Source organism: Symphalangus syndactylus, chromosome 8 (assembly GCF_028878055.3).
Source record: "Symphalangus syndactylus isolate Jambi chromosome 8, NHGRI_mSymSyn1-v2.1_pri, whole genome shotgun sequence".
NCBI lineage: Eukaryota > Metazoa > Chordata > Mammalia > Primates > Hylobatidae > Symphalangus > Symphalangus syndactylus.
Window position 1 is genome coordinate 136,121,309 of NC_072430.2, and position 131,384 is coordinate 136,252,692.

At 48.8% G+C, this 131,384-nt stretch overlaps 2 protein-coding genes, 4 long non-coding RNA genes, 3 other non-coding genes and 1 pseudogene across 18 annotated transcripts; 2 read left to right on the plus strand and 8 right to left on the minus strand.

Annotated features, from left to right (window-relative positions):
- The first annotated feature begins 1,736 nt into the window (after window positions 1-1,736).
- On the plus strand, window positions 1,737-8,930 carry LOC134737388 (uncharacterized). Its single transcript, XR_010122267.1, has 2 exons — window positions 1,737-1,836; window positions 8,631-8,930. It is a non-coding gene; the product is annotated as an uncharacterized lncRNA (long non-coding RNA).
- NCL (nucleolin) lies at window positions 1,952-32,961 on the minus strand. 2 transcript variants are annotated; one of them, XM_055290959.2, is made up of 15 exons: window positions 31,491-32,961; window positions 11,531-12,916; window positions 10,389-10,505; window positions 8,716-9,205; window positions 7,846-8,037; window positions 7,652-7,738; window positions 7,324-7,465; window positions 6,172-6,296; window positions 5,434-5,557; window positions 4,811-4,968; window positions 4,165-4,288; window positions 3,791-3,924; window positions 3,180-3,306; window positions 2,571-2,794; window positions 1,952-2,437 (listed from the first exon to the last, which is right to left on the minus strand). In XM_055290959.2, the coding sequence occupies exons 2-15, from the start codon at window positions 11,546-11,548 to the stop codon at window positions 2,361-2,363; spliced, it is 2,139 nt and encodes a 712-aa protein (XP_055146934.1). In that variant the 5' UTR covers window positions 11,549-12,916; window positions 31,491-32,961; the 3' UTR covers window positions 1,952-2,360. The 2 variants fall into 2 exon arrangements, with proteins under 2 accessions (XP_055146934.1, XP_063501366.1); XM_063645296.1 differs by having other exon boundaries at window positions 11,531-13,201; window positions 31,491-32,367.
- LOC129488968 (small nucleolar RNA SNORA75) lies at window positions 2,970-3,106 on the minus strand. Its single transcript, XR_008659800.1, has one exon. It is a non-coding gene; the product is annotated as a small nucleolar RNA SNORA75 (small nucleolar RNA).
- On the minus strand, window positions 3,607-3,686 carry LOC129489022 (small nucleolar RNA SNORD20). Its single transcript, XR_008659846.1, has one exon. It is a non-coding gene; the product is annotated as a small nucleolar RNA SNORD20 (small nucleolar RNA).
- LOC129488971 (small nucleolar RNA SNORD82) lies at window positions 7,545-7,614 on the minus strand. The gene has a single exon (XR_008659803.1). It is a non-coding gene; the product is annotated as a small nucleolar RNA SNORD82 (small nucleolar RNA).
- A 6,367-nt stretch (window positions 32,962-39,328) lies between the features above and the next one.
- Window positions 39,329-41,041, minus strand: LOC134737387 (uncharacterized). Its single transcript, XR_010122266.1, has 2 exons — window positions 40,697-41,041; window positions 39,329-39,499 (listed from the first exon to the last, which is right to left on the minus strand). It is a non-coding gene; the product is annotated as an uncharacterized lncRNA (long non-coding RNA).
- Window positions 41,042-43,438: 2,397 nt separating this feature from the next.
- On the minus strand, window positions 43,439-66,421 carry LOC129488573 (uncharacterized). 8 transcript variants are annotated; one of them, XR_010122257.1, is made up of 7 exons: window positions 64,314-65,222; window positions 63,208-63,310; window positions 59,592-59,780; window positions 57,906-58,089; window positions 57,586-57,672; window positions 56,921-57,062; window positions 43,439-53,607 (listed from the first exon to the last, which is right to left on the minus strand). It is a non-coding gene; the product is annotated as an uncharacterized lncRNA (long non-coding RNA). The 8 variants fall into 8 exon arrangements; XR_010122255.1 differs by lacking the exon at window positions 57,906-58,089 and having other exon boundaries at window positions 43,439-51,964; window positions 53,489-53,607; window positions 64,314-65,175; XR_010122253.1 differs by lacking the exon at window positions 57,906-58,089 and having other exon boundaries at window positions 64,314-66,421.
- LOC129489089 (uncharacterized) lies at window positions 52,485-52,608 on the minus strand (annotated as a pseudogene).
- Window positions 65,721-71,550, plus strand: LOC134737384 (uncharacterized). The gene is made up of 2 exons (XR_010122263.1): window positions 65,721-65,859; window positions 71,267-71,550. It is a non-coding gene; the product is annotated as an uncharacterized lncRNA (long non-coding RNA).
- Window positions 71,551-75,896: 4,346 nt separating this feature from the next.
- NMUR1 (neuromedin U receptor 1) lies at window positions 75,897-99,538 on the minus strand. Of its 2 annotated transcripts, none has more exons than XM_055290960.2 (3): window positions 99,358-99,538; window positions 80,106-81,000; window positions 75,897-77,385 (listed from the first exon to the last, which is right to left on the minus strand). In XM_055290960.2, the coding sequence occupies exons 1-3, from the start codon at window positions 99,376-99,378 to the stop codon at window positions 77,003-77,005; spliced, it is 1,299 nt and encodes a 432-aa protein (XP_055146935.1). In that variant the 5' UTR covers window positions 99,379-99,538; the 3' UTR covers window positions 75,897-77,002. The 2 variants fall into 2 exon arrangements, with proteins under 2 accessions (XP_055146935.1, XP_055146936.1); XM_055290961.2 differs by lacking the exon at window positions 99,358-99,538 and adding an exon at window positions 82,351-82,520.
- Between the last annotated feature and the right edge of the window lie 31,846 nt (window positions 99,539-131,384).

Consider the following 131,384-nt stretch of genomic DNA (forward strand, 5'->3'; position numbering starts at 1 on the left):
AGACAGGAACCTTAGTGTCCTGCCCTTGTCTTGCCTCACAACGGGTTAGTAGAGGGGCTGAGGAAAAAGCCCAGCTGCTGAGCACACAAACAGCAACTGCCCCATTATTAACAGCTACTTGATAGAAATGCAAGCCCCACCTTGGGAACCATGAGCTCTTCCTGCAATTCAAGCCCTATAAAAATCACACTCCCACAGACTCTCCAAGTATGGAAAAAGCAGTGACTGTGCTGCACCAGAGCCACCAGCAATCCCAGCCCTTATTCCTAGATGGCCACATGGCATATAGACTATTGCTTAGTTTAACCCATGGGCCTCCCAAAGAAACCAGCTGCAGCACATTCTCACCTGGGTGAAGGCTGCAGGGAACCGAGGAGAGCCCTGGATTCATCATTTCATAGATTTCAGAAGACCTAGACACTAACGTCACAAAGTTTTTCAGACTCTTTGTCACCCAGGCTGGAGTGCAGTGTCGGGCTCAAGCAATCCTCCACCTCAACTTCCTGAGAACTGCAGGCTTATGCCATCATGGCCACCTAATTTTTCTTGTAGAGATGGGAGTCTCACTGTTGTCTAGGCTGGTCTCAAGCCATCTCCACACCCAGGCTTCCCAAGCTGTTGGGATTACAGGTATGACCCATGGTGCTTGGCCTCACAGGATCTTTCTTGAAAGCCACTGGAGATAAATTCATACTTATGTTCATACTATTTGCCTTGCTGCAATTTAAGAGCTAACAGTTTTAATCCACGACACGCCTGATGGGCTTCAATTAACTGAAAGCCTTCAGTTCCTTATCCAGAATACAGGCTGCAAGGCCTTCCTTTTTGTCCTTAGGCTTGCCTCAACCCTCCCATTGCTTTTTCATCAGTTACAACCCTGGCTGGCCACCTTCCTCTCTAGAGCATGAGGGTCTTGTAACTGGATTGTCACCTCCCCCATCCCCTGGACATGGAACAGGGCTGACAAGCAGTAGATAAGCACAAGATGTTAAGATTTCAACAGCCCAACTGAACCAGGGTAAACCCAAAGCAGCTACGTATTCTTCACGTTGCCTTCTAAGCTTATCCAAGTATCAAGTTTGATTTCACTAGTCTGACTAGAACAGGTTTTTGGACTTGGCTACCTACGTTGATTTTGAGCACTGGGTTTCAACTAAATTCATCACAATGTTGATAGTCCCACCTCTCACGTGGCCTTGTCTTTTACTAAAAGGGGAGGTTGAGAGGCAACTACTTAAGACCAGAAAGAATAAAACAAATGGCTTTTTGGGGGTTTACTGGATGGGTAGTTTCCTCTCCAGCCCCACGGTTCCAAAGTGTCCATTGGTCTATCCATCTAGCGTTGAGTTCTATTCTAGAACTGCTTTTTGGGAGATGGAGTCTCGCTTTGTTACCCAGCCTGGAGTAAGTATAGTAGTGCGCGCTCAGCTCACTGCATCCTCTGCTTCCTGGGTTCACGTGACTCCTGCTTCAGCCTCCTGAGTAGCTGGGACTACAGGAGTACACCACCACGCCCAGCTAATTTTTGTGTTTTTAGTAGAGATGGGCTTTTACCATGTTGGCCAGGCTGGTCTTCAACTCCTGACCTCAGGTTATCTGCCTGCCTCGGCCTCCCCAAGTGTTGGGATTACAGGAGTGAGCCACTGCTCTTCCCTGAAGCTCTTCCTTGTCCTAGGAGACCTGACTAATGTGTTCCTGCACCTCTTTCCACAGTCTTCTTCAGGACATAATCCTCAGACCTGCTACAAGTGGGAGAAGCTGCAGCAGCCTTCAAGTCAGCACCAGCGCTGCAGGAGCCCTCACCAGCATTTCAACCAAGTTGGGGCTGGCATACTGGTAACACACGCACTAAGCCATTTCCATTGGGATGGGTGAAGCGGGTGGCAGAGCTGGCTTTGCCATGCTCTCCAGTGACATTCCAGGGGAAACACTCTTTAGGAAGTAACACATCTGGCACCAGAGTTGACTTTTAATTTGTCCTAAAGCCGCTGAAGCAAAAACCATAGAACATTCCTTTTACAACCCCACGAACGCAAAAAAAAAACAAAAAGAAACAACAACAAAACCCAAACTATTTGTAGGAAAAAATGATTTTGTACATGGGATGAAACAATATAAATTCAAAACTTACAGATAAGGGTTAGCTCTATCACTCAACTCTTTAAAAAGTTTATATGAATATCCAGTCAAAACCAACAAGGTATTGCCCTTGAAATGTTAACTAGACGGATTTCCAAGGAGACCACAGGACTGTATACTGTCTTGGAATGTCCTCAGAAGGCTCTGTCATTTATCAGGTAACAGTAAAAACCCCAGAGTCCTTTCTTTCAAATGGAAAAGGGAAAGCAGAGGGACAGAAGCTATTCAAACTTCGTCTTCTTTCCTTGTGGCTTGTGGTCACCTCCTCCTCCTCTACCTCCTCGGAAGCCTCCTCGCCCTACAGGGGGAAGGCAAGACACTGTTAAAAGAATGGGTACAAAGCTCCTCCTCCCCAGTGATTAGGAACCGTGACAGGGCACAGGGTCTGAAGAGCACATACTATGTGGTGTCATTATCTCTGTGTGCCTTACCTCCAAAGCCTCCCCGGCCTCTGCCACCAAATCCTCCTCGGCCTCCTCTACCACCGCCTCGTCCTCCAAAGCCGCCTCTGCCTCCACCACGACCCCCGAAGCCACCTTCACCCTTAGGTTTGGCCCAGTCCAAGGTAACTTTATTTCCATCAATTTCACCATCTTCCATGGCCTCCTTGGCAGCTTTGGCATCCTCCTCACTGTTGAAGTCTACAAAACCAAACCTGGAACACCAAATGAAACTGCCAATCATAAAAAGCACCTACTGCACATGTCCCAAGTTAACTGTACATGCTGGGGAGCCATCCCACAGAAAGTAGCCTTGTTTAGTTGGGAAAAGATACCAGTGACAGAGTAGCTCTCTATGGAAAACTAACTGGTGTGACAGCTTGAACCCCAGAATGTCTCACAAAACAGCTAAATATACCTCTGTAAAGACAGAAGGTAAAATAACGCTAGTTCTGTGAACTCTCTCTTCTTCTCGTGCGAATCCATAAACTGCCACTGATAGACAGAAAGGAGCTCAATGAGAAGACACGTTAGACTCAAGGTCTCCACAGAACAAAAACCCCTTTAAGCGGAAGCAGCACTCATACTTCCTTCCCTTACCCTTTGGAGGAACCAGTTTCCCGGTCAGTAACTATCCTTGCCCGAACGGAGCCGTCAAATGACTCCTTTAATGTCTCTTCAGTGGTATCCTCAGACAGGCCTTTGACAAACAGAGTTTTGGATGGCTCTGGGGAAGGAAAAAAATTGTGACTTTATGTTTAGTCACAGTTCGTAGTAACACTGAATTTGCACAATGCCTAGTATGACTGCTGGCCAAGAATGCTTGTTTTCGTGGAAAAGCAGTTAAAAGCAACTAAGTCAACTAGTCCTTAAGGCTATTCTGGGTTAACATTTTTAAATTGCCATTGCATAGTTGATATCCTGCCCCAGATCTTCTATGGAAAGTGGGAGAAGCAATCCAAGCAGGTGCTGCCCGCTGGATGGCACAGGAAATCATGGGCAAACTTGCTGCTCTGAGTTGACACAGCTGGATCAGAACTTGACTATCTAGAGGAATTTTCTTGAGATTTCATCAATTATTTCTCAGGTAATCAGTCATCATATCCAGTTATTGTTCACTCAGTAGCAACAGGAAACACAGAATTTGTGCAAAAAATAAAGCACTGAAGAGTGCTACCCCCAACCACAGCACCCTAACCAGGTGAACTTACGGCTTCTGGCATTAGGTGATCCCCTGGGTCCTTGCAACTCCAGCCTGATTGCTCTGCCTTCAATTTCCCTTTTATTACAGGAATTTAAAGCTTCTTTAGCATCTTCGAATGAAGCAAACTCTATAAATGCGTACCTGAGGATGAACAGTTAATGCTTAGAGTAAATTATCAGGCACATGCTCCTTCACTGTCACATGATGCTGCCAAGCCCCTTCTCTCAAGTTGGTACCTAAATGATCATCTTTATTTTACACTCATTTATGTAGCTAAAACTATTTGGCTTTTCTGACAGGATCACATGACCTTACGTTCCTTTAGACCTGTAAGACATATATAGCCTATAACTGATGATATAAAGGTATTAATTATCTTACCCTTTAGATTTGCCATTTTGGTTCTGGGGTACTTTGATAAAAGTTGCTTTCTCAAATACTTCCTGAAGAGTTTCTTCTGTTGCACTGTAGGAGAGGTTGCTTAAAACCAGAGTTTTTGATTCACCTGCAAATAGAGGTGCCACATTCCTAAGACTCTGAAACAGTGGTTCCCAGCTTCGGTCACAACAGTAATAATTTATTCCTAAGAATTTCAGTGCTTGAGTTAATATACAAATACTCATGATGTAAGCTAAATCCATTTCTGTTACTCAACATATTAAGTACCTAGTATGTGTTGCAATGCCCTGCTGGTTGTTCTTACATAAGCTGACTACTGGTCTGTTTTCCTAGAACAATAATCTGAGTTCAAAACACACATGGTCGAAGTCATTTAAAGTATAAAACATACCTACAAAGGAGGCTTGATTTGCCTACTATATTCTAATGCAAAATGATTTTAGAGCTCTCATTCAAGATTGGAAATTACTATTCCAAATAGGAGTATGACTTGGGGTATAATGTCCTTGATCTTCACCTACATTTAAGTAACTTTGATTAAAAAGTATTTATAAACTTATGAAGTACAAAGACACAAAGGAGTTCCCTCCATCAATTCTGGAACCCTGTAACAAGCCTAATTTCTTACCACTCCAAGTGCTATTCTTTCCACCTCTATAGTCTTGATTTTGACCTTTCTCTCCAGTATAGTACAGGGAAATAGATCGCCCATCGATCTCTGTTCCCTGTTTTTCTTCAAAGGTTTTCTCTGCATCAGCTTCTGTCTTAAATTCAATATAAGCAATCCTGCAATGGAGGGAGAAGAACTCATGGTTTTTAAAACCATATTAACACAAATGCTTTTACCTCAGCAACACAGAACTTGCTTCAGATCTGAGTACAATAAATGCCCTTAGTTTTATGCCACTTTTCAATCAAAACTTGGGCTTCCCTCTTACTTCCCACTAGTTTTACAAATACTTGAAATTTTTTCATAGTAACCTCACCTCACTGAAAGAACTGCTACTACTTACAAAGTATTTATTCTAAGCTAGGCACATTTCTTGCTTCTTTATATGTATTAGCTTGTCTTTTAAAATCACCCTAAGAGTACGTTATCCCCATAGTACAGATGGGTAACGGAGGCACAAATTTACAGGTTAAACTGCCCAAGATTACACATCTAAGAAAATCAAACCAACATTTCTTTTATAAAGCAGGAAAGTGCATTAATGTTAATAAAACCCTTACATTTCAATAGACAGAACATACCCTTTACTTTTCCCATCCTTGCTGACTAATCTGATCTCCGCAGCATCTTCAAACACTTCTTTCAATTCATCCTGAGTGACTTTGTAAGGGAGATTTTTAGCCAAAAGTGTTCTCGCATCTCGCTCTAGATTAATAAAACAAAAATGAGCTTGAGCTCTGTGGCCTGAAAAACCAAAGGTGGGGGGCAACAACAAAAAGAGGGGAAAAACAGACACAGCTCTATTCAACAAATAATTTGAGATCCTTTAATGTACAAGGCTCGGTGCTAAATATGGAGATATAGCAGTGTCAAAACACAAGTGGTCCCTCCATGTTGTCACAGCTGATGTCAAACTATCTGTTGGGTACACTGGAGTTCAAGCTAGAGTAGACGCGCAGAACAAAAAAAGTGAACGTACCAATTTAAAACATTACAACTGTATATAGAGAGTAATTAGGGACCTAATCTAACTTCAGTGACGAAAGATCCCTTTACGTTAATTTAGGTGCATCTAGTAATTCTTCTGTATAAAAGTGCTCTTGCTTGCCTAACTCAGGAATTTACACTATAACACTGACAAGCAGTGCCAAGTACTCTTGTAAACACTGTAGCTCATTTAATTCTCACATTAAGAGGAAACCAAGGGAAAAAAGTAATTTAAAAAAATAAGAGGAAACCAAAGGAAATGGGTTACAAAGCATTTTCCCTAGCAGTCTAGCTCCTGAGTTTATTGTATAATCTCCTAAAGCCTTACATACCTTTCTTACTATCTTTTCCTTTTGGTTTCTCCAGTTTAATTTCATTGCCAAAGACTTTCAAACCAGTGAGTTCCAAGGCTTTCTCCAGGTCTTCGGCAGATTCAAAATCCACATAACCAAATTTCCTTCAAGGCAGAGAGGAGGGCAAAATTACAACAGGTGAAAACACAAATCAAAATCCACAATATGTATTCTAGACAAATGTGATGGTGCAAACAAAGATCACATTTAAAAAAGCACCCCTGGTATTAGCAAAACAAAGTCAAGGCTCTGCAAACTAACTACAGAACAAGGTCTCAGTACGAAGATATGACATGCACATTCACGTTTGAGGTCTTCATCATTAGCTAAATTGCTTATAACAATTCACAGTAGCAGCTGACAAAACACCTGTAAGCACTAATACAGGAGAATCCTGTCTAGATAAAAGCATTCACTATGATGACTAGACAGGTCTAACAGTTTCAGGTACTTTCAAGAAAATAAACATCAATTATTTTAAATTGAGACGGTGTCTCGATCTGTTGCCCAGGCTGGAGTACAGTGGCGAGAACTTGGCTCACTGCAACCTCCACCTCCCAGGTTCAAGCAGTTCTCCCACCTAACACCAAATTATTAAAACTTACTGGCAGGGAACAGTGGCTCACGCCTGTAATCCCAGCACTTCGAGAGGCCAAGGTGGGTGGATCACTTGAGGTCAGGAGTTCAAAGCCAGCCTGACCAACATGGTGAAACCCCATCTCAACTAAAAATACAAAAATTAGCCGGGTGTGGTAAAGTTCACCTGTAATCCCAGCTACTTGGGAGGCTTAGGCAGGAGAATCGCTTGAACCCGGGAGGCAGAGGTTGCAGTGGGCCAAGATTGCGCCACTGTACTCCAGCCTCAGCAAAAGCCAGCGTCCATCTCAATAAAAAAACAACAACAACAAAAAACTTACTAAAAATTTTTCTGTGCTATACTGAGTTACAACTGATTACGGAAATTGCAACTTAGGGGATCTATAGTTTAATTCTAACTTAGTTCACTAATGCTAATCCTTGAAGATGTTTACAGTATTCATGTTTAACAGTGGCAGGCTAAAGTAACTGCTAATCGAGGAAGGAAAAGCATTAACAGACCCACGTGTATGTAACGTGCAGTGAAGCACTTACCTAGTCATACCAATTCTGACATCCACAACAGCAAGATCATTTTTAGCAAAAACATCACTGATACCAGTTTTTAATTCAGGAGCAGATTTGTTAAAGTTTAGGTTTCCAACAAAGAGATTGAAAGCCGTAGTGGGTTCTGTGCCTGTACAAAAAAAGATGAACTCAGTCTATTTGTAAAGTGTGGTAAAAAGTTAGTTTCCAAAGCAAAATTTCTATACACAGCACATCAGGACACTGCAATGTAACATCAGGTTTCAGTATTAAGTCCCTTTGTCATTCATCATTTGTGCTGTTTATCTCCCCCACATCCCCTAATTCTGCAAGTTACCTTCCACTTTCTGTTTCTTGGCTTCAGGAGCTGCTTTCTGTTTGGCCATTTCCTTCTTTCGTTTTCCAGGTGCTTCTTTGACAGGCTCTGGACAAGATGTCAAACAATGTATCACACATCAGTAGCCACAAACACTTAAGTGCCTCCTTTAAGCATAACTCATGTCAATGTATGTCAGAATCTAATTTAAGTACCTTCCTCCTCCTCTTCTTCCTCATCTTCATCATCATCTTCATCCTCATCATCTTCGTCGTCGTCGTCATCCTCGTCCTCATCATCCTCTTCTTCGTCTTCATCCTCAGCCACGTTCTTGGCTTTCACAGGAACAACTTTTGCAGCTTTCTTTCCTTTGGCTGGTGTAGTCTCCATAGCTTCTTCTTCAGAGTCTGAAAGAGAAGCCACCTAAAAATTGCAGCAATCTCCCAAAACCAACACAGGTTTTCAAATCTAATGTAAAGAAAATGCAATCCTGTCACCACGTTTAGTTAACAGTCATGGCAAGAATAGATCACTTGGGGCCAGCCACAGTAGCTCACACCTGTAACCCCAGCACTTTGGGAGGCCAAGGTGGGTGGATCACCTGAGGTCAAGAGTTCGAGACCAGCCTGGCCAACGTGGTGAAACCTCATCTCTACTAAAAATACAAAAATTAGTAGGGTGTGGTGGTGGGCATCTGTAATCCCAGCTACTCGGGAGGCTGAGGCAGAACTGCTTGAACCCAGGAGATGGAGGTTGCAGTGAGCCGAGATAGCGCGCCATTGCACTCTAGCCTGGGAAATAGCAAAAGCTCCATTTAAAAAAAAAAAAAAAAAAAAAAAAAAAGGATCACTTAGAAACAAAATCCTACATTATAAAAAACACTCATAGAATGTGCTATTGAAATTTTATCAGGCGGCACAAAAATCATTCATGGGTAATTAAGTCTAGCACACCACAACAGCCCAGAGAATTCCCACAACGATTCTAATCTCATCTCCAGGTTGTCGTGGAAGGAGTATGTTGATCCCAGAATCTCAAGATACCTTGTAATCAGAAGCCCAGTAACTACCAAGACAACTCCTTACCATCTTCCTCATCGTCATCATCATCGTCATCCTCATCATCATCCTCATCCTCATCGTCCTCGTCCTCTGAGGCAGGGGCAGCAGCTGCTGCTTTCATCGCTGCTGGTTCTATTTCATCTTCATCCTCATCCTCATCCTCGTCATCGTCATCATCCTCATCCTCCTCACTGTCATCCTCCTCCTCTTCATCACTGTCTTCCTTCTTGGCATTCTTGCCATTCTTTGCCCCCTTGGCTGGGATGGCAGCACCCTTCTTACCAGGAGTTGCTACCAATGCTTTGCCTGGTATGGCTCCCTTCTTGCCAGGTGTGGTGACTGCTTTGGCTGGTGTAACTGTCTTCTTGGCAGGTGTTGCTGCTGCCTTTTTGCCTGGAGTGACAGCTGCTTTCTTGGCTGGTGTGGCAACTGCAACCTTTTTTGTTGGGGAAACTACCACCTTCTTTGCTGAGGTTGCAGCAGCCTTCTTGCCTTTCTTCTGAGGTATGACAACCTTGAGAATAAATGAAAACCAAACCAGTAAGTCCAGCTGCACACCCAAAAAGATAACCATGGTCCCAATGAGTGTTAGATTCTGGTAATGCCTCTGGTTCAAGACCACATGCACTAGACACATGTTAGCATGTTAAACTCCAGGCTTCTGTTATGTTGTCTTAAGCAGAGCCCCTATTATCAGGTGAATACCCAGACATAAGGAACCCTTTCGAACACTTAAAATACCTCTGAACCAGACCCTCTGAATTCTTGCACCTCATACTTTCCCAAACCCCAACTTTCTCATCTGAAAATGGTAATAGTATCATCCTTACATGTTTAAGGATCATGAATTGCTATGTGTAAATTATTCAGAACCTTACACATAGGAGGCTTCAAGCATTAACTTATTAAATCATTTGGGGCTCCTACAGTGGGTGGCGGTACCGAGCCCGGTGAAGCTCAATTCTTAGGACCTGAGACAAAATGAAGATCAAACAGGCTAAATATAAATATCCCTTACAAAACTATCACACATCAAAGACTGAGACTGTTAGTTTGATAAAAATCATCGTTTAGCTACATTAAAATCCCGTAGTTTTCTCAGGCAATGTGTGGAAGAGTAAAACTTTCATTCAATTCTCAACGAGAAACCTGAGCACAATTCAGTGCTCAGATGTCTTTATAGTGAGCAAATAAAAGGCCAGGAGTGCTAAAGAGGGTCAATGTTAACACAAAGAGAGGTGGCAGCCCTCAGTCTACACCAGAGATAACTATAACACAGTGAGTGGTATTACAAAGTTTATATATAATGGAATGGAGACCAATTAATCTTAATTGGAGACTAGGAATCTGGTAAGGTTATCCTCAGATCTGAATACAATGCCCAGCTCTACATGTGGGGGTGAGGCTAACATGTTGAAACTGGAAAAATGTAATGATTTAACACAACAAATCACACTCCAAGCCCTGCAGAGCCACATGGAAAAGAGATCCCCAGATCTCGTCTCAAACTCACATTCGAATACTTAGCCAAATGACATCTTGACATATCAATGAAGAGCTTGTGAAACACTCAACCACTACAATAAGACATACCTGGATAAATAAAATCTTATTTTTGCCACAGACATCCAATTTCATGTCTTAACTCTCCATTTTGTAGTTTTAACATAATTCTGCATTAAGTTGGATAAAATTACCTCTTCTCCACTGCTATCATCATCTTCATCTTCTGACATTTCCTCGTCTTCACTATCTTCTTCTACCTCCTTTGGAGGAGGAGCCATTTTCTTGGGGTCACCTTGATTTTTACCTGCCTAAAATGGACACAAGTAGATTATTACACCTCCACCTCGACATTTCAGGCCATTCATATTTTGCCATTACTGTCCATAGTAAAACGCCATCATCTCCTTCCTCAGATCCATTTCTCCTAGTGCCAAACGGCACAACTAACATCGAAACTAGTCCTGATGGCAATGCAAGAGGGACTACTCTCAACCGCCCACACATTTTTCCTCCCAGGCTTTACCAACAGAAAACCTGCCCTAAGGTAAAAAGTCAACCTGAAGAAATGATTTCTCTTTCCGTTGCCTTAGTTAAGCACAACCGTGTTTTAATACAAATCCAGGTACTTTATTCTACCACCCTTATCTGAATCCAAATTAACGGTGAAGATCATTAAGGCACTGAAAAAAATGACTACCTTGATTTTCTCATGAACATTATGCCTTTCCCAGCGAAGACAACCCCGCCCCTTAAAGAGGCGGCGCGGCCACGTGGGGGTACCTGGTAGGCCACCACGTGCCCGAAACACGGCGCAAAAAGCACGCGGCAGAGCCACCTTCTGGGGACCACCACGTGTTGGCTTGCCAAGCCGGGGCGGAGACATCCGAGCGCAGCCAGGACTCCGACTAGGGCCGATACCGCCATTTCCCGGCCCAAGGCACCAGCCCCTCTGGAGATTCCAGGACCCACGCGGCGCGGCCCACGTGGCAGGCCGCGCTCCCGGGCACGTGCGTCAGGAGTCGGGTCCCGACTCGTACGCGTCGCAGGAGTTTGGTCTCATCTCTCCACCCCGGGGCCCAGCGCCCCCTCCCCGCGCTCAGTGACTCCGTCTTTCCCGCCGCGTTCGCCGGCCCCAGCACCTGCAGAAGCTCTTCACCTCGCCACCAAGTAGCCAGAAGCCGCGAGACCTCCCCCACTAATCGCGCGAGACTTCCCGCAGCATGGCGCCCTAGAACGCGCCCGGGACTGCGCGCAGGCCCTCCTCCCCGCGGCGCCGCGCTCGCCCCTCGGAAAGCAGGCCTAGACGTCTGCGCTTGCACTCAAGGCCGTTTACCTTCGCGAGCTTCACCATGATGGCGGCTTATGGCGGCGGAGTGTGGAGCGGACAAGTGGCGCAGATGAGTCCAGAGGAAGCCAAGCGACGGCGATGGCGGCCGCGGGTGCTGAAGATCCCGGAGCACGTACACCCGAAGGCCAGCGAGAGCTCGAGACTGAGGCGAAAGACTGAGCCTGCCCAGTAATCGCCTGTGGAAAGGCGACGACGGCGCCCTCGTGACTCAGCGCCGACCAACCAGAGCTCGCGGCCGTCCCCATGAGCCAATCGCGAGCCTCTAACCGTGAACGGCGCGGGGCGGGGAGTAGGCGGGCCGAGGCGGCCACGGGAGGGGGAGGGGCTGGCAGCGGCGCCGTGGGGGCGGGGCTCGCTTTGTGCAAGGCCCGCGCTGATTGGGCCGTGGGTGCGCGGGTCCCGGCCTGCGTCGTGGGACTGGCGTTTTTGGCGCCGGCTGTGAGGGGAGCGCGGGGGTGGTGGAATCGGGCGGTCTCCGGTGCGCCAATGTGGCTGGGTCCCTAGGCTTGGGCAGACTTGGAGTTCCTCAGAGACCCCGCGCGCGGCCCCGGCACGCACTCACGCCGCGGCTCCCGGTGGCCCTGGAGCGAGAAGTCCGCCAGCGCCGGAAGTTCAGGGACCGCGGAGTTGCCGTTGGCCCTTTTGGAGGCACAACTTAGCCTTGCTTGCCCGCGAGCATGGGGCCGGAGAAACCCCCAGCTGCAGGCAGCCTCCTGAGAGCTGTTAATAAAGGCAGTCGCGGGTCTGTGCGAGGTTTTCTGTGAGAAATGCACGAACCGCCCCTACCCCACAGAACCTCAGGCGGGAGATATTTCTCGTCATGGGGAACGGCCTCGGAGAAGTAACTTTCTGGCCTCACAGGGCAGGGAGACGGGCCTGGGCGGGCCGACCGCAGAGCCGGGCATTTGACCGCCCACAGGTTCCCTGGTTGTTATTTGGGTCGAATGCGCCAATTAAGGTGGTGGCTGCGAAGTCAGTGTCACCAGATGGCTCGGGAGCAGGTCGAGAGCCACCGGCAGGGTTTCCCGGCGGCAGGGCGAAGGAGGCCGCCAGTGACTTCCACGGTTAGCTTTGTGGGTGGGTCTCACTCGATGCCGGGCTTAGGAAACCAGAGCATTTCCCTCCGTCCAGGGCCTGCCAGGGATCCATCCCATCCATGGGTCCAGGTATGGATCCATCCATACCTCATTGTTCCTACAGAACTAGGATACCTGCAGCTACAGCTGTACTTGCTAAAAATCACCTCAGGCCGGGAACGGTGGTTCAGATCCGCCATCCCAGCACTTTGGGAGGCCGAGGCGCCGCGGAGGCAGAGGTTGCAGTGAGCCGAGATCGCGCCGCACTCCAGCCTGGGCGACAGCGAGACTCCGTCTTAGAAAGAAAGAAAAGCATTTGTTAAGGCCGGGAGCGATGGCTCATGCCTGTAATCCCAATACTTTGGGAGGCTGATGTAGGAGGATCGCTTGAGTCCAGGAACTTGAGACCGGCCTGGGTAATATAATGCGACCCTGTCTCCACACACAAAAAATAAATAATTAGCGGGCGTGGTGGCGCTCGCCAGGAGTCCCAGCTACTCGGGAGGCTGAGGTGAGAGGATCGCTTGAGCCCAGGAGGCGGAGGTTGCAGTGAGCCGAGATCGCGCCATCGAACTCCAGCCTGAGGAAAAAGAGCGAAACCCATCTCAAAAAAAAAAAAAAAAAGAAAAGAAAATTATTTGTTAAATGAATGAAGTATTTAGGTAGAAGAAGCAGCAGGGAGAGCCGGCATGGCTCAAGTGGCGTTGCTTTGGAGTTAGTCTGGGGCAGCAAAATAGCAATATCTAACACTTCATAATGCTGATTCAGTGCCAGGTGCTCTTCCAGCTCTTTACATATTCATTCACTTACTCTTCAAAATAACCTTTTCAAAAAGTTACCACTGTTTTACAGAAACTGGGACATAGAGGTAAATTAACTTGTCCAGGGTCACATAGCTAGCAGTGGAGGCGTAGGATATAAGTGAAGACACTGCTGTGTCATCCCAGTTTTTTTTTTTGAGACAGAATCTCACTCTGTCACCCAGGCTGGAGTGCAGTGGCAGGATCATGGCTCACTGCAGCCTTGATATCCCCTGCTATTTCAATGCTCCCGCCTCAGCCTCCCAAAGCACTGGGATTATAGATGTGAGACACCACGTCTGGCCTGTTTGTTTCTAAATGCTTTTTTGTTTTGTTTTGAAAACATGAGTATTTATTGAATCGTAAAGTATACACGTAGTGCAAAATTCAAAAGATTCAAACAGAGGCACAATAAAAGGTCTCCCTCCCCTCCGTGTCCCCTAGGCTTCCCAGTCTCAAGGCAGTGGCAGTCTCTTGTATATCCTTCCAGATTCAGTCGTACGTGCAAATAGACAAGTATATATATATATTTTTTTTTTTTTTTTTTTTTTTTTTTTTTTTTTTTTGAGACGGAGTCTTGCTCTTTCGCCCAGGCTGGAGTGCAGTGGCGCAATCTCGGCTCACTGCAAGCTCCGCGTCCCGGGTTCACGCCATTCTCCTGCCTCAGCCTCTCCGAGTAGCTGGGACTACAGGCGCCCGCCACCACGCCCGGCTAATTTTTTGTATTTTTTTTAGTAGAGACGGGGTTTCACAGTGGTCTCGATCTCCTGACCTTGTGATCCGCCCGCCTCGGCCTCCCAAAGTGCTGGGATTACAAGCGTGAGCCACCGCACCCGGCCCATATTTGTTATATTTAATACAAACGCTATCATATACACTGTTCTGAGCTCTTCTTTTGTGTTAACTATATGTATCTTGTAACTCATCCTACATCAGCACATGTAGAGCTGCCTCATTCTTTTTAATAGCTACATGGCATTCCTTGTGTGGAAGGATCACAATTTATCTAGTCACATTGCTGGATATTTAGGGTTGTTTGCTATGTTTGGCCATTAAAAACTGCTATAGCAAATATTTTCACTTGCTGTATTTTACACAAATCATATCTGTAGAACAGCTGGGTCAAGGGTATGGCCTTTTACATTTTCATAGATGTTCTCCCAAGTGCTGTCTTTGGTTGGGGTTTTCCATGGCAGTTCCAGCCAAGAGCGACCCTACCTGCTCCAGCCAGCTCAGGTTATCTGCTGTCCCTGAGCTTGGCTGGGAGACAGTGCTCCACGTTTTAGCAGAGGAAGAACTAGATGGTGGGGAGAGGTGTGAGCATGGCTCTAATTCTTGTGGGGAGTGTGACTAGTCTCAGACACCAGCCCAGAAGCTCCAGGGGTACCACTGCTTTGAGTGGCCACTGGCTGCTTCTTCAGGCCTGCATGGACCCGGCCCAACTCTGTCTGCTGCTGTGGCCTGGCTGCCCCCCATGATACCTGTGTAGTGAGGCACCCACTTGGGACACCCATGGGCACTTCTGACCCCTGAGACCCAGTCGGCCATAGTGGGCCTCATACTCGTGCTAGGATCTGACAGCCCACTGGAGGGGGTCTGCAGGCTTCCAAGGATTAACTCCACTTCCCAGGACTGGGCTTCTAGGAACTACGTGTCTCAGGCTCCAACCAGCCAAGAAAAATCACATTGGGTATTTAAAAAGGAGGGAGCTTAGCGCAGGGACATGGTGACATGAGGGATAGAATTGCTGAGAAGCCAAGGGGACTGAGCAGGAAGCAGCTGCCCCCCTTCCAGGCTCTTCCACTGAAGGCTATGATAAGGGCCCGGGCTGATGCCAGGGAAGCTTCAGAAGGTCAGGAGGTGGGGACATCCTGTGTCTCCCCTGCTCCTCCCCCTGAGTTGCAGGTAGGGCTGGCCAGACCCATCCAGCACCCAGCCCACAAAGCCTGCAGGGTGAGTCCCCGCCTTGGAGGCCGAGCAGGGCAGGGCTGGGCACCCCAGCTGGCCGGGAGGGAGTTTACAGCCTCAGCTTCCAGAGCTCCAGGTCTGCCTGAGTGCGAAGGCCTGGGGTGTCTGCTATAAAGTTCCCTTTACCAGCCCAGCCTCCTTCTGTGTTTTGGGTTCACTGAGGCCTTTGGATACTGCCCAGATCTTCCCCAGCACTTTCCGCCAGATTTCAAAGGGGGACCCTAAGCTCTTCTTCCCTTGCCAGGCCTTGCTTAGTGTGTTAGCGAGTCTTCCCCTGTAGGAGGCATCTGTGCTTCAGGGTCCCAGGAGCCGGAGCCAGAGAACCCAGCCTTTGTCTTCCTGAGGCAGCCTGAGAAGCTTCACCCGTTCACCCAGAGGTAGAGTCAGCCCGTCGCCAACAACCGCAGGCCCCTGAGCCTGCTGGAGGAGGGTGTTGTGGGCCTCAGATCAACGTCATCCCCAGCTTCCCTGCTGCACCTCCCAGGCCTCTCCATCCAGGAGGTTGGGCCCTGCTGGAGAGAAATCTGTGATGATGCAGATTTGGGGCCTCCAAATACCCTGCCCTCCCAGCAGCTGTCCTGGTAGTAGCCCCAGCTGCTAGCCCAGATCATCTTCCAGGAGCTCCCAAACACTCCCATTTCCCTCTCCCCAGCCTCTATGCCAAGCCTCTTCCCTCAGGCCCCTCACCTCTCTTTCTCTGCCCTCCCTGTCAACAGAGTTACTCTATCTTCTCCTTCATAGGGAAGGACAAACCTCCCAGGGGGATTCCCACCCTCTGATTTCCATACATTCGCAGACATCCTGAGCTCTCCCCGCCACTCCAAGGCCCCAAGGAAACCAGAGTCTGTCTCTATAGCACCCCTTCCCCTGTGCCAGCGAGCGCCTCCTCATCCCTTCCTGGGGGTCCCACTGCAGTGATCTCCTCAGCTGCCACTCACCATTTTTTTTGTGTTTTTTGTTGTGTGGGTGTGGGTATGTGTCTGTGTTTGGACTCACTCTGTTGGCCAGGCTGGAGTCCAGTGGTGTTAACAGCTCACTGCAGCCTTGACATCCCAGGCTCAAGTGATCCTCCCACCTCAGCCCCTTAAGTAGCTAAGACTACAGGCGTTTTGCTACCATGCCCAGCTACTTTTTGTATTTTTTATTTGTTTATTTGTTTGTTTTTGAGACGGAGTCTTGCTCTGTCGCCCGGGCTGGAGTGCAGTGGCGTGATCTCGGCTCGCTACAACCTCCGCCTCCTGGGTTCAAGTGATTCTCCTGTCTCAGCCTCCCGAGTAGCTGGGACTACAGGCGCCCGCCACCACGCCTGGCTAATTTTTTGTATTTTTAGTAGAGACAGGGTTTCACCGTGTTAGCCAGGATGGTCTCCATCTCCTGATCTCGTGATCCGCCTGCCTCAGCCTCCCAACGTGCTGGGATTACAGGCGTGAGCCACCAGGCCTGGCCTGCCACCTGCCATTTCAATACCTCCTTCCCTTCCATTGCCCTTTTCAGGAACAAGCTCCTGGGAAGAGTTGACAACAGTTGCTCCCAGCTCCACCAGGGCCCCCAGGCTCCCAGCCCCTGCAGGTGCCCTACAACCCTGCCTCCTGCAGAGACGCTCTTTGTCGCTAGCCAGAAGGACCCTTTGCAGACCTTATCTCTCATCTCTCTTGACCCTTCTGCAGCTTCTGTCTCTTGACCACATCCTCTTTGGAGCTTCCCCTCTGCCTCCCTGACACTTCTCTCTCCTGGCCTCTTTCCTCTTTGCCTACCTTCTTCCTTTCTCAAAGAAGAGTGTTTCCACCTTTCTCTCCCCTCCACTTTCTCTCACTGGTAACACCCTTTCCGGTGGCCTCAGCTACCATCTGTGTGTACCCCACCTACTTGGGGCCGCTCCTCCGCAGCAGGTCCACCTTCCTGTGGACAATACCATCTGAAGGTTCCCAAATCAGGGTTTCTTCAGGAGCAACTTTCTTCCTCATTAACCCAGTGGCTTGGCAGACATCTCTCTTTGGTGCCCTATAAAACTTCAGACTCCAAGTAGAGTGTCCCACTATGAATTTAGCCTCTTCCTCCACCCCTGAACTGCTGTCTTTCCTACCTCAATAAAGGAGAGACAGCTCCCAGCTTACCTAGCCAAGAGCCAGGATGTTACCTTAGTCTGCTGGAGCTGCTATAACTTTAGACAGGGTCCTTTATAAACAACAGAAATGTATTACAGTTCTGGAGGCTGGATATCCAAGATCAAAGAACTGGCAGATTTGGTGTCTGTGAGGACCTCTCTTGTAGACGGTGCCCTTTTTGCTGCTTCTTCAGAGGCAGAAGGAGCCCACAGGCTCCTGTGAGCCCCTTTTAAAAGGACATTAATCCCATTCTCAAGGGTGGAGCCCTCAGGAGCTAATCACCTCCCACAGGCACCACCTCTTCATATTCTTGCCTTGGGGATTAGCTTTCAACATATGAATTTGGGGGGACACCAGCATTCAGATCATAGCATTGTCTAGACCCTGACCTCTCCCTCAGCTCCGAGTCACCCCAGCCTGGGCTTCGAGTGTCTTCGGAGTGGGTCCACTCTGCTTTCAACCGCCCCTTCTCTTACTGCCCCTGCTCAACTTCCCGCCTGGATTAACCCAGCCATTCCGAGTCAGCCACCCTGACCTGTCTTGCCCTGTATCTTAACCTACCGCGTGGCAGCCACATCAGTCTTCCTCAGCAGCAGTTAAAAACACATTCTTCTAATTAAGGGATTTCAGTAACTTCTGACAGCCAGCAGGAGAAAATCCAAGTGCCTCAACCCACACTGAAAACCCCTTCCTGAGGCCAGTGGCTCACTCCTGTAATCCCAGCACTTTGGAAGCCCAAAGCAGGTGGATCACGAGGTCAGGAGTTCAAGGCCAGCCTGGTCAACATAGTGAAACTCCATCTCTACTAAAAATACAAAAATTAGCCAGGCCTGGTGGCGTGTGCCTGTAGTCCTAGCTACTCGGGAGGCCAAGGCAGGAGAACTGCTTGAGCCTGGGAGGTGGAGGTTGCAGTGAGCCAAGACCACTGCATACCAGCCTGGGTGACAGAGCAAGACTCTGTCTCAAAGAAAACCCTTTCCTGCTGCAGAGAGGGGGTCTAGGGTGAGGTAAGGCACTTGCCTCAGGCACAACACTTAAGGGATAACAAAAAACTCAATCATCAAGATAATATTTCAATGCAATATTTTTTAATTACTGGGGAAAATCCGTGATAAACAAAAAAATCAGAATTTTATTTATTTTATTATTTTTGAGGCAGAGTCTCACTCTGTTACCCAGGCTGGAGTGCAGTGTTGTCACTTTGGCTCACTGCAATCTCTGCCTCCCAAACTCAAGGGATCCTCCAACCTCAGCCCCCCAAGTAGCTGGGACTACAGGCATGTTCCACTATGCCAGGCTAATCTTTTAACTTTTTGTAGAGATGGGGTCTTGCCATGTTGCCCAGGCTGGTTTCAAACTCCTGGGCTGAAGTCATCCTCCCTCCTCAGCCTCCCAAAGTGCTGGGATTACAGGCATGAGCCACCACACCCAGTCAAAATCAGAATTTTATTTTATGTGTTTTTTTTTATTCTGTTTTTGTTTTTCCCCGAGACAGAGTCTTACTCTGTCGCCCAGGCTGGAGTGCAGTGGCGTGAATCTCAGCTCACTGCAACCTCCGCCTCCCCAGCTCAAGCAATTATCCTGCCTCAGCTTCCAGTAGCTGGGACTACAGGCGCCCACCACCGTACCCAGCTAAATTTTTTTTTTTTTTTTTTTTTTTTTTTTTTTTTTTTTGAGACAGAGTCTCGCTCTGTCACCCAGGCTGGAGTGCAATGGCGCGATCTCGGCTCACTGCTATCTCTGCCTCCTGGGTTCACGCCATTCTCCTGTCTCAGCCTCTCCGAGTAGCTGGGATTACAGGCGCCCGCCACCACGCCCGGCTAATTTTTTTGTATTTTTAGTAGAGATGGGGTTTCACCGTGGTCTCGATCTCCTGACCTCGTGATCCGCCCGCCTCGGCCTCCCAAAGTGCTGGGATTACAAGCGTGAGCCACCGCGCCCGGCTTTTTTTTTTTTTTTTTTTTTTTGTGAGACGGAGTCTCGCTCTGTCACCCAGGCTGGAGCGCAGTGGCGCAATCATAGCTCACTGCAACCTCTGCCCCAGGTTGAAGCGATTCTCCTGCCTCAGCTTCCCGAGTAGCTGGGATTACAGGTGCCCACCACTGCGCCCGCCACCATGCCTGGCTAATTTTTTGTATTTTTAATAGAGACAGGGTTTCACCATGTTGTCTAGGCTGGTCTCGAACTCCTGACCTCAGGTGATCCACCCACCTCAACCTCCCAAAGTGCTGGGATTACAGGCGTGAACCACCACGCCCTGCTTAAAATCAGATTTTTAAATGAACACAGATCACTATCACTGACATTTCTTTTGCCTCAGGATGCACTGTGGCTTTCACAGCACTGTCACTGATTGTGTCATTTAAAATTTGATATTTTGTTCATCATGGATTTTCTTGATTTTTATTTTTAAATATTGCACTAAAATATTATATTGATCACTGACTTTTGGGACCTTAAATTCTGTGTGCAAGACAACTGCCTCACTTGTCTCACCCTAGTCTGGACTATCCATCTTCTTCCAGGGGGCCCTCTGGCCTCTGTCCCACCTCTACCTCTTCTTGTGCTCCTTCCCCTGCCCGAGATGACCCCCTCCATCTCCAGCCTCCTGATCGTCCTTCAGGACTAAACCACCTTCCTGGGGTCCTCCCTGTAATCCCCAGGCTGGGTCAGGTCCTCCTCCTTGTGCTACTGCACCAGCTGCACAACACTCATGGGTGAGCATGCTCATGCGTGTCTCCCCACTCCATTGTGAGCTGCTTTTTTTTTTTTTTTTTTTTTTGTCAAGAGAGATGGGGCCAGGCACAGTGGCTCACACCTGTAATCCCAGCACTTTGGGAGGCCAAGGGGGATGGATCACCTGAGGTCAGGAGTTTGAGACCAGCCTGACCAACATGGTGAAACCCCATCTCTACCAAAAGTACAAAAATTAGGTGGGCGTTGTGACATGCACCTGTAATCCCAGCTACTCAGGAGGCTGAGGCAGGAGAATCACTTGAACCTGGGAGGCGGAGGTTGAGGTAAGCAAGATCGCACCATTGCACTCCAGCCTGGGCAACAAGACTGAAACTGTCTCAAAAAGAAGAAGAAGAGAGGAAGAGGAAGAGGAAAACAGAAAATAACAGTTGTTGGTGAGGATGTGGAGAAACTGGAATCCTTATGCATCGCTGGTGGGAATGTAAAATGGTGCAGCTGCCAGAGAAAACAGTAAGGCAGTTCCTCAAAAATTAAAAATAGAAGGCCAGGCACAGTGGCTCATGCCTGTAATCCCAGCACTTTGGGAAGCCGATGTAGGTGGATCACTTGAGGTCAGGAGTTTGAGACCAGCCTGGCCAACATGGTGAAACCCCATCTCTACTAAAAATGCAAAAATTAGCCATGGGTGGTGGTGGGCACCTGTAAACCCAGCTACTCTGGAGGCTGAGGCAGGAGAATCGCTGGAACCCGGGAGGCAGAGGTTGCTGTGAATGGAGATTTTGCCACTGCACTCCAGCCTGGGAAACAGAATGAGACTCCAAAAGAAAAAGAGAGACAGAGAAGAAAGAAAGGAAATCCAATCCGACACACGCTACAACATGGATGAACTTTGAAGACGTTGTGCTAAGTGAAATAAGACAGTCACACACAAAAAAATACTGTATGATTTCACTTATAGAAGACATCTAGAGTAGTCAAACTCAAAGAAACAGAAAGTAGAATAGTGGTTGCCAAGGGCTGGGGAGATGGGAGTTGTTTGATGGGTATACACTTTCAGGGGTATTTTTTTGTTTTCTGTTTTTGTTTTTTTTTTTGAGACAGCATCTCACTCTGTCACCCAAGCTGGAGTGCAATGGTGCAGTCCTGGCTCACTGCAGCCTTTATCTCCCAGGCTCAAGTGATCCTCCCACCTCAGCCTCCCAAGTAGCTGGGACTACAGGTCTACACCACTACGCTCACCTAATTTTTCTTTCTTTTTTTTTTTTTTTGAGAGACAAGGTCTCTGTATGTTGCATAGGCTGGTCTTGAACTCCTGGGGACTAAAGAAATACTCTTGGGTGGGGCGCAGTGACTCAGGCTTGTAATCCCAACACTTTGGGATGCCAAGGCGGACGGATCGCTTGAGCTCAGGAGTTTGAGACCAGCCTAGGTAACACAGCAAAACCCCTTCTCTACAAAAAAATACAAAAATTTTGCCAGGTGCAGTGGCTCATGCCTGTAATCCCAGCACTTTGGGAGGCTGAGGCAGGTGGATCACCTGGGGTCAGGAGTTCAAGACCAGCCTAACATGGTGAAACCCCATCTCTACTAAAAATACAAAACTTAGCCAGGCGAGGTGGCAGGCACCTGTAATCCCAGCTACTCGGGAAGCTGAGGCAGGAGAATCATTTGAACCTGGGAGGCAGAGGTTATAGCGAGCTGAGATCGCGCCATTGCACTCCAGCCTGGGCAACAAGAGCAAAACTCCATCTCAAAAAACAAACAAACAAAACGCAAAAATTAGCCAGATGTGGTGGAGCATTCCTGGAGTCCCAGCTACTTGGGAGGCTGAGGTGGGAAGATGGCTTGAGCCCAGGAGACGGAGGTTGCAGTGAGCTGAGATGGAGCCACTGCACTCAAACCTGGGCAACAGAGAAAAAAAAAAAAAAAAAGAAAGAAATCCTTTCACCTTGGCATCCCCAAATGCTGAGATTACAGGCATAAACCACTGTGCCCAGCCCGAGTTGCAGTTTTGCAAGATGAAAAAGTTCTAGAAATAGGTTGCACAACAATGTGACTATACTTAACACTACTGTACTATACACTTAAAAATGCTTAAGATAGTACATTTTATTTAATTTTTTTTTTTTTTTTTTTTTTTTTTTGAGACGGAGTCTTGCTGTGTCACCCAGGCTGGAGTGCAGTGGCGCGATCTCGGCTCACTGCAAGCTCCGCCTCCCGGGTTCAGGCCATTCTCCTGCCTCAGCCTCCCGAGGAGCTGGGACTACAGGCGCCCGCCAACACGCCCGGCTAATTTTTTGTATTTTTAGTAGAGACAGGGTTTCACCGTGTTAGCCAGGATGGTCTCGATCTCCTGACCTCGTGATCCGCCCGCCTCGGCCTCCCAAAGTGCTGGGATTACAGGCTTGAGCCACCGCGCCCGGCCCATTTTATTTAATTTTATCAAAATATTTATTTCATGGATACATCTAATACCATATATAAAAAATTTTTAGGCTGGGCGCGGTGGCTCACGCCTGTAATCCCAGCACTTTGGGAGGCTGAGATGGGCAGATCACGAGGTCAGGAGATCGAGACCATGCTGGCTAACACGGTGAAACCCCATCTCTACTAAAAATACAAAAAATTAGCCGGGCGTGGTGGCGGGGCGCCTGTAGTCCCAGCTACTCATGAGGCTGAGGCAGGAGAATGGCCTGAACCTGGGAGGCGGAGCTTGCAGTGAGCCGAGATAGCACCACTGCACTCCAGCCTGGGTGACAGAGCGAGAGAGTCTCTGTCTTAAAAAATAAAAAATAAATAAAAAATAAAAAATTTTAAAGATAATTTAGTGGTGGCTCACTCCTGTAATCCCAGGACTTTGAGAGGCCAAGGCAGGCAGATCACTTGAGGTCAGGAGTTCAAGACCAGCCTGACCAACATGATGAAACTCTACTACAAATACAAAAATTAGCTGTGTGTATTGGCTGTAATCCTAGCTACTCAGGAGGCTGAGGCAGGAGAGTTACTTCAACCTGGGAGGCAGAGGTTGTAGTGAGCTGAGATGGCACCACTGCACTCCAGCCTGGGCGACAGAGTGAGATTCCATCTCAAAATAATAATAATAATAATAATAATAATTTAATTTTTTGCATAATAAATACATCCAAGAAACCAAAAATTATAAAAGGTGCCAGGTGCTGTGGTGTGCCTATAGTCCCAGCTACTCCGGATGCTGAGGCAGGAGACTAGCTTGAGATCAGGAGTTCAAGGCTATAGTGAGCTAGATCATTCTTTTTTTTTTTGAGACAGAGTCTCTCTCTGTCACCCAGGCTGGAGTGTACTAGCGTGATCTTGGCTCACTGCAACCTCCGCCTCCTGGGTTCAAGCAATTCTCCTGCCTCAGCCTCCCAAGTAGCTGGGATTACAGGCATGTACCACCACATCTGGCAAATTTTTGTATTTTTAGTAGAGACGAGGTTTCACCATGTTGGTCAGGCTGGTCTCGAACTCCTGACTTCACATGATTTGCCTGCCTCGGCCTCCCAAAGTGTTGGGATTACAGGTGTGAGCTACCACGCCCAGCCAAGCCAGATCATGCCTGTGAATAGCCACTGCATATAGAGAGACCTCATCTCAAAATAAAATAAAATAAAATACAATAAATAAAAGACAGTTAAAAGTCTCTCTTGCACTTGTCCTTCATTTTCCTGGTTCCTACTCCTCTACCCTGTCCAGGTAACTGCTTTTAAAAATGTGTTAACCGGCTGGGCACGGTGGCTCATGCCTGTAATCTCAGCACTTTGTGAGGCCAAGGTGAGCAGATCACTTGAGGCCAGGAGTTCGAGACCAGCCTGGTCAACATGGTGAAACCCCATCTCCATCAAAAATACAAAAATTAGCCGGGCATGGTGGCATGCAACTGTAGTCCCAGCTACGTGCGAGGAGGCTAAGGCAGGAGACTCACTTGAACCCGGGAGACGGAGATTGCAGTGAGCTGAGATTGCGCCACTGCACTCCAGCCTGGGTGACAGAACGAGACTCCGTGTCAAAATAAATAAATAAATAAAAATGTGTTAAACATAAAGGACAAAAGGCATATAATTATCTCAATAGATGCAGGAAGAGCTCACAAAAACTGACACCCTTTCATGTTTAATAAAAAGCAAAACACTGAACAAAACAGTAGACGGGTACTTCCTCAATCTGATAAAGGGCATCTACAAAAACATCAAACCCAGTGTGAAAGACTGAAAGCTTTAAGATCAGGAACAATGCAAAGGTGTCTGCTCTCATCACTTCTATTCATATTGTACTGGGGGTGCCATCCAGGGCAATTAGGCAAGAAAAAAAAAGAAAACTATCTCTATTTGCAGGTAACATGATCTTGTGTATAGAAAATCCAACAGGATACACACACACACACAAAACTATTAGAGCTAATAAAAAGTTCAGCAAGATACAAAAGATACAAAATCAATATGTAAAAATCAAGGGTATTTCTATCAATAGCAATGAACAATCAAAAATTGAATTAAAAAATTCAATTTACAACTGCATCAAAAAGAAACATTATACTTATAAATAAAGTTAACAAAAGAAGTGCAAGACAAACATTGAAAACTGCAAAACAACATAGTAATAAAGACCTAATAAATGGAAACACTTCCCATGTTCATGGATCAGAAGATTTAATTTTGTTAGGATGGCAACACTCCCCAAATTAATAAACAGATTCTATACAATTCCTGTCAAAATTTCAGGAATTGATTTTTGTGGAAATCAACAAGCTGATCCTAAAAATCAACAAGGTGATCCTAAAATTTATATAAAAGTTTAACAATAAATGGCCAAGAAAAAAATGAAAACATAATCTACAGAATAGGAGAAAATATTTGCAAATCATATATCTGATAAAGAGTTAATATCCAGAATATAAAGACCTACTATCTGAAGACAAAAAAACAAGTAAGCCAATTGTAAAATGGACAAAGGGCATTTTTCCAAATATATACAAATAGTGAATAAGAACATGAAAAGATGCTCAACGTTATTAGCCATCAGGGAAATACAAATCAAAACCACAATAAACTACATCTATCTCAGCTACTCTGGAGGCTAAAGCAGAGGATTGCTTGAGGCTAGGAGTTCAAGACTAGCCTGGGCAACATAGTAAGACCCCTGTCTCAGAAAAAAAAAAAAAAGCTACATCTTCACACCCAGTATAACGGCTATAATTAAAAAGTCAGCTAAGGCTGGGCACAGTGGCTCACACCTGTAATCCTAGCACTTCGGGAGGCTGAGATGGGAGGATTGCTTGAACTGAAGAGTTCGAGTCTAGCTTGGGCAACATAGTGAGACCCCATCTCTGCAAAAAGAAAAGAGTCAGTGAAAAGCAGGTGTTGGTGAGGATGTAGTGAAATCGGAACTTTTTTTTTTTTTTTTTTTGAGACAGAGTCTCGCTCTGTCACCCAGGCTGGAGTGCAGTGGCACGATCTCGGCTCACTGCAACCTCTGCCTCCCAGGTTCAAGCGATTTTCCTGCCTCAGCCTCCCGAGTAGCTGGCACTACAGGCATGTGCCACTATCCGGCTAATTTTTTTTATTTTTAGTAGAGACAGGGTTTCACTGTGTAGGCCAGAATGGTCTTGATCTCTTGACCTTGTGATCCACCCACCTTGGCCTCCCAAAGTGCTGGGATTACAGGCGTGAGCCACTGCGCCCAGCCGAAATTGGAACTTTTCGTATGCTGCTGATGGCAATGTTATATAGTGCAAATGCTTTGGAAAACAGTGTGGCAGTTCCTCAAATGGTTAAACACAGAGCAGCCTTACAATCCAGCAAATCTCCTCCTAGGTATATAGCCAAGAGAAATGAAAGCACATGTCCATACAAAACTTGTCCACAAATGTTCATAGCAACTTTTTTTTTTCTTTCTTTTTTTTTTTTTTTTTGGAGACGGAGTCTCGCTCTGTCACCCAGGCTGGAGTGCAGTGGCGCAGTCTCGGCTCACTGCAAGCTCCGCCTCCCGGGTTCACGCCATTCTCCTGTCTCAGCCTCTCCGAGTAGCTGGGACTACAGGCGCCCGCCACCACGCCCGGCTAATTTTTTTGTGTTTTTAGTAGAGACGGGGTTTCACCGTGGTCTCGATCTCCTGACCTTGTGATCCGCCCGCCTCGGCCTCCCAAAGTGCTGGGATTACAAGCGTGAGCCACCGCGCCCGGCCTTTTTTTTTTCTTTCATAAGACAATCTTGCTTTGTCCCCCAGGCTAGAGTGCAGTGGCATGATCTCAGCTCACTGCAATCTCTGCCTCCTGGGCTCAAGCAATCCTCCCACCTCAGCCTCCTAAGTAGCTGGGACTACAGGCACTTGCCACCACACTGTGCTAATTTTTTGTAGAATTGAGGTCTCACTATTCTACCCATACTGGTCTCAAACTCCTGAGCTCCAGCGATCCTCCCACCTCTGCCTCCCAAAGTGTTGGGATTATGGGCGTAAGCCACCACACCCAGCCCTGCAGCATTATTTATAATAAGGAAAAAGTAAAACAACCTAAATGTCTATCAGCTGATGAATGGATAAACAAAATGTGATATATCCATACAGTGGAATGTTACTTAGCAATAAAAAAAAAGTACTGATCTGCAACATAGATGAACTTTGAAAACATACTAAGTGAAAGAAGCCAGATGCAAATACCAAATATTTTATGATTCCATTTATATGACATATCCAGAATCAGCAAATCTGTAGACAGAGGGCAGATTAGTGGTTGCTAGGGGAAGAGGGGAATAGGGAGTGGCTGCTAATGGGTATGGGTCTCTTTTTGAGGTGATGAAAACATTCTAGGTAGTTGTGATGGTTGTGCAACTTTGTGAATATACCAAAAAGCCCCACTTAACTCTACCCTTAAGAGGGTGGCTATTACGGTTATGAATTATATTGCAATAAAATTTTTCATATTAAAAATGCATTAACTTCAAGGAGAAATACAGCCCTCATTGGACCAGGACTGGATTACTTGCAGACCTACAGCAGAGGCTGAGTGAGAAGGTAGCTTGGCAAACATGCAACGCCAGTCGAGTCTACCTTCACAGGAGCTCCAGAATTTTAACCAGTCTCACCACCTCCGCACTACCAGGGCAATTCGATCCCTGCCCCCTGACTCTCTGCCCTCCAGCCTTGCTGGCTGTCTTTTAAATCTTCCGATTCACCTAGCCACACTCACGGCCAGTGCCAAGTCTCAATTCTCCCTCTAAGGACATGAGTGTGAGTATTTGACTCCCACCACCTCTCCGCCCCCCATCACCAGCATCTACAACGCTCCCATGGAGGGTTCGGGCCTAGTCCGGTGCCTGGCGCAGGGCAGGAGCTCCACAAGCATTTCTGGAGTGAACTTGAGAGTTAGGGAGAGACTTGTAGAAGAAATGCCATCTCAGGTGGGCCTGGAAGGGCCGTGGGATCTGTCAGCCAGGTGGGGGAGAGGAAAGCACCGTAGGCAGCCTAAGAGAGAGAAGACTGGGACCTTCAGAGCCTCAAGGGAGACTGAGGGGCTTGAAGACTAAGGATCTCAATCTTATCCAGGGGAGAGGAAGAGGTGGCAAATGGGGCTGGTGAGGCAGGTAGGGATTTGAGGGACTGAAGTCCAGTGGAAGCCACTGAACAGTTTTAGGCCAGAGAGTGACACGATCTTATATAACATTTTGAGAAGATCCCTCTGGGTGCTTCATGGAGGCTGGATTAGAGGGTGAGCTTCGGAACAATGAAGTGGCTGTGACCACTGCCCAGGGGACATGGGGAATCTAGAAAGAAAAAGCTCCCTTCAGATCCTCCTGTTACAGGAGTCAGCAGGTTCTCTCCAGGGAACACCTCCCGCCATTGCACATTGTTAAATCCACTTCAATATTCCCTTTTACCTCCTGTGTCAATCACCACCGTGAAAAGACGCTTAAGTAAACTGATGGCAACAACAGATTTGGTTAGATAGTAAGAAGTGAGCTTTAAAAGACGAGGTAATAGGCCAGGCATGGTGGCTCACGCTTGTAATCCCAGCACTTTGGGAGGGGGAGGCTGCAGTGAGCAGATATCGCGCCACTGCACTCCACCTGGGTGGTGTGCAAAAAAAAAAAAAAAAAAAAAAACACGAAATAATAATAAAATCAAGAGGTCATGCAATATAATAGAAACTCTTGGCTGCAATATGGATTACTGGGAAAGTTCCCACATAATGTGTGACAAAACGTAACTGGAAATTGATGGGGCAGTGAGGAGGCTGGGGAGATGAAACACTCATTTTCTTCTTAATAGGGTTAGGGTTTGCCTTTGTGACTTTTTTTTTTTTTTTGAGACAGAGTCTTGCTCTGGCTGGTGTGCAGTAGTGCCATCTAGGCTCACTGTAACCTCCGTCTCCCGGGTTCAAGCAATTCTCCTACCTCATACTCCCAAGTAGCTGGGACTACAGGCATGTGCCACCACACCTGGCTAACTTTTGTATTTTTTTTTTTTTTAATTTTTATTTTTTGAGATGGAGTCTTGCTCTCTCACCCAGGCTGGAGTGCAGTGGCGCGATCTTGGCTCACTGCAAGCTCCGCCTCCCGGGTTCACGCCATTCTCCTGCCTCAGCCTCTCTGAGTAGCTGGGACTACAGGTGCCCGCCACCACGCCCGGCTAATTTTTTGTATTTTTAGTAGAGACGGGGTTTCACCGTGGTCTCGATCTCCTGACCTCGTGATCCGCCCGCCTCGGCCTCCCAAAGTGCTGGGATTACAAGCGTGAGCCACCGCACCCGGCCTAACTTTTGTATTTTTAGTAGAGATGGGGTTTCACTATGTTGGCCAGGCTGGTCCTGAACTCCTGACCTCATGTGATGTGCTGCCTCGGCTTCCTAAAGTGCTAGGATTACAGGCGTGAGCCATAGCACTCGGCCTAACTTTTGTGTTTTTAGTAAAGATGGGGTTTCATCATGTAGGTCTTCAACTCCTGACCTCAAGTGATCCGCCCGCCTCAGCTTCCCAAAGTCTTGGGATTACAGGCGTGAGCCATTGCGCTGGGCCTTCATTTGTGATTTATGTAATTTAAACATTTTGGATCAAATGCAGTGGAACACACCTGTAATACCATCACTTTGTGGAGCTGAGGTGGGCGGATCACTTGAGCCCAGGAGTTCAAGACCAGCCTGGCCAACAAAGCAAGACCCGGTCTCTACAAATAAATTTTTTAAAAAAATTAGCTGGGTGTGGTGGTGCTCGCTTGTAGTCCCAGCTACCCAGGAGTTGAGCAGGGAAGATCTCTTGAGCCTAGGAGGTCAAAGCTGCAGTGAGCTGTCATTGTGCCACTGCACTCCAGCCTGGGCAACAAGGGCAAGACCCTATCTCTAAAAAAAAAGAGAGAGAAAGATCGAAATGTTAAATTTATTTATTGGGGATTATTATTGTTGTTGGGTTTTTGTGTCTGTGTTGGAATTTGAGTTGAAACAGTCTGACAACCCTGTTCACTACCTCTGGCAGCTCAGAGTTCGGCAGCTGCCCACTCTGCCTCCAGCTTCCCTCTGGCCCCTCCCCAGGGCTGGGGTGGGGTCCCACAGGGGAGCTCCAGCCCAGTGGCCAGTGGAGGTCAGGAAGAAACCAGAGCTCACCAGCACCAGGGGTCCAGGGCTAAAGAAAAGCTCTTGGGCTGGGTTCCAAGTGGGCAGGGGGCTCAGCATCCGATAGTTGGGCTGTGTCCCTGTACCCATCAGCCAGCTGGGACCACAGTGCTTTTCCTGCAGGGGCCCAAGTTTCACTCATCAACCTTTTTTTTGGGTAGGGGGAGGGGACAGAGTCTCCCTCTGTCGCCCAGGCTGGAGTGCAGAGGTGGAATCTTAGCTCACTGCAACCTCCACCTCCTGGGCTCAAGTGATTCTTCTGCCTCAGACTCCCGAGTAGTTGGGGTTACAGGTGCCTGCCACCACACCTGGCTAACTTTTGTTTTTTTAGTAGAGACAGTTTCACCATGTTGGCCAGGCTGGTTGCGAGCTCCTGAGCTCAAGTGATCCGCCCGCCTCAGCCTCCCAAAGTGTTGGGATTACAGGCATGAGCCACAGCACCCTGGTCACTCACCAACCTCTTCAACGCCCAGCTTAGAGCTGCTGGTATCATGAAGAAGCTGCCATGAACACACAGCTTGTTCCCTCCCTCAGGTGGAGAGAGGATGACACAGAGGCAGGGGAAAGTTTGGAGCTAGGGGAGGTAGGTGCAAGTGGGCAAAAGACCCCAGCGTAGGGGAGGGGTGAAGACAAACTGCCTGTGTCACTGTTCTGTAAGGAGCTGCATCTGAACCCAAGGCAAGTCCCTGCCCTATCCTCCACCTGTTCCCCTGCTGTTCTTCTCAGACAGTAATTAATCTTCCAAGCAGCACGTTATCCGTAGGAGAAAACTGTGGCATCTGAAGTCTTCAGTCCTGGGTCTAACTTGGGAGGCTTTGGGCAAAGTGTCAGTTATGACACCTTTCATCACAAGTGGCTGGTCAGCATGACTTAAACAGTCCAGGGGATTCACTGCAAAGTTCAGCCCTGCAGGCCCGGCTTGATCCAGTAGCTCACAGGTGTCACCCTGCAGCCATCTTCCTGTCTTTCTTTCCACTTCTGTGTCAGCATCATCTCAGTCCAGCTTTCATCATGGTGGCAGAATGTCTCTTGCTGTGGTTCAAGCAATGAACCTCATGTCTACACATCTTAAGAGTCCAGAGCGAGCTAGAAAACATCTTTCCTAGAAGCCATCTCCCACAAAGGAGTACCCCAGACTGTCCCTGGATTCTAGCCTCACCCCTGTGCCCAGGCAAGGTAGTAGTTATGGTAATGTCAGTGTGTTCCTGGGCCACCTGCCCCACCACAGCCCAGGGAGTCAGCACTGGGGTTGGTGGGGGGAGACGGGTACCCAGAGAATGATCAGGGGAGAACTGGAGAACAGAGAAGGGTCATGGGAGGCCGCTCTGTTGCCTCTGCAGCCAGAAAACTCCAAATTTTTTTTTTTTTTTTAAGACGGAGTCTCACTCTGTCACCCAGGCTGGAGTGCAGTGAGATCTAGGCTCACTGCAATCTCCGCCTCCCGAGTTCAAGCGATTCTCCTGCCTCAGCCTCCTAAGTAGCTGGGATTACAGGTGCCCGCCATCACGCCTGGCTAATTTTTGTTTTGTTTTTAGTAAAGTCAGGGTTTCACCATGTTAGCCAGGCTGGTCTCGAACTCCTGACCTCAGGTGATCCACCCTCCTCAGCCTCCCAGAGTGCTGGGATTACTGGTGTGAGCCACCGCGCCCGGCCAGAAAACTCCAATTCTTAATTCCTTACCTGTAGTGGGGGGTCATCATCTCTACCTCGCTGATGTAAGGCACAGGACAGTTCAAGAGCGACAGTAACGTGCTGCCACCGTCACTGGGGTGCTGTAGCAGATGTGAACTTCTGCAGAATGCTCCCTCCCCGGCTGGTTTCTCTTCTGCGAAGGTACGGTGCGGGTCACCAAGCCGCTTGCCCACTCCACACAACGTCCTTCTCTCCGAGGGGCGCGGCAGGGGCCCGAGGTGGCCAGCAGGTGGCAGCGCCGCGGCAGCCCGGGTTTGGCACAGCTCGGGAGCGGCCTCCAGGGAAGGAAGGGGTCAGGCCTCTCCAGGCAGCCCCCAGAGCCCCTCGCTTCCCTGGGCGCCCGACTCGCAGATGCAGCAGGGCGGGTTCGCGGGTGTGCGGCCTGCACCTGGCGGGGCTCCGGGCTTGGCTGGAAGCTCTGCTGTCGCCATCTTGACGTCTGAGTTACTGCTGAGCAGGAGCCCTGCATTTTCATTTTGCGCCAGGCCTCTCAAACTGTGGTCCTGGGTGCCAGGACTCCTGCTGCCTCGGGATCCCGCCACTTTACTTCCCAGAAATGCGCTGAGCCTGTCCCTTTCCTGCCGTTGCTCAGCCTTCACAGGGCTCCCTGACCATGCTTGTCTCCAGCTCACCGGCCTTCCAGAAGCCTGGAGAGGACTGGGACCCCACATGGGGAGGACGCAGAGCCCACGCAAGGAAAACCGGGACCCTAAATTGCTGGGGGCAGCCATGGGGAGGAGGGAGACCACGTGGGGATAATGGGGCCATACGTGGAGAGGAGGGAACCCTACAGAAGGCCTGGGCTGGGCAGTGCTGGGATCTCGTCGGAGGGTCAGGCGCTGGCGGCCGGCAGGAAGCCCCGGGTAGCGGAAGGCGCGCGGCGAGGTCCAGGCGGGAACCCAAGGCTGGAGGCCGGCGCCCGGCGGAAACAGAAGAGACCAAAGTCTAGGAGTTCCGGGACTTCTCCGCGGTGACAGAGGAGGGGGCTGCCATTGTCAAGGCGGCACAGAAGCCTCGGGTTCGGGGACCTTTGCTGGAGGAGCTGGGGTAGGGTAGGGCGGGGGCCGCAGGGGCCTCGAGAGCGAACAGGGAGAGGCCGCGGCTCCTGCGGAGCACAGGCCAGGCAGTTTGCCCAGGGCGCGGGCCTCTCGAGTGTGCTCAGGAAGAGGGCAGGGTGACCGTGGTTCCTCGGGCGGTCTGCAGGCCTCCCAGCGTCCACCGTGCAGACCTGACGCCACCTGCCACCCGCAGGCGCGGAGACCCCGAGCCCCTCTGCCCCTGGGCTGGCCGCGGAGGCCGCCTCTGGGGTGCGGTTTCCCAGGCTGTGTCTTTTCAGCGGGTGCGCAGGTTCCCGCCCTCCCAGTGTCCCTTCCTGCGGTCTGGACGTGGGGGCCTGCGGACCCAGCGTGGGGGCGCTGTGGGTGACAGAAGGTGGCAGGGCAGAGGCGGCTGCAGTGTGGACTCAAAAGCATGTGGGGGTGGGGGGGTGGGGCAAGAGCAATCAGGTGGTCTGCGTCTGCTCTGCGACTTCCCAGCTGTGCGACCCTGGGAAGTTACCTCACCTCTTTGAGGCTCAGGCTTCCCTCATCTGCAAAATGGAAGAATAGGATCGACTTTGCAGGGTATCTGTGGGGATTCTTGATATACAAACCATATAAAAGACCTTCCATAGGCCGGGCGCGGTGGCTCACGCTTGTAATCCCAGCACTTTGGGAGGCCGAGGAGGGCGGATCACGAGGTCAGGAGATCGAGACCATCCTGGCTAACACGGTGAAACCCCGTCTCTACTAAAAAATACAAAAAATTAGCCGGGCGCGGTGGCGGGCGCCTGTAGTCCCAGCTACTCGGAGGCTGAGGCAGGAGAATGGCGTGAACCCGGGAGGCGGAGCTTGCAGTGAGCCGAGATTGCGCCACTGCACTCCAGCCCGGGCGACAGAGCGAGACTCTGTCTCAAAAAAAAAAAAAAAAAAAAAAAAGACCTTCCATAAGAGAGGAATGCTTTTCTGCCTAGATTTTATAGCCTCTATCCTTGTATTAAAATTGATTATCAAAATGTTTACGATTTCCCCTGCCCTTAGAAATGACAGAATTATGGCCGGGCGCGGTGGCTCACACCAGCACTTTGGGAGGCCAAGGCGGGTGGATCACCTGAGGTCAGGAGTTCCAGACCAGCCTGGCCAACATGGTGAAACCTCATCTCTACTAAAAATACAAAAAAAAAAAAAAAATTATCCAGGCATGGTGGCACGCACCTGTAATCCCAGCTACTTGGGATTCCCTCTTGTGAAAGGTGGGAGAGGGGAGAAGGGACAGGAGAGGTAACACTTCTCTGAGTCCAACTCACCCTTGAACTGTGGGTTTGAACTCTGGGTCCGCATCTGTGCCTTGGCCACCCCTGAGGCAGCAAGATCAACCCCTCCTCCTCCTCTTCCTCAGCCTATTCAATGTGAAGATGAGGATGAAAACCTTTATAATAATTCACTTACACTTAATGAATAGTAAATTTTCTCTTCCTTATGATTTTTTTTTTTTTTTTTTTGAGACGGAGTCGGCTCTGTTGCCCAGGCTGGAGTGCAGTGGCGTGATCTTGGCTCACTGCAACCTCCACCTCCTGGGTTCAAGCAATTCTCTCTGCCTCAGACTCCTGAGTAGCTGCGACTACAGGCGCCCACCACCACGGCGGGCTAGTTTTTTTTTCTTTGTATTGTTAGTAGAGACGGGGTTTCGCCATGTTGCCCAGGCTGGTCTTGAACTCCTGACCTCAGGTGATCTGCCCGCCTCAGCCTCGCAAAGTGTTGGGATTACAGGCGTGAGCCACTGCACCCGGCCTTTCTTAATAATATTTTCTGTATTGTAAGAATACAGTATGTAATACATATAACATACAAAATATGGTTAATCGACTGTTCATGTTATTGGTAAGGTTCCCAGTCAACAGTAGCCTATCAGTACTTATGTTTTTGGGGAATCAAAAGTTATATGTGGATTTTCAACTACACAGGGGGTTGGCACCTCTAACTCCTGCATTGTTCAAGAGTCAACGGTACATCTTTGTATAATTCTGACTTTTAGAACTATTTCTGTGTTTCATAGAAAAAAAAAATTTAAAACAAGGAATTGGAGAAGGGTGGTAGAGATGACCCAAAATGGAATATGAACAGAAACAAGTGAACTTGCTGCTTTACAAATGAATAACGTGCACTCAGGCACCCTAGGGGAGCAGTAACCTATGTAGCTTTAGAAACAGTATTTTGACTGTATGCTCTATGACTAAAGGGGAAAAAAACTGCACAATATTTTGCCATTGGTAGAGGAGCACACATCTCACATCTAACTCACATCTTTCTTTTTCACAGAGATGTGAGTTACAAATCCATGAACTACTTGATGTGGATTCTGGCACTGAGCAAGTATATATACTGCAGCTAGCAAGAGCCAGATTTCTCACCATCAAGAAAATGACTAAAAATAACGAAAGGGGATGGATGCAGTGGCTCATGCCTGTAATCCCAGCACTTTGAGAAGCTGTGGCAGAAGAACTGCTTGTGGTCAGGAGTCCAAGACCAGCTAGGGCAACATAGTAAGACCCCTATCTCTAAAAAAAAGATAAAACATAAAAAATTTAGCCAGGTGTGGTGGTGCACACCTGTAGTCCCAGCTACTTGGGAGGCTGAGGCAGAGGATCACTTGAGCCTAGGAATTCAAGGCCACAGTGAGCTATGATCGCACCACCGCAGTCCAGCCTGAACAACATAGTGAAACCATGTCTCTAAAAAATTGATGAGAAGAGTAGGCTAGAATGAACATTATGGTGTTGGACTGGCATTGGAGACATCACTGTGAACTCCTGATTTTTAAAATACATACAGATATAGAAAGAGCTTTAGAGATGCACATGTGTGGACATGTATTTCCTAACTCTATCCACTGGAAGGGCCTAAAAGTACTAACACCCGATACTACTGAACTCACCCAGCACCCAGATCTTGTTTTTTGTTGTTGTTGTTGTTTTTGGTTTGGTTTCGTTTTGTTTGAGATGGAATTTCGCCCTTTCACCCAGGCTGGAGTGAAGTGGCCCAATCTCGGCTCACTGCAACCTCCACCCCCTGGGTTCAAACAATTCTCTTGCCTCAGCCTCCTGAGTAGCTGGGATTACAGGTGCCCACCACCACGCCCAGCTAATTTTTGTATTTTTAGTAGAGACAGGGTTTCGCCATGTTGGCCAGGCTGGTCTCGAACTCCTGACCTCAGGTGATATGCCTGCCTCGGCCTATCGAAGTACTGGGATTACAGGCATGAGCCACTGTGCCCGGCCAGATCTTGGTTTTGAATGCTGTTCTCAATAAAAGGCACCAAGACTCCGGGAGAAACGAGTATTTCCAGGGCTATGGCAAGGAAAATACAAGTTGAACTTCCAACATCTTTTATTTTTTTTATTTTTTATTTTCTTTTTGAGACGGAGTCTCGCTCTTTCACCCAGGCTGGAGTGCAGTGGCGCGATCTCGGCTCACTGCAGGCTCCGCCTCCCGGGGTCACGCCGTTCTCCTGCCTCAGCCTCCCGCGTAGCTGGGACTACAGGCGCCTGCCACCTCGCCCGGCTAATTTTTTGTATTTTTAGTAGAGACGGGGTTTCACCGTGTTAGCCAGGATGGTCTCGATCTCCTGACCTCGTGATCCGCCCGCCTCGGCCTCCCAAAGTGCTGGGATTACAAGCGTGAGCCACCGCGCCCGGCAAGCTTCCAACATCTTGCGGAGCCAAAAGGCAAAGCCTCTGACAAGCTGTGGGGAAAGTCATCAGAGGAACATCAGCATGGAGTGGACGGTAGAGGGAGGGGACAGCCTGCGAAGCCTTCAGAGAGGAGGGAAATGAGAAGAAGGAGACTTCACGGGCGAGGAAAGGGTGGCGGTGTCAGATGTTGCCGAGATTAAGATCAGATCTAAAAACCATCTTTCTAGAAGCCTTTGCTGCAGATGTCCCTGGTGTCCTTGAGAAAAGAGTTTTCATGGGGGGTGAGGAGGCGCAACAGGTGTCACAGGTGCACGGAGGAGTTGTAGATGAAGAACGGCAGTCAGGGAATTGGGGGACCATTCCAAGACCTTTGGCTGTGAACGGAAGGAGAGGGCAGGATTGGAAGGGGGCACATGCTCAGGAAGAGGCTTGGTTCTGGATTCTCTCAAGAACATGGCAGCCTCAACAGGAGCCAAGGGCAGTAGAGACAGGCTAGCCGCTCAGCCAACCCATTCCCTCTTCTTCCTGGATGTGTAGCTGCAGCGTCTGCCCAGCCTCTTTGGGACTAGAGGTGTGGCACAGGACCATGAGTGGTGAAAACATATCTAGGCCTGGCCTGCACCAAGTGCTCCCACTGGATCCTCCTTGTTCTCTCCTATCTACTTGCTGAATGAAGATCTTTCCAATGACCCAGAACAGGACAGAGGAACAAACAGAGGAAGCTTGGGTCCCCAGATGACCACAGAGAAGGCCATCTGCCCAGGAATACCCCATTCTGAATGTAGCATGAGTGAGAAACAAACATTTACTGTGTTGCACTGCTAAGAACTGGGGTCCATCCACTATAGCAGGTAGAGTTAACCTAATAAACTGGTTAAGGACATTCTTGTACCTCCATGCAATGGAGCACTATAGCTATAAAAACAAAGGGAGCAGCTGTTCATTACAGATATGAAATGATCTCCAAAATACTTTCAACGACAAAAAGGCAAGGTACAGGAAAATGTGTTATAGCTTGTTGCTTTGTGTCAAAAATCGGTAGGAGGCCGGGCGTTGGTGGCTCACACCTGTAATCCCAGCATTTTGGGAGGCCGGGCCAGGCGGATCACGAGGTCAGGAGATTGAGACCATCCTGGCTAACACGGTGAAACCCCGTCTCTACTAAAAATACAAAAAATTAGCTGGGCATGGTGGCACGTGCCTGTAGCCCCAGCTACTTGGGAGGCTGAGGGAGGAGAATCGCTTGAACCCGGGAGGTGGAGGTTGCAGTGAGCAGAGATTGCACCGCTGCACTCCAGCCTGGGTGACAGAGCAAGACTCTGTCTCAAAACAAAATCAGTAGGAAAAGAATACATAATTCCTTGTCTTGAACAGTGGAAGACAAGAAGAAGCCAGTAATATTGGCTCCTTCTATACAAAGGAGCTGGGTAGCTAGAGGATGAGTGGGAGACTTCCATTTGTACCTACTGAATTTTGAATAGTGTCAATTTTATACATTTTTAAAAATAGACATATAAAGGGAGTGTGCCAGAGATGTGGGCATATTATTACAAGAGCCAGTAGAAACAAAATTTCTAAAAACACAGAGAGAAAGCAGACAGCGGATGGAGGGAAGTCCTTGAGCCCTTGAGGGCAGGGGATGGAGAGTGGAGCGTAGGGAGAAGGAGCTGCCACGGCCGGGAAGAAGGCCACTGAGGACAGGAGGCAGGACGCTGGAGACGTCAGAGCAGGCAAGCGTGTAGGGTGAGTATATGGGAGCAGGAAGGTGGTGGGGAGGTTTTTTGCAAATGGCTTTTATCAGGAGATGAAGTTACCTAATAAAAATGAGATGGTGGCACTGATTCCAGGGAAGAACAGGAGGACAAGGGAAATAAAAGCTTGTAGGGGAGCACTGCTGGCCCAGATAAGACTGGAGCCACGAGCTTAGAATGAAACCAAGCTGCCCCTGAGGTAGGGTTTCTGCTAGCACCCCAAAATAGGGGAGGAGCATGGGACATATATTAATTGACTCAGGACAGAAATTTCTATGGAGCAGGTGACAGAGGGGCTGGGAAGACCAGAGATTTAGGGATATTGGCAAGAGTGGTAAGTTGGTCCATGTGGGATAGGATGCATCCAAAAGGAGATTTTGAAGGGGACTGACAGATCTGGGAGAAAGTAGAGAAATCAGAGCTGGAGATGTTATTGAGGGGAAAAGAACCTAAGAATAGTGCAAGCAACTGAGAGTGAGGAGTTCCATTCACATTTTCACAGGTGAAGGAACATTTACTTTTTTTTTCTTGAGAGTTTTGCTCTTGTTGCCCAGGCTAGAGTGCAATGGCACAATCTCAGCTCACCGCAACCTCCACCTCCCAGATTCTAGTGATTCTCTTGCCTCAGCCTCCCAAGTAGCTGGGATTGCAGGCATGCGCCACCATGCCCGGCTAATTTTGTATTTTTAGTAAAGATGGGGTTTCTGCATGTTGGCCAGGCTGATCTCAAACTCCTGACCTCAGGTGATCCACCCACCTTGGCCTCCCAAAGTGCTGGGATTACGGGAGTGAGCTACCGTGCTAGGCCCCACCTATGGACTTTTTTTTTTTTTTGATACGGAGTCTCGCTCTGTCTCGCCCAGGCTGCAGTGCAGTGGCGCGATCTCGGCTCACTGCAAGCTCCGTCTCCCAGGTTCACACCATTCTCCTGCCTCAGCCTCCCAAGTAGCTGGGACTACAGGCACCTGCCATCACACCCGGCTAATTTTTTGTACATTTAGTAGAGACGGGGTTTCACTATGTTAACCAGGATGGTCTCGATCTCCTGACCTCGTGATCCACCCCCCTCGGCCTCCCAAAGTGCTGGGATTACAGGCGTGAGCCACCGCGCCCGGCCCCACCTATGGACTTCTTAAAGCAGGTAAACACCTGGGACCTGAATATCCAGGACCAGCTGGGAGGCTGAGGTCCCAGGAGTAGGGATGGAAAGAAGCCCATGAGCCAGGGGTCCAGGCTCTTTAACAAATACCAGATAGCTGTAGGGACCAGCCCCACAGGGTCGGTGGGTTTTTCTCCCCATGTGCGGAGATGAGAGATTATAGAAATAAAGACACAAGAAAAACAGATAAAAGAAAAGACAGCTGGGCCTGGGGACCACTACCACCAAGATGTGGAGACCGGTAGTGGCCCCGAATGCCAGGCTGCACTGATATTTATTGGATACAAGACAAAGGGGCAGGGTTAAGGAGTGTGAGCCATCTCCAATGATAGGTAAGGTCACGTGCGTTACGAGTCCACTGGACGGGGGCAGGCAGCCAAGGCAGAGAGAGAGAGGAGAGAGAGAGACAGCTTACGCCATTATTTCTGCATATCAGAGACTTTTAGTACTTTCACTAATTTGCTACTGCTATCTAAAAGGCAGAGTCAGGTGTACAGGATGGAACATGAAGGCGGACTAGGAGCGTGACCACTGAAGCACAGCATCACAGGGAGACGGTTAGGCCTCCGGATAACTGCAGGTGGGCCTGAAGAGGTGGAGGAGTAGAGTCTTCCCTAAACTCCCCCGGGGAAAGGGAAACCCCCCCCCCCCCCACCTTTCCCGGTCTGCTAAGTAGCGGGTGTTTTTCTTTGCCGCTAGACCATGGTCTGCTTGGCAATCAGCGTCTTCCCAGACACTGGTGTTACCGCTAGACCAAGGAGCCCTCTGGTGGCCCTGTCCAGGCATAACAGAAGGCTTGCACTCTTTTTTTCTTTTTCTTTTTTTTTTTTTTGAGACAGAGTCTCGCTCTGTCACCCAGGCTGGAGTGCAGTGGCGCGATCTCGGCTCACTGCAAGCTCCGCCTCCCGGGTTCACGCCATTCTCCTGCCTCAGCCTCTCCGAGTAGCTGGGACTACAGGCGCCCGCCACCACGCCCGGCTAATTTTTTGTATTTTTAGTAGAGACGGGGTTTCACCGTGTTAGCCAGGATGGTCTCGATCTCCTGACCTCGTGATCCGCCCGCCTCGGCCTCCCAAAGTGCTGGGATTACAAGCGTGAGCCACCGCGCCCGGCCAAGGCTTGCACTCTTGTCTTCTGGTCACTTCTCACTATGTCCCCTCAGCTCCTATCTCTGTATGGCCTGGTTTTTCCTAGGTTATGATTGCAGAGCAAGGATTATTATAATATTGGAATAAAGAGTAATTGCTACAAACTAATGATTAATGATATTCATATATAATCATATCTATGATCTATATCTAGTATAACTATTCTTATTTTATATATTTTATAATACTGCAACAGTTCATGCCCTCGGTCTCTTGCCTCGGCACCTGTGTGGCTTGCCACCCACAGATAGGGAGCCAGGTGCAGTGGCTCATGCCTGTAATCCTATCACTTTGTGAGGCCAAGGCAGGAGGATCACTTGAGCCCAGGAGTTTGAGACCAGCCTGGGCAACATAGCAAGACCCCATTTCTACAAAAATTTTAAAAAACTAGCTACGGAGGCACATACTTGTGGTTCCAGCTCCTTGGGAGGCTGAGGTGGGAAGACGGCTTGAACCTGGAAGGTCGAGGCTGCAGTGAGCTGTGACTGCACCATTGCACTCCAGCCTGGGCAAGAGTGAGATCCTGTCTCAAAACAAACAAACAAACAAACAAAAACAACAAAAAAGCCAGATAGGGTTCTAGATGACCAGAGCTGAGTGGGGAAGGGTAGGGCCAGATGGCATGAGCCTCCGAGGAGCCAGAAGTCAGATGAGTGAGAGTGCAGCTCTGAGACTGACTGCTTCCACTCCTACAGGAGAATGCAGCTGAAAGCAGAGCTTGGGCCTGTGCCTCGCTCACCCAGAGCCAAAAGGCTCAAGCATAATGACCTGATGTTCAGAGGCCCCTTGCCTAGCCAGTCTCCCCATCCCTAACCCCAACTTTGATCTCCATGCCTGGGCCCTCTTCCCACTGCCCTGCCTTGTCATCGGCTGCACTGTCGTCCTCAAAGTCACTCTGTACCTTTAGTCACTCATCCTTTCCAAAATAGTCCCCAAGTTTCCTCTGCAGAAGAGCCTGGCCCTGCCCTGCCATCTCACTCATCCTCCAGAGGCCTGTTGTGAGTGCCCACTTGGTCCTCACCACCGCACTGTCACCCACATTTATAGTCAAGTCTCTCTTATTAAAGGAGGGAATCTGAATCTGGGTTTGCCGGCTAAGTTGGCTTTCTCAGAGGCTACCAGAGCCCCAAGACCTCACCGCCCTGCCCTAAAGCCACTCCGTCTTAATCTCTTTGCTCTGCTGTGGCTGTTGGAGCTCAGCTTCACACTCATTAGCAGTCCCAAGACCTCTGCACTGAGGCTGTCCTGAGGATCTCCAGAGGTGAGATCTGCCTTTCCTTCCTTCCTATGAGCCTGGCAGGAAAGAAGAGGGACCCTACATTGAGAAATCAACTCAGCCATGCTCACATGTTGCTGAGAGAACTCACCAGCTAGCAAAGCCCATCAGTGCACTCCTTGAGGAATCAAATAAACACAACCTGAGCCTGAAGACTGAGAGCTGTTTAGGGCTTACTGTTGAGTGGGGGAGGGAGGGCAGAGAGCAGGATACACTATGGTCCATCCATAATGTGTTCAACCAAATAAAATCGCACACTGAAAACTGAAAGAAGGCCAGGCGTGGTGGCTTACGCCTGTAATCCCAGCACTTTGAGAGGCCGAGGCAGGCGGATTACCTGAGGTCAGGAGTTCGAGACCAGCCTAGCCAACATGGAGAAACCCTGTCTCTATTAAAAATACAAAATTATCCAGGCATGGTGGCAGGTGCCTGTACTCCCAGCTACTCGGGAGGCTGTTGCAGGAGAATCGCTCGAACCCAGGAGACGGAGGTTGCGGTGAGCCAAGATCGTGCCATTGCACTCTAGCCTGGGCAACAAGAGCAAAAGTCTGTCTAAAAAAAAAAAAGAAGAAAGAAAATTGAAAGAAAGCATGCCTAAATATTTACAGGACTTACCTCTGCTGAGATTACAAGTATTTTCCCAAAATTTCTTCCTTTTTTTTTTTTTTTTTTTTTTTGAGACAGAGTCTTGCTCTGTCACCAGGCTGGAGTGCAGTGGCGCGATCTCCACTCATTGCAACCTCCACCTCCCGGGTTCAAGCGACTCTCCTGCCTCAGTCTCCCAAGTAGCTGGGAGTACAGGAACCTGCCACCAGCTAATTTTCTGTATTTTTAGTAGAGACGGGGTTTCACTGTGTTAGCCAGGATGGTCTGGATCTCTTGACCTCATGATCCACCCGCCTCAGCCTCCCAAACTGCTGGGATTACAGGTGTGAGCCACTGTGCCCGGCCCAAAATTTCTTTATAATATCCAAATATTCTACAATAAGTATATATTACTTTTATAATTAATTTTTTTTGAGACAGAGTTTCGCTCTTGTCACCCAGGCTGGAGTGCAATGGTGTGACCTCAGCTCACTGCAACTTCTGCCCCCTGGGTTCAAGCGATTCTCCTGCCTCAGCCTCCTGAGTAACTGGGACTACAGGCGCCTGCCACCACGCCCAGCTGATTTTCATATTTTTAGTAGAGACCGGATTTCACCATGTTGGCCAGGCTGGTCTCAAACTCCTGACCTCAGGTGATCTGCCTGTCTTGGCCTCCCAAAGTGCTGGGATTACAGGTGTCAGCCACCACGCCTGGCTAGACTCATTTTTTAAGATATGGCTTCTACAGTAGTAAGTAGACATCTCGCTATGTCAGTGGAAAAACACCGTTTGAGTCACAGACCTAAGACTCTGCTGGCAGCTACAGGCCTTCTCCCTGGAAAAATGCTCATCTGCTCTTTCACACATCGACACCCCATTGTGCACTCCCCTCGGTGCCCCAATGCCAAAGGAACAAGCATCCCTGCCTGTAAGAGGCAGAATGTTTCTGGGCCAGCCACACTGACTGTAAGCTGACCAACAATGTTGGAACTTCAAAAGAAATGTGTAAATCCAAATAGAAGCACCACAAAAAAGTCCAGAGGCTAGTAATGGCTCTGACACCCAGCCTGTACAGGAAAGGGGGTTAGTTACCCTGGCCTGAACCCCAAGATGACCATGGCAGGTCTGTCGTGCTTAGGGATAGGGTCGCACTAGGTGTCCAAACATTCAGTTCATCCAGCTGACTCCTTTGTTCACATCCCAGGCTCACAAGTGCCTTTAAGAAAAATGTGGCTTCTTTTAGGACAGAGGTTTATAAACTTGAAAAAAGTCCAGAAAGGCAAGGTGTAAAAAACCACCAAAAGTATAATCCAACTTTATTTTATATGGTATAAGACTTAACAAACATATATAATGCCAGAGATTGTACTCTAAACTTCATATTGAAAAAATATAATTTGAAAATAGAAATAATTATCCCAAGTTTCATAATTTATTACTTCTCAGATTTGAAATCCGAAATCTAACATTCCTTTCTTAGGGCCCAAGATATCAATCAGCGTCAGGTTGTGAATCTTGCATAGCAACATGCAGCAGACAATTCATCTTTCCTTTAACTGGGAGCAATATTTAGTTTTACTTAGTTTCATAAGAGAAAATAGCTGCTCATAAACATAGGTATTTCCAAACATGCACAGAATCTTTGCACAATGTTTTTTATATTTAGGGTAACCATTACCTAGGAATTTGTAGAATTCTGGGATTCCCACATCATCATATTTAGTTTTCAGTATAGTGTTGCACTGCAATTCAATAACTTCCATTTGCAGCTCTGCATTCACATGATTAATATTCATCATGAAAGATGAACTGAACAATATCAGTTCATTTTCATAAAGTTTGAAATCGGAGAATCTTTTTTGGAATTCAGTCTTCAATTCTTTAATTTTTGGAATATAGTTCAGGCCATTGCTTTCATTTTCAGAAACTAATTTCAGTGTAGGGAAGTGGGCCAGATTGTTCCTTGTCAAATGAGTTTCCCAACAACACAATTTTGCTAGGAATTAGTGAATTGAATCATACATTTGTGTAACCACTTGTGAATGTCTTTGCAGAGAAATATCCAATGTATTTAGATGTGTTGTAATGTCAATCAAAAAGGCTGTCTTTGACCCAATTTTTGCTAGTGAGCTGAGGCACAGATTTTCCTTTAGAGGACATGAAAAAGTCAATTTCTTCCAACAGTTCAAAAAACTGCTTTAGCACTATACCACGACTCAGCCACTTCACTTCCATGTCACAGAACAGGCTTCCATATTGTGCATCTAACTCACTGAACAAAGTGTTGAACTTTCTGTGGTTTGAGCCATGGGAATGTATCCAGGTTATGCTGTAAATTACTATGTCCATGACGTGATCCATTTTTAACTTTTTAGCACAAAGTGATTCCTGGAGAATGAGGCCATGCACACACTTAAGTTCTGTGCCTTTGCAAAGCCCTGCCACCTTAGATTTAGTTTTATAACAAGTTGTTTAACACCAACCATTGCAGAATTACCATCTGTGCTAACACTTACTAATTTTGACCAGTCTACATTAAATTTTTTAAGACTTTTCTCAACACATAAAAATATGTCATTTCCTGATGCTGTGCCTGTTATGGGTACCATATTTAAAAGTTCTTCGGTCACATCAAAAGTTTCATCAACACCACGAATGAACACAGCCAACTGGGGAGCATTATTTATATCAGTGTTCCCATGAGCTGTGATAGAGAAAGCCACAAATGATTTCACTTTTTCCTGAAACCTGTCCTGTAAGTTTTCAGCCATATCATCAACATGCTGAGCAACAATATTACCAGTTAGTCTTATATTTGCAAATGCTTGTCTCTGTTCAGGGCACATAATTTCTGCTGCACTCAACAAGCATTCTTTTATAAACTCCCCATCTGTAAAAGGTTTTGATGCCCGGGCAATTTTCTCACTTAATATATAACTACACTCCATAGCAGCATCACCTATTTTATTCACATTCAAAAGCAAGTCATGCTGAAATCTCAGTCTTTTTTTCAGTTCGTTAAGTTTTTTGTCACGCATCTTTTCTGTATACCCATCGTGGTTCTTGCTATGGTTTGTTTCATAATGGTGTCTTAGGGTATGCTCTTTCAACACAGACAGACTTTGCATATTAAAAATGTAGGAACATTCTTTACTTCCACAAAAAAATAGGCTCTCTCCCATTTTTCTTGAAAAGTGTGGTTGTCTTGTTCTATACTTTGTCTTTCCACTTGTGGAAGAGAAAAATGCATAAGAAATATCAAAATGTCATCTTTTTTTTCCCCCTGAGACGCAGTCTCGCTCTGTCACCCGGGCTGGAGTGCAGTGGTGCGATCTTGGCTCACTGCAAGCTCCACCTCTCGGGTTCAAGGAATTCTCCTGCCTCAGCCTTCCGAGTAGCTGGGATTACAGGTATGCGCCATCATGCCCGACTAATTTTTGTTAGAGACGGGGTTTCACCATGTTGGCCAGGCTGGTTTCGAACTCCTGACCTCATCATCTGCCCTCCTCAGCCTCCCACAGTGCTGGGATTACAGGCATGAGCCACCATGCCCAGCCATGTCATCTTTACTATTAAAAAAAGGGCTATTTTCTAAGAAAAAAGTATTAACTCTATGTTTAAAAGTGCCAAGTGTTGTGCTGTTCCCACCACTGTTGGTGGGGAGACCCTCAGGAACTGTGGGGGTTACCAGCAAACAAGAGCAATGGCCACACCTAAAAGGAAGCAGCTACTTCTCATTGCCAGCCAACTGCTGCCATGTGGGAATGCAGCCACGGTGCCACCAGATTTTCTTTCCTTTTTCTTTGAGACAGATAGGGTCTCACTCTGTCCCCTCGGCTGGAGTGCAGTGGCACCATCATGGCTCACTGTAGCCCCAACCTCCCAGGCTCAGGCAATCCTCCTACCTCAGTCTCCTGAGTTAGCTAGGACTACAGGTATGCAACACCATGCCCAACTAATTTTAGTTTTTTTTTGTACAGACAGGGTCTCTCCATGTTGCCCAGGCTGGTCTTGAACTCCAGGGCTCAAGCTATCCACCCACCTCAGCCTCCCAAAGTGCTGGGATTACAAGTGTGAACCACTGCACCTGGGCAGATTTTCTGTTGTATCAAAAGAAGCTGGAAATCCAGGGGTTTATGTGAAATTTTTTGATTTTTTGAAATACTCATAACAAATTCAATGGTCTCTTATTGTATAAGCCAACATGTTTGCCGATCAGATAAGGCAAATTAGGGACACTGGTTTGGGGTCACTCGTTTAAACCTGCAAAAACACTACTTGAAGAAAATTAATATCTGAAGAGAATTAAATATCTAATTCTGAAACCACAGATATAAGAGCTTGTTCAAACAAAATCCTAGAGGGTGCCCAAAAAAGAAAAAATAAACTGATGGGTTTCCTTTTTTTTGCTTTGAGATAAGAGGTCTGTCTCTGTTACCCAGGCTGGAGTGCAGTGGTGTGATCTCGGCCAGGTGTGGTGGCGGGCACCTGTAATCCCAGCTACTCGGGAAGCTGAGGCAGGAGAATAGCTTGAACCCAGGAGGCAGAGGTTGCAGTGAGCCGAGATGGTGCCACTGCACTCCAGCCTGGGCAACAGAGCGAGACTCCGTCTAAAAAAATAAATAAATAAAAATAAAAAAATAAAATAAAAAATAAAGTGCTGAGTAGCCTTCCCATCTGTAGTCCAGCTACTCGGGAGGCTGAGGTAGGAGGATCACCTGAGCCCAGGAAATCGAGACTGACATGAGCCATGATTGTGCCACTGCACTCCTGCCTGGGCAAAGGGAGTGAGACCCTATCTCAAAATAATAATAAAAAAATAAAGTGCCAAGTACCCCTAACCTCATACCAGACGATCCCTTGGGATCCCCCTGTGACAACCCTGGTAAATCTCAATCCACAGAGCTCTGGGACCCCTCACCTCTCCAGGTGCTGTTCTTTCTATCTCTAGTTTCTTGGCCCTGGCTTTTCTCTCCAATATGGTCAAGAACTATGGCAAGCCCATCAATCTCCATTCCCTGCTTTTCTTCCAAGGCTCTCTCTGCCTCGGCTTGACTTGAATTCAATATATACAATCCTGCAATTGTGGGGATAAGGTGAGGCAGAGAAGAACAGTCGGCATTTAGGGCCACAGATGATTATTTGTCTTCTGTATCAGTAATATATAAGATTCAAAATCCAAAAAGTAGAAAAGGATATGGTTTAGAACATGTAGAAAAAGGAAAAAAAAAAAAAAAAGGATGTGATGTAGTCTTCCTTATATTCCTATTCCAGGCCACCCAATTTCTAACCACAGAGGCAACATTCTGTGTATATAAAAGCAAATGTATATGCACATACAATTTTTCTTAAAAAGCTTGAGATATAATTTACATATCATAAAATCCACCCATTTACACTTTACAATGGTTTCTAATACGTTTACACAACTGTACAATCATCATTGTAAACTCACTTTGGAACATTTTTATTGTCCCCAGAAGTACCCATCAGCAGTCACTCCTCATTCCTCCCAACCCATTCTCACTCCCAGCCACAAGCAACTACTGCTCTAGTTTGTCTATATAGATTTGGCTATACTGGACATGTCATATACAGAATGACATACCATACTTTATCAATCCATCAACTGACAGACATTTTGGGTCATTTCTACTTTTTGACTATTAAATAATGCTGACATGAACATTTGTAGGAGAGTGTGAACATATGTTTTCATTTCTTTGAGGTAGATACTTAAGAGAATTGCTGGACCATATGGCAATTCTATGTTTAACGTTTTGAGAAACTGTCAAACTTTTCCAAAGCAACTGCATTATTTCACATTCCCACCAGGAACATATGAGGGCTCCACCTTTTCCACATCCTTGTCAATATTTGTTACTGTTTGCCTTCTTTATTCTAGCCATTCTAATGAATGTGAAGTGTATCACATCATGGTTTTGATTTGCATTTCCCTAACAACTGTTGAGCATCTTTTTGCGTGCTTATTGGCCATTCATATGCCTTGTTTGCAGAAATGTCCATTCAAATCCTTTGCCCATTTTTTAATTGGGTTGCCTTTTTATTGTTGAATTGTAATATGAGTTCTTTATATATTTGGACACAAGTCCCTTATCAGATATATGATTTGCAAATATTTTCTTCCAGTCTATAGATTTTTTCTTCTTTTTTTTTGAGATGGAGTTTCACTCGTTGCCCAGGTGGGTGTGCAACGGCGCAATCTTGGCTCACTACAATCTCCACCTCCCAGGTTCAAGCGATTCTCCTGCCTCAGTCTCCCAAGTAGCTGGGATTACAGGCGCTCACCGCCACGCCTGGCTAATTTTGTATTTTTAGTAAAGACTGGGTTTTGCCATGTTGGCCAGGCTGGTCTCTAACTCCAGACCTCGGGTGATCCACCCACTTCGGCCTCCCAAAGTGTGGGATTACAGGCATGAGCCACTGTGCCCAGCCAGTCTACAGATTTTCTTTTTTTTTTTTTTTTTTTTTCTGAGACGGAGTCTCGTCGCCCAGGCTGGAGTGCAGCAGCGCGATCTTGGCTCACTGCAAGCTCCACCCCTCAGCCTTCTGAGTAGCTGGGACTACAGGTGCCCACCACCTCGCCTGGCTAGTTTTTTTTGTATTTTTAGTAAAGACGGGGTTTCACCATCTTAGCCAGGATGGTCTCAATCTCCTGACCTCGTGATCCACCCGCCTCGGCCTCCCAAAGTGCTGGGATTACAGGCGTGAGCCACCACGCCTGGCCCAGTCTACAAATTTTCTTTTGACTTTTTTTTTTATATGCTTTTATTTTTCCGTGATTACAAACACAACTGAATATCAAATGCACAAAGTAAGAATTATACGGAGAAAAAAAATCAGATACGTTCATATGTATATCACCTTTTCAAGGCTATTTCCATCCAGAATAACCTTGGTTTGCCGGGGTCAATAGAAAGAAGTCACAAAATCGCCTTTAGTCAAATTTGTGTGTTTGCTTTCTTCTATAATTCCAATACCTCCACCATCAATGACTTGAGATAGCTGCCAAGGTGTTATATAATCAGTGCCAGTGTCTTCATTCATTCTACAACGAAGGCTGTCACTTCACACTTGGAAGGTTGCACAGCGGCCAGGCAGAGGCGCTCCTCACTTCCCAGACAGGGTGGCCGGGCAGAGGTGCTCCTCACTTCCCAGACGGGACGGCCAGGCGGAGACGCTCCTCACTTCCTAGATGGGGTGGCGACCGGGCAGAGGCTGTAATCTTAGCACTTTGGGAGGCCAAGGCAGGCGGCTGGGAGGTAGAGGTTGTAGCGAGCCGAGATCACGCCACTGCACTCCAGCCTGGGCAACATTGAGCATTGAGTGAGCGAGACTCCGTCTGTAATCCCAGCACTTCGGGAGGCCGAGGCGGGCAGATCACTCGAGGTCAGGAGTTGGAGACCAGCCTGGCCAACACGGTGAAACCCCATCTCCACCAAAAACACAAAAACCAGCCAGGCATGGTGGCGTGCGCCACCTGCAATCCCAGGCATTCGGCAGGTCGAGGCAGGAGAATCACAGGAGCCTGAGGCAGGGAGGTTGCAGTGAGCCAAGGCTATGCCGCCGCACTGCAGCCTGGGCAACAGAGGGAGACCGTCCCAAAAAAGGAAAGAAAGGAAGGGAGGGAGGGAGGGAGGGAGGGAGGGAGGGAGGGACTTTTTAAATATGGGTTTGAAACACAAACATTTTTTATTTTGATTAAGCCCAACTTCTCAATTTTCTTTAATCACTTGTGCATAAAGTGTGTTTTCTTCTAAGGATTTTATGTTTTAGCTCTTACATTTAGGTCTTTGATCCATGTTATTTTTTGTGTACAGTGTGTTCTCCATTATGTTTTTACATAAAAGGCAGACTACTGTACACACTGTTTGTCTTTTTTCACTTAATATACACTTTGTCTTTTTTCACTTAATAATGTATACTGGAGATTATTTCCCATCAGTACACAAAATGCGATATCATTCCTTTTTACAGCTATATAGAAAAATATCTTATGGATCTGCCAGACAATTTTAACCACCTGTTGCTTGATATTCAGGTTAATTCTAATTTTGCATCAAACAACTTTGCAATACATTATTTCACATTTGTCTGAGACTAACTGCAGGGTAAATTCTTAGGAGTGGAACTGCAAGATAAAATGGTAATTGCAACTGTAACTTTGATAGCTACGGCTAAGTACCTAATCTCCATAGCGATTTCTCCAATTTCACTTCCAGTAACACAGTATGAGCATGCCAGTTTCTTTACCCTCTTCTCCACTGTGGTAACAAACTTTTCAATCTGTGACTGCTTGATAGGTAAAAAGTTGTATCTCAGTGTATATTTTATTTACAATTGTTTCACTATGAGTGATGAGTACCTTTTCCTATGCTTAAAACTCCGTTCCTGTCTGTCCACCATAGCCTGCCTGTTATTTCCCCTAAATTGTTGATATTTCTCTTACTCATTTGTTAGGTGCACTTTTATTTTATTTTATTTATTTATTTATTTTTGAGACAGAATCTTGCTCTGTTGCCCAGGCTGGAGTGCAATGGCGTGATCTCGGCTCACTGCAACCTTCGCCTCCCACGTTCAAGCGATTCTCCTGCCTCAGCTTCCCGAGTAGCAGGATTACAGGTGCCTGCCACCACACCTGGCTAATTTTTTCTATTTTTAGTAGAGATGGGGTTTCACCATGCTGGCCAGGATGGTCTGGAACTCCTGACCTTAGGTGATCTGCCCACTTTGGCCTCCCAAAGTGCTGAGATTACAGGCATGAGCCACCACACCTGGCCCTCAGAAGGTTTCATCACAGGGACGTGCTTAATTTTTATTTATTTATTATTATTACCGTTTAAGATGGAGTTTCACTCTTGCTCAGGCTGGAGTGCAATGGTGCAATCTCGGCTCACTAACCTCCGCCTCCCAGGTTCAAGTGATTCTCGTGCCTCAGCCTCCTGAGTAGCTGGGACTACAGGTGCCTGCCTCCACGACCAGCTAATTTTTTCTATTTTTAGTAGAAACAGGGTTTTACCATGTTGGCCAGGCTGGTCTCAAACTCCTGACCTCAGGTGATCCACCTACCTCAGCCTTCCAAAGTGCTGGGATTACAGGTGTGAGCCACCATGCCTGGTCTGGTGTACTTTTTTTTTTTTTGAGATGTAGTCTCACTCTGTTGCCCAGGCTGGAGTGCAGTGGTGCAGTCTCGGCTCACTGCAATCTCCACCTCCCCAATTCAAGTGATTCTCGTGCCTTCGCCTCCCAAGTAGCTGGGATTACAGGCGCCCACCATCATGCTCAGCTAATTTTTTTGTATTTTTAGTAGAGACAGGGTTTCACCATGTTGGCTAGGCTGGTCTTGAACCCCTAACCTCAGGTGATCCACCCGCATCGGCCTCCCAAAGTACTGGAATTGCAGGTTGAGTCACTGTGCCTGGCCAAATTTATGTATCTTTTCTTTTGGGACTTCCAGGATTGTGTCATATTTAAAAAGGCCTTCCTCTCCTGCAGATTATTAAACAAAACCCAAAAATATTCTCTATGTCTTCCTCTAATACTTTATGGTTTCATATTTTACATGAAATCTCTAACGAACCTGTAATTTAATTTGGTGAAAGGTATGAATAAGGACATATCGAGTCAGGTTCTTTCTTCTTGAGACAGAGTTTTGCTCGTTGCCCAGGCTGGAGTGAAGTGGCAAGATCTCGGCTCACTGCAACCTCTGCCTCCCGGGTTGAAGTGATTCTCCTGTCTCAGCCTCCTGAGTAGCTGGGATTACAGGTGTGTACCACCACGCCTGGCTAATTTTCTGTATTTTTAATAGAGACAGGGTTTTACCATGTTGGCCAGGCTGGTCTCAAACTTCTGAGCTCAGGTGATCCCCCCGCCTCGGCCTCCCAAAGTGCTGGGGATTATAGGCATGAGCCACTGTGCCTGGTCTGAGTCAGATTCTTAAACATAATGCACCACATTCTGTTTTTTTGTTTTGTTTTGTTTTTTTGAGACGGAGTCTCCCTCTGTCACCAGACTGGAGTGCAGTGGCCCAATCTTGGCTCACTGCAACCTCTGCCTCCCGGGCTCAAGCAATTCCCCTGCCTCAGCCGCCCGAGTAGCTGGGACTACAGGAGCGTGCCACCACGCCTGGCTAATTTTTTGTATTTTAGTAGAGATGGGGTTTCACCATGTTGGCCAGGATGGTCTCAATCTCCTGACCTCATGATCCGCCGGCCTCGGCTTCCCAAAGTGCTGGGATTACAGGCATGAGCCACCATGTCCAGCCTGCACCACACTCTTTTCTGGCATAGGTACTATGCTTTATTTCACATGGCCATGGATCTCTGGTTTCTCTTATCTCCCATTTATTTTTTATTATTTTTAATTTAGTACATATCAGATATTAAACTGAAAAAACAGATACTACACTTGATCTTAGCCAAAAGGCTGAGAAGTGATACAGTAATTCTTCAGGTAGAGAAATGATTATAAAGATTCAAGTATATTTAATTAAAACCTAATTAAACTCTGAGAAATTATATAGCTTTTGGCAGGAATTTGTTTGCTTGCTTTCTGGAGACTATAAGCAGAGTGCTCCCAAATCTCCTCCTGGTAAACACTGCTAACAATTTGGAATTTATTCTTTCAGATTTGTTTTCCTATATTTATCATGGCTTTCCAGGTCAATACATATAGTTCTATCTTATGCTTGTTAGATCTGTAGTATTCTTTCTAGAGATTACATTCATCAGAACATACTGCTACAGATTATTTTAGAGTTCACCTACACCAACACATTTAGCTCAAATGTATCTATAAACCCAATATTCAATTTTCACCTCAATGACAATCCCTCCAAAATATATTATACTCCACCCTCTCTAATTTCACCATATTCACTCTCTTACTCTACCAAAGCCTAGATACCTAAGGACAGTGTTTCATTAATTGGTTACAACATAAACCTAACAATTCAATTCTATGTTCTATTTTGGTACCTGTCCAAGCAAGTTACCAGGTACATTATCCTAGTGGAGTCAGCCCTGGAGAGAGAAGAAGGAATGTACATAATCTATGAATAAATTCCAATCTTCAATCTTGTACTTGGTAGCAGATGAAGTCTCTATTTCTCTATAGCACCACTACAGTTTTCTAGGAGTTTTAGCTGTCCCTTTATGATGTCTCCTTCAGCTTTTTATGCCTACTGGCAGAAATCTGGATAACTACTCTTTCCTTCTCTAAAATCAGGCATAAAAGATTTGAGAGAATGTAAGGAAATTCCATTATGTTTGTATCCAGTAGACATACATTCTTATTCAGTACAAGGTGCAAAACATACCTTTTACTCATCCCATCTTTGCTCACTAATCTGATTTGAAAAGCATCCTCAAACACTTAATTCATGTGGAATGACTTTGTCAGGCAGGTTCTTGATCAAAAGTGTTTTGGCATTTTGATCTACATAAAAACAAAAGAATATTTTTGGTGAGTTTAGATTTAGTAAGCATCAAAAGTCCCCTAAGACAGAAAAAATACCCCTCGGGCCGGGCGCAGTGGCTCATGCCTAGAATCCCAGCACCTTGGGAGGCTGAGGTGGGCGGATCACAAGGTCAGGAGATGGAGACCATCCTGGCTAACACAGTGAAACCCCATCTCTACTAAAAATACAAAAAATTAGCCGGGTGTGGTGGCACGTGCCTGTAATCCCAGCTACTCGGGAGGCTGAGGCAGGAGAATGGCTTGAACACGGGAGGTGGAGGTTGCAGTGAGCCAAGATCGCACCACTGCACCCCAGCCTGGGTGACAGAGCAAGACTCTGTTTCAAAAAAAAAGAAAAAAGAAAAAATACCCCTCAAAGAGTTGCAAAGTGGTGGAAACAACAATACATCTTCATTCATTTAACAAATATTTGAACACATACTCTGGGTTAGGGCCTGTGCTACATGCTCGCTGTGAAAACATGAACTTGGCCTCTGCTCTCAGGAATGTGTTCTTGTTGGAGAAGACTGGTAAATGAAGAGTCATGTAATTATAAACTTTGATAAGTGCCAGGATGGACAAGTAAAAGGGGCAATGACGAAGTCTAGTAGAGAAGACTTACCCTAGTGTGGGGGTAAGGAAAGAGTTTTCTGGTCTGAGGAAGTGACATTTAAGATGAAACTGGATGGATGGGTTTCAAGTAGCCAGGGACTGAGTCCTGGAAAGAACCTTATGACAGAGAAAGGTGAGCCATGCGGCTCGAGCACAGGAGAGAGGGCAAGGTGCCACGGAGGCAGGTGGCCTGTCATAAACTGAGGACTACTTGCATCAAATTAGAAACAATGTGATATTCCTGCCTGACCCAAAATCTTCTAGATACATCGATACCTTTGAACAAATTACCTTGTTTGCATACTTTTGTTTCCCTTCCCTTTGGTTTCTTAAATTTAATTTCATACCCAAGGACTTTTGTATCACTTAGTTCCAAGGCTTTTTCTTGATCATCAGCAGATTTAAAATTCACATAATGGCAGGGCACAGTGGCTCACGCCTGTAATCCCAGCACTTTGGGAGGTCGAGGCGGGTGGATCACGAGGTCAGGAGATCAAGAACAACCTGGCTAACACAGTGAAACCCCGTCTCTACTAAAAAAATAAAAAAAATTAGCCGGGCGTGGTGGCAGGCGCCTGTAGTCCTAGCTACTTGGGAGGCTGAGGCAGGAGAATGGCATGAACCTGGGAGGCGGAGCTTGCAGTGAGCCGAGATCGTGCCACTGCACTCCAGCCTGGGCGACAGAGCGAGACTCCGTCTCAACAAAAAAAAGAAAAAAAAATTCACATAACCAAATCTCCTACAGAGATGTAGAAGAAAAGGGAAAAAGCACACACAGGTAAGATGAAGAGCATATGCCTCTGGTTAGCTAATCACACTAGCTGTTGGAATAGAAATCAGCACTAAGTCACAAGCAGCTGCCTAATTTACAATTTAAAAGCAAGGCTCCACAAACTGGCAGTCAGTACTGTGAAGTAACTATGGAGAAGTAGTTCTCACCCGGGGGCAAGCTTGACAATGTCTAGAAACATTTTTGGCTGTTACAAACAGGGAGTCATCTAGTGTCTAACGGGTAGAATCCAGGGAGGTTGCTAAACATCCCACAATGAACTGGACAGCCACCATAACATAAAACTGCCCAGCCCAGACCCAGCACGGTGGCCCATGCCTGCAATCCCAGCACTTTGCGAGGCCAAGGCGGGCAGACTGCTTGAGCTCAGGAGTTTGAGACCAGCCTGGTCAACGTGTATTTCCTGTCTCTACAGAAAATACACACACAAAAAAATTAGCCGGGCATACTGGTACATGCCTGTGGTCCCAGCTACTTGGGAGGCTGACATGGGAAGATGGCTTGAGCCAGAGGGCAGGGGTTGCAGTGAGCCAAGATTGCACCATTGCACTCCAGCCTGGATGACAGAGCCAGACCCTGTCTCCAAAGAAAAAGAATTGTCCAGCCCAGAATGTCAGTAGTGCTGAAGTCAAGAGACCTCATTCTAGAGCAAGGACTGAGAATCTGTGCAGTTTGCCTATTGACGTCTCTATTAGTTTTCTGCTTAACAACTGACAAAATTTAACCAAAAGCTATAGAAAGTGTGGCTTGAAATTACAAATTTTGGCTGGGCACAATGGTTCATACCTGTAATCCCGGCACTTTGGGAGGCTGAGGTGGGAGGATTACTTGAGCTCAGGAGTTTGAGATCAGCCTGGGCAACATGGCGAAACCTCATGTGTACAAAAAAGGCATGGTGATGTATGCCTGTAGTCCTAGCTATTAAGGAGGCTGAGGTGGGAGGATTGTTTGAGCCCAGGTGGCAGAGGTTGCAGTGAGCCATGATCACACCACTGTACTCCAGCCTGGGAAACGGAATGAGACCCTGTTTCAGAAAAAGTTATTTACTTATGTATTTATTTTTGGCTGGGTGCAGGGGTTCACACCTGTAATCCCAGCACTCTGGGAGGCTGTGGCTGGCGGATCACTTGAGACCAGGAGTTCAGGACCAGTCTGCCCAACATGGCAAAACCCTGTCTCTACTAAAAATACAAAAATTAGCCGGGCATGGTGGCAGGCGCCTGTAATCTTAGCTACTCAGGAGGCTGAGGCAGGAGAATTGCTTGAACCTGGAAGGTAGAGACTACAGTAAGCTGAGATCGTGCCACTGCACTCTAGCGACAGAGGGAGACTGTCTCAAAAAAAATTTTTTTTTTTAATTTTTAAGAAACAGGCAGGCCACAGTGAGATTGCACCACTGCACTCCAGCCTGAGCGACAGAGGGAGACTGTCTCAAAAAAAAAAAAAAATTTTTTTTTTTTAATTTTTAAGAAACAGGCAGGGCACAGTGGCTCACACCTGTAATCCCAGCACTTTGGGAAGCTGAGGTAGAAGGATCACTTGACCCAGGAGTTTGAGACCAGCCTGGGTAGCAAGACCCTGTCTCTAAGACTTGGAAGATCTTGGGATTATTTTAATATTTTGGTTGGGAAAGTGGGTAGCAAAGTTTAATATAACAGATTTACTAAACATGAGCCACTGAAGGATTTTACATATTCATTTTAAATGGCAAGTGACTGAGGTAAAATCCCACCAAAGGGTGAAGAGCAGGTAACAAAAGGACCTGAGAAGACAGCAGCCTATGAACCATCATGAAGTAACATAAAGCTACTGGAACTCCTAAATTCTCCAGGAATAGTAAGTGCTGGGCTGATACGCTCTTAAAAACCGTCTTAGTTTATTGGTATTTACCTGGACAAGCCAACTCTGACACCAACAACTTCAAGATCATTTTTAGCAAAAAATTCACTGAGGCCAGCTTTTAGTTCAGCAGCAGTTTTGTTGAAATCCAAGTTTCCAAAAAACAGTTGGAGTGCTATACATGGTTCAGTTGCTACACAAAAAGGTAAAAAAAAAAAAAAAAAAAAGAACTCAGTTCAGAAAAAATAGCACTAAAAGAAAATCCACTGAAGATTGTAACACCAAGCGTCTGTAGCAAATCCCATTGTTGCTCCTTTGGGCTAATGGAGACTAAGTTTTTGCCAACGTGACATTCTCCATGCATCTCCTGTGCTTTAAACCACAGCCAATAAGCTACCTTCTAATTTCTTTTCTTTTTTTTTTTTTTTTGAGACGGAGTCTGGCACTGTTGCCCAGACTGGAGTGCAGTGGCACAATCTCGGCTCACTGCAAGCTCCGCCTCCTGGGTTCACGCCATTCTCCTGCCTCAGCCTCCCAAGTAACTGAGACTACAGGTGCCTGCCACAACGCCCGGCTAATTTTTTGTACTTTTAGTAGAGACAGGGTTTCACCGTGTTAGCCAGGATGGTCTCGATCTCCTGACCTCGTGATCCACCCGCCTCGGCCTCCCAAAGTGCTGGAATTACAGGCATGAGCCAGCGCGCCTGGCCAGTTACCTTCTAATTTCTGCTTTTTGGCTCCAGGGGAATCTTTCTGATTGGCCATTTCCTTCTTTTGTTTATCAGGTGTTTCTTTGATAGGTTCTGTGGGTGAAAGCCAGAATATCGCATTTGTAATCATCTGCTTGGGCCACTAATGAGTAAACTGGAAACTTTTATACTATCCACAAACATCATTCCTAAGCTATACTTAATTGTCACAAGACTCATGAGTTGAGTCTGGTCAGGGTACTTTTAAAAGCATTTCTAAATTAATAAGAGAGTTATTTAAATTAATAAAAGAAATACAACAGCCCCTTCTGATGGGCTTCACTTACAACTAGCATTCCATGATGCCAGCCACACTGCTTAACAGGGCTGATCCAGATCATCCGACCTTCCTCCTCCTCCTCTTCCTCACTGCCTTTGTCACTGCCACTGTTGTCATCCTGTTCATCATCTTCAGCCCTCATGGGAAGGTCTTCTCTAACTTTGGCCCCAGCTTTATTTTTTCCCCCACCCCTAGAATCACAAGGGAAGCCACCTAATCAATTATTATTACATAGACTAGTTAAGAATGACAAATTCTCCTTTCAGAGAACAATTGTTCTTTTATATCTGGCTGTATACAAATACCTAAGAAAAAAATTCACAGCACTTTAACTTTTTATTTTATTTTGAGATAGGGTCTCACGTATGTTGCACAGGCTGGAATGCAGTGGTGAGATTACGACTCACTGAGGCCTCGATCTCCCTGGCTCAATCCATCCTCTCACCTCAGCCTACCAAGTAGCTGGGATTACAGGTGTGTGCCACCATACCTGGCTAATTTATTATTTATTTATTTATTTATTATTTATTTATTTTTGAGACAGAGTCTCACTCTGTTGCCAGGCTGGAGTGCAGTGGTGCAGTCTCGGCTCACTGCAACCTCCACCTCCTGGGTTCAAGCGATTCTCCTGCCTCAGCCTCCCAAGTAGCTGGGATTATAGGCACGCGCCACCACACCCGGCTAATTTTTGTATTTTTAGTAGAGATGGGGTTTCATCATGTTGGCCAGGCTGGTCTTGAACTCCTGACCTCATGATCCGCCCACCTCAGCCTCCCAGAGTGCTGGGATTACAGGCGTGAGCCACCATGCCCGCATACCTGGCTAATTTATTAATTTCTTGTAGAGATAGGGTCTCGCCCTGTTGCCCAAGCTGGTCTTGAACTCCTGGCCTCAAGCAATTATCTTGCTTCAGCCTCCCAAAGTGCTGGGATTACAGGGTATGAGCCACAACACCCAGTCTCATTTTAACTTTATTATGAAATAATTTTAAATGTATTGTTCTTGCATTTTAATAACTATAGTAAGAATTACTGCTTTGGTAGCAATATTTTAAATGTTACACAGACTCCATCAAGACAGAAAAAAACCACTAAAAATTAAATCTGAGACGACCTACCTGCGTGGATCATAAGCATAAAGACAGAACTCATCAATGTATAGTATTCAAAGAGAAAATTTCTGGGCTAGGCATGGTGGCTCATGCCTGTAATCCCAGCACTTTGGGAGGCCAAGGCGGGCAGGTCAGTTCAGGTCAGGAGTTCAAGATGGCCTGGCCAACATGGTGAAACCCCATCTCTACTAAAAATAGAAAAATTAGCCAGTGTGGTGGTGTGCGCCTGTAGTCCCAGCTACTCAGGAGGCAGTGGCTGCAGTGAGCCAAGACCACACCAGTGCAGTCCAACCTGGGTGACAGAGCAAGACTCTGTCTCAAAAAAAAAAAAAAAAAGAAAAAAAGAAAAAGAAAAAATATCTGACTAGGGTCAGGTAGAAAGCAAAGGTCAAACAAACATCCACTGAGACTCCCCATCAATGAGGCCCATCCTGAAGAATCAGCCAGGGATTGCCAAGGCAGTTTTCAGAGGGATGGATTTTTAACAGAATCTCTCCCCAAGTGCTGCAGAATGGCATATACAGCAGCTTGTCTCTAACTCACAGCCACTCACCAGGAACCCCCTGCAGAAGGATTCTTTACCTTCCTCATCCTGGTCCGACTCACTGTTCCTGTCTTCATTCTCCTGGTGGCTCTCACAGTCCTTGAGCGTGGCTCCCCTCCTGCTTGGTGATATTAACTTTTCAGCAAACACAGGAGCCAGGACTTTTCCTCCCCTTTCTTTCCTGGGACAGTTGTGTTCTTCCTGCAATTCTTATGAGGGACAAGAACCTGGAGGAGAAACAGCAACAATGAAAAGATGCCTCTTCATGCAGCTACAATCACACTGCACAGTCACTAAGTGCAAGATTCGGGTCGGGCATGTACATCAACAACTATTTCAACTCTCTAGGATGAATTTCTCCTAGAGAAATGTAGTAAAAAGGCTTCCAGCACCAGAATCACCTGACATGCTTGTCTAAAGAAAAAAAAGAAGGCCAGGCCCGGTGGCTCACGCCTATAATCTCAACACTTTGGGAGGTGGAGGCGGGCGGATCACCTGAGGTCGAGAGTTCGAGACCAGCCTGACCAACATAGAGAAACCCCGTCTCTACTAAAAATACAAAATTAGCTGGGCATGGTGGCGCATGCCTGTAATCCTATCTACTCAGGAGGCTGAGGCAGGGGAATTGCTTGAACCTGGGAGGCGGAGGTTGTGGTGAGCCGAGATCACGCCATTGCACTCCAGCCTGGACAACAAGAGTGAAATTCTGTCTCAAGAAAGAAAATTAAAAAAACAGAATGCTGGGCATGGTGGCTCTATGTCTGTAATCCCAACACTTTGGGAGGCCAAGGTGGGCAGGTCACCTGAGGCCAGGAGTTCAAGACCAGCCTGGTCAACATGGTGAAACCCTGTCTCTACTAAAAAAAAAAATACAACAACTGGCCAGGTATGGTGGTGGACACTGTAGTCCCAGCTACCTGGGCAGGTGAGGCATGAGAATTGCTTGAACCCGGGAGGTGGAGGTTGCAGTGAGCTGAGATCGCACCACTGCACTCCAGCCTGGGTGACAGAGTGAGACTCTATCTCAAAAACAAAACAAAACAAAAAAACAGAAAGAAAAATTCTCAGACTTCACTTAGCACTAACAAACCAGAATATCCACAGGGAAGCATCTAGATTTCTACAAGTAGGGACGCTACTGACCCAGGAGAATATACATCAATTATTCATGTCATTAGAGCCCCAATTCTGACTCTGTGTGATGGGTCCGTGTCAAAATGCAGGTGCAAAACACAGTTTATTCAGTGTACCGGAGGGAAAACTAAAACTACCTTTAGGCTATGTATATAAGGTATATATGAAGCATAAATGAATTTTGTGTTTAGACTTGGGTGCCATCCCCAAGATATCTCTTTAACTACCTGCAAGTATGCCAAAATCCAAAAAATCTGAAGTCTAAAACATTTCTGGTCCCAAGCATTTCGGATAAGGGATACTCAACCGATACAGTACATGCTCTCTTATCTATGTCAACTTAACCAACTGGCTGGATTAAATGACTATCTCAATTCCAACCAGGTCTTACTATAATAACTTGATGCTTATGAAATGCCAAGCATGAGTGGGCCACTCTGTGGTACTCCTACTAATGTGAGTGTCTCTATTCCTGTGAGCTGAACTGTATCTTTTTTTTTTTTTTTTTTTTTTTGAGATGGGGTCTCGCTCTTTCACCCAGCCCGGAGTGCAGTGGCGCAATCTCGGCTCACTGCAAGCTCCGCCTCCTGGGTTCACGCCATTCTCCTGCCTCAGCCTCCCGAGTAGCTGGGACTACAGGCGCCCGCCACTGCGCCCGGCTAATTTTTTGTATTTTTAGTAGAGACGGGGTTTCACCGTGTTAACCAGGATGGTCTCGATCTCCTGACCTTGTGATCCGCCTGCCTCGGCCTCCCAAAGTGCTGGGATTACAGGCATGAGCCACCACACCCGACCTGAACTGTATCTTTAATAAGAACCTGCTGTGTTGTTTGCTAACCTGTATTTGCAGTTTCAACTGCAGAATTAACATCACATAAACCAATACAATCAACGCAAAAAGGGCGGGGCACAGTGGCTCACACCTGTAATCCCAACACTTTGGGAGGCCAAGGCAGGCAGATCACATGAGGTGAGGAGTTCGAGACCAGCCTGACCAACATGATGAAACCGCATCTCTACTAAAAATAAAAAATTAGCCGGGCGTGGTGGCACATGCCTGTAATCCCAGCTACTTGGGAGGATGAGGCAAAAGAATTACTTGAACTTAGAAGCTGGAAGTTGCAGTGAGCCAAGACTGAGCCATTGCACTCAAGCCTGGGCAACAAGAGTGAGACTCCATCTCAAAAAATAAAATAAAATAAATGCAAAAAGTTATTGAGTCTACGAAAACAAACTTCAATGCTTTGGAGGTACTTGATAAAGCTTAAAAAACTGCAATCAAATTAAGTGTACATGAGCAACCATAAAAGAATGGGAAAAGCTGTAAAACTGTGGGAATCTGTATTCAAACTGCTTTACTTACTAGGATGTTAGAGTTTTCCTTTGCTTTAAAGAAACAAACTTTAAATTGCAGAAGATGCATTATGTGTGTACTTTATGCAGGGAAGATAAGCTACTCCAGCAGTGGACTCAAAGATAAGACCTTGGTCCCGTATCAAAATATTGCCAAAGGAATACATAATATGTCTTAAATTAAAATCAAAAGGTATGGATGGATAATTTTCATGATTTCCCTTTTACTTTTAAAAAAATTGTATAAAGTGTATAACATGTTTTAATATACTTATGGCAAAATGGTTACTACAGTCAAGTAAATTAACAAATCCATCATCCCTAATAAGTGTGTGTGACAAGGGCACCCAAAACCCACTTTTACTTTTGATTAATTAAAACAACTAGACTGAAGAGGGTTGAAGAAAGTTTCTATCACACAACCAGATGCTCAAAGTGGACAACAAATAAATGCTATCTGCCTCTCAGAACAAGCTGCTTAGGAGAAGACTAAGAAATGAATGGGGAAGGTACAGGGGGTTTGGATTCAGCAGACCTATGTATAACCCTGGCTGTCACTTACTAGTTCTGGAAACATGAGCAACCTGGTTAATGGCTAAATCTGCTTTCTTGTCTAATTTTAGTATATGTGCTGCCGAAGCGAGCACACTTTCTTGTCTAAAAAATGGAGCTAATGATGCCTACCTAACCTGGTCACACTGAGGATGAAATGAAACAATGTATAAAGCAGTGGTCCCCAAGCTTTTTGGCACCAGGGACCGGTTTTGTGGATGACAATTTTTCATGCATCCGGTGGGAGGGGAGAGGGATGATTCAAGTACATTACATTGATTGTGCACTTTATTTCTGTTATTACATTGTAATATATAATGAAATACAACTCAACATAATGTAGAATCAGTGGGTGCCCTGAGCTTGTTTTCCTGCAACTAGACAGTCCCATCTGGGGGTGATGGGAAGCAGTGACAAACCATCAGGCATTAGATTCTCATAAGGAGCGTACAACCTAGATTCCTCACATGCGCAGTTTCACAATAGGGTCTGTGTTCCTATGAGACACTATTGCTGCAGCTGATCTGACAGGAGGCGGAGCTCAGGCAGTAATGCAAGCAATGGGGAGGCAGCTATAAATACAGATGAAGCTTCCCTCCCTTGCCCACCACTCACCTCCTGCTGTGCGGCCCGGTTCATAACAGTCCATAGACCAGTACCAGTCTGTGGCCCAGGGCTTGGGGACCCCTGGCATAAAGCCCTTGTACAATGGCTGCACCTATGAAACATTCCATATTCATTAGCTATGTACCCACTAACCCACCTTAATTCTTTCAGGACTCAACTTAAACCTATTTATTTTCAAATTCCAAAGGAGAGACTCTCAGAAGAACATAGTGAGGACTTCAATATTTGTCAAAAGAAGAAATATGAAAACATGTTTGGCAGGTACACAAAGTAATAGCCTTCTTTTTTCTTTTTTGTTTTTAATTTAAAACAGCCAGGCAGGGCTGAGGGAAAGCATCGACCACCTGGGCCATGAATGAATGGATTTTAATGAATCAATTTAAAGAAGGAAGAGATTTTCTTTTAAACCAGTATTACCAGAAAACCAATATCACTTTACAAACAAAGAACACCTTAGCATTCCCAAAATAACCCACACTTGGTCACGATGCATTATGATGTATTACTCTTTGTATAACATTGATATTCAATTTGCTAATATTTCTGGAATTTTTGTATCTATGCTCATTAAAGAGAAAGTGGTCTGTGATTTCTCAAAATGACCTGGTCAGGTTTTGGTATCAAGTTTAGTGTGGACTTGTAATACTAGTTGAAAAGTATTTGCAATATCACTTTTGAGGTTTGTGGGTTTTTTTTGTTGTTGTTGTTTTTTTTTTTTGCTTTGAGACAGACTCTGCCTCCCAGGCTGGAGTGCAGTAGCGCGCTCACTACAACCTCCGCCTCCTGGGTTCAAGCGATTCTCCTGCCTCAGCCTCCCGAGTGGCTGGGACTACAGATGGGAGACACCACGTCCGGCTAATTTCTGTATTTTTAGTAGAGATAGGTTTCGCCATGTTGCCCAGGCTGGTCTCAAACTCCTGGGCTTCAGCGACCCACCCTCCTCTGCCTCCCAGAGTGCTGGGATTACAGGCGACACCCACCTAGCCCGGCCAACTTTTGAGATTAAACAATGCAGCTTAACTGCTTTACTCTGGATTTTAATTGTTGACATTAATAATAAATGCTACTCTGCTCAACTCTGTACATATAATTACCTCATCTCTACTGCCATTGTCCTTAGCTTCTGACATCTCATCTTCCCCATCTTCTACCTCCTTTGGGGAAAGACTTATTTCTTCAGTTCACCTTGATTTTTTTTCCTGCTCAAAATGGACAAGATTATTATTAGGCACATGACAGGGCCATCATACATTCCAAGCCAGGCACGTTTTGCCTCTTAGTATTTCCAACAGTAAATTGGCATTTGGAATAAACTTATGTTAGGCCTCATCTTAACTTTTAATTTTCATTTGGTATCTTTTACTCACACCAGCGAACAGAAAAACAAATACAAAAGGTGATTTTTGATGTTGTAGGTGAGGTCTCCCATACCTCATCTTTTGCCACAATCGACAAGTGGAAACTCCTTAAGAAAAAAAAAAAAAAAAAAAGGACAAATTCCCAGGAATTCCTTCCTATTCCTCTCATTCTGATCCATCAAGTGTTTTCAAATAACTGTTTTTTTTTTTTTTTTAATAGTTCCACTACAGACTACTCAAATGGAAGCCCACTGGGCCAAAATAAAGGGGACAAAGGGCCAAAAACAGTACCTGCAATTCAAGTACCTTTACTTCCCCAATCAGATAATTCTGTGAACTGGGGCAGCGTCCATCACTACCCCCACCAGAATTCAGAACACAAATGAGTCTACAACCCTCGCTGCCCACAGCAGCCCTTGTCCCTAACAGGTTTTCCTTTAAGGCTATCGCTGGTGTAGGGCCCTGCCCTCCCAGAGCCCGGCAAGGGCCTAGGCCGTGCGCCCCTGGAAGCCACCGCGCGTCACGGACGCGGGTACGACGCCCTGGGAGAGCCCGAAGAAAACCGCGGGCGCCGACACGCTGGCGACACCCTCTCAACTATTACCCCCGATCCAAGGCGCGCAGGGAAGACGGCCACGTAAAGATACGGCGCCCTGGTGACTCCGCCTCGCCCAATCAGAGCCTGCGCAGCCCCTGAACCAATCCTGAGCCGCGACCCTGGGAGGGGCGGGCAGTGCGGGAGCCTGGGGGCGGAGTCTTGAGCCGGGGTGGAGGGGGCTGCACGTGCTGCGCCTGCGCGTGGAGCGGACATTTTGCTGCGATCTAGCGCCCGAGGCAGTAATTTGGGTTTGCTGGTCCAGGTGCGCGCGGTGTCCCAGGTCTTCGCGCCAGGTTGGCGCGGGAGAAGGCCGAGGCGCCCCAGAGTTCGAGGAGTTGGTGACGGTCAAGCGGTCCGACGCTCCTCTGGCGGAGAGGCAGTCGGAAAGTGAATAGCAGTCGTTAAAAGCGACCAGTCCGTCAGGGCGCATGTGCCGGGATGGGTTCCCAGCGCTCGGGGCCGTTAAACCGTTCAAGCTGCGTCCCGGCCAGTTAGGGTTGTGTTAGCGTCCTCGCCGTTTCCAGCCGTGAAGGAGGCACTGAGACGACAGCTGAGGGTCACTCCGTTAAGGTTGTCGCTGCTGTAGGGGCCCTCGCCCCGCTGTGTGTTTGTGCCACCCAGCGTACTGGGTGCTTTTTCAAAATTTTATCATGGACGTCACAAAACACACATGTGACTTAGGTGGTAATAAGTTTCATTTTTCATTTAAGGAAGTTAAGGCTCGGTAGTTAAGGTTTAATTCTCCATCACTTAATACTTTCTCCTAGTTTCTTTGAGTTGGACTGTCACGAACGTGCTCTCACAAGGCCTCATGGCCATTAACACCAGTAGCCCCAGTAGGAGGATCAAGCTCCTAGGAGTTAGCCCCACGTTGGAACTTGAACAATGACACTTTGGGAATATTGTGTGTGTTTGGGGGATAGGGAAGGGTGATCTTGAGTAAGGAGCTCTGGCCTTATCCTAGCTTCAGGAAGACCCAAATTGGGAAAGAGAATAGAAAAAACAATCTGCCTACCTGTTTTAGATTTGGTACCTCACTAAACTCTTGTTACCTAGCTCACTGTATGAGATTAGCCCAAATATTTTAAGAAAATATTACATATATCTGATCAAGAACAACTGAAGAAAAGGCAAAAGCCCATTTCATTTAAGAACAGATGCAAGGTTCAAATAAAGTATTAGCAAATTGAACCACCACACCCTGCCAGGAAGTATTATTAAAATCAGTAACAAGGACAGGATAAGTCACAAGCAAAATCCGTAAATGTGCCAAAATATGGGACCTTGGCAGTTGAGAAAACCACAGAAGCAAGGTCTCTGTAATCTGTTCCTGCCTTTCACCCATAAAGCAGGGTCATAAAGGAATTCACTGGCCTACCTCATGTGAAGTAGGTCGTAAGACCCTGATTCCAGAGGAGTCTTGCCCCATACCTGGGGAGGTGAAGTGTCATGCAGAGACCCAAGAAAGAATCTGAACAAACGGGCCATGCCTCAGTCTCCTCCAACCCCTATGTATGACCATTAGATGATGCCCCTTTTGTCCAATCATGTTTCTGCACAACTATCTACTTCTTTCATCAGACTTAGCATAAAAATACAGTTCTCTTTAGGTCATGGGGTCTTCGTTTCTGAAGGTTCCTGTGTCACATAAGACTTTAAATTTGTTATGCCTTTCTCTCATTAATCTTGTTATAGGGGTGTCAGCCATAACCCTTAAGATGGGTTTTCTCCCCTACCAACGAAATGATGACAGATTTGACCACATTACAATTTACAACTTCTGGATGCAGGAGTTTCTATAAACCAATTTAAAACATAAGGGACAAATTAGAAATATTTGTAACAGACAAAACATTTAATATTGTAATATGAATGAAATACAAATCAAGAAAAAATTGCTGAAGGATATAAAAAGGCATTTTCTTTTTTTAGCAATATTAGTTTCTTTTTTATTAATATAATTTTTATTAATATAATTTTTTATTAATATTTTTTTTTTAGCAATATTAGTTTCTTTTTTATTTATTGACTCCAGGGTAGACCTATTTTGTTGTTGTGGGGTTGGTTGGTTGGTTTGTCTGTTGTATTTTTCATATGTTTCGCCACGTTGGCCAGGCTGGTCTCGAACTCCTAGCCTCAAGTGATCAACCTGCCTTGGCCTCCCAGAGTGCTGGGACTACAGGTCTGAGCCACCACATCCAGCCCCCACATTGCGTCTGGCCTCCGTGGTAGACCTCCCAGACGGGGCGGCCGGGCAGACACGCTCCCCACATCCCAGACGTGGCGGGGCGGCCGGGCAGACGCGCTCCCCACATCCCAGACGTGGCGGCCGGGCAGAGGCGCTCCTCACTTCCCAGACAGGGCGGCCGGGCAGAGGCGCTCCTCACTTCCCAGACGGGGCAGCCGGGCAGAGACGCTCCTCACTTCCTAGACGGGGTGGCGGCTGGGCAGAGGCGCTCCACACCTCCCAGACAGGGCGGCGGGGCAGAGGTGCTCCTCACTTCCCAGACGGGGCGGCCGGGCAGAGGTGCTCCTCGCTTCCCAGACGGGGCGGCCAGGCAGAGATGCTCCTTGCTTCTTCCCAGACGGGGCGGCCGGGCAGAGGCGCTCCTCACTTCTTCCCAGACGATTGGCGGCTGGGCAGAGGCGCTCCTCACATCCCAGACGATGGGCGGCCGGGGAGAGGCGCTCCTCACTTCCCAGACGGGGCAGCCAGGCAGAGGCGCTCCTCACCTCCCAGACGGGGCAGCCAGGCAGAGACGCTCCCCACCTCCCAGACGGGGTGGCAGCCGGGCAGAGGCTGCAGTCCCAGCACCCTGGGAGGCCAAGGCAGGCGGCTAGGAGGCGGAGGCTGCAGCGAGCCAAGACCACGCCACCGCACTCCATCCCGGGCAACACCGAGCACCGAGTGAGCGAGACTCCGTCTGCAGTCCCAGCACCTCGGGAGGCCGAGGCGGGCAGACCACTTGAGGTCAGGAGCTGGAGACCAGCCTGGCCAACATGGCGAAACCGCGCCTCCAGCCAAAGGACAAAAACCAGGCAGGGGTGGTGGCGCGCGTCCGCAATCCCAGGCAGTTCGCAGGCCGAGGCAGGAGAATCACGGGAGCTGGAGGCAGGGAGTCTGTAGCGAGCCGACTGTACTGCAGCCTGGGTAACAGAGGGAAGAAGAAAGAAAAGAAAAGGCGGGCGGGCGGGCAGGCAGGCATTTTCAGGAGATATTTCAGTGGCAAAGATATGAAGACATGATCAACTATACAACCATTAGGGAAATGCAACGTAATAAGATACTGTATCTGTCAGAGTGACAGAAATTACGAGTGTTTGGGGATTGTGGAGAAACTGGTGAAAGGGCAAATTGTTACAAACACTTGGAGAGAAATTTGGCAGTTTTAGTAAAGGTAAAAATACTCATTCCTTCCTTTAGCAAATCCACTTGCATGTATCTAACCTAGAGAGCATTCAGACTGCTGAAGAGACATATACGTGAATCTTTATTGCAAACTTTGGGGGGTTTTTTGTTGTTGTTGTTTGAGACAAGATCTTGCTCTCACCCAGGCTGGAGTGCAGTGGTGCCATCATGCCTCACTGCAGCCTTGACCTCCCAGGCTCAAGCAATCCTCCCGCCTCAGCCTCCTGAGTAGCTGGGACCACAGGCATGCACTGGTTAATGTTGGGGTTTTTTTGGGAGGGGTGTTGTTGTTGTTGTTGTTTCTGTAGAGATGGACTTTTGCCATGTTGCCCAGCCTAGTCTTGAACTCCTGGGGTCAAGCGATCCTCCTGCCTGAAACCAGGAGTTTGAGAACAGCCTGGGCAACACAGCGAGATCTCATTTCTACCAAAAAAAAAAAAAGCATTAGCTGAGTGTGTCAGTAGTCCCAGCTACACAGGAGGCTGAGACAGGAGGATCACTTGAGACCACCAGGAGTTTGAGGCTACAGTGATCCCACCACTGTGCTCCAACCTAAGTGACGAAGTGAGACCCTGTCTCTAAAAAACAAAAATAAAAAGTGTCTTTTAATTGTTGGTTTGTTTTGAATTAGGATTTTAAAATATCTACACATTACATTTAGTTGATATGTCTCTTTTTTTAAAAAAATTTTTGAGATGGAGTCTCCCTCTGTCACCAGGCTGTGCAGTGGCTAAATCTTGGCTCACTTCGACCTCCTGGACTCAAGCAGTCCTCCCACCTCAGCCTCCCAAGTAGCTGGGACACCACCACACCAGGCTAATTTTCTTTATTTTTCATTTTTTGTAGAGAAGAGATTGCCTTCGTTACCCAGGCTGGTCTCGAACTCCTGGCCCAAGTGATGCTCCCACCTTAGCCTCCCAAAGTGCTGGGATTACAGGCATGAGCCACCACGCCCGGCCATTAAATCTTTTAAAAATCTGTAATAGAGAAGCTCCCCTTTAAAAATGCCTTTTATTTGTTGGAGAAACTGTCAGTTGTCCTATAGAATTGTCTCTAATCTGGACTTGGTTGACAATCTTGTGGTTCTTTACCATATTCCTTCATCAGTGTTTTTGTAAACCAGAGTCTTGGTTAGATTCAGGTTCAACTGTTTTGCAAGAATTCTTTTTGGTGCTGTGTACTTCTGTAATGTCCCTCTAGGGGGCACTTGACCACTTCAGATCTGGTTGTTCCACATTCAGTGGTGTTAAAATTGATCAGACAAGGCCGGGCGCAGTGGCTCACGCCTGTAATCCCAGCACTTTGGGAGGCCGAGGCGGGCGGATCACAAGGTCAGGAGATCGAGACCATCCTGGCTAACACGGTGAAACCCCGTCTCTACTAAAAATACAAAAAATTAGCCGGGCGAGGTGGCAGGCGCCTGTAGTCCCAGCTACAAGGGAGGCTGAGGCAGGAGAATGGCGTGAACCCTGGGGGGCGGAGCCTGCAGTGAGCCGAGATCGCGCCACTGCACTCCAGCCTGGGTGAAAGAGCGAAACTCCGTCTCAAAAAACAAAAAAAAAAAAAAAAAAAAAAAAATTGATCAGACAATTTGAGTGTTGCCAGCTTGATCCATCTAGGATAACCATCAACCTTCCACTAGATGGTTTTAGGCAATGTTTGTTTTTGTTTTTTTGTTTTGTGTTTTTTGAGACAGAGTTTCCCTCTTGTTGCCCAGGCTGGAGTGCAATGGCACAATCTTGGCCCACTGCAACCTCCGCCTCCCAGGTTCAAGCGATTCTCCTGCTTCAGCCTCCCGAGTAGCTGGGATTACAGGCATCTGCCACCACACCCAGCTAACTTTTTGTATTTTTAGTAGAGATGGGGTTTCACCATGTTGGCCAGGCTGGTCTTGAACTCCTGACCTCAGATGATCTGCCTGCCTTGGCCTCCCAAAGTGCTGGGATTACAGGCATGAGCCACCGCGCCTGGCCAGCAGTGTTGTTTTACAAAGCAAATGATTGGGGATAATCTGTTACTCATTCAATTTTTTTTTTTTGGGGGGGGGGACGGAATCTTGCTCTGTTACCCAGGCTGGAGTGCAGTGGCACGATCTCAGCTTACTGCAACCTCTGCCTCCTCAGTTCAAGTGATTCTCCTGTCTCAGCCTCCTGAGTAGTTGGGATTACAGGCGCGTGCCACCACGCCCAGCTAATTTTTGTATTTTTAGTAGAGACAGGGTTTTGCCATGTCGGCCATGCTGGTCTTGAACTCCTGACCTCAAGCGATCCACCTGCCTCAGCCTCCTAAAGTGCTGGGATTATAGGCGTGAGCCACCGCGCCCAGCCTACTCATTAAATTGAAGGGGGGTAATATGCAGGAAAATGATGGAATCAAATTGCCAGAATGTTAACAGCAGTAAATTTGGGTGTTGGGAATGGAAGTAATTTTTTTTTTGGTGTTTTTTTGTGCTTTTTTCAAATTTCCTAAAATGCAAATAAAAGAAATCCTGCCTGAACACATCTAAAGGAGGTGAGACAAACAGGGAAAAAGACTGGAGGGAAGGTTCCAAATCCAAGTTCCAGGAAGAGTAGCCAGGGAAGTCCACACGCCAGCAGTGATGATAGTGGACCTCAGTTGCTTTGCTTTTGTGTGCGCCTGTCCAGTGTTCATTCTGCCTCCTGACATCCCTCATTCCCTTAGGCTCTCCACCTCCTCCCCTGATTCAGTTTTGGTGGAACTGCTTCCCTGGCCAAAGCTCAGGGGCCAGTCAGACCCTTCTCCCCAGGACTTTATGAGCCTTGGGCGCATCACCTCCTCCTGGAAGCCTTCCCTCAGCTGGGGCAGGTGCCTCTCTTGGATGCCTGAGTTCCAGCTGTCAAAGCACTTATATGCCAGTATGTTTATCTGCCCTCTCCTTCACCCCACCTCAGCCTTTGAAGAGTGCCTGGCACGTGGTTGGTGCTCAATAAATGTCGGATGAATGATGCCTATGTTGCTTAGAGCTGAAGAAGGGGCTTGAATATTAGATTAAAAGATTCCAGAAACTCTTGCGGATGTTCCATAGGATGTGGCTGCAGCTTCCAGGCTCTCCAGTCTAATTCCAGCCCATGGCCTCCTCTTATTGACCAGGGCACACTTACTCACCCAAGTTCCGCCTTCCGAGTCCCCACTGTCCCACACCTATGCGTCAGGACTTTTATCCTGCCCAGTCCCGTGTTCCTGCCCTGCCTTGTGCAGAAACGTGAATGTTAGGTTGGGGTATTGCCTTGAAGGGGCCACAGAAAGAACATTTACTTTAGAGAGTTACCACCATCCTCAGACTACACCTTGTAGATTTAGAAACCTGGACACCATTTGGAACGATGTTGCAGACTGTCAGTGTTTGCTTCTGAGTCTCATTTGTGTGCAGGCAGATTGTACATTCTTTCTTTAGAAATGTCAGTACGTCTCAGTCCAGTCTGACTTTGGCCTTAGGTCATTCTGACATGTAAGGATAATTAGCAGCAGAACCAGGAGTCACAGCTGGGCAGCCCAACCAGAGAGTCCTTGCTCACCACCTCCACACTCCACTCTACTAACTCTCAGTGTGTTAGTAGAAGCACACTGGGGTTCTTTTCTTGTGCTGAAGAGGTTAAGACTGTTAGAAAAATGTAAGTATGAGCCAGGCGCAATGGCTCTTGCCTGTAATCCCAGCACTTTGGGAGGCCAAGGCAGGAGGATCATTTGAGCCCAGGAATTCAAGACCAGCCTGGGCAACATAGTGAGACCCTGTCTCTATTAAATAAGATAAGATAAAATGAAATAAAATAGTGTACATATGTTTCTAGGATCAAATTCTGAAATCTGTCCTCATTTTTCCTGCCAGGAGGAGGAGGGGGATTAGAATAATTACAGAATATTACAGGCTGTAGTTTGCAGTTTAAAAGAAATCAACAATATTTGCTAATCTCAGAAACTGTAACGATAACTGCTAGTAGAACAAACAGAACGTGTAACCTTCAAGCCAGTGGATAGATCAGTTAAGGTTCTTGGTTGCAAATGACTCCAGCCAACTTCAGCAGAAAAAGAATTTGTTGAAATGCTCTCAGTAGCTCAAATATCAACAGGAAGTCAGGAAAACCTGGCTGAGAAAAAGGGCAGAACCCAAGACAGACTGGGCAGGATACTGCTGTCAGTGCTGCTGCCCCTGGACACGCCTGCCCCTGTTGTTGTGCGTCTTAGTGTCACTTGCTCCAGATACAGGTCCCATGTTGGGTCACCCAGCTGGCTTGGTCCATCATGTACCAATAGATGTCAGCAGTGGAGAGTGTCCAGAATTCTTTCACCCCTGTAACTGGGAGACTGGGCTTAGACTCCCATTGAGTCACATAGTGAGAGATTCCCCCCAATAAGAAAGGAGTTCAAATGCTAGGCTGTGCCCCCTCTCCTCCACAAGGCAACTCCTCTCTACAAGGAAATTTGGTATATGTGCTGCTGAAGCGAGCACGCTACAAGGAAATTTGGAACAAGAACCTGATGGATCCGTTAGAAGACAAGAATAGGGAAAGGGGGAGACTTGGAGAAGCATACAAAAATGAGATAGGCTCCCAGATGCCAGGAATGATCTGGAAATGCCAGCTGGTAATGAAGAGAACAGATGTTCAGTGCTACACACTTTACCTTTGCTGAGTAGATGCCTAACGGAAGGGTAGGCATATGCAGCTGTGTTTGTTGATGAGACTAATCTTGGACTTTCAATTTTCAAGGAAATTAAGCCTTTTTCTGAGAAGGGAAGAATTATTCCAGTGTACTCACCCTCAGGAACACTGGCAGAGTAGGGTAGATTAACTGATGGTGGGATCAGAAAAGAAGTGAAGCTCAGAGCAGGCTGATGGATTGGGAGAAAGCAGTCTAGAACCTGGAAGTCTAGATGAGGTTAAAGAATAAATATGGCCAGATGCAGTGGCTCCCGCCTGTAATCCCAGTACTTTAAGAGGCCAAGGGTGGGCGGATTGCTTGAGCCCAGGAGTTTCAAACCAGCCTGGGCAACATGGCGAGATGGTGTCTCTACAACACAAGAAAAAGCAATTAGCCAGACATGGTGATGTGTACCTGTGGTCCTACTTGAGAGGCTGAGATGGGAGGATTGCTGGAGGCCAGCAGGTTGACTGCTGCAGTGAGTCTTGTTTGTGCCACTGCACTCCTGTCTGGGTGAGCAAGCAAGACCCCATCTCAAACAAAAATAAAAGAATAAATGTGTCATAGGAGCAGAGAGCAGGATAGAGGCAGTAGCGGTCAAGAGCTCACACTTTCTGAAATGGGAGAGCACCTGGAGGCACTGTGAGTGAGGATGCGACCAAGGGGCTAGGAGACCGGGGTGGGGTTTCCAGAGCTGCAGGAACCATCAGTAGCTGGCACCCAGGGCAGCAGTGGGGTCACCCATGGACTCTGACGTCACCCAGGAAAGCAGCAGGAGTGGAGAAGAGGGGAAGTAGAAAGGGCCTAAACTCTGCAGGAGGTGGAGGGATGTGGTGACCGCAGTCGGAAGGGGAGGTGACTTGAGCCCCAGATGAGCTAGATACTTTGAGAAGCATGGAGGCCTCCTGACCTGGGAGTAGCACTGGGGACCAAGGAGAATGCAGCCCCAGAGTGACTGGTGCTTTTGCCAGGTCTTGCTTTTGCCCTTTCCGTTGCCATCCCTGTTTCTCAAGGGCTGAGTTCAGAGCTGCTATTCCCGTTTTCCATGGGAACCAGTAACTGACAGGACCTGTTGCTGATGTGCTGCATAGACATACATGGTGTTCACAAAGGGGCACCCTTTTTTTTTTTTTTTTTGAGGCAGGGCCTCACTCCAATTTGCCCAGGCTGGAGTATAGTAGCACAATTTTGGCTTACTGCAGCCTCAACCTCCTGGGCTCAGGTGATTTTCCCACCTCAGCCTCCCAAGTAGCTGGGACCACAGGCGTGTGCCACCACACCTGGCTACTTTTTTTGTGTGTGTATTGTAGAGACGGGGATTTCGCCATGTTGCCTAGACTGGTCTCGAACTCCTGAGCTCAGGTGATCCACCTGCCTCAGCTTCCCAAAGAGCTGGGATTACAGGCATGAGCCACCACACCCGGCCCAGAGGGGCACCCTTCTAACAACCCCACTGCCCGCCTGCTTGCTGCCTGCACATGGAGGCCCTTCATAGTGCTGTCCAGGGTGCCTTGAGCATGAGGTGCCTCTGATCGTGGTTGAAGCAGGCCTCTAGGAGTCCAGAGCTGGTCTTGGGAAACAACTTCAGGGTCCAGCCTGCAGTTTGGGATCCGGCATCTCCCCCTCCCACCCCCACCCCAAGGCTACTTCCCTGGGAGCTCAAGGGCAGCGCTCAGGTGCTCACAGCTCTGCACAGCTTTTCACAGGCTCCTTTCTCTGCAGAATCTCCCTGTCCCTGCAGTCACTCCCCTCCCCTATCCCCCACCCTCCCCCAAGGCCCACTTCTTAGGAGCTGTCCCCACTCAGGGCTTGACTGTGTGCATTCAATCAGGGCAGGCTCAGGACCCCCTACTGAGGAAACCACCTCCGTCAACCAGCCTCCCCTCAGCTCCCTCATCCACTCTCTGGCCTCCACGAGGTCCCCACTTCTCCCATTGTCCTCAGTGTCCCCACTCCCCATCCCCAGCCTCTATTGCTCTCTGTCCAGGAGCCGCTGTGCTTCTCCCAGAACTTGTCCACTGGGCAAGACTGACAGGCAGGACGGCTCTTCCTCCCCCGAGCCAGGGATTTAGTAGGCAGGGGGCATCCAGGCCTTCCTGGCCAGCATCTGGGAATTCACCCAGATGGTTTGTGCAAGTCCTGCTTCCCCAGGGCTGGCCAAGGCCCATCAGAGTGGATCCCATGAGTCAAATGAGTGCAAGCGTGAGCTTGGATAGAACATCCACTGGACAAAAGGCCAGATACAAAATTGTGTATGTGTATTGTGTATATAAAATAAAACCACCATATGAAACATCGTTAGGAGGAAACGCCACTGTTACTGCTTCAGAGTAAAGTTATGGGTGGTTTTAATTTTTTCTTTCCTTTAGATTTAATCCTCTTTTTATAAAAATTGTGGTAAAATACACATAACATAAAATGTACCATCTTAACCATTTCAGTGTATAGTTCAGTATTGTTAAGTATATTCACATTGTTGCACAATGTGAATATACTCCAGAACTTTTTCATTTTGCAAAACTGAAATTCTGCACCCATTAAAGAACTCCTCACTTCCCCTTCCCCCCATTCCCTGGCAAAAGAGGTTTTACATTTTAAAAATTGTTTTCATTTTTGCTTATTTGCACTTTCCAAATTTTCGATAGAAAATGTATTATAATTGAATTTTTAAAACTAAACATTATCTGCAACCCTGTACCATGTCCTCCACTTTCTCGGCAGGGGGCATGAGCTATGGGCATGAGCTAGGAAGCTGTCTGCAGGGAGAACCCAGACAGATCGACCGCAGGTCATTCTCCAGCTCCCAGCCATGGAAGCCAGGGCTTCCTCTCAGGAGGACAAGACTCAGGGACTGCAGCAGGACAAGTTTCCTCCATGAACTGAGTCCTGGCTGAGCAATGACTTGGCCTGCAGGGATTCAGAATGGGTCTCAGTTTCAAGGACTACTTGTCCCTGTCCCTCTTCTCACTGCATTAAGTTCGGCAGAACCGGCTGGGCGCGGTGGCTCACGCTTGTAATCCCAGCACTTTGGGAGGCCGAGGCGGGCGGATCACGAGGTCAGGAGATCGAGACCATCCTGGCTAACACGGTGAAATCCCATCTCTGCTAAAAATATAAAAAAATTAGCCGGGCGTGGTGGTGGGCGCCTGTAGTCCCAGCTACTCGGAGAGGCTGAGGCAGGAGAATGGCGTGAACCCGGGAGGCGGAGCTTGCAGTGAGCCGAGATTGTGCCACTGCACTCCAGCCTGGGCGACAGAGTGAGACTCCGTCTCAAAAAAAAAGAAAGGTAGACTGATATGCTTGATGGCGCATGACAAGGTGGTGACAGCAGGGCTGAGATTGGAACCAGGTCCCCTGGATCCCTGGGCCCCTGCCAGAACCAAACAGGAACTGGGAAGGACAGCAAGGACCCAGTGGGACCGTTTCAGAAACTGGCAGTGGTGGCAGGGAGTCCCCAGAGGGAGGACTGCTGAGCCCCAACTAACTGTGATATATCTGCAGGGGAAGGACTTGAACTGGGGGAGTGGCAGTGGAGGGATAAGAAGCACACAGTGTGGCGTCTGGTCAGTGTGAGTCCTCAGCAGTCAGGGATCCTTCCTCCTGCTGTTTCCCTCTGAAGGAAACTGAGGTGCTGGTCAGAATTTCTAGGCAGAACTAGGGACAGTACGTGAAGGCATCCCTGCAGAGGAAGGCAGATGTGTCTCCCCAGCTCCAGGTGACCCTCTGGCCCCTCCAGGTGAAGCCACTTTGAGGCTCCACTCAGGATGGATCAGTCTCTTGCTGCCCCTCTGGGCCATCGTTCCCAGCCAGGGGGTGGACCCTGCTGCCTAGGGAGCCCACGTCACACAGGGTGCTGCCTGTGGTCACCCTGCTGAGGCTGTGGGAGCTGTGGCGGGGTCTGAGGCGGTGGCAGCGAGCCCCGAGGCACAGGGCCTCCTGGAAGGTCTCTCGGAAGCGGCTGGACATGAGGCTGTAGAGCACGGGGTTGGCCGCCGAGCCGAGGTAGAAGAAGATGCCGGAGATGATGTGCACGTGCTGGAAGGCCAGGTGCAGGCCCTCTGTCCACTGTGACACGACACTCCACATGACGCGATCGGCGTGGAATGGGGCCCAGCAGATGCCAAACACCACAACCAGGACAACTGCAGGGACAGAGAAGGGAGGCCAAGTGCCCGCCGCAGCCCCCTCAGCTGCCTTCCCGGGCTTCAGCTTGGGTCATCCATTTTCACATCCTCTCCTATCCCACAGGCCACCCTCACCTATCACCCAGGTGGAAGTTTCTGGAAATTTGCCTGTTCTGGCCATGCCTCTCTCAGAGAGGCTGCCCTCACCACGGTCACTGACTGTGGGCAATGGGGCATATCCCTGCCTCTGGCCACAGCCAACTGGACCAGGTGTGGACACCTGAGCCCAGCCGACTCAATCAGATTCTCTCACCCTGGAATATGAAATTGGGTGACGCTTAGCTGTGGCTGCTGAACTACTGGGGTGATACAAGCTGTGGGGCTGGGGCCACTCTGGATGCCCACTTGGGGGCCATGCTTGCTGATGCATAAGTACAGAAAAGAAGAATGGGGCACGTGCTCAGAGAGCAGCAGACCAGAGGTCATGGAGCCAGGGAAAGTAAGACACACACACACACACATGCATGCACACACACAGATGCATGCACACCCACACATGCATGCACACACACAGACACACACATGCACACACACACACACTGCCTGCCTTGGCCCCTGGCCTTTTCAGCTCCAGCCCCCAGCTCCCCAAGGCCCATCCGAATGTCTTGCCCTGCACTAACCTGCCCCCCCGCTTACTTGCCAGGCCCTTGCCCACACCCTCCCTAACAAAAGGTAGGAGAGTTTGGCCAAACCTTCACTCTTTCTCCCCAAATCCCTCCTGCCTTGTTCTTACCCAACTATGCCCTTCCCTGGGTCTCTGCCACAGGGCCAGCCATGATTTTTGTTTCTTGTTTCTTGGGTTTGCTGCTGCAACTCACTAGCTTTCCTGGGCAGTGTCTTCCCCATCATCCCCCAGCATGGTTTTCCTCATAATCCCAGATTTCTAAAAGGCATTGCTCATAACCTCCCTGGCACCTGGCCTGGTGCACAGAGGGCCATCAGAAAGTGGACGAGGGAGGGAGGGAGGGAGGGAGAGAAGAGAGAAGGCCAGCAAGCAGGAAGCCCACCTTCCAGGGGTGAGCCACCCCAGCCGAGCACCTACTGCAGACTCTGCCCACCCATGGTTTCAAGGAGGGGACGGGGTAGTAGGCAGGAGGCAGGGCAGCAGCGGGCAGCTGGTCCCGAGCACAGGCTTCACAGTGCGGAGCTGGGAGGCATGCACACAGCTCTGGGGTCAGCCCCATCTCAGGAGCTGCACAAGAGACTGGGCTCTGAGACAGTGCCTGAGGGGCGAGAGGAGCGAGTCACTCTGGGGATGGGGCGGCCCCCAGTTAGCTGGTTCTGTCCAAAGTCTCAGTGGCCCTCTGCTGACCTGGCTCATCCCACTGGCCTGATTCAGGCTCTGCTGAGGTGGGGCTGAGCTGGGATGCAGGTAGGTGGATGGGGCGGATCTTTGATCAGCTTAGTATCAGTTTGTCTTGCTTCCCCAGGGCCACAGCTTTTGAAGAAGAGCCAGGTCCAGGCCACAGAGATCCAGAGCCTCATCCCAGTACCTTGGCCTGATCCCCTGTGCCTTGAGCCCGGCCTTCACAGACATGCCTGGGGATGGGGCTCTTTAGACAAATGGTCACTCCTGTGGTTCCCAGGGAACCGCAGACATGGCACGGGGGAAATTCAGCACCTGGCCTCTCCAACACCCTCCTCCCCTTCTCTGGGGGCTTTGCTCCCCCAGATCCCACTGTGTAGTTCCACTGGGGGCTGTGTACCTCGGCATCCTGCCACTCTGGCTCAGGAGGTGGGGCATGACCTAGGCCCCGCCCATCAGAATCCTTCTTGGCATTTTTCACTCATGTCTAAGGAAAGACAGCAGTTCCTCAGGAAAGAAGACGGCGTGCCGATGGCCATGCCTCGCAGGCTGCTGCCGAGAAGAATAAGGCCAAGACACGTTAATAACCAAAAACAGCCGGGTGCAATGGCTTATGCCTGTAATCCCAGCACTTTGGGAGGCTGAGGTGGGAGGATCACTTGAGACCAGGAGTTCAAGATCCGCTCTGGCAACATAGTGAGACCTCGTCTCTACAAAAATGAAAAACTTAGCTGGACATGGTGGCATGTGCCTGTAGCCCCAGCTACTTAGGAGGCTGAGTGAGGTAGGAGGATCACTTGAGCCTGGGAGGTTGAGGCTGCAGTGAGCCGTGGTCACACCACTGTTCTCCAGCCTGAGTGACAGAGCAAGACCCTGTCTCAAAAAAAAAAAAAAAAAAAAGAATCAAGAAGAGGAGAGACCTGAGACCCGGAGGGTCCAGATCCCATTTTCTGTCATCCTGGAGCCCAACCACATTCCCTGCCTTTTCTGTGTTTTGGTTCCAGAGCCAGGTCCCCAAGCTTAGCAGGGTCCTGGGCTTGGTTTAATGTTCTGTTGTTGCTGTCTTGACATTCTTACTCATTTTTGAAAAAGGGACCCTGAATTTTCATGTTGCACTGGACTCCACAAATTACACAATCTTACCATTAGCCATTAACAGGTATTTTTGGTGTAAGATTCTAGTAATCTAAAAGAGAACACAGGAGTGCAACTCAGACACACACACACACACACACACACACACACACACGAGACTAGAGGAGTTCCTCTTCCCCCATAAACCCAGATACTCAGCCCCTTCTCCCAGGCCCCAGGAGCCCCAACCTCATACCCAATGCCTGGCTCAGCCCCTCTTCCCAGCCATGACACTTACACAGCATCTTGGTCACTTGTCTCCGGCCCCGATCGCGCTGCTGGAGCCTGCAGGTGTATCTGGACCTGGCTGCTGCAGAGCCCCTGCCCTTGGCCTCCTGCATGAGCAGCAGCCTCTCCCGCCGCAGTCGCAGCCCAATGAGCAGGTAGAGCACGCTCATGATGGCCATGGGCAGGCAGAAGAAGAGCAGCGCAGTGGTCTGCACTACCAGGTTGTAGAGGGCCCGTGGGCGGACCAGTGTGCAAACAGCTGAGTCCGGCACTGGGCCCCGGCAGGGTACGTGCAGCTGCCGGATGCCATGCAGGCTGGTGTTGGGCAGAGAGCAGAGCATGGCAAGACCCCAGACAGCCCCAAGCACTCGGCGCATGTGGGCCCACGTCACCATGGACCTGGCCTGGAGCGGGTGCACCACGGCCACATAGCGTTCCACGCTCAGGGCAGTGACGTTGAGCACTGAGGCCAGGCAGACCATCTCGAACAGCAGCGTGCGGAAATAGCAGCCACCAATGCCCAGCAGGAAGGGATAGTTGTGCCACATCTCATAGAGCTCCAGGGGCAGGCCCACCAGCAGCACCAGCAGGTCCGACACAGCCAGGCTGAAGAGGTAGTAGTTGGTGGGTGTGCGCATGGCCTTGTGGCGCAGGATGACCAGACAGGTCAGCCCATTGCCCACAGTACCCACCACGAAGATCAGCAGGTACGTGGCGCAGATGGGGATGAACAGCTCTGTCTGCTGGGGCCCCAGGTACTTGAGTCTCAGTGCCTCATCAGTGAGGTTCAAGTCCTCAGGGTCAAAGTGCCCCCTGGCCGCACTGCCATTGCAAGCCATGGGGCTCCTTGCACCCCCTGCATACAGGTCTCCAGGGAGGACAGAGCAATTGAGGCAGAGAGGAGTCTGTGGAACAGAGGGGAGAGATGCCCAGAAAGGTCATTCAGGGAATGCTGGCTGTGTCCTAACTCATCAAGCCAAAGGTGACATTAGCGCTAAGATGACCATTATTTTAGGCACCACTGAGAAAGAAAAAACTCTTCCATCCACAAGTCAGTCAGAGATGTAAAAATAAGCTTGGTGCAGAGGCTCACACCTGTAATCCCAACACTTTGGGAGGTCGAGGCAGGCGGATCACTTGAGATCAGGAGTTCAAGACCAGCCTGGCCAATATGGTGAAACCCTGTCTCAACTAACAATACAAAAAGTAGTCGGGCATGGTAGCACACGCCTGTAATTCCAGCTACTTGGGAGGCTGAGGCAGGAGAATTGTTTGAACCCAGGAGACAGAGGTTGCAGTGAGCTGAGATTGTGCCACTGGACTCCAGCCTAGGCAACAGAGAAAGACCCTGTCTCAAAAAAATAAAAAAATAAAAAATAAAAAAAGTAAAAATCTACATTAAAAAAAAACACGTGGGGTTTTGATTTTAAATTTCATGATCTATTGGAACCTTTGAGTAAATGACAGATCTTGGGTGTCTCCTCTTTCAAGCAATGATGCTAGATGAGGCACTCGTTTGGGCATCTGTAAAATGGGCACAATGCCTGGTATTGCAGGGTCTTCAAGAGCAAGGGCTCAGGAAGCAATTGCCTGGATTCGAATCCAGCCTCCCCAGTTCCAGGCTGTGTGACCTTTAGCGAGGTAACCTCTCTGAGGTTGTTTCCCTGTTAGGAGGATCCAGGGAGTTTAATCCATGAAAGGCATTAACACAGGGCCTGCCTGGCATACGGAAGGGCACGGGGATCACCCCCTTGCTCTGGGGACCCAGTCACTATGACAGTCAAGTGAGGCAGTGTCAAGGCTAAACACTACAAATGCTTGATCCACAAGTTGATTCTTTTTTCTGTTTTCTGTCACCTGAACTGTTCAAAGTCTCCATATTTGACGCCCTTGGCACTGCCAGTTCTGGGGTTCCCTCTCCTCTATTGAGCCCCACACCCTTCCTCCCACCCGCCCTCACTCCCGCTGCACAGTAGCGCGGGAGCCTCGCGGACCAGTTGGGAACGCGCAGGCGCCAGCCCCGGTTCAAGGGAGGCACCCTGGTCCTCGAGGAAGGGTCGCAAGCCCGCAGCCCCCCTGCGCCCCTGGCCGGAAGACACAAATGACCCGAGAAGTTGCGAGGCTCCCCAGTGGCGGGGACGGGGGAGGGGCCCCGACGGAGCCCTCGGACCCTTCCCGCCTTAGAACGACCCTGCCCGCACCAAGCCCCGGCCCAGCCGCCGCGCCCTAGCCCACGCCGGCGCCTGCGCACCTACCATGCGGCCTGCGGCCCGCGAGATCCCGGCTTCCACCCTTCGAGCGACGGACACAGACGCGGCGCGGGAGCCAGTGGACTCACTGACAACGGCCCCAGCCCGCGCCCCGACGCCACCCCTGTCCGGCCGGGAATGCCGCCAGGGGGCAGTGCAGCCCCCGCAGCCGGGGCGGCGCCCCCTCCCGCACCGGCGAAGGACGCGGCTGTCGGAGGCGACGCCTCCACAAGCAGCGTTATCTCACGGAACCCTCGCAACAACGCGTTTTACAGATGAGAAAACTGAGCCTCAGAGAGCCGCAGAGGAGGAGCCCGAGAGACCTGGGGCTCACATGTGATTCCTGCCCTCCAGCGTGCTGAGTTTAGCATAACGCCGTGTCACGTTGTCCCTGCGGCCTCCAGCTCCTCCTGTCCCACATTCAGACCCACCTCCAAGGACAGGGACGGCCCACCAGCCCCTTGAAGTCGACATGCCCCGGTGGGGTTCATCCTCCCAGGCTCCAGGCCTCTTCTTCCGTCCCAAGGCCCACGATTGCGACCTGCGCAGCCCCTCTCACCCGCTGCTCCCTTCAGGGCCTCCAGTCCCTGAGTCCAAGCGCTCGGCCCTGCAGGACTGGGCAGGAGCCCCCTATTCTCCCTCCAGTCCATCCTCCCACAGCCACCAACGAACATCGCCCCTGGAAACCCTTCCTTGGGGCCCCCCACTGCCTTCTGAAAAAGAGCACACCAAAGTCTAGCCTGGTGGTGGACCTCCCCACTCCTCACCTGCCTCCCTGGGCAACCCTCTCCTCACCATGGTCCTCAGCCCCAAATACTGTCCCCCTTATCCGTTCAAATGTTCTGCCCCCATCACTGTACCAAGGGTGGGGGTATAGACAAGGATGGAGGAAATTCAGGGAAGGGTTAAGAATGCCCAGCCACAGCCTCCTGCTCCCCCACACTGCCCACATGCAAATCCCAGTGCCTCACCTGCCCCCACTCCCTAGTCCTGCAATCAGCTCCTTAGCTGGAAGCTGTTTCATCAGAAACTTCTAGGGACCCTAGAAATGACATATCACACAGACTAAAATGCTGGTTCCAGGGCCTTTGCCCAGAGTTTGGTCTCCTTAGCCTGGGCAAGGCCCAGAAATCCTCATGTTTGACAAATGCCCTCTGGAGGGCCCCATGCCCCAGATCACCAGGAGAGGTTACAAAGCCACAGGACCCCGAGAGGACGCTGTGAGCTCACAAGCTCTGTGCCTCAGTTCCCCTTCCTGTAGAATGGGCTAACCACCATCGCCACTATTGTGAGGGTGACATGAGACACTGAGCATCAAGATTCAGCACAAGGGCTGGCACATGGCCAGCACTCAAGAAATGTGGAGTGGGATTGTCACCATTTAGTGGCAAATGGAGGCTCCCCCTTCCCCCAGCTTTCCTGCACCTTCCTCCTCCCCACTGCCCCCCAATTCCATAAGTCACTGTCTGGGCTTGGCGCTGGGAGTTAGGCCCTCAAGGAGCCTGCACCAGGCCAGCCTTCCCAGGAACTCCACATGTAAACAGAGTCCCAGGCAGGGGACGGTTGTGGGAAGTGCAGGGACACGTGGTCCCCAGGGCCTTGGGAGAAAGGATTCTGTGGTGCCCTGGGAATTAACTACTCAGCCCCCGATGAGCTAGTCCAGGAGAAATCCTCAATAACGGGGCTGCCAACACAACAGACGGGCAAGGAGGGATGACATCACTCAGCAGCAGAGCCCACTGTGGCATCACAGGCTGCTCTTAGCAAGTGATGAGCATTTGGACCCCAGCCCTTCACTGGAACACACACACACATACACACACATGCATGCACACATCACTCTGCACATACCACACCACACACACGCACACACACATACCACTCTGCACAGACTCTGAGCAGTCCGAAAGTCCCTGTGGACCCTTTGGTTCACACAGCCCTGGAGGGGATGGGGAAGGACCCACCCAGCCTTGCAGAGGCAGAATGGCTCTTGCCAGTCAGGAATTCCTGCAGCCGGCTGCATCATTCACACAGCATTAGCAGCCATCAAAGGCTAAAGAGCAGCCCCCAAAAAGGAGAGGCTCAGTGGCCACAATGGCTGTGGCCCTCACTTCTGCACTGTGCAGAGGGCCCCAGGGGCCCTGGCCTCTGGGCCTGAGCTCAAGGCCACCACAGTAGTGTCCCATCAGAAACATATGACATCCTGCTGCTCCTGCTCCGTCCCGAGGTGGCATCCCCCGGTTTTCTGGGTGTACACATCCATCTCCTAAGCTTGGCTGGTGGGCGTCTGCCCAGACAAGGGGGCCAAGGACCCAACTCTGCACAACAGCAAATGCGCTCAGGGAGGGCCACCGGGACCTCCAGGAGCTGCAGAGATACCACCCAGGTCCCAGGCGTGGACTCACGGGGGCCAGAGGCATGCGAGGAGCTCCGTATCCCCTCCTCATCCTGCTGATTCCCTGAGAGCCAAGAGGGGCTGCTTAAACCCAGGCCAGGCTTAAACCAGAACCTTCTCAGCCTTGGGCTGACCAGCAGCTCCTGGCAAGCCCATGGTTCCCCCAGAAATGCCCCAACCCCACCCCACTTTACTACCTACAGAGGGGAGGCAAGGAGGATGAGATGAGCTTGGGGACACTGTAGGTCTGGACGGGAGGGAGGCACTGTTCTGCAGCCTGGGCAATGGGGACCACCCAGGACCCCCCGTCACTAGACTTCATCGGGCAAACATGGAGAACAAGAACAGTAAATATCCGAAGCAAGGGAGAGTTGCTGTACCCATCTGGGCACCTCCCAAGGTCAGAGAGCTCCCCACCCAGCTCTGCTTTGCAAGGTCCCAGCCTGGCCATGGCCAGGAGAGAGAGGAGGAAGGTCTGGGCCCCTCAGGTGATGGGGTTCCCAATTTGGGGGCTGGGATTGCACCTCAGGGAGCCACGTGGCTTGTGTGTGATCATCCACCCATGCTCCCTGAGCCGTCAGCCCTGGTCTGCTCACAGAAACTGGTGGGAGAGATGGTCAAGCCAGCAGGGAACACGGTGAGTACAGGCTTTGGAGGCTGCAAGGCCAGAGCGAGAATCTGCATTCTGCCAGCGTGGCCTCAGATAAAACCACTTTGTGCTTCAGGCGTCAGCTTCCTTGCCTGTAAAACACAAACATAGCCCCTGTCCTTCAGGGATGCCATGAGGATTAAGAGGGATAATGTGGGTTTAAGCACTCAGTGCAGGGTTGAAGAGCCTGGAATTCTCTGGAAGATACCAGAAAGCTGCTGGGAGGCAGGGCTGGGGTGGGAGCTGTCCTTAGCAGGGTTTGGAAGGGCAAGGTCCCCAGCACCCTGGGCAGGAGAGCTGATTCCCAGTGGAAAGGAGCACACGGCTTGCAGGGAGCCCAGCCACAGTGCAGGCAGCTGGGGCCCTGCAGCCGGTGGGGACCAGCAGCGGAGGAGACCTCCGGGGAGCATTGCCCCTGCCTCTCCTGCTCCTAGAGGGGGCCACTGGGGACTGTCTAGCCCCTTGCCCCCTGAGGGCTGTGAGGCCTGTTCCTGAGCTCTCCCAGAGACAGCCAGCCCACAGGCTTCAGGCAGGGTGCTGGGCACAGGGAGCCCGTCACCTCCTCCCTGGGGCTCAGCCTGTGTACCAGGCCCCAACCTCCGCTTGTGGCCAAAGGGAGGACGTGTTCAAGTCACACAGTGAGAAGGCCAGAAAAACCCTGGGTCTCTCGTGTCTAGGGCCTGTGTGTCCCTCATGCCACCCTGGACTAGGGCCAGATCTTACTGTGTGCCCACAGGGTGCTCCTGGCACCTCCTCCTCCAAGCAATAAAGGCCACCCTCAAGTCCACCAGCCTTCCCAGCTAACAAACCACACTTGGTGTGTTACAGAAGCTCCTCTTGGGGTCTTCCCATTTGTAAATGCTCATAGTCATGATCAGAGGGAGGTTTCAGAACAAAAGTTTCTCCCCCTGCAGCAGGTGAGCGGCATCAGGACTCAGGAAAGTGTTAGTCTGCAGCAGCTTGCTGTGTTTGATTTAGTAGTTTTGTTTTCTTTTCCCTTTTAACTTTTTTTTTCCTGAGACAGAATTTCACTCTCGTTGCCCAGGCTGGAATGCAATGGTGTGATCTCAGCTCACTGCAACCTCCACCTCCCTGGTTCAAGCAATTCTCCTGCCTCAACCTCCCAAGTAGCTGAGATTACAGGTGCATGCCACCACGCCCGGCTAATTTTTTGTATTTTTAGTAGAGACGGGGTTTTACCGTGTTAGCCAGGATGGTCTCAATCTCCTGACCTCGTGATCTGCCCGCCTCGGCCTCCCAAAGTGCTGGGATTACAGGTGTGAGCCACCACTCCCGGCCGCTGCTATTTTTTTTTTTTTTTTTTTTTTTGTATTTTTAGTAGAGACGGGGTTCCACTGTGTTAGCCAGGGTGGTCTCGGTCTCCTGACCTTGTGATCCGCCCACCTCGGCCTCCCAAAGTGCAGGGATTACAGGCGTGAGCCACCGGGCCCAGCCAGAATGCACATTTCATTTTCTTTCTTCTCTTCGTTATCTCCCTTCCTCCACCCCCTCACCATGCTTTCTGGGCTTACGTATCAAATAAATGACTTCATCAAGTTCATGCCTCCAGGTCTTCTTTTTGAAGAAACCCAAGCCACAGCAATCCCCCTTGTTGGGCTGAAAGTCAAGGCACCCCTTAGGGTAGAGCTGACCCTGAACCCTGTCTGTGGGGAAACTGGCCAGGAGTGCTGTCCCCCTGGCTGACTGCCCAAGGCGTGGAGCAAAGTCAAGAACAGCCACAGAGCTGTCCTCAGCCATCAGGCATCCACCTGATGTGATTTGCACACAGGCTGACACACATTTTCAGGCCTGGGAACAGTGGCAGGGACCGTTAAACAGTCAGGCCCTGTCACTGCCCCTTACCCCAGAGGCAAGCTGTGTGGGACGCGTTCACTTCCCCTGAAGCTTATTTTGCCTCTTCCTGCGGCTGGGTTGTTCCTGACCACACAAACCACCAAGACTGAGACAAATGAGTTTACGGAAGGGTGTGGGGCAGAGTTCAGCAGAGTCTGTGGGAAGGGTCAAACTGCTTGACTGTGATCTTCAATTCTCCGATTAAGAGAAGGCAAAGACTGCACAGCCAAGACTCGAAATTAGGGAACCAGGAGCATCCTTCTGGCCCCTCAGAGAAGAGGTGTATTCATTTGCCAGGGCTGCCCCAACAAAACACCACAGGCTGGGTGGATAAACAACCGACATTTATCGTCTCCTAGTTCTAGAGGCTGAAGTCCAAGATCAAGATATCGGCAGATTTGGTTTCTCCAGAGGCCTCTCTCCTTGGCTTGCAGGCAACCATCTTCTCTCTCCCAGGTCTTCTTAGGGTCTATCTGTGTCCTGATCTCCTCTTCTCATAAGGACATGAGCCATATTGCACTAAGGCCCACCCCTGTAAACTTATTTTACCGTAATTACCTCTTTTCAGGCCCTATCTCCAAAAACAGTCATATTCCAGGGTACTGAAGGTTAAGACTTCAACACAGGAATTTGGGGGTGATGTAGCTCAGCCCATAACAAGGGGAAAGGAGGCACAGGGACCAGTGCAGTGAGGCGTCCTCTGCCCAGCGAGGCCCCTGTCATTTTGGCTGTGAACTCACTGACCTCAGCCACTCTAAGCACAGGCCAAGAGTCAAAAGGCAGAGAGGAGAGCTATGGGCTCAGCACGGCCTCTGCCACTGGCCTCCAGGCCGAGATTGGGAAATGAATGCCCGGAATTTTATTCTTTCACAAATTCAGTCCTGTTCAGCCTCTGTCAAACTCCCTCATCTTCAACCCAAAGACAGTTGGTCAATGTTAATGTTCCCAAAACTCACATACGGGGTTGCTCAGAGCCACAATACCAGAGAGCCTCAGGCTGGCTCAGAGATTGCATGAGTTGATCACAGAATAAGGATTTTGATTTTATGTTTTATATATTTTACTGAGATGTTAGTTTTATGTGCCAATTTGGCTAGGCCAAGCTAGTAACTAGTACCCAGTTTTTGTTTGTTTGTTTTTGTTGTTGTTGTTTTGAAACAGAGTCTCACTTTGTTGCCCAGGCTAGCATGCAATGGCACAATCTTGGCTCACTGCAACCTCCACCTCCCAGCTTCAGGCAATTCTCCTGCCTCAGCCTCCCAAGTAGCTGGGGCTACAGGTGCACACCACTACATCCAGTTAATTTTTATTTTTTTAATTTTTAATTTATTTTTTATTTTTATTTTTTTGAGACAGAGTTTTGCTCTGTCGCCCAGGCTGGAGTGCAGTGGCGTGATCTTGGCTCACTGCAAGCTCTGCCTCCCGGGTTCATGCCATTCTCCTGCCTCAGCCTCCCGAGTAGCTGGGACTACAGGTGCCCGCCACCACGCCCAGCTAATTTTTTTTTTTTTTTTGTATTTTTAGTAGAGACGGGGTTTCACCGTGTTAGTCAGGATGGTCTCGATCTCCTGACCTCATGATCTGCCCGCCTCAGCCGCCCAAAGTGCTGGGATTACAGGCGTGAGCCATCGCACCCAGCTGATTTTTATTTTTTTAGTAGAGATGGGGTTTCACCATGTTGGCCAGGTTGGTCTCGAACCCCTGAACTCAAGTGATCTGCCTGCCTTGGCCTCCCAAAATGCTGAGATTACAGGCATGAGCCACTGTGGCCGCCAGTACCCAGTTATTAATTCAAACACTAATCTAGGTGCTGCTGTGAAGGTATTTTGTAGATGTAATTACCATCTACCATGAGTTGACTTTCTTTTTGCATTTAATTACTTTATTTATTTATTTATTTATTTATTTAGAGACAGGCTGTCACTCCGTCACTCAGGATGGAGTGCAGCAGCACAATCATGGCTCACTGCAAACTTGACCTCCTGGGCTCAAGCAATCCTCCCACCTTAGCCTCCCGAGGAGCTGGAACTACAGGCACATCCCACCATGAGCAGCTAATTTTTGTATCTTCTTTGGTAGAGACAGGGTCTCACCATGTTGCCCAGGTTGGTCTCAAACTCCTGAGCTCAAGCGATCTGCCCACCTCAGCCTCTCAAAGTGCTTGGATTACAGGTGCAAGCCACCACACCTGGCCTATTTATTAATTTTTAAATTTTGTGGGTAGAGAGTAGGTGTTATAATGAGTTGGCTTTAAGTAAAGAAGATGACTTGCAAAAATGTGGGTGGGCCTCATCCAATCAGTTGAAGGTTTGAAGAGCAAAAACTGAGGCTCTTCCCAGAGAAAAAATTCTGCCTCAAGACTGCAGCACTGGCCAGGCGCAGTGGCTCGCACCTGTAATCCCAGTACTTCGGGAGGCCGAGGTGGACGGATCACTTGAGCTCAGGAGTTTGAGACCAGCCTGGGCAACATAGTGAGAATCTGTCTCTACCAAAAATACAAACATTAGCTGGGCGTGGTAGTGCATGCCTGTAATCCCAGCTGCTCAGGAGGCTGAGGTGTCAGAATTGCTTGAACCTGGAAGGCAGAGGTTACAGTGAGCTGAGATCACACCTCTGCACTTCAGCCTGGACAACAGAGTGAGACTCCATCTCAAAAAAAAAAAAAAAAAAAGGCTGCAGCATCAACTCCTGCCTGAGACTCCAGCCTGCCAGCCCCCACAATCACATGAGCCAACACCTTGAAATAAATAATATATGTAGATATACACATATGTATACATGCACATGCATGTGTGCATGTCCTGTTGGTTCTGTCTCTCTGCAGAGCCCACAGGGATACATCTACCCTTCATGGAAGGCAGGCATGTGAGGTGCTGGGTGTCTGTGTGCCAAGAGCATGGAGTCCACCATTCGGAGGGTGTGGGTGTCTCCAGGAGAGACGGTCCCGGAGGTCACGGAGGAGCAGGGGGGGCATTTGCTGAAACTTGCCCTGCTGATCCATGCTTGGAAAATGCATTCTGCTGTTGGTTTGACCAAAATGGCCAGAGAACCAAAAATAATCCCCACAAAGCTATCCCAAGTCCACACTACAAATGGAAAATTACAGAAACCACTTAAAGGACTTGCAAAGTCCAGCTCTCCCGTAAATCAGACCAGATCACGCCACTGTCTGCTGAAAATCCTCCTGAGACCCTCAGAATAAACCCAGTGCCCAACACAGCCTGTGGCCCAGCCCTGCCCACCTCTACTCCCCTTCTCCTTTCTTGTGCCCCTACCAGGCCACTCTCTGACACCTCAGGGCCTTTGCATGTGCTGTTTGCCCTACTGAGATTCCCTTTCCCTGGCTCTTTGCCCAGCACCTTCTCATCCATTAGGGCTCTGACCACATGTCCTGACATCTTGCCCCCAAACCTTCTATAACATCTCCTGTGTATGTCGTTTTGGAACAACGAACACAAGAGAATGAGATGAGACTGTTCTCCTACAACAGTAGGAGAGATGAGCATCCATCTCCTACTTCCTTTCTGGAATACAGATGTGATGGCTGGAGGTCCAGCAGTTATCATGGACCCTAAAGTGATCTGGAGGCAAGACATCACACCCTAAGAATGGCAGAGCTGAAAGGCAGAGGAATGACAATGTGAAACGATCTTTTTCTGTTTGCTTATTTTCCTATTTATTCTCTGTCTTCCCCCTCTGGTCTATAAGTTCCAGGAGAACGGGCCCAACTTACTCTCTTGTGTCTCCCCAGTACCAGGCCCACAGTAGGTAGCACCTGATGTATCTTGAATGAATGAATGGCTCCTCAGCTCCTAAGTTCACTCACGTTTGGGTCAGGGTCCCTCCCCATTTTCCCACAGTACCCTAGGCTGGCCCCATTGTGTCCCTTAGTGGTCGATGGCATTGGCATGCAGCTGTCCGAGAGTTTTAAGCTCCTGACTGGAGGGAGGCAGACTCGGACACATACAGGCTGGGGCCCAAGGAGAAAACCTCGCCACTGAACGAGGTGGAACTGAAGTGAGCCAGGTTGGACTGCAGTTTTACAGAGCTCTGAAGAACTGAGGGGGAGTGTTCCAGGAAGAGAGGACACAAGGGGAAAGGCCACTAGGCAGCATTGCCAGGAACCTCCGGGAAGCCACGAACCCATCATGAGGAACCAGGGGGCCAGTGGCCTGAGCTAAAGGCAGACAGGAAGGCAGGGCCCAGGGGCCGACTCGGAGACTCATGGAAGGGACGTGGTCTCATCCTCATGTAGAAAATTTAAGAGATTGTTTCTGGGGTGGGAGGGTGGGGAATGGGGTGAAAAGGAGATGCATTTTACCATCATATCAGCTACACTGCTAGATTTTTTTAACCATGTACATGTATTGCCTTAAAATTAAACAATCACTGTGGCTTCTCAGTGGAGCCTGGACTGCGAGAGATGAGAGGAGATTTGGGCTGGGACCTGTGGCAGAGGCTGCAGGCTGCCCACCCAATGTCGTTTCCTCTCTCCCTATTTCCTGACTGACAGATCCCAGACTGTTTTTCCAAATGACCATTTACACTGCATGTCTCAGCTAAATGACTACATTTCCCAACTAGAGGAGGCCATTCAGAGGTTGTAGAGTGGGACTTAGGAGGAAACGGCTTAAGAGAGACACACACAGTTGCTTGGAGGATTGCTTGAGCCTAGGAGTTCTGGGCTGTAGTAAGCTAGATCATGCCTGTGAATAACCGCTGTACTCCAGCCTGGGCAACAGAGGGAGACCATGTCTCTAAAAAAAAAAAAGAAAAAAAAGGGAGAGAGAGAGAGGCTGGGCACAGTGGCTCATGCCTGTAATCCTAGCACTTTGGGAGGCCAAGGCAGGTGGATCAACTGAGGTCAGGGGTTCAAGACTAGCCTGGCCAACATGGTAAAACCTCGTCTCTACTAAAAATACAAAAATTTGCCAAGCATGGTGGCGGACACCTGTAATCCCAGCTACTCCAGAAGCTGAGGCAGGAGAATCGCTTGAACCTGGGAGGCGGAGGGTGCGGTGAGCCAAGATCATGCCATTGCACTCCAGCCTGGGCAACAGGAGTGAAACTCCATCTCACAAGAAAAAAAAAAAAAGGCCAGGCGCGGTGGCTCACACCTGTAATTCCAGCACTTTGGGAGGCCGAGGCGGGCAGATCACCTGAGGCTGGGAGTTCGAGACCAGCCCGACCAACATGGAGAAACCCTGTCTCTACTAAAAATACAAAATTAGCCAGGCGTGGTGGTGCATGCCTGTAATCCCAGCTACTCGGGAGCTGAGGCAGGAGAATCACTTGAACCTGGGAGGCAGAGGTTGCAGTGAGTGGAGATCGCACCATTGCACTCCAGCCTGGGCAACAAGAGTGAAACTCTGCCTCAAAAAAAAAAAAAAAAAAAAAAAAAGAGGCTAGCCAGGCACAGTGGCTCACATCTGTAATCCCAGCACTTTGGAAGGGTGTGGCAGGCGAATCACTTGAGCTCAGGACAGTCTGGGCAACAGGATGAGACCCCGTTGCTACAAAAAAATAAAAAATAGAGGGTTGGGGACAGACAGCTGATGAAAGCTATTTTTACCTTCTCCTTAGCCTCCATCTCCTAATTCCTTTCTGGAATACAGATGTGATGGCTGGAGGTCCAGCAGCTATCATGGACCCTGAAGTGATCTGGAGGCTAGACATCACACCCTAAGAATGGCAGAACTGAAAGGCAAAGGAAACATGAGTCTCTGGTGATACTATGAAGCTTCTAGACCAGCCCTGAACACAAGAAAAGTTTCTTTCTTTCTCAGGGTCTCCACAGGGAGACAAGAGGGGTATTCTTCTTATCTGTGTCACTGATGGGCTGATGCTGATGGAGTAACCACCATGTTGAACATCACTCTATTAGAGCCCTGGAGGGTACCGGTAACTAAGTATTTAGCCTGGATGTCAAATCACTTCTGCTCATTGGCCAGAACTAGCCCCATGACCCCATCTAATCAATGGTAAGACAGCCAGGAAATGTCATCCTGCCAAGTACCCAGAAGGCAGGGAGCAGAAGGAGATGCAGTGATCATCATTAAGAAATCAAGTTGGGGCTGGGCGCGGTGGCTCACGCTTGTAATCCCAGCACTTTGGGAGGCCGAGGCGGGCGGATCACGAGGTCAGGAGATCGAGACCACAGTGAAACCCCGTCTCTACTAAAAATACAAAAAAAATTACCCGGGTGTGGTGGCGGGCACCTGTAGTCCCAGCTACTCGGAGAGGCTGAGGCAGGAGAATGGCGTGAACCCAGGAGGCAGAGCTTGCAGTGAGCCGAGATAGTGCCACTGCAGTCTGGCTTGGCCGAAAGAGCGAGACTCCGTCTCAAAAAAAAAAAAAAGAAAAGAAAAGAAATCAAGTTGGGGCTGGGCGTGGTGGCTCATGCTTGTAATCCCACAACTTTGAGAGGCCGAGGCGGGCGTATCACTTGAGATCAGGAGTTCAAGACCAGCCTGAACAACATGGAGAAACCCCACGTCTACTAAAAATACAGAATTAGCTGGGCATGATGGTAAATGCCTGTAATCCCAGCTACTCAGGAGGCTGAGGCAGGAGAATTGCTTGAACCCGGGAGCTAGAGATTGTGGTGAGCTGAGATCACACCATTGCATGCCAGCCTGGGCAACAAGAGCAAAACTCCAACTAAAAAAAAAAAAAGAAAGGAAAGAAATCAAGCTGGCCAGGAGCGGTGGCTCACGCCTGTAATCCCAGCACTTTGGGAGGCCAAGGCAGGTGGATCACCTGAGGTCAGGAGTTTGAGACGAGCCTGGCTGACATAGTGAAACTGCATCTCCACTAAAAATACAAAATTACCCGGGTGTGGTTGCTCACGCCTGTGATCCCAGATACTGGGGAGGCTGAGGCAGGAAAATCACTTGAACCTGGAAGATGGAGGTTGCAGTGAGCCAAGATCACACCATTGCTCCCCAGCCTGGGCAACAAGAGTGAAACTCCATCTCAAAAAAAAAAAAAAAGAAATCAAGTTGAGTTCAATATTTATTCCTCTTGATACAGTAGGAACTGATATTTAAACATATTAAAATCTCCATATTTTTCTCAAATAATATAATGAACTTAGAATATTTTAATGCCAATCTCCTCTCATCTTTTGTGGTATTATCTTCTTTTTTTATTTTAAAAACATTTGTTAGAGACAAGGTTTTGCTCTCTGTCATCCAGGCTAGAGTGCAGTGGCATGATCATAGCTCACTGCAGCCTCAAGCTCCTGGGTTCCCACCTCAGCCTCCGAGTGGCTAGGACTACAGGCAAGTACTACCATGCCTGGCTAATTAAAAAAAAAAAATTTGTAGAGACAGGGTCTCACTATGTTGCCTAGGCTGATCTCAAACTCCTGGCCTCAAGCAATCTTCCTGCCTCAGACTCCCAAAGCCCTGGGATTACAGGTGTGAGCTACTATGCCCAGCCCTGAAGTATTATTTTCTAGAAAACAAGTTAATATATGTAAAGTGCTTAAAACAATGCCCGGCATGTAGCAAGCACTATATGGGTCTTCTATTATAAGTGGTTGCATTAAAGTGAAATTGGTCTTTTTCTTTTCTTGTTTGAATTATGTAACACTTATTTACATTATTTAGCACAGGTTTGGCAATTTCTAGCTCCTCAAGTATGAACTCTCTCTCATTCTGTTATTCTCTTCCTCTGGAACTCTTGTTTAATGGCTACTGCATCATTTCATTCTCTCCTCCCAACTCCATTTCTTTACCTTATTGTGTTGCATTCTGGAAAATTTCTTCAGCCTTGTTTTCTAATTCACTAATTCTTTCTTTGGCTGTGTTTAAAATACTGTTTAACTCATCCAATGATGTTTTTTCCTGTTCTGTAATTGTATTTTTATAGCTATAACTTTTGTTTAATTATTTTTCAAATCTGCCTATCCTTTTTTCATTTTATTCAGTCCTTATGGTTTATAACTCTTTTTTTTTTTCCTGTGAACACTTTAAACACTTTGCATTAGAGTACATTTTAGATTTTTCTATTAATTCTATTCCTTGGGAGGCTATTCTTCCTATTTCCTTCTGACTGTTGCTTTTCTAATTTTTGACCCCTTGTGAGCTCAACTCAGTGGGGGATGCTTTCCATGGGAGTCTCTCATTCCTAAATTGTGGAAACAATCCTACAGAGAGGCTTTGCATTTGCCTCTCTCAAGCTCCCGAGCTGTGCCAGTTATGCTAATTTCTTGGCCCACTTTGTAATTTCAAAACCCCCGCCCAAAGCATTGAAGGCCAACATCTGGCTCCAAAACTCCATGAACCATTTCAACTTCTCCTCCCACTAACTCTCTCATTTTATGTTCCCTTTGTATTCCCAGCACCTGGGGATTTTCTGCTCTTATTTAAAGCTGGTTGAGTATTCAGAGCATTATTGAACTATATTTTCTTCAGTGTCTCCATGTGTAGTCATTTCTTATATACTGTCTTATTTTCTCATTTGTTTATAGCACACAGTTTAGCAAATAACTGTACACTATCTTGTCCATTACTTAAGTGTGTATATTTTGTCTCCCTGACAATATGTAGATGCTCCTCGTTATGGGCAGAATTGTCCTCCCAAAATTCATAAGCTGAAGTCCTAACCCTCAATTAGTATGACTGTATTTGGACATAGGATCTTTGAAGAGGTAGAGTTAAATGAGGTCATGAGAGCGGGCTCTATCCAATATGACTGGTGTCCTTATAAGAAGACAAGATCAGGACCAGGCATGGTGGCTCATGCCTGTAGTCCCAGCACTTTGGGAGGCTGAGGTGCACGGACCACCTGAGGTCAGGAGTTTGAGACCAGCCTGGTCAACATGGCACAACTCCATCTCTACTAAAAATACAAAAATTAGCTGGGCGTGGTGGCGTGCACTTGTAGTCCCAGCTACTCAAGAGGCTGAGGCAGAAGAATTGCTTGAGACTGGGAGGCAGAGGTTGCAGTGAGCAGAGATCACATCATTGCACTCCAGCATGGGTGACAAGAGCAAGACTCCGTCTCAAAAAAAAAAAAACAAGATCAGGACGCAGACACTCACGGAGGGAAGTCCATGTGAAGAAGCAGAGAAGGTGGCCATCTACAAGCCAGAGAGAGGCTTCCAAAGAAGCCGGTCCGGCTGACACCTTGATCTTGGACTTCAAGCCTCCAGAACTGTGAGAAAATTCATTGCTATGTTTTGAGCCCCCCAGTCTGTGGCACTTGGTTACAGCAGCCTGACCAGACTCACACATTTCCTTCCTTTGTCTGTGTACTTGGCCAGCACATACTCAGCCCTCATACTGAGCCAACACACCCATGCCCAGCACCGACTGCACACATGGCTCACTGGAGGCACACTGACACCTCGACTCCTTTTCCCACCCACTGCCCGTGTGGGGCTGTGGGCCGAGCTGGTCCCTGTCCACTATTTATAAGCCTTCCCAGCCCTTTCTCTCGCTCCTCTGCCTCCATCCCCTAAATAAAGCAGTCTTCATGCTGAGGCCTGGCCCTCTGCCCTGCCTCTGCAGACTCCATTCTCATTCCCCAGGGTGGTCCTTACCAACGCTGCCCCTGCCCTCCCTCCAGGCCCAGCATCCAGGCTCAGCTCTTCCCCGGCCCTGCTTCTTCCCACCCCTGTCCTTTCCATGGTCCTCTGGACACGCCCACGGGCGAGGCCGCGGCTTTCGCTTTCCCCATGAAGAGGACAGCTTCTTCACGTCTCCAGTTTGGACCTCCTGGCCTCTCTGGCTCGGCTTTGACGTCTTCCTCTCCTCACCATCCACAGACAGTAGATCCCGTTGATTCAGCCTCCCAGCTGTCTCCGCCTCTGCCCTCTCACGCCACCCCAGGCCACCCACTCTGCAGGGCCTCTTTCTCCCTGAAGGTCCTTCTGGCTTTTGTTTTCTTAAAGCTGAAGGTCTCAGGAGAACTTGGAGGGTTTACTGAGCAAGTAGAAGGAAAGGAGGACAGAGTGTCTGACTGGAAGTGGGGGACAAGGTCCTCTCCCCCCAGTTAGAGGACAGGAGGGAAAGATGGGCAGCGGGGAGGTAAGGGGCAGCGAGAGTCAGAGGGCAGGGGGTCTGTTTCCTGGGTCCTGCTCCTGGACATGAAGCGAGACCAAGAGAGGGATGCTGTTGCCCTGAGACATCCAGGAAGAGGACCCAGGGCCGCGTCAAAGGAGTCCTGAGGCCCAAGGGCAGCTCCAAGCTGTGGGGAGCAGCTGGCCTTCAAGAATCTGGCAGAAAGACAAAGAGAGGCCGGGCGCAGTGGCTCTTGCCTCCAATCCCAACACTTTGGGAGGATGAGGTAGGCCGCTCACTTGAGGTCAGGAGTTCAAGACTAGCCTGGGCAACACGGCAAAACCTACAGAAAGTACAAAAATTAGCTGAGCATGGTGTTGTGCACCTGTAGTCCCAGCTACTTGGGAGGGTAAGGTGGGAGAATTGCTTGAGCCTGGGAGGTCAAGGCTTCTGTGAGCAGAGATCTGCCACTGTACTCCAGCCTGCCAGCCTGGGTAACAGAGTGAGATACTGTCTCAAAATAAATAAATAAATAAATATATTAGAGGCTGGGTGTGGTGGCTCATGCCTATAATCCCAACACTTTGGGAGGCCGAGGCGGGCGGATCATGAGGTCAGGAGTTTGAGACCAGCCTGGCCAACACGGTGAAACCCTGTCTCTACTAAAAATACAAAAATTAGCCAGGTATGGTGGCGGGCGCCTGTAATCCCAGCTACTCGGGAGGCTGAGACAGAAGAATTGCTTGAACCCGGGAGGCAGAGGTTGCAATGAGCTGAGATCACGCCACTGCACTCTAGACTGGGCAACAAAGAGAGAAACTCTGTCTCAAAAAATAATAACAATACAAAAATTAGCCAGGCATGGTGGTGAGAGGTGACAGTGTGCTGGCAGTCCTCACGGCCCTCGCTTGCTCTCGGCGCCTCCTCTGCCTGGGCTCCCACTTTGGCGGCACTTGAGGAGCCCTTCAGCCCCCCGCTGCACTGTGGGAGCCCCTTTCTGGGCTGGCCAAGGTGGGAGCTGGCTCCCTCAGCTTGCAGGGAGTGTGGAGGGAGCGGCGCGAGCGGGAACCGGGGCTGAGCGCGGCACTTGTGGGCCAGCTGGAGTTCCAGGTGGGCGTGGACTTGGCAGGCCCCTCACTCGGAGCAGCCGGCAGGCCCTGCCGGCCCCGGGCAATGAGGGGCTTAGCACCCGGGCCAGCGGCTGCAGAGGGTGTACTGGGTCCCCCAGCAGTGCCAGCCCACCAGCGCTGCACTCAATTTCTCACCAGGCCTTGGCTGCCTTCCCGCGGGGCAGGGCTCGGGACCTGCAGCCCGCCATGCCTGAGCCTCCCACCCCCTCCATGGGCTGCTGTGCGGCCCGAGCCTCCCCGACGAGCGCCACCCCCTGCTCCACGGCACCCAGTCCCATTGACCACCCAAGGGCTGAGGAGTGCGAGCGCACGGCGCGGGACTGGCAGGCAGCTCCACCTGCAGCCCCGGTGCGGGATCCACTGGGTGAAGCCAGCTGGGCTCCTGAGTCTGGTGGAGATGTGGAGAACCTTTATGTCTAGCTCAGGGATTGTAAATACACCAATCAGCACCCTGTGTCTAGCTCAAGGTTTGCAGACACACCAATCAGCACCCTGTGTCTAGCTCAGGGTCTGTGAATACACCAATCAACACTCTGTGTCTAGTTGCTCTGGTGGGGCCTTGGAGAACCTTTGTGTTGATACTCTGTATCTAACTGATCTGATGGGGACATAGAGAACTTTTATGTCTAGCTCAGGGATGGTAAACGCACCAATCAGCACCCTGTCAGAACAGACCACTCGGCTCTACCAATCAGCAGGACGTGGGTGGGGCCAGATAAGAGAATAAAAGCAGGCTGCCCCAGCCACCAGTGGCAGCCCACTTGGGTCCCCTTCCACACTGTGGAAGCTTTGTTTTTTCGCTCCTTGGGTCCACATTGCTTTTATGAGCTATAACACTCACTGCGAAGGTCTGCGGCTTCACTCCTGAGCCAGCGAGACCACGAACCCACCAGAGGAAAGAAACTCCGAACACATCCGAACATCAGAAGGAACGAACAACTCCAGATGCGCTACCTTAAGAGCTGTAACACTCACCACGAGGGTCTGCGGCTTCATTCTTGAAGTCAGTGAGACCAAGAACCCACCAATTCCCGACACAGTGGCACACGCCTGTAATCCCAGCTACTCAGGAGGCTGAGGCAGAAGAATCGCTTGAACCCGGGAGGCAGAGGTTGCAGTGAGCCAAGATCACTCCATTGCACTCCAGCCTGGGCGACAAGAGTAAAACTCTGTCTCAAAAATAAATAAATAAAAATAAAAAAGCCAAAGAGTCTTGCAGCCATGGTGTGGGTTATTGACTGGGGACCTGCTGCCCACCCACCCTGGCCTCGGCACTGGAATGACCTGGAGGGAGAGAGCCCTCAAGGGCTGAGATTAAACCCACCAGAGTGGAAATTGGGGGCCAAAAGTAAGCCCTCTAAATCTCGGCAATGAACTTAAGTTGGAAATTTCTAACATTCATAGGCTTGGTATTTATCCCACTTGTTTCCTAGATGGAAAACATAAATACCCAGCTTAGCTGGAGGTAGAGATGGGAGACACACCAGGGGCACTGCTTGGTCAGGCCAGGGGGTCATGGAAGGCCAAGGGGCCAGAAGTCTGGCTCGAAAGTGATTGTTTTTTGTTTTTGTTTTTGTTTTCTTGAGACCGAATCTCGCTGTCTTCCAGGCTGGAGTGCAGCGGCGCGATCTCGGGTCACTGCAATCTCTGCCTCCTGGGTTCAAGCAATTCTCCTGCCTCAGCCTCCCGAGTAGCTGGGATTACAGGCACGTGCCACCATGCCCAGCTAATTTTTCATATTTTAGTAGAGACACAGTTTCACCATGTTGGCCAGGCTGGTCTCAAACTCCTGACCTCAAGTGATCCGCCCGCCTTGGCCTCCCAAAGTGCTGGGATTACAGGTGTGTGCCACTGCAACCGGCTGAAAGTGATGTTTTAAATGAATGCCCACGAGAGAACCAAATGAAATGGGTACAGCTACCAAATGAAGTGACTCGATCTGAAACAGCTGATATCTAGACCAGATGAATTCAACCATCAGCCCAGGCTCTGGTGTCCTGGTTTTGCTCCTCCTCGGCAAGCCCCTGAAGGGCCCAGCTCCAAACCCAGTTGCTGGGTGGATTCCCCAGGCCCTGGGCCTGTGTCTCAACGGGTCTTAGACCACCCAGCAGGCCAGGTCCTTCATGGTCTCCCCGGAACACAAACCCAAGAGGGCCCGGCCAACTTCAAAGTCCAGAGCAAGTGTCCCAGGGCAGAGGGGCCACCAGGCTTCAGGTGGGGAGAAGGAGAGTGGGCACCTCTCCTGCTGTTTCCAAGACACTCCACTGAGGCACACACAGTCTGCTCAGAAAAACCCCTCAGGAGGATAGTCCCGGGGGTTTCCCACCTGACCGTGGGTGCTCCTTCCTCTCCTGGCCTGGGACCCCTTTCCTAACTCTCCCGCCCTAGGCTCTCCCCATTCTAGTCCAGAAACGCCCGTGACGTGAGGCCTTCCCCTCGGAATCACATTCCACCTCCTCCCGACTCTGGATTCTCCAATACTCACACAGACCCCGACTGCGCACCAGGAACCCCCCACTCACTGGGAGGGAGGGGCTCTGGCCCTCACACAAGCACCCTGAGGCCATGCTGCAGACAGGCGCTGGGGGCAGTTGGAGTGGTCCCTGAAGCTGGGAGGGACAGGGCAGCATCTCCAGTGGCTCTCATCTGCGTCCAGCAGGCAGATGGGGCTGTCACTGAAGTCAGGGAAAGGGGAAAACGGAAGGGGCCCAGGGCGCCTTCCTGGGCAGGAAGGAAAGCCGGCTGTCAAGGAGAGCCCAGTGGTCAATCGTTGGTTACTCAGAGTCTCCTCACTGCTGATTGCAACTCAAACAGCTGGGCCCAGCCCGAGTTCCCAAGTCAGCCAGGCAGCAGCAGGCCCAAGAACATGCATGCCTAGGAAGTCTCCAGGGATGCTCTTCTAAGTTAGGACCATGCTTTGAGAACTGCTGAGGCTCAAGTTTTGCTCTCTGCATCTGGAGTCAGTGTCCTGGGTTCCTGTCCCAAGTCTGCCCCCTGATGGTAAGAAGTTGCTTCTTCAGCCAAATTTCATAATCAGTGGAGAGGTAATATATTTACCTCCTGGGGTAGGTGTAAAGATTGAGTGATATACTTGGGAAAATTACTTAGCACAATTCCTGGCACACAGTAAGACTGAAAAAAAGTTCCTTATCAATTGGTTGAGCTGTGGTAATTTGGATGGAGGAAGCTGCTGGGTTTTTTTGTTTGTTTTTTTAATAAGCCCTATAGAATTATTTGGCTTTAAAAAACATTACCTGAGCCAGGCGCGGTGGCTCATGCCTGTAATCCCAACACTTTGGGAGGCTGAGGCGGGAGGATCACCTAAGGTCGGGAGTTCGAGACTAGCCTGACCAACATGGTGAAACCCCGTCTCTACTAAAAATACAAAAAAAAATTAGCCGTGTGTGGCAGCTGGCGCCTGTATTCCCAGCTACATGGGAGGCTGAGGCAGGAGAATTGCTTGAACCTGGGAGGCGGAGGTTGCAGTGAGCCAAGATCGCACCACTGCACTCCAGCCTGGGCGACAGAGCAAGACTCTCTCAAAAAAAAAAAAAGAAAGAAAGAAAAGTAAAGATAAATAAATAATAAATAAATACATAAAATTATATAAGATGTGGCTGGGCACAGTGGCTCATGCCTATAATCCCAACACTTTGGGAGGCTGAGGCAGGCAGATCTCTTGAGCCCAGGAGTTTCAGACCAGCCTAGCCAACATGGTGAAACCCTAACTTTACTAAAAAAAAAAATATATATATATATATATATATATATACAAAAATTAGCTGGGCACAGTGGTGCACGCCTGTAGTCTCAACTGCTTGGAAGACTGAGGCAGAAGGATCGCTTAAGCCTGGGAGGGAGAAGTTGCGGTGAACTGAGATTGTGCCACTGCACACCATCTAGCCTGGCAACAGAGGGAGACCCTGTCTGAAAAAAAAAAAAGTATGTATATGCTCTAATGCCATTGAAAATGAGAAATCAACAGCTCTTCCCTGATCGTTTAAACATGGAAACATCTGTGGAAGATTGTATTATTGTTCCCAATCATTCACTCCCCCTTCCTGAAAGCTGAGTCCACCTTCTCTCTTCTGGGGAAGGAGTATTCATCCAGCCCCACTGATCCCATGATGGCCTTTGCCAAGAGCACGTGTGTGGACATGAGCAGTGCCCCTTCAGAGCAGAAACTGAGTGCCATTGCTCACTTGCTCTTGTCCTTCGCCACAAGACTGTATCCCACATGGGGGCTGTGGCTTTGGCTTGCAGTCTAGAATGAAGAAGAATTACAACCACACCTGACACACAGCCAAGAAGAGCCCAGCCACAACTAGCCTACAAAAGAAATGAAAAACAGGCCGGGCGCAATGGCTCACACCTGTAATCCCAGCACTTTGGGAGGCCGAGGCGGGCGGATCACCTGAGGTCGAGAGTTCGAGACCAGACTGACCAACATGGAGAAACCCCGTCTCTACTAAAAATACAAAACTTAGCCAGGCGTGGTGGCACATGCCTGTAGTCCCAGCTACTCAGGAGGCTGAGGCAGAAGAATCACTTGAACCCGGAAAGTGAAGGTTGCGATGAGCCAAGATAGTGCCATTGCACTCCGGCCTGGGCAATAAGAGCGAAACTCCGTCTCAAAAAAAAAAAAAAAAAAAGGAAAACAAGCCTGGCGCGGTGGCTCACGCCTGTAATCCCAGCACTTTGGGAGGCTGAGGCAGGCGGATCACCTGAGGTCAGGAGTTCAAGACCAGCCTGGCCAACATGGTGAAACACCATCTTGAGTGAAATACAAAAATTAGCCGGGCATGGTGGCACACACCTGTAATCCCAGCTACTTGGGAGGCTGAGGTAGGAGAATTGCTTAAACCTGGAAGGCAGAGGTTGCAGTGAGCCGAGTTCATGCCTCTGCACTCCAGCCTGAGTGACAGAGCGAGACTCCGTCTCCAATAAATAAATAAATAAATAAATAAAAATACAAAAATGAGCTGGGCGTGGCAGCGGGCACCTGTAATCCCAGCTACTTGGGAGGCTGAGGCAGGAGAATCACTTGAACCCGGGAGGCAGAGGTTCCGGTGAGGCGAAATCGCACCACTGCACTCCAGCCTGGGTGACAGAGTGAGACTCTGTCTCGAAAAAATAAATAAAATTAAAAAAATGAAAAACAGGCAAGAAATAAGCCTTTATCATTGTGAGCCATTGAGATGTTGGGATGATTTGTTATCACAGCTTAACCCTGTGAAAACTGACTAAAAAGCATCCTATGATAAATTGGTTAAATAAAGTATGGTATGCCTATATAATGAGAATGTAGCTAGTAATTTTTTAATTTTTTAATTTTTATTTTGATTAATTAATTTATTTATTTTTTTGAGATGGAGTCTCTTTCTGTTGCCCAGGCTGGAGTGCAGTGGTGCCATCTCAGTTCACTGCAACCTCCACCTCCTGTGTTCCAGGGATTCTCCTGCCTCAGCCTCTCGAGTAGCTGGGATTACAGACACGAGCCACCACGCCCGGCTAATTTTTTGCATTTTTAGTAGAGACGGGGTTTCACCATGTTAGCCAGGATGGTCTCAATCTCCTGACCACGTGATCTACCCGCCTCGGCCTCCCAAAGTGCTGGGATTACATATTTTTATTTTTTTGAGACAGAGTCTTGCTCTTGTTGCCCAGGCTGGAGTGCAATGGCGCGATCTCGGGTTACTACAACCTCCGCCTCCTGGGTTCAACCAATTCTCCTGCCTTAGCCTCCCGAGTAGCTGGGATTACAGGCACCCACCACCATGCCCGGCTAATTTTTGTATTTTCAGTAGAGACAGGGTTTCACCATGTTGGCCAGGCTGGTCTCAAACTCTTGAACTCAGGTGATTCACCTGCCTTGGCCTCCCAAAGTGTTGAGATTACAAGCGTGATCCACTGCGCCCAGCCTGCAGCTATTAAATTTAAAGTTATATCTTAAACTGTATTAAATTTATATTTAAGTTTAAATTTATACAGTTATTAAAATTGTTTAAAGATAAAAATTGCTCAAAATATCATTTTCAGCAAAATGTATATTTGCATTTACAAAATTGAGATCCTGATGTACTTTCACTTCCAAACTTTGCTTTTGTTCACTTATGAAAATGATATTTTGAGGCCGGGCGCAGTGGCTCACGCTTGTAATCCCAGCACTTTGGGAGGCCAAGGTGGGTGGATCACCTGAGGTCAGGAGTTCAAGACCAGCCTGGCCAACACGGTGAAACCCCATCTCTACTAAAAATACAAAAATTAGCCGGACGTGGTGGCATGTGCCTGTAATCTCAGCTACTCGGCAGGCTGAGGCAGGAGAATCACTGAACCCGGGAGGTAGAGGTTGCAATGAGCTGAGATCGAACCACTGCACTCCAGCCTGGGCAACAAGAGTGAATCTCCATATAAAAAAAAAATTAATTGACTCCAAATATAAAAATTAAAATGTCATTTCAAAGTTAATAGATGTTTAAATGTCTAGGAATTGTAACCTTATGTCAAAAGTCAAATACAGTGGCTGCTTAATGGGTATGGGTTGCCATCCGGTGATGAAAAAGCTCTGGAACTAAGTAGTGGTGATGGTCGCACAATATTGTGAATGGTCTTAATACCACTGAATTCTGCACTTTCAAATGGTACATTTTATGTGTATTTGACCACCAAAACAAAACAAAAACAAAAAGTTAAATTTCAGTGCAATTCAACTGTTATATAATTACTGCGGGTGGAACTCACACTTAGTTGGGGGTTTGGATGACCTTCTGTGTATTGAATACAATGCTAACCGGACCCCAAAATTAAATTGCTCCGGAAGAGGCAGTGGTTGCTAATGATTCCTGATCTCCTGTCACCGGACACCTTGTGGCGTGACAGTGAATGGGCAGCTTTTGGGGTAAGAGTGGGAGTGAAGTACAGAGCACAAACCTCCCATTCACCTTGCCACTTGGGGTCTGGGGTTCAGACTCAAGTCTGAGGGATCAGCCAACCCGTCGAATCACAGGCTGCGCTCTCCTGAGATGCCATCAAACCAGCACTTGGAGGCAGCAGAGAGCTGGATCTGGCTGGGGAGGACATCTGGGTTTCTCCCTATATCCAGGGCTCCTCCCACCCACCCCCACTCTCTTGCCCCTGCCCAACCCTACCAAGACAGTCTCATCAGTTTGGTTTTCAGAAGATGATGCCATTTCTTTCGGGAAAATTTTTTGCAAGTAAAACCTGAGTGTTCCACCAGCTCCTTCCAGTGGGATATTCAAGAGTATTCAAGCAAGGCCAGTTTTTACATGTTAAACACATTCCATAATTTAAAACATGCTTTGAATTTCCTCTGAGACAATCTATATGGGTAATTTCAAGAGTTGGCCTAATAAAGCTCACATCCTATTTTTGTGTTTTCACCTGATACTCATTATGCTGATATCTTTGAAATGCTAGGAAACTTTAACAGCATTCGAAGTGGCAACGAAGCAACGAATGTTTCTTTTTTTTTTTTTTTTTTCTTTTTGGAGACGGAGTTTTGCTCTTGTTTCCTAGGCTGGAGGGCAATGACACGATCTTGGCTCACTGCAACTTCCGCCTCCCCGGTTCAAGTGATTCTCCTGCCTCAGCCTCCCGAGTAGCTGGGACTACAAGTGCATGCCACCGCGCCCAGCTAATTTTTGTATTTTCAGTAGAGATGGGGGTTTCACCATGTTGTCCAGGCTGGTCTCGAACTCCTGATGTCGGGTGATCTGCCTGCCTCAGCCTCCTAAAGTGCTGGGATTACAGGTGTGAGCCACCACGCCCATCCAAGAATGTTTCTTTATAATACCGAAAAGGTTAACTTGGTGCAGATGGGAGCAGCCGGAGAAAACCATTCATAGAAAGCAGTGATAGTCAGCTGGGCACGGTGGCTCACACCTGTAATCCCAGCACTTTGGGAGGCCCAGGTGGGAGGATCACCTGAGGTCAGAAGTTCGAAACCAGCCTGGCAAACATGGCGAAATCCCATCTGTACTAAAAATACAAAAATTAGCCAGGCACGGCAGCAGGCGCCTGTAATCCCAGCTACTCAGGGAGGCTGAGGCACGAGAATCGCTTGAACCTGGGAGGCAGAGGTTGCAGTGAGCCGAGATCGTACCACTGCACTCCAGCCTGGGTGACAGAGCAAGATTCGGTCTCAAAAAAAAAAAAAAAAAAAAGCAGCGATAGTCACAGGTCTCTTCTAAGACGCTTGGTATCAGTTGGCCCTCACTATGTAACAAACCACCTCACAACTGAGTAACTTAAAGCAACGGCTGCGCTGTGGCTCACGCCTGTAATCCCTGCATTTTGGGAGGCCAAGGCCGGCAGATCACTTGAGGTCAGGAGTTCAAGACCAGCCTGGCCAACAGGGCGAAAACCTGTCTCCACTAAAAATACAAAAATTAGACAATTAGACAAGTGTGGTGGTGGGTGCCTGTAATCCCAGCTACTGGGGAGGCTGAGGCAGGAGTATCGCTTGAACCCAGGAAGCAGAGGTTGCAGTGAGCTGAGGTCGTGCCACTGCACTCCAGCCTGGGTGACAGAGTGAGACTCTGTCTCAAAAAAAAAGCAACTACTATTATTATTATTATTGTTATTATTATTATATTTGGGTTGGGCTCAGCTGAATGTTTCTGATGCAGGATAGGCAAGCCCCAAAACTTGGGCTTAGCCTGAGGGGATTCTCAGCTTTGCCCAGGAAACAATTCAAAGGTAAGCCAGTGGTGTTAAACAGCAACTTCTATTGACACAGCCGTGCACAGCAGCAGCAGAGGTACTGCTCCTACTGGAGCAGGGCTGCCCCATAGACAGGGTGCCCAGAATAACTCAGAGGCTGTTCTGCACTCATATTTATACCCACTTTTAATTACATGCAAATTAAAAAACAGTTGGCTGGGCGTGGTGGCTCACGCCTGTAATCGCAGCACTTTGGGAGGCTGAGGTGGGCAGATCACGAGGTCAAGAGATCAACATCATCCTGTCCGACATGGTGAAACCCCATCTCTACTAAAAATACAAAAATTAGCTGGGCGTGGTGGCATGCGCCTGTAGTCCCAGCTACTTGGGAGGCTGAGGCAGGAGAATCACTTGAACCTAGGAGGCAGAGGTTGCAGTGAGCCAAGGTTGCGCCACCGCACTCCAGCCTGGCGACAGAGCAAGATTCCATCTCAAAACAAACAGTTTATGAAGAAATTTCTAGGATGAGGGTGGTAACTTCTGGGTTGTTGGCTTGTTGCCATGGAAAGGGATGGTAAATTCCAGATGTTGCCATGGCAATGGCAAACTAACATGGGCATGCTGGTGGGAGGGTCTTACTGAAAGCTGCTTCCACCCCCAACCTGTTTAAGCTAGTCCTCAATTTGGTCAGGTGTTTGAGCCCTGCTTCCAGAGTCAACTCCCACCTCCTGCCTCAGTTTTTCCGCTGGTCTCACCCGGTTCACTATGTGGCCATAGCCTGCTGGCAGGTGGGCTGCAGCTGATTGGTCTGGGTCCCAGATGGCCTCACTCACATGTCTGCATTTGGCTGGGGTGGCGGGGGCAACCTGAGCCAGGTTAATCTCCTCATCAAGCAGACCAGACTTCACACGGCAGCTGGGCTCCAAAAGAAGCAAGAGCGGCCAAGCCCCAGCACACAAATGCTTTTCCTATTATTTTTATTCTCAGACCTCTCAGGGATGAACACAAATGCTTTCTACGCCTCTGCTGGTGTCATGCTCCTTACTGTCCCCTTGACCAAAGCAAGTCATAAGGCCAAGCCCTGATTCAGGTAGTGGAGAAAATAGACTCTATCTTTTGAAAGAAGGAGCTGCAAAATGTCGTGGACTTTAAAAAAGTATCTGTCCGGGTTGCGGCGGCTCACGCTTGTAATCCCAGCACATTGGGAGTCCAAGGCGGGACGACTACTTGAGCTTGGAGTCTGAGACCAGCCTGGGCAACATAGTGAGACCTCATCTCCACAGAAAATTTTAAAAATTAGCCAGGTACAGTGGCTCATGACTGTAGTCCCAGCTTCTCAGGAGGCTGAGGTGGGAGGATCACTTGAGCCTGGGAGGTGGAGTTTGCAGTGAGACGAGATGGTGCCACTGCATTCCAGCCTGGGCAACAGAGCAAGACCCTGTCTCAAAAAAAATAGACGATAAAAGTATGTCTTCCACATGCTGTCTCCTCTGTTGCCACCGCCAAGGATATCCTTACAAATAGGCAGGAATGGATGGCAGGCACCTGCCAACTAACAGTAATCCCACACTCCTGGGATAGAGTTCAAGGTGATTAAATGTGCATTTTCCCAGATGTATCTGGGGACACCAGTCCCATGAAGTAAGATGCTATGGGCTGCAATTTGTCCCCACCTCCAAATTTATATATTGAAGCCTTAACCCTCAATGCGACTGTATTTAGAGATAGGACCTTTGAGGAGGTAATTAAGGTTAAATGAGGTTATAAGGGTGAGACCTTAATTCAGTAGGACTGGTGTCCTCATAAGAAGAGACATCAGGAGTGCATGTGCTCAGAAAAAAAGGCCACATGTGAGGCCACAGGGAGAAGGAAGTTGTCTGCAAGCCAGGAGAGGCCTCACCAGAACCAACCCTGCTGGCACCTTGATCTTGGACTTCCAGCTTCCAGAACTGTGAGAATACAAATTTGTGTTGTTTAAGCCACCCCGTCTGTGGTTTTTGTTATGGTAGCCCAAGCTGAATAATACATAACGGTTCCTGCATTAAATAAGTCTGGGAAACGCTGTGTGCAATACTGGCCTCCCCCCACTCCCCTGGTGATTCACAAAGCTCCTTAGCCTCTTAAAGGCTCAGAGAAGTTCCTCAGCAAAGAAATTTCTAGTTTCACACAGTGTTTCTCAAATGTATTTGAACATTAGATCTTTTCTCTCTTTTTTTTTTTTTTTTTTGAGATGGAGTCTCGCTTTGTCCCCCAGGCTGGAGAGCAGTGGCGTGATCTCGGCTCACTGCAAGCTCCACCTCCCAGGTTCGCGCCATTCTCCTGCCTCAGCCTCCAGAGTAGCTGGGACTACAAGCACGGTGCTCACCACCATACCCAGCTAATTTTTTAATTTTTTGTAGGGACGGGGTCTCACTTTGTTGCCCAGGCTGATCTTGAACTCCTGGACTCAAGTGATCCACCTGCTTCGGCCCCCCCAAAGTGCTGGGATTACAGGCGCAAGCCACAGCACCCAGCCTGGATCTCATTCTCAATCCCCTTTCTCTCATCAGGAGTCCAGTCATTGGGTTTAGAGCCCACCCTAAATCCAAGATGGTCTCATCTCAAGATCCTTAACTTATTACATCTGCAAAGACTCTTATTCCAAATAAGGTCACATTCACAGGGTCCAGGCACATATGTCTATTGAGGGGCACAGTTCAATCCACTGCAGAAGCTAAAGGACAACCAAGGTGGCCGCTGAGTGTGGACACAGCGCTGGGGGTGAGGGCCCTGCTCCCAGGCTGGTGTCTGCAAGCTGAGGGTCCATCCTCTCCAGGGGACTTGCTGGGGAGAACACCCTCTCCACCTGACAGTGCTGGCTCCCAAGTCCTCATTTCCTAAACTCTGCTGACCAGCCCCCACCAACACATTTCGGTTTGCGCCAGGTGGGGTTTATTGCTCTATTCCTTCTAAATGTGACTGGACTTCCTGACCCTGCCCTTCCCGTTTTGTCCTGGAAGACAAGGCCTGTCTTTCTGGGAAACATTTGCAAAAAAGCAATGCTCACCTGGTGGCAGCCTGGCAGGCAAGCTCCCACAGGGCCATCCTGGAGACCTCCTCCCACAGCCCCCTTCCTGCATGCTGCTCTCCTGCCCAGAACCCCTCACTACTCCCAGGGCCTCCAGGAGGAAGTAAGACCTCCTGCTCCTCCTTCCAGAGTTAGCCTTCCAGGATTTAGGGAGTGTGTTCCTGCAGCTTCCCCCCAGGGTCCCATCTCTGTCTGTCTTGGTGCTGCTCTGCCTGGCTGGCACCCCACTCCATCCTCCCCACACCTGTCCACAGCCCTGTTTGCCTACAAGCCACACAGCGGGTGGGCTCCAGGGTTCTACAGGTTCCTGCAATGCAGATAAACACAGATCATCCAGTTCGTAGAGGTGAGCTCAGAGAGTCCGTGCTAGCACATTTTTCCATGGAGGGGGCTTCTCCAAATCATTCCCTCCTGACTCAAAGAGGCTAAAAACCGCAGGTTTAAGGCTGAGGCTCAGAGTAACTCTCCCTTAGAGTAGTAGCCCCAACGAAAGCTGGCTAAGGTGGAAGAACCCCTCTCTCCACCCCCACTGTGTTGTGGGGGCCAGGGCCCTGGTGAGGGCAGGTGCAGGGAGGATTGGAGGAAGCAGGAGTGATGTGTGCCCTGAGAGCCATGGACCATCTGCAGGCGCCGGCCCGGAGGCAGGGCCCTCGGGTGCCCCAGGGGAGGAGAGCGGGCTCCCTGCAGAGGACTGAGAGCTGCAAGAAGGAGGGGTAAGGGTGGCCTGGGCTCTGCCCCTGGGATGCAGATGACTAGCCAGTCTCTCCTGGGCCTGGGAGAGAGCTGGGGAGCCTCAGGACAGAGCCTGGCACCCCCGACACGACCCCACGGTTTGGCCTCTGCTGGTCTTGCCTGTAGGTCTTGACAACATCCCAGCTCCTGGGGATCCACACGCTTCTGGAACATCCATTTGACCATGGGCTGTGTTGTGACGACAGGAGAGTGACTTGTCTCTCAAAGAGAATGATACAGGTTTTTGCAGGCACACCCCGTCTTTAATCTCTGTGATTCTATCTGGTGTTTAAAGGAGACACAGGAGTCATAAGGGAATGAGGGATGGAGGGGCGCTCCATCATGTGGACACATCATAGTTTGACTTCCAGCCTCTCCAGGCTGCTCTGCACCTGGGCCCCCTTAGGCCAATGCATGGCCACCCTCCAGGCCTCTGGGGGCCCTGGGATGACCCACCTCCCTGAGCTCTCAGGCAGGCTAACCTGGGATTGTCAATGAAAAAAAAAAGTTAAACTCTGTAAAATATTTAAAGATGTTTATTCTGGCCAGGCGCGGTGGCTCACGCCTGAAATCCCAGCACTTTGGGAGGCAGAGGCGGGTGGATCATGAGGTCAGGAAATCAAGACCATCCTGGCTAACACAGTGAAACCCTATCTCTACTAAAAATACAAAAAATTGGCCGGGCGCGGTGGCTCACGCTTGTAATCCCAGCACTTTGGGAGGCCGAGGCGGGCGGATCACAAGGTCAGGAGATCGAGACCACGGTGAAACCCCATCTCTACTAAAAATACAAAAAATCAGCCGGGCATGGTGGCGGGTGCCTGTAGTCCCAGCTACTCGGGAGGCTGAGGCAGGAGAATGGTGTGAACCCGGGAGGCGGAGCTTGCAGTGAGCCGAGATTGCGCCACTGCACTCCAGCCTGGGCGACAGAGCAAGACTCCATCTCAAAAAAAAAAAAAAATGCTTATTCTGAGCCTGAGTTACAGTCTCAAGAGGTCCTGAGAACATGTGCCCAAGATGGTTGGGTTACAGCTTGATTTTATACATTTTAGGAGGACAGAAGTTACAGGCAGATATCAATCAATACATGTGAGGTGTACATCAGTTTGGTCCAGAAAGGCAGGAAACCTCAAAGCTGGGGGGCTTCCAGGTCATAGTTCGATTCAGAGATTTTCTGATTGACAATTGTCTGAAAGAGTTGGTTTTGTTTGTTTGTTTGTTTTTGAGATGGAGTCTCGCTCTGTCACCAGGCTGGAGTGCAGTGGCGTGATCTTGGCTCACTGCAAACTCTGACTCCCTGGTTCAAGTGATTCTCCTGCCTCAGCCTCCCGAATAGCGGGGATTACAGACATGCACCACCACACCTGGCTCATTTTTGTATTTTTAGTAGAGACAAGGCTTCACCATGTTGGTAAGGCTGGTTTTGAACTCCTGACATCAGGTGATCCCCCTGCCTCGGCCTCCCAAAGTGCTGGGATTACAGGCGTGAGCCACCACACCTGGCCAAGAGTTGTTATTATCTAAAGACCTAGAACCAACGGAAAGGAGTGTGTGGGTTAAGATAAAGGGTTGTGTAGACCAAGGTTCTTATTATGTAGATGAAGTCTCATAGGTGACTGCCCTTAGAGGCAAAAAAAATGGCACACGTTTCCTATTCAGATTTTTTTTTTTGAGATGGACTCTCACTCTTGTGGCCCACGCTGCAGTGCAGTGGCATGATCTTGGCTCACTGCAACCTCTGCCTCCCGGGTCCAAGCAACTCTCCTGCCTCAGCCTCCCAAGTAGCTGGGATTACAGGCACCCACCACCAAGCCTGGCTAATTTTTGTATTTTTAGCAGAGGTGGGGTTTCATCATGTTGGCCAGGCTGGTCCCAAACTCCTGACCTCAGGTGATCTGCCCGCCTCGGCCTCCCAAACTGCCGGGATTATAGGCATGAGCCACCGCACCCGGCCCCTCCTATTCAGATCTTTAAAAGGAGCTGGACTCTCACCTAATCACTTCAGGATAAGAAAAAGATCTGGAAAGGGACAGGGCTTCTCTATAGAACATAAATTTCCCCCACAAGAGGAAGCTTTGCAGGGCCGTTTCAAAATATATCAAAGGAATATATTTGGGGGTAAAATACTTTCATTTCCTTCAGGGCCTACTGTCATGTGGTGCTGTACTAGAGTCAGTTTGGAATTTGGTATTTATTGCTACAAAGAGTCTGTTTGATCAGTCTTGAGATCTCTGTTTTAATGTTAGTGCTGGACAGTTGTGCCTGAACTGCAAAGGGAGGAGGGTGTGATGAGCATGGCGGACACCTTGCTTCCCATCATGGCCTGAACTAGTTTTTCAGGTTTACTTTGGAATCTCCTTGGCTGAGAGGAGAGGTCCATTCAGTCAGTTGGGGAGTCTTAGAATTTTATTTTTGGTTTACAGGGCTGGAAACTAGAAAAGTTGACCGGACAGCTGGGGCGGTGGGAGAGGGTGTGTTTGTGGTATGGAGAGGGCTGAAGCACCCTTTGTTTTAGAGGTGGGTGGGAGGGATGGTCTCTCAGTTCAATTTGCTTCCCCACCCTGTGGGTGTTTGGGTGGCCCCAGGAATCCTATTTGCATAAGGGGCCAAAGGCTCCTGGGGACTTGGGAAGAAGGAATTTATTTTAACTTGCAAATGTGTTCTAATAATTAAAGTAATACTGAAAGGGCAAGTGAATTGTATGAATTTAAACATGTTCAAAAGTTCAAAAGACAAAACTTGCCCACAATTCTACCATGACTAGAATTCTGTCTCTGACACTGGCTGCTCATTTGTTGCTATTTGTCTCACATTGTACGCTTTTCACTTTCAGGATAGTCTCTTGAAGCAAGAGACCTTTACTGTAGAAAAACTAGAAAACGCAGCTAGCCCAAGGAAAACAATTTTATTAAGTCATTGGAATCCTACTACCTGAAGGGATCTTGTTTTTGTGTCTTATATTTATTTGACTACTGATACGTTTAAACATTTTTGCAGTTTAGTAGCTATCTGGATTTCTTTGGGGAATAGTCTGTTTTGTCTCTTGCATATTCTGTTATTGGTTATCTAATGGTGCCTTATTAATCTGTTTGGGGTCTTTATATTGCGTTGATGTCAACCCGTTGTGGTATTTGTACAAATATTTTTTCCCAGTTTGTGGTTTGTTCTTAAAAATTTTAGAGTGTTTTTTTTACCTATGTCTGTTTTCTCCTTTGAAATTACTTTACTGGTTAGGCGCACTGGCTCATGCCTATAATCTCAGCACTTTGGGAGGCCAAGGTGGGAGGATCACTTGAGGTCAGGAGTTCAAGACCAGATTGGCCAATATGGTGAAACTTCATCTCTACTAAAAATACAAAAACTATCCAGCATGGTGGTGCATGCCTGTAATCCCAACTACTCAGGAGGCTGAGGCAGGAGAATCGCTTGAACATGGGAGATGGAGGTTGCAGTGAGCTGAGATCACACCACTGCACTCCAGCCAGAGCGACAGAGTGAGACTTCGTCTAAAAAAAAAAAAAAAAGAAGAAAATAAATTATTTTAGGATCACCTCAGCGTGGGCTAGATGCTCCTTCACTTATGATGGGGTTGGGTCCCAATAAACCCATTGTAAGTTGGAAATATCATAAGAGGAAAATGCACTAAATACACTCAGAACATCATCGCTTAGTCTCACCTACCCTACACATGCTCAGAGCACTGGAACCAACCTGCAGTTGGGCAAAATCACAGGCAGCACAGCCCGAGGTGGAGCGGGACGCTCACTCTCTGATCATGTGGCTGGCCCAGAGCCTCAGCTCCTGTCACCCAGCATTGTAGAGAGGATCCCACCGCATATTCCCAGCCCAGGAAAAGATCAAAGTTTGAAGTATGGTTTCTATTGAATGCAGATCACTTTCACACTATCAGAAAGTCGAAAATCATAAATCAAATCATCCTGCCAGACGCGGTGGCTCACGCCTGTAATCCCGGCACTTCGAGAGGCTGAGGCGGGTGGATCACCTGAGGTCGGGAGTTCGAGACCAGCCTAACCAACATGGAGAAACCTTGTCTCTACTAAAAATACAAAATTAGCCGGGTGTGGTGGCGCATGCCTGTAATCTCAGCTACTTGGGAGGCTGAGGCACAAGAATCGCTTGAAGCTGGGAGGTTGCGGTGAGCAGAGATCGTGTCATTGCACTGCAGCCTGGGCAACAAGAGTGAAACTCTGTCTTAAATAAATAAATAAATAAAGTCATCCTAAGTTGGGGGACCATCTGTACTGGCTTTTATGTTTAGAAAGTACTTCTGCTGGCTGGGCATGGTGGCTCACACCTGTAATCCCAGCACTTTGGGAGGCCAAGGTGGGCTGATCGCCTGAGCTCAGGAGTTCAAGACCACCCTGGGCAACATGGTGAAACCCCGTCTCTACTAAAATACAAAAAATTAGCCAGGCATGGTGGCGCATGCCTGCAGTCCCAGCTACTCTGGAGGCTGAGGCAGGAGAATCACTTGAGCCTGGAAGGCGGAACTTGCAGTGGGCCGAGATCGCACCACTGCACTCCAGCCTGGGCTACAGAGTGAGACTTCGTCTCAAAAAAAAAAAAGTACTTTTTCTTCCCCAGATCATGTATTTTATTTTTTAGTTTGCTTGTCTCTCTCTCTCTCTCTCTCTCTCTCTCTCTCTTTGCATTTACCTCTCTGAGCCATCTGGCAGTGAGAGTGAAGGGCTAACCCGGTGTTTTCCAAATACTTAGCAATCATCCCAGCACCATTTTGTAACTCAGCCCTCCACTGTCCCTGCTCTCTGCATCCTCAAGGATGGTCTCTGCCTGCTCCAAGCCAACACGTAGGGGAAAACAGGTCCTGCAGTCGCCCCCAAGCCAGCGCTCACACCAAAGCTTGAGCAAACAAGGTGGGATTTTGGATGTTGTGGAGGAGGAGGCAAGGCATTTACCTTGGGGGCCTCAACACAAACAACTTGAAAATCCCCTTGGCGTTTCTGTTCTCCCCAAGTCCCAGCTGCTCCACCCGAGGAGGCCTGACCTTCCCTCTTCCCAGCACTGCTGGCCTCACTGCTCACCTCCAATACCCCCATTTCCCAGGAACTTCCAACTCCTCGCCCCTCACTCCTGCAGAACAACTGGGCTCTACCGCAGCCCCTGCCCAAACCCAACCTCTTCCAGACAAAGGCCCTGTAACAGCATCCACCCTCCCTAGAAAGCAGGGTGGCAGCGTCCTTTGTAACTTGAGAATGCGTTTGGGTCCCCGGCCCCTACCCCGCGGGGCTTATTAACCTGTTTCTTCCAAACAAATCCAGTGTGTGTTCTAAGGGGAATTCCCGCACCAGCTGCGAGTGCTTCTCCAGCTCCTGGGTTTCTTGCACATTCGGGGAGTGGGAGTACTGGGGAGACGTGGAATCTGGAGGTCCCCTAGAGGGCTGGTGATCAGAGGGGCTGCCCCTGAGAGCTGAGAGCTGGGACAGAGCACTCCTTGGGACAGCCAGCCCGATGACCCAGGTTCCCAAGGACCTTCCCAGGTCCCCCACCCCCGCCATCCCAAGGAGGCCTCATTGGCAGGCAGGGGCCATGTGCACTGCCCTCCTCAAGGTGGGCGTGGCCATGGGGGCATGCAGACAGGGAGAGCAGAGCCCTGGAAATGTCCAGGCCCACACACCCAGAAGCAGCCATGGGAGGCCCAGTGGGGCCAGATCCCCGTGGCCACCAGGAGGTGGCAGCAGCTAGAGCAGCGACCACAGTAAGCAATGCCTTTCACAGCAGGTGAAGAGAGAGAGTGGCTGTAGCAGAAACACAGGACTGAGGAGGGGTGTGCCTAACTGTGATAAACAAAGTTCCGAGCTTCCCTAAAGGGCGCGCTGGTTCCACAATGTCAGCCTGCACAATCTTGCAGTAGTCAGGAACGTGGGCTAGGCACGAAGCTCAAAGCCCTGCTGTCCTCTTTGCTGAACCACGGTTTCCTCACCTGTAAAATGGGGATAACAGTACCTACCAGCCGGGCACAGTGGTTTACACCTGAAATCCCAGCACTCTGGGAGGCCGAGGCAGGTAGATCACCTGAGGTCAGGAGTTTGAGGCCAGCCTGTCTAACGTGGTGAAACCCTGTCTCTACAAAAAATACAAAAATTATCCGGGCGTGGTGGTGCACACCTGTAGTTCCATCTGCTCAGAAGGCTGAGGCAGGAGGATCACTTGAGTCTGGGAGGTGGAGGTTGCAATGAGCCGAGATTGCACCACTGCACTCCAGCCTGGGCAACAAAGCAAGACGTGGTCTCAAAAAAAAACAAAAACAAAAAACAAACAGAAAAACAGTACCTACCACCGAGGGCTCTTGGGAGGATTAAGTAGTGCTGCGTCTGACAGTGTCCAGGGTCAAGACTCAATAATGGGTCACATCCTTAGAGGTTCTGTTAGCTTCCTGGGCTGCTGTAACAAATGACCACAGACCAGGCACCTTACAACAACACAAATGTATTATCCCGCAGTTCTGGAGGCCAGAAGTCCACAGTGAAGGTGTTGGCAGGGCTGCGCTCCCCCTTGACTCTTCTAGCTTCTGGTGGCTCCAGGAGCTCTTGGCTCTCACTCCACTCTCCACCTCTGTCCTCACAGGCCCACCCTCCCTGTGTTGTGTGTTCTCCTTTCTCCTCTTTTTTTTTTTTTTCTGAGATGGAGTTTCACTCTTGTTTCCTAGGCTGGAGTGCAATGGCACGATCTTGGCTCACTGCAACCTCTGCCTCCTGGGTTCAAGCGATTCTCCTGCCTCAGCCTCCTAAGTAGCTGGGATTACAGGTGCGCACCACCACACCTGGCTAATTTTTGTATTTTTAGTAGAGACAGGGTTTCACCATGTTGGTCAGGCTGGTCTCAAACTCCAGACCTCATGATCCGCCTGCCTTGGCCTCCCAAAGTACTTTGATTACAGGCATTAGCCACCATGCCCAGGGGTATCCTCAACTTAATTATATCTACAAAGACCTTTTTGTCCAAATAAAGTCACATTCACAGGTTCTAGGAGTTAGGATATGGATCTATCTTTTAGGGGCCTCAATTCATCCCACTACAGATGCCAACTTACTGAATCGGTTCATCAATTCTCTGTTCGCTAGTGTAGACTGGGGGTAGGGGACGGCAGCTTTTGCTTTTTTGAGTGGTGAGTCTTTCCATGCTGAATTTAATGAGGAATCTGGCCATAGGTGAGGGGTAGTGCCAAGGAAGCCTCTGCAGATGGGTGTGGGAGGGGCCTGTGGGAGTGATTTATAGACCAGTGTAGGCAAGGGTCTAGGGATGGAGGGTTCCAACACCCAGAGTAGGAGGGAGGTGACCCGAGAGCTGCGGCCGTGGCAGCCGGAGGAGCCAGGGTGCTCCCAGAGAGGCAGTGTGGTGGAGCCCTGCCACTTAGGTTCCCTGGGTGACTTTCAGGCTAGGGCTGCTATTTCTCAGGGTCCCTTTGGTGATTAGTCACAGAAAGCCCTGGTTCAACTGGCTGAAGTAACATGGAAACAAATCACCTCCCATCATAGGAAGTCCGGTGGCTGGGTGGCTGCAGGCGCAGTTTGATCAAGGCTTTGCCCTACTTTTCTGCAATCTCCCTGGTTCGGCCATTCTCTATGTAGGGCTTTTCTCAGACCCAATGCCCTCGTGGTCACAAGAGGCCTGACTGGATGTGATCATTTATAGGAGGAGAGGAAGACCATGACTTCCTGGGCCTCCTAATGAGTGAGGAAACCCCCCACGGGCTCCAGGGAGCCTCCCCTTGCTCTCATGACTCCACAGCCAGGATTGCATGAAGGCCCTGAGCACGGGCCTGAGCCAGTGTTGCCCAGGGAAATGGCTGAGACCACGGGAACCCACCCTGGAGCTAGACTGGGGCCAGACCCCTGAAATATCTGAAAATCAGTGTTCTTTGTGGGAGGAAGAGGATGGCTAGTACATGGCACCCATGTCACCGTGCAAGATGGTGGAGCAGCAGCCCGTTGGCACAGCCCCAGCAGGGCCAGCCCCAAAATGAGGGGCCACAAGCTAAGAGCAGGTTCCCAGGAAGAAAGGGCTCCTGTGCAGGCCATGGTGGTTTGCTGGGAGAGGGGCCCTGAGACCTCACTTCCCAGATGTTGGGGCTGAGGCACTTGGGGTGAGCACTGGAGGGCATGGACAGACAGGAAGATAGCAGTATCCACAGCCCCTCCTCCTCCCCCGCTCCCCCATGAAGGCCGCTGTCTGGCTTGGAGGATCCTTTGATGGGGAGGGGTGGGGCGAGGCTGTGGGAAAGTGGGCCGAGGCTGGGAGCACCTCCTTCTGCTTCCTTGGGTGAAGAGCCTGGACAGATGGGGCTCTGCTCCTGCCCTGATCACCCCCACCCTGGGTCTCCGATTCCTTGTTTGAAGACAGGGGCAAGGGTGTCAGCTCTGTCAGTCCCCTCCTAGCTATGGATATCACCACAGGCAGACGTTCACTACGAGAGAATCTTGGGCTCACTTGATGAGAAAACGCCCCCCTCGCCTTTTTTTTTTTTTTTTTTGAGACGGAGTCTTTCTCTGTCTCCTAGGCTGGAGTGCAGTGGCGCGATCTCGGCTCACCGCAAGCTCTGCCTCCCAGGTTCGCGCCATTCTCCTGCCTCAGCCTCCCAAGTAGCTGGGACTATAGGCGCCCGCCACCATGCCCAGCTAATTTTTTGTATTTTTTTTTAGTAGAGACAGGGTTTCACCATGTTAGCCAGGATGGTCTCAATCTCCTGACCTTGTGATCCGCCCGCCTTGGCCTCCCAAAGTGCTGGGATTACAGGCGTGACCCCCTTTTATTTTTTTTTAAATGTAAAAACTGCTTTTTATTAAAGACATATAATCCCAGCACTTTGTGAGGCCAAGGCGGGAAGCTCTCTTGAGGCCAGGAGTTCGAGACAAGCCTAGGCAACATATGAGACCCTGTCTGCTGCTATTGTAGGACTCTGCACAGGCCTCCTTAACCTCTCCAGGCCTCGGTTTCCTCATCTGTAGACATCTGGAAAAACAGCAAGCCCTGCCTCATGAAGATGCTGGAAGAATTAATTGATTTGCATTTACAGAGCTTAACATTGTGCTGACTAGTGGAAGAAAACGTGTTCACGTCTGGAGCTGGGATGACTTCTGGGGTGCAATAGGTACCACCTACCTGATGCCACTGCCAAGAGGCTCTTGGCCGCCACCTGTGGATGAACCACTCACACCAGGCAATGGCGGAGCTTCCGGTGAGAAAACCCTTCAAAGGACAAATCATCCATGAGCTCTCGACAGTAGGCAGCCTCCCACAAGAGATGAACCATCATCATCACCATCCCCATCACCATCATCATTATCATCACCATCACCATCATTATCGTCATCACTATCGTCATCACCATAATTATCATCACTATCATTATCATCATCACTATCATCACCATCAGCATCATCATCATCACCATCACCATCATTATCATCACCATCACCATCATCATCACCATCACCATCATTATCGTCATCACTATCGTCATCACCATAATTATCATCACTATCATTATCATCATCACTATCATCACCATCAGCATCATCATCATCATCACCATCAGCATCATTATCATCACCATCACCATCATCATCACCATCACAGTCACCGTCACCATCATCATCACCATCACCATCACTATCACCATCATGCTGTCCAGCACTCTCCAGGGCACTGTGACCTCCATTACCTCCTTGCATTCTCACAACAATGCTTTTGGGAAGTGCTTGCTTTTTCCAAACAACCAATTCTTCAATTCTCTGACACTAACTGGGTGTTCTGCAATTCCATTCAATTCCTTCAATAACTACTCAGAGTTAGCACAGACCCCAGAGGCCAAGGGGCTTAGTCCTGCTTCAGATGACAGCCATAAATGGGGTCCCCTGGCTATATGCAATTCTGCCCGGCCATGTTCAGGTTCAATAATTTGCTAGAACGACTCATAGAGCTCGGAAACATATACTTATGACTATGGTGTATTATAAAAGACACAAATAGCCAGATGTGGTGGCTCACGCCTATAATCCCAGCACTTTGGGAGGCCAAGGCAGGCAGATCACCTGAGGTCAGGAGTTTGAGACCAGCCTGACCAACATGGTGAGACCCCATCTCTACTAAAAATACAAAAATTAGTCAGGCGTGGTGGTGCATGCCTGTAATCCCAGCTACTCAGGAGGCTGAGGCAGGAGAATCGCTTGAACCTGGAAGGTAGAGGTTGCAGTGAGCTGAGATCATGCCACTGTACTCCAGCCTGGGAAACAGAGCCAGACTCCATCTCAAAAGAAGAAAAAGAAGGAGGAGGAGGAGTAGGAGGAGGAGAAGGAGGAGAAGGAGGAGAAGGAGAAGAAGGAGGAGGAGGAGGAAGAAGAGGAAGAAGAAGAAGAGAGCCTCTGTCCCTGTGGAGCTGGGGTGGCCTTACTCCCCGCACATGGATGTATTCAGCAACCCAGAAACTCCCCAAACCTCGTTGCTGAAGTTTTCACTGGGGAAGCATGATTGATTAAATCATTGGCTACTGGTAACAAAACTCATTCTCCAGCCTCCTGGAGGAAGGGGGAGGACGCGGGACACAGGGGTGCTGAAGTTGCGCCAACCCTCTTCTCATCAATGTGGTTGGTTCCTCTGGTGACCAGCCCCATCCTGAAGCTATGGGGTGGGGAGGCCCTATCAAGAACCACCTCATTAGCATAAACTAAGATATGGTCAAAGAGGCTCCTTATGAATAACAAAAGACACTCCTATCTCCAACCCGGTGGCAGGTGCCTATAGTCCCAGTTGAGGTGGGAGTGAAACTGCCATTGCAAAATTACAACCGAGACAATGAAAGAGATCTGACCTAACCAACTCCATCTTGCTTCTAACCTCCAAGCTGTCCTTGTTCATTCCTAACTTTAGGAGGAGCTTTGTTTACAGTTTAAAACAAAGACAGTAACAGCCCTTTCCCAAAATGAACCTCCTTCTTGCCTGGGGACCAGACTGCCTTTGTAGGACTAACAAATTAGCCAAAAGATTAGAAATTATGGTTTAGGAGTCATGCAGCTGGAGGCTACAAGATTCTGACCCTCCCCACATTGCTACTGGGAATAAGATCACTATTATAAAACCTAAAATCAGTGCTTGAGATATCTTGCAGACCCTGCACTTGATGGATCAGCTGGCACCACACAGATCGATAAGCTGGCTCATCTGATCTTGTGGCCACCACTCAGGAACTGACTCAGGGCAAGAGGACAGCTTCGACTCCCTATGATGTCATCTCCTACCCAACCAATCAACACTCTTGACTCACTAACTCCCCACACACCAAATTATCCTTTAAAACTCTGATCCCTGAATGCTCACGGAGACTAATTGAGTAATAATAAAGTTCCAGTCTCCTGCACAGCTGGCCGTGTGTGAATTACTCTTTCTCTATTGCAATTTCCCTGTCTTGAAATTGGCTCTGTCTAGGCAGCAGGCAAGGTGAACTCGTTGCAGGGGTTACTGGAGGATCATTTAAGGCCAGGGGTTCAAAGGCACAGTGCACTATGATCACACCTGTGAACGTCGCTGCAATCCATCCTAGGTGACATCGGAGACTCATCTCTATTTAAAAAAAAAAAAAGATGCTATCTATCACTCAAGAAATGTTAGGCCGGGCCAGGTGTGGTTTCTCACACCTGTAACCCCAGCACTTTGGGAGGCCGAGGCGGGCAGATCACCTGAGGTCAGGAGTTCGAGACCAGCCTGACCAACATGGTGAAACCCCATCTCTACTAAAAATACAAAACTTAGCTGAGCATAGTGGAGGGTGCCTGTAGTCCCAGCTACTCAGGAGGCGGAGGCAGGAGAATCCCTTGAACCCAGGAGGCGGAGGTTGCAGTGAGCCGAGATGCCCTCCAGCCTGGGCGACAAAACAAGACGTCATCTAAAAAAAAAAGAAACGTCAGGCCGGGTGCGTTAGCCTGTAATCTCAGCACTTTGGGAGGCCGAAATGGGTAGATTACTGGAAGCCTGGAGTTCACGACCAGCCTGGGCCCGGGAGGCGGAGGCTGCAGTGAGCTGAGACTGCACCACTGCACTGCAGTCTGGGCAGCAAAGTGAGACTCTGTCTCAAAAAATAAAAAGAGAAATTTCAAAGGTTTTTGGAGTTCTGTGCCAGGAACCTGGGACAAAGACCAAATATATACTTTGTATTCCACCACAGGTAAGGAGTATTATTATATCCATTTTACAGTTAGGGGAACTGAGGCACAGAGGTGGCAAGTAACTTGCCTTACATTACACAGCTAGCTATAGCAGAGACAGGATTTGAACCCAGACAGCCAGCTCCAAAGGCCACATGTTAGCCACAAAACTAGAATGCCTTGCTCTGTGGGACTCTGGGGAGTCATGGGGTGTGGTCCTCCTCCACAGGGAACCCTGAGGGTTGCCCCCTTCAGAGGGCAGGGCAAACAGCCACCCCATTGGGAGAAAGCGCATAATCAGACTCAATGCTGTGCGGGGAAACCGCGATTCGTTGTCGGGGAACAACAGCCCTGATTTGTAGCCACTTTCAGTGGTGACAATAATTCCACCAAAGCTGACAACAATGAACTCCAAGTTGGGCACAGAGGTGCACAATCACCGGCTGCCAGCCGACTGCAACACACACCACGCACAGCTCTGTGGGGCTGGGGACTTTGCTGGGTGTCCCCAGTAGGTCCGTGGTTCTGAGAGGGCAGCTGCTTCCACTGGCGTCTGCGCGACAGGCAGAAGCTTCCTTCCACTGTCTTAGGCTTTCAGCCCCACTCAGAGCCTGGACTGAGGAGACAGCCTTGCCCCTCGCCAGTTTGGTGGGCAGCACCTCGCTGGATTCTCAAAGTGGCCTCTCCCCTCTCAGCCAGCCCACCCAGGGCCCCGCTTGTTTGCTAAATGCTCCACACACGGCAATCTGGATGGCACCCTGAGGCCACGGCTCTGTCTTCACAAGGACACCCCTGTCTAAGTCCACCCTTCTGGAACATGGGGGTCTCCCATTCTTTCTAGCTCGGCTAGGTATTTAACCTACTGTGGCCACATTTTATCCAGGATTTCTGTGTGTTTGAAGAGAGTGAGTGTGTGTGGGGGGGGGGTATGTGTGTGTGCAGTGAGATAGCAGGCTTCCCATTCACTCAGTCCACCATAGTTCTTAGGGTGATTTAAATTTTTATTTATATGTAGTCATTTTTGCTTCTATGTGTCTTCCGATTTTTTTTTTTTTTTTTTTTTGAGACAGTCTCACTCTGTTGCCCAGGCTGGAGTGCAGTGGTGCGATCTCAGCTAACTGCAACCTTTGCCTCCCAGGTTCAAGCTGTTCTCATGCCTCAGCCTCCCGAGTTGCTGGGATTACAGACGCCCGCCAATTTTTGTATTTTTAGTAGAGACGGGTTTCTACTACCCCACCGGTCAATTTTTGTATTTTTAGTAGAGACAGGGTTTCGCCAGGTTGGCCAGGCTGGTCTTGAACTCCTGACCTCAAGTGATCCACCCACCTCGGCCTCCCAAAGTGCTGGGATTACAGGCATGAGCTACCGCGCCCAGCCCGGTTTTCTGATTTTGTTAACAATAATCAGAACCTCTTCTGGACATTTTGCTCTATTTCCTGCCAGGCTTTCCCCCACCCCAATAAACAGCCTTTCTTGCACATGTCTGTCATTATCATTTAGTGGAATTTATGTTTCCAGCCCAGCATCCAGTTCACAGTTCACCTTCTTTTGGTAACAGCACCCCAGTTTTCCTCCTGGGAGCGATTCCACTACCTTCCACAGGCCTTATGTTAGGGTGGGGCCGTACCCCCGCCCCCCCGCAACCACACCAGGAGTGGTTGCATGACCCAGGCCTGAGCAATCAGGATGCTGTAGAAATTGCTTATGAGACACGCCAGGAGCCCACGAGCCTGTCCCGAGATTTGCCGAAACTGCAGGGGACCAGCATCTCTTTGAACTGGCCTGATCTGTTAGCAAGGATGCCTGGAGTGCTAGCAGCCTCCGCATGGAGGAAATCTCCCTGAAAATCTAGCCATCAATGACAAAGGGAGCCAAGAGAAGAGAAAGAACCAAATCCCTGACAGCATCATGAGCACCTGCTGTGTAGACCCTTTCCTCCAGGCTTTACAGGTTCCTATGAGCCAAGAAATTTCTTGATTTTTGTTATTTTTGCAGAAGTCAATTTGATTTGGGTTTCTATAGCTTCCAGCTGAAAGAGTATGGGCAAATACACATAGTGTGCATAAAATATTGCATCCTGCTTTTTAAAATATTTTATTTTTTGAGACAGGTTCTCACCCTGTTTCCCAGGCTAGAGTGCATTGGTGCTATCCTAGCTCTCTGCAGCCTCAACCTCCCAGGTCAAGTGATCCTCCTGCCTCAGCCTTCTGAGTAGCTGGGACTATGAGTGAGTGCCACCACACCTGGTCCTAATTTTTTTATTTTCGTATTTTGATTTTATTTATTTATCTATTTATTGATTGATGCAATAATAAATGTTACCCAGGCTGGAGTGCAGCAGCATGATCTCAGTTCACTGCAACCTCTACCTCCCAGGCTCAAGTGATCCTCTCTCCCACCTCAGCCTCCAGAGTAGCTGGGACCACAGGTGCACACCACCACGTCCGGCTAATTTTGTTGTTGTTGGAGAGATGGGGTTTCTTCATGTTACCCAGGCTGGTCTCCTTCCACCCGCCTTGGCCTCCCACATGCTGGGATTGCAGGCATGAACCACCATATCTAGCCTTATTTTTTGAGATGCGGTCACACTCTGTTGCCTAGGCTGGAGTGCAGTGGTGCAATTACAGTTCACTGTAGCCTCGAACACCTGAACTCAAATAATCCTCCTGCCTTGGCCTCCCAAAGTGCTGGGACTACAAGTGTGAGCCACCATGCCCAACCTCCTGCTTTTTAAAGTAATATTATATAACAATCTTTTTCCATGTTTCTGTGGAGGCTTTATACAGCTACATAATATTCCATAAACTGAGTTTACCCTAAAATAAGAGTATTTAATTATTTAATTGGTGAGTCATTCTCCCCAAGAGAAAGGAGTTGAGGGCCAGGCACGGTGGCTCATGCTTGTAAATCCCAGCACTTTGGGAGGCTGAGGCAGGCGGATCACTTGAGGTCAGGAGTTCGAGACCAGCCTTGCCAACATGGCAAAACCCCATGTCAACTAAAAATACAAAAATTAGCTGGGTGTGGTGGCAGGTACCTGTAATCCCAGCTACTCGGGAGGCTGAGGCAGGAGAATTGCTTGAACCCAGAAGGCAGAGGTTGCAGTGAGCCAAGATCACTCACACCACCACACTCCAGCCCGCAGCCTGGGGTACAAGAGCAAGACTTCATCTCAAAACAAAACAAAAAAAAAAAAATTAGCCAGATGTGGTGGCAAATGCCTGTAGTCCCAGCTACTTGGGAGGCTGAGGCATGAGAATCGCTTGAACCTGGGAGGCGGAGGTTGCAGTGAGCTGAGATCATGCCACTGCACTCCAGCCTGGGTGACAGAATGAAACTCCGTCTCAAAAAAAAAAAAGAGAGAGAGAGAGAAAGGAATTGAAAAGAAAGCAAAGGCAAATTATTTGAGACAAATTTCCTCTTATGAGAACTACTTAATAAAGGTAGAGAACTCTTTTTACAAGATGATGCCAAAGGCAAAGAAGGAAGCTCTTGCCCCTCCTAAAGCTGAAGCCAAAGCAAAGGCTTTGAAGGCCAGGAAGGCAGAGCTGAAAGGTGTCCATGGCCACAAAAAAAAGATCTGCACGTCACCCACCTTCCAGCGGCCCAAGACACTGCGACTCTGGAGGCAGCCCGGATATTCCCAGAAGAGCATCCCCGGGAGAAACAAGCTTGACCTCTGTGTTATCATCAAGTTTCCGCTGACCACTGAGTTGGCCACGAAGAAGACAGACAACAACAACACACTGTGTTCATTGTGGATGTTAAAGCCAACAAGCACTAGATCAAACAGGCTGTGAAGAAGCTCTATGACATTGATGGCCGCGGTCAACACCCTGAATAGGCCTGATGGAGAGAAGAAGGCATATGTTCACATGATTATGATGCTGTGGATGTTGCCAGCAAAAATGAGATCATGTGGTTGGGCGCGGTGGCTCACACCTATAATCCCAGCACTTCAGGAGGCCAAGGAGAGTGGATCACCTGAGGTCAGGAATTTGAGACCAGCCTGGCCGACATGGCAAAACCCTGTCTCTACTAAAAATACCAAAAAATGAGCCAGGTGTGGTGGTGCGCTCCTGTAGTCCCAGCTACTCGGGAGGCTAAAACAGGAGAATCACTTGAACCCAGGAGGCAGAGGTTTCAGTGAGCAGAGATCGCACCACTGCACTCCAGCCTGGGCCATAGAGTGAGACTCTGTCTCAAAAAAAAAACAACAACAACAGCAAAAAAGCCAGGCACGGTGGCTCACGCCTGTAATCCCAGCACTTTGGGAGGCTGAGGCAGGCGGATCACCTGAGGTCAAGAGTTTGAGAACAGCCTGACCAACATGGAGAAACCCCATCTCTACTAAAAATACAAAATTAGCTGGATGTGGTGGCACATGCCTTGTAATCCCACCTACTCGGGAGGCTGAGGCAGAAGAATAACTTGAACTCGGGAGGAGGAGGTTACAGTGAGCCAAGATCGCGCCATTGCACTCCAGTCTGGGCAACAAGAGTGAAAAAAAAAAAAGAAAAAGGGATCATCTAAACTGAGTCCGGCTGGCTAATTCTAAATATATATATATATATATATCTTTTCACCAGAAAAAATAAATAAAAATAAAAGTAGGAAAGTTTTGAACTAAGATGGAGAAAACTTTCATATATATTTTATTTTGTATTTTATTTATGTACAGAGCATATCTAAAATATATATTGTCCGCATAACGGAATAAATATATTTTGTTCTATATTGATCTCATTTAATATTTATTTACAAATAAATAATTCTTTATTTTTTGTTCCCCAATTTTAATAAATCTCTCTGCCTTTGACATCAGTGCCTATTCATTCCACTGTAGCCTTCCTTGGCACGATTTTCAAGCATATGAAACTTTTTTTTTTTGAAATGAAGTTTCGCTCTTGTTGCCCAGGCTGGAGTGCAATGGTGCGACCTCGGCTCAACACAACCTCCGCCTTCCAGGTTCAACTGATTCTCCTGCCTCAGTCTCCCAAGTAGCTGGAATGACAGGTGCGCCACCATGCCCGGCTAATTTTGTATTTTTAGTAAAGATGGGGTTTCTCCACGTTGGTCAGGCTGGTCTCAAACTCTCGACCTCAGGTGATCCACCCGCCTCGGCCTCCCAAAGTGCTAGGATTACAGGCGTGAGCCACCATGCCCGGCCCAAGCATATGAAATGTAACAAGGGTCAACATAAAGTGCAACATGTAGAATCAAAAGCTGAATTCCAAATACAGAGTTTGTCCTCGGTGCCTATAAAGTGCATGATGGTTTTAGTGGGCCACATGAGGGGACATCAAAAACTTCCTATTCTCAACACACACACACAAACACACACACAAAGAAAGAAAGAAAGAAAATGGCCAGGTGTGGTGGCTCATGCTTGTAATCCCAGCATTTTGGGAGGCCAAGGCAGGCAGATTGCTTGAGCCCAGAAGACAAGCCTGGGCAACATAGTGAGACTCCATCTCTACAAAATATTTAAAAATTAGCCAGCCATGGTGCGCACACACCTGTAGTCCCAACTACTCAGGAGGCTGAGGTGGGAGGATCCCTTGAGCCTGGGAGGTCAAGGCTGCAGTGAGCTATGATTATACCACTGCACTCCAGCCTGGGCAACAGAGTAAGACCCTGTTGAAAGAAAACAAGAAAAAAGAGAGAAGGGGGAAGAGGAAAGAAAGAGAAAGAAAGAAAAGAGAAGAGAAGAGGAGGGAAGAGAAGGGAAGGGAAGGGAAGGGAAGGGAAGGGAAGGGAAGGGAAAGAAAAAAGAAAAGAAAAGAAAGAGGGAGGGAGGAAGGAAGGAAGGAAGGAAGGAAGGAAGGAAGGAAGGTGGGGGAAGGAGGGAGGGAGGGAGATGGAAACTATATGAGGTGAGGGATATGTTAATTAGCTTGATTGTAGTGATTATTTCGCAGTCTAACGTACAACAAAACATTAAGTGAGCCGGGCACAGTGGCTCACATCTGTAATCCTAGCACTTTGGGAGGCAGAGGCAGGTGGATCACAGGTCAGGAGTTCAACACCAGCCTGGCCAAGATGGTGAAACCTCGTCTCTACTAAAAATACAAAAATTAGCCAGGCTCGGTGACAGGCGCCTGTAATCCCGGCTACTTGGGAGGCTGAGGCAGGAGAATCGCTTGAACCCGGGGGCTGGAGGTTGCAGTGAGCTGAGATCGTGCCACTGCACTCCAGCCTGGGTGACAGAGTGAGACTCCATCTCAAAAAAAAAAAAAAAAAAATTAAGTCATATACCTTAAATATATAGGTTTTTATTTCCTGGGTAAAGATAGGGAGCAGGAAGAACTTTCTAACTAAAAGCAGGGAGCAGTGTGGGGTGTGGGGCTTTGGAGTCAGGCAGATGCCACTGACCTTGCTATGTGCTTGGCTTCTCTAAGCCTCAGTTTCCTCATCTGAAAAATGAGGAAATAACCCCTGCCCAGCGTCAGGCCTACTGGCACTCAGTGCTGTATGCTACTCTTGATTGTTTAGGACTGGAAGATATTCAAGCAAACATAGACCAACCACTTGACAGGAACCTCATAACTGTTAGAACTGGATTAGGATTACGTTTAGCTGCATGTAATAGAAAACCAAAAATAATCATTTGGGCACATATAGTTTCCCTCACATAAAGGAATTTGAGAGGTTGGCGATAGTCTGGTCTGGTGGCTGTCAGACAGCTCCAGCCATGGGACCCAGGGTCCTTCCATCCTTGTTTGGTCCACCCTCTTACTGTGTGCCTTCCACCCTCAAGATTACCAAGAGGGTTGCTAGACCAGTCCTCTTGCTGGACCAAGAGGGTTGCTGTTGCTCCAGCCTTCACATTCCTGATAGGGGGAAGAGCAAAAAGATGTTAAACTCTTTGAAGGATCCTTTCTGAAGTTCCACTCAATACTTTCTGCTTACTTCTCAATGGCCAGAACATGGTCACATGTTCTTACCTACCTGCAAAGGAGGCTGGGAAATGTGTTCTTTTAGCTAAGACATAGCGGCCCTGAATAAAATCAGGGTCCTGACACTAAGTGTCAAAAGACAAAATTACAAGTTTAGTTTAAAGCTCTCAACTGGCTTTGTGATTCTAGAATCAGGCAACACTTGATTTCCTAAAATAGAATAAGGGCTCCAATGAATCAAGCAGTGAAAGTTGGCTTTATAGACAGGAAGAGGGTGGAAAAAAGCAGAAACTAAAAACAAAAACCTAGGCCGGGCGCGGTGGCTCATGCTTGTAATCCCAGCACTTTGGGAGGCCGAGGCGGGCGGATCACGAGGTCAGGAGATCGAGACCACAGTGAAACCCCGTCTCTACTAAAAAATACAAAATATTAGCCGGGCGTGGTGGCGGGCGCCTGTAGTCCCAGCTACTCGGAGAGGCTGAGGCAGGAGAATGGCGTGAACCTGGGAGGCGGAGCTTGCAGTGAGCTGAGATTGCGCCACTGCACTCCAGCCTGGGCGACAGAGCAAGACTCCGTCTCCAAAAAAAAAAAAACAAAAAAACAAACAAACAAAAAAAAAACCAGGCTAGATGCAGTGCCTCACACCTATAATCCCAGCACTTTGGGAGGTGAGAGGTTCGCTTGAGCCCAGGAGTTAGAAACCAAGTTGAGCAACATGGCGAAATCCCATCTCTACGAAGAATTTTAAAAATAGCTGGATATGCTGGCGTGTACCTGTAGTCCCAGCTACTCAGGAGGCTGAGGCTGGAGGAGTGCTTGAGCCCAGGAGTTCAAGACAGAAGAAAAAAAAATTAAAATGGAGGGGGCCGGGCGCGGTGGCTCACGCTTGTAATCCCAGCACTTTGGGAGGCCGAGGTGGGCGGATCATGAGGTCAGGAGATCGAGACCACGGTGAAACCCCGTCTCTACTAAAAATACAAAAAAAAAATTAGCCGGGAGTGGTGGCGGGCGCCTGTAGTCCCAGCTACTCGGAGAGGCTGAGGCAGGAGAATGGCGTGAACCCGGGAGGCGGAGCTTGCAGTGAGCCGAGATTGCGCCACTGCACTCCAGCCTGGGCGACAGAGCAAGACTCCCGTCTCAAAAAAAAAAAAAAAAAAATTAAAATGGAGGGAACTTCATTATCATGCCACTTGAAGATTGAAACTGGCCTGTTTCTGTAATGTCAGCACTTTGGGAGGCTGAAGTGGGCAGATTCCTTGAGCCCAGGAGTTCGGGACCAGCCTGGGCAACATGGTGAAATTCCATCTTTACAAAAAGTAAAAACAAAATTAACTAGGCGTGCTAGAATGTGCCTGTATTCCCAGCTACCTGGGAGGCTGAAGTAAGAGAATTGCTTCAGCTCGGAGTTGTGATCACACACTGAACTCCAGCCAAGGCCACAGA

Coding starts and splice junctions, on each gene's coding strand:
- NCL (XM_055290959.2), bottom strand. Junction 9,206..10,388: donor ATGATAGCAGTGGAGAAGAG/GTAATTTTATCC, acceptor TTTATTCTCAAG/GTTGTCATACCTCAGAAGAA. Junction 3,307..3,790: donor ATCACCTAATGCCAGAAGCC/GTAAGTTCACCT, acceptor TTCCTTCCCCAG/AGCCATCCAAAACTCTGTTT.
- NMUR1 (XM_055290960.2), bottom strand. CDS start 99,378: ATGAAGCCGCAGACCCTCGTG. Junction 81,001..99,357: donor TGAAGCCGCAGACCCTCGTG/GTGAGTGTTACA, acceptor TCTGTTCCACAG/ACTCCTCTCTGCCTCAATTG. Junction 77,386..80,105: donor ACAAGTGACCAAGATGCTGT/GTAAGTGTCATG, acceptor CTGTCCCTGCAG/TTGTCCTGGTTGTGGTGTTT.